The following is a 144179-nucleotide window of genomic DNA, read 5'->3' on the forward strand; positions in this document are numbered from 1 at the left end:
AGCTACCAAGCACCTGATGCTGTTGTAACTGAATATTTTTTTTTTAATGTGAGGTCCCTTCAAGACTGCCTATGCTGATGCTGAGTGACTATCATTTTATGCTGAGTGACAATCCTCTTCCTCCTCAGTTTTCATGCTGATAGCTTGTAAGAACATTTTTGGTTCTGGGCACTGCCACCAGTGGCTAAGGCCCGATTTTTCTGCCCCTGTTTAACAGGGGCGTATAATTACAATTTTTGATGCAATACTTTGCAGCAGGACTCATTCCTGCGCTCCAACTATAGTATCTGTGAGGGGTTGCAGTGTTGTGGCAGCAGTGGCTAAGGCCCAATTTTTCTGCCCATTTTTAACAGGGGTGTGTAATTACAATTGTTGATGCAATACTTTGCAGCAGGGCTCATTTCTGCACTTAAACTAGAGTATCTATGAGGGGTTGCAGTATTGTGGCACCAGCACCAGTGCCCAAGGCCCAATTTTTCAGCCTCTGTTTAACAGGGACGTATACTTACAATTTTAGATGCAATACTTTGCAGCAGGGCTCATTCCTGCTCACCAACTATAGCATCTGTGAGGGGTTGCAGTGTTGTGGCACCAGTGCCTAAGGCCCAATTTTTCTGCCCCTCTTGAACAGGGACATGTAATTACAATTCTTGATCTAATATTTCACAGCAGGGCCCATTCCTGCGCCCACCAAGAGTAACTGTGAGGGCTTACAGTGTTGTGGCAACACCACCACCACAACCAAAGGCCCAATTTTTCTGCCCCTGTTCAACAGGTGCATGTAATTACAATTCTTGATATAATATTTCACAGCAGGGCCCGTTCCAGCGCCCACCAACAGTAACTGTGAGGACTTAGTGTTGTGGCACCAGCACCACCACCAAAGGCCCAATTTTTCTACCACTGTTCAACAATGGCATGTAATTACAAGTCTTGATCTAATATTTCACAGCAGGGCCCATTCCTGCGTCCACCAAGAGTAACTGTGAGGGCTTACAGTGTTGTGGCAACACCAACACCTAAGGCCCCAATTTCTGCAGAGTATATAGGGCACGCCCCTACTTTCAAACATCCAACTTACAAACGACTCCTACTTGGAAATGGAAGGAGACAACAGGAAATGAGATGAAATCTACCCCTAGGAAGGGAAAAAAAAAATATGGGAAAAACGTGTCTCCTCTCCACTGATGCTTTATCACTAATCCTTGTTTCACTAAAAACCCCAAATTTAAAAAAAACGTTTGTCATTGGGACAGAAAGTGAGGTGAAATCTTCTGAAGAGGTGCACAGACAGCAAAACAAATGTTACAGGGGTGATAACCCTTCCCTATGTTTTCCAAAAAGCTTAAAAATAGATTTTTTGGCTGGAGCTACACTTTAAAACTGTACCAGTTTAAAATTACAAACAGATTCTACTTAACAGCAAACCTACAGTCCCTGTCTTGTTTGCACCACCTGTATACTGCTGTTTAGAGTATATAGGGCGTGGGGGCCTTTCCTTTTTTAATTTGGGTGTGGGGTTCCCCTTAATATCAATACAAAGGGCCTGGTAATGGACTGGGGGGGTACCCATGCCATTTGTCTCACTGATTTTTATCCATACTGCCGGGACCCGACATTACATTAAAGCAGCAAGCAGTTTTAAATGACTTTTATTCCTTTACAAATGTCATTTTGTGCAGGGACTCTTCTAAGCACGGGAAACACGCGCCACTTTACAGGCATACTATAGACACCCCCCAGGTACGATATTTAAAGGAATATTTCACTTTTTTTCACTTTAAGCATAATTAAAATCACTACTCCCGAAAAATCGTCCGTTTTTAAAACTTTTTTTGCATTGATACATGTCCCCTGGGGCAGGACCCGGGTCCCCAAACCCTTTTTAGGACAATAACTTGCATATTAGCCTTTAAAATTAGCACTTTTGATTTTGAACGTTGGAGTCTCATAGACTTTAATGGGGTTCTAAAGTTCGCGCAAACTTTAGGTCCGTTCGCAGGTTATGGTGCGAACCAGGGGGTGTTCGGCTCATCCATAGTCAGCGGTAATATGCACCTTACCGCTGACCGCCCTGTCAAACGAGGCCAAGACATTGCCTTTCACATGTCGGTAGAGAGCCAGAATGGCCTTCCGTGAAAAGAAATGGCGTTTAGGAACCTGCCACTGAGGTACCGCACATTCCACAAATTCACAAAAGGGGGCAAAGTCTACAAGCTGAAAAGGCAGCAGTTGGAGTGCTAGCAATTTAGCCAAGCTAGCATTCAGCATGGACTTAACCCCCTGAGCCATCATTGGCCAAAGGAACCCTACCTTTTGCCAATTATGGCTCTCTTTGCTGACGGCGCTGTGATTAGGAAAAGCACGCGGGTCATAGTGCATGCCTGGCCAATCATCATAATGCACTGCGATGTTGCAGTGCATTATGGGCGTGGCGCGTGGCTCGAATTTGGCGCAAATGCCCCATAATGTTCATATTTTGACGAGCGCTCGAACATGAAAATGTTCGAGTCGAACTCATGTTCGACCCAAACATAAAGCTCATCCCTACTCTATAGGGTTATATAACCATGGGATGGGGTTATTATCTCCCATTTCTTGATATTTAGTTATGCCACATGGTTTGATTTATGTGTCACATGATCTGGTTCAGGAGCAAAATGTTCCCATCTCTTCCAGGAGCTGCGAAGCGAGCTGTGGGATCTCCTCCCCTCTTCCTGGGGTGGGTGGAGACCCCTAGCACCATGCGTCGACATCACACCCTTTGTGCCGGATATGCGGCATCACGCAGCGTGTAACCGCCTCGCCAGCACTGTCTGTTCACCTGGCGACTGGTGGGAGGCATGATCTGGCGCGAACGCTGAATGGCTTGTCCGTCCGACTGTTGGCACTTCTCTCCCTTGGTGTATGCCTGCGTGACGTTGGTGGGCTTGTGGCTGCTGTGTCCTTATAGGCTCCATTCATGAGAGGCTGATTCACTCTGGTGGTTTTATCTACTCTCTATGCTTTACTTTTGTATGACTCGACTGGAAGTTTTATGGTTCAGTTTCAGATAATTTATTTTCCTTTACCATCATTCTCATGTGGCACTTTTAGGTATCTGGTCCCTATCTAATTTTTCGCATGATTTTATTCTTTAATTTTCACTATTTATGTAACCTCAGACCTGCTCGGACTTCACTGACACTTCTCATTATAATATTATTTGCCCTGCCCTTTACCAAGTACAGGACACTCTGCACAACATATAAACTACATTATTCTCATAATAGTCTTTGTTTGGTTTCAGCACTCATGGATATCCATGATTATTGTTCACTACTTGTAAATATACCCCCCTGGATGTTGTTCTTGTTGGGCTTCGGCCCGCTCTTCGTCACCTCAGCTCATGGTAGCGATGCCCTTAGGGGATCTCCAATCTGTATTGCCACCCTCTTGCTATAGAGTTACGTCTGTAAATACTTTAGACAGTGGGGACTTTTATGGGTTTAATCTGTATTCATACTTCTTATTATTAACCCTTTTCCTTGGCAGGGTCAGACCATACAGACATCTCTACTATCATATATTACAAAATTCAAGTCACGTGCATGCTCCTGAAGATTGGATCAATCCATGAAATGCGTAGAGCTGTATAATGCTCTACCTAATTTACTTATTATACACAAATTATGTGTTATCAACTGTTTACCTTATTTGATTTTTATTACATGTAAATTTGTATTTGTATGTATATCAGCTGCATTGATTCCATTATGTATCATGATTACCATTATGTACCAGATTATTTATATTATTATTATATTAAATATTATTATCATATTAAATTATTTCTGTATACCTATGTGCTTCTTTTAAAGTTCCAAGGCCCCTTTCCTCATTCTTAATGTTTTAGCATCATTGGGCAAGGCAGTCAGCAGCAAGGTCTACATTACTGCTGACATGTGGTCCAGCAAGCAGGCTCAGGGATGATATTGTTCACAGCACACTGGGTAACTCTGCTTGCAGCTTGGAAGGATGCAGGATACGATTCATTGCTGGAGCTTGTTTTGCCACCACATCTTCATACAGCTGGTGGTGATTATGCAAGATCTGTCAGCTCCACCCCTCCTCCTCCTCCTCAATGCCCTCTTCTGCTGACTTGTCCTGTTGCTTTAGAGTTTGGAAGATTTAGAACACCCGCCAGTGATTTTATTTCCAAGTACCCATCAGGATGATTTCCACATACGTCCTGTCAAAGGGACCCCATATCACACACTGATAGACACGGTGTCACCAAAACAGGAAACGTTGAAAGGCCAGATAGCAATACATACTTAACAGGGTTTTTAACTCCTCTCACTGGTTTATATAGTCTTCAAAAGGGCCCTCATTAAAGAAAAACCTTTCTGGGCTCCCATTCAGGTACTGCTCAAAAACAAACACTTATCATTGTGTATAGATCAGATAATAAAAAAGTAAACATCACCATCACTTTCAGTCCAAAATTAGTCAGTGCTGCCAAGCCAAGAAATGAAAGATTAGCTTGCTTCCAGACACCACTGGAATTAGCACATCATGAAGGGTCTCCTACACAACAGCAGTAAGCACCCCAGCAACATTTCAGCCCTCATATAGTATGGATGTGTCCCTTACATCAACATGGTCTTGGTGTAGCTGCATTGTCTGCACTCTGCATAAATGGTTTGTCAGCTCTTAACTTAACTCACTGTACAAGAGGTTTTTAGTTGCTTTCTCAATCTTGGTTGAGTAGATTTTATCTCACTCTCCATTCCAGTAACAGTGGACCAGAAACAATGGAAATCTCTAAGGCCGCGTACACACAATCGGGATTTCTGTCGGAAAAAGGTGTGATGGCTTTTCCGATGGGATTCCACTGAAGCTTGTCTTGCATAAACACGGTCACACAAAATTCCGCCCATTAAGAACGAGGTGACATACACCACGTACGACAGCACTAGAAAACGGAAGTTCAATAGCCAGTGAGGCACCCTTTGGGCTCCTTCTGCTAATCTCATGTTTATCTTGTCTTAGTAGAAGTTTGGTGAGAGACGATTCATGCTTTTCAGACTCCTGCTTTTCAGATCGTTGCTGCTCTTCAGTTTGTGCTTGTGGGTTCGTATCTGTTCTCCAGTGTGTGTAGTCAGTTCGCATTTGTTTGTCAGTGCGTGCTATTTATAGTACCGTATTTGATTCCCAGTGTGTTCTTTTCCGCTCATTTCTAATTTTCAGCTCGTTCTTTCAGGCCTTGCTGTTTTTCAGTGCTTTCTGTTTAGTTCGTTCTGACCAGCCGACCATTTTGAAGCCATGTTGCGGGTACATCCTCGTTGTCGAGTTTGTGCTGTTCGAGGGATTGGTGTTGGGGTTCTTACTTTGACCCAAGCCCAGTCCATGAACAGAGTGGGGAGGAGTTCATGGACGAAGAATTGGTTGCTCCAGCGTGACCTATTCTCTCATATGCCTTTGTTGTGGGAGATCCAGGAGAATAACCCTGATAATTTCAGGAATTTTCTCCGGATGACGGACCCCGTTTTTCACCATTTGTTGGCTTTGCTGTCCCCTTATATTACCAGGCAGGACACCTGCATGCGGCAGGCCATCACTCCCGAGCAGAGGCTAGTCGCCACGTTGCGGTACTTGGCAACAGGGAGAAGTCTGCAGGACCTCAAGTTCTCAACAGGCATCTCCCCCCAGGCTCTGGGGATCATTATATCAGAGACCTGTTCTGCTATCATTCAGGTCCTGCAGAAGGACTATATTAGGGTACGTTTTCTCCTTTAACATCACATTCTATGTATTTAATGTTTACTAATGTATTGTATTTCTTTCATCATTCCCTAATTAACATGATTGTAATATGCTGTGAATGTCCCCTTTGTCCTCATGCCTGCTGGAGGTTTTTTGAGTTCCTTTTTTGTCCTTCATGCATATTTGCCTTTACTAACCTCCCCAGCATGCTATCCTGGGCCCATATCCACCTAGCCTAGTCACTTAACAATGTATTTTGTCAGCTCTATTGTAGTGCTTTACCCTAAACACCCCCTAAAATGTGTACACATGTTATTTGTGTCCTTAAATTCAGGCAGAGTGCAAGAGGCTTTTTTTTGGGGTCCCAATATAATTTTGAACCCTCCCTTCCCCCTAACCGCTAAATTAACCCATGCCTGAATACTTTCAAATGGTACTGTTTCAATTTTGCTTCTCCTATTATCTTGCTAGTTAATTGAAGAATGTAAAAAAAGTGCTTCAATTTGTACAGTTTGGATTTATATTTTTGTATTATGACACTTCTTATCTGTCCAGTGGGCTGTCAATAGTGTAAGTAAGGAGGGGCTGGCCAAAGAAACACACATTATTTATGAATTCAGCTCTCAATGAAGTGGAGAGGGTTACCTGTCCAAAACACCCCCCCCCTAAAATTTTTACAATGGGCCATCAGAGGGGTGGATGAATCTGATAGAGTGGACCTAATATTTTTGCCTTTAAATACTCCTTCAAAAAAATGTTATACTGATGATGGCCAAGAATGTTTGTGTCTACGCTACTGTGTCTACTTTTTATGTTTTTGTTTGACTCCACAGTTTCCTTCAATGCCACAGGAATGGCAGACTGTGGCATCCCACTTTGCCGACCGTTGGGATTTTCCCAACTGTGGAGGGGCAATTGATGGGAAACACGTCCACATCATCCCACCACCCCATTCAGGGTCGTACTATTATAACTATGAGGCGTTTCATAGTAGCATGTTGATGGCGGTGGTGTTGGCGACATATGAGTTTCTGTATGTGGACGTGGGGAGGAATGGCCGGATGTCGGATGGTGGAGTCTTTGCCCAGACCGAGTTCTATCAACATCTCCAGAGTGGTGGCTTGGGATTGCCACCTGTGGAAGAGAACATTGAGGGACTGCCATTTGTGTTAGTCGCAAATGAGGCATTCATTCTGGGTGATCACGTGATGAGGCCATTCCCCCAGAGGACCCTCACCCCGGAGAAGAGGGTTTTTAATTACCGGCTGGCCAGAGCCAGAAGGGTCACGGAGAATGCCTTTGGGATAATGGCCAGCTGGTTCCACCTATTTTTAACTGCCATAAATATGGCAGAGTACAAACTAAACCACATTGTGTTATCTTGCTGCATACTGCACAACTTTTTAAAATGAAATAATCCAAGTTATGTTTCCTCAGTTGGGCCTGAGGCCGGACTTAATGAAACAATGACGGCCCTGGAAGCGGGCCGTCCTGGCTTGCCCCCCAAAAAAAGGGCCTGTGAAGTGCAGGAAAAATATGTCGAATATTTTACGGGTAGGGGGGCCATTGCTTTGCCAACCAATTTTGAATAAATTTTCTATGTTATCAGATAAAATCTTGATTTTCATTTACTGCTTGTGTTTCTTTTTGGTGTCTCCTAGGTTCTCCTAGTGCACTTGTAGTGCCAAGTGGTTTTTCCATCATTAAATAACACCCATTGTCATTGTAAACACCAACTTAATACAAAAACTGTTATTGAGCATTGCAAGAAGAAGCCACACATTGTAGAGTATAAAACTTTTTACTCCGTGCACATTCACATGTGCGTTGCTAATGTTTTTTTTTTAAAAACCCAAAAATCTGGGTTTCCTAAAGTTTTACCTTGATTTTTTTTTAGGGTACATAAACAGGCATGTTTCAAAACATAACACACACAACTCAGGAGCTTACAAAGTTCAACATTGAAAAACTTAAGGCAATATCAGACATTATAGTGGCCAAAATGTGTTGATATTGCCTTCATCAGATGGGGTAATGTCAACCCTGTAAAAGCCAAATTTTGAATATACACACAAATTAGGAGTCAATCTGGGGATTTTCCTCCTGATCCCATGCCTAATGTCAACATGTGCTATCTCCCATCATGGGGGATCAATGAACGTGTTTTGGGAGTGCAACCCCTTCCTCACACCTACTTGAGTTGCGAGGAAGGGTTTGCAGCCACAAAACGCGTACATCGATATCCCCTGATGGAAGATAGCACATGTTGACACACTGTGTGCATCTTCAAAATTTGGCTTTTAAAATGCATACATTTTTTTTAAATAAAAAAAGAAATGTTGGCATTTTTTGGGTATTTATATTCTTCCTACAACATCAATCATGTTCTTCAGTTTTTGTTCAATCTCATTTGTTTTGGCTTTGTAAAGTCTAAATCCTGACAACAATACATGATGTCCTAGATAAGCCTTTGGGCACTGTCACTGATGAAATGAGGAGCTTGTTTTTCCACAACATGCAAATCACCTAAAAGAAAAAAATATACAACATGTATTATAAATCTGCAGGCATATTACCTGAATCTGTGGTCTCAGACACTCACCTGTTGTGGTGACAATTTCCACCACCTCTCCTTCCTCCACATCCTCACCTTGTGGTGTTCCCTGATCCCCTTCTTCAGGAGGTGGGGGGTTCCTGGTGTGCTCAGTCGTCCCAAGTCTTTTCTCCCCTATGAGAATGAAACAAAAGGTATACTTAGCACACAAATATTTGAGGCCAGAAATAGGAATATGAAACATTGCTTGGAAGTGGGGTACAATTGTCTGTTTGGGCAGAGTTCAAAGCTGAAGACATGATTTATTCCCTTAACAAAGCTGGAATACTTACCTTTTTTGGACAAGTTTCACACATGTAGACACCCCAAGTATCCACTGGAGTACCTGTGTGGGACACCCTAAAAAGTTTGTTCTTGTGTCCCACACTAGTGCTCCTGAGTCCAGATGTGTAAACAGCTGCTGAGTAGGGATGAGCTTCGAGTTTGAGTCGAACTCATGTTCGACTCGAACATTAGCTGTTCGCAAGTTCGCCGAACAGCGAACAATTTGGGGTGTTCGCGGCAAATTCGAATGCCGCAGAACACCCTTTAAAAGTCTATGGGAGAAATCAAAAGTGCTAATTTTAAAGGCTTATATGCAAGTTATTGTCATAAAAAGTGTTTGGGGACCCGGGTCCTGCCCCAGGGGACATGGATCAATGCAAAAAAAAGTTTTAAAAATGGACGTTTTTTCAGGAGCAGTGATTTTAATAATGCTTAAAGTCAAACAATAAAAGTGTAATATCCCTTTAAATTTCGTACCTGGGGGGTGTCTATAGTATGCCTGTAAAGGGGCGCATGTTTCCCGTGTTTAGAACAATCTGACAGCAAAATGACATTTGGAAGGAAAAAACCCATTTAAAACTACCCGCGGCTATTGCATTGCCGATAATACACATAGAAGTTCATTGATAAAAACGGCATGGGAATTCCCCACAGGGAAACCCCGAACCAAAATTAAAAAAAAAAATGACGTGGGAGTCCCCCTAAATTCCATACCAGGCCCTTCAGGTCTGGTATGGATATTAAGGGGAACCCCGGCCAAAATAATAAAAAAAAAATGACGTGGGGTTCCCCCTAAATTCCATACCAGACCCTTCAGGTCTGGTAGGGATTTTAAGGGGAACCCCGTGCCAAAAAAAAACGGCGTGGGGTCCCCCCAAAAATCCATACCAGACCCTTATCCGAGCACGCAACCTGGCAGGCCGCAGGAAAAGAGGGGGGATGAGAGTGTGCCCCCCCTCCTGAACCGTACCAGGCCACATGCCCTCAACATTGGGAGGGTGCTTTGGGGTAGCCCCCCAAAACACCTTGTCCCCATGTTGATGAGGACAAGGGCCTCATCCCCACAACCCTGGCCGGTGGTTGTGGGGGTCTGCGGGCGGGGGGCTTATCAGAATCTGGAAGCCCCCTTTAACAAGGGGACCCCCAGATCTCGGCCCCCCCGTGTGAAATGGTAAGGGGGTACTTACCCCTACCATTTCACTAAAAAACTGTCAACAATGTTAAAAATGACAAGAGACAGTTTTTGACAATTCCTTTATTTAAAAGCTTCTTCTTTCTTCTATCTTCCTTCATCTTCTTCTTCTTCTGGTTCTTCTGGCTCTTTTGGTTCTTCCTCCAGCGTTCTCGTCCAGCCTCTGCTCCGCGGCGTCTTCTATCTTCTTCTCCTCGGGCCGCTCCGCACCCATGGCATGGGGGGAGGCTCCCACTCTTCTCTTCATCTTCTTCTTCATCCTCTTCTCTTCTTCCTTCTTCTCTTCTTCTCTTCTTCATTTTCTTCTCCGGGCCGCTCCGCACCCATGCTGGCATGGAGGGAGGCTCCCGCTGTGTGACGGCGTCTCCTTGTCTGATGGTTCTTAAATAACGGGGGGCGGGGCCACCCGGTGACCCCCTCTGACGCACAGGACATGATGGGACTTCCCTGTGGCATTCCCCATGACGTGGCCCCGCCCCCCCATTATTTAAGAACCGTCAGACAAGGAGACGCCGTCACACAGCGGGAGCCTCCCTCCATGCCAGCATGGGTGCGGAGCGGCCCGGAGAAGAAAATGAAGAAGAGAAGAGGATGAAGAAGAAGATGAAGAGAAGAGCGGGAGCCTTCCCCCGTGCCATGGGTGCGGAGCGGCCCGAGGAGAAGAAGATAGAAGACACCGCGGAGGAGATGCTGGACGAGAACGCCGGAGGAAGAACCAGAAGAGCCAGAAGAACCAGAAGAAGAAGAAGATGAAGGAAGATAGAAGAAAGAAGAAGCATTTAAATAAAGGAATTGTCAAAAACTGTCTCTTGTCATTTTTAACATTTTTGACAGTTTTTTAGTGAAATGGTAGGGGTGAGTACCCCCTTACCATTTCACACAGGGGGGGCCGAGATCTGGGGGTCCCCTTGTTAAAGGGGGCTTCCAGATTCCGATAAGCCCCCCGCCCGCAGACCCCCACAACCACCGGCCAGGGTTGTGGGGATGAGGCCCTTGTCCTCATCAACGTGGGGACAAGGTGTTTTGGGGGCTACCCCAAAGCACCCTCCCAATGTTGAGGGCATGTGGCCTGGTACGGTTCAGGAGGGGGGGCGCACTCTCGTCCCCCCCTCTTTTCCTGCGGCCTGCCAGGTTGCGTGCTTGGATAAGGGTCTGGTATGGATTTTTGGGGGGACCCCACGCCGTTTTTTTTTTTTTTTTTGGCGCGGGGTTCCCCTTAAAATCCATACCAGACCTGAAGGGTCTGGTATGGAATTTAGGGGGAACCCCACATCATTTTTTTTTTTTAATTTTGGCCGGGGTTCCCCTTAATATCCATACAGACCTGAAGGGCCTGGTATGGAATTTAGGGGGACTCCCACGTCATTTTTTTTTTTAAATTTTGGTTCGGGGTTTCCCTGTGGGGAATTCCCATGCCGTTTTTATCAATGAACTTCTATGTGTATTATCGGCAATGCAATAGCCGCGGGTAGTTTTAAATGGGTTTTTTCCTTCCAAATGTCATTTTGCTGTCAGACTGTTCTAAACACGGGAAATCACTGCTCCTGGAAAAACGTCCGTTTTTAAAACTTTTTTTGCATTGATCCATGTCCCCTGGGGCAGGACCCGGGTCCCAAAACACTTTTTATGACAATAACTTGCATATAAGCCTTTAAAATTAGCACTTTTGATTATTCATGTTCGTGTCCCATAGACTTTAACGGTGTTCGCGTGTTCGAGCGAACTTTTTTCCTGTTCGCATGTTCTGGTGCGAACCGAACAGGGGGGTATTCGGCTCATCCCTACTGCTGAGTGTCCTCTCCTTACATTACACTGAATCAAGTTTGCCATTCCTTCTAGTTTCAAACACATCTAGACAACAATGTCCTAAACTTCTTTTAATACAAATTATCATGACCAAATGTAGTTAACCCTGTATCTGGGAAAAATATCATATTTAGTTAGCAAACAAACAATGTTTCCTACGACCGGTTACTGTGCCCATGAACATGAAAGTTGCCATTTTAAACTGTCCAACAGTAAAGAAAAGCACATGGCGCAGCATGCAAGTAATAATAATAATAGGAACACACGACAACTACTTACGTTTTAGAAGCATTCTCTTGATCCTTCTGTACTGATTCTGCTCCCTCAGTTTCAGGTCTGACCAGCGTTTCCTCAATTGCTCCTTGGATCGTCGTACCCCAAAATTCCGGCGCAGACTCTTCACAACTTTAGTCATGATCTTGGCCTTTCTCTCATTTGGCTTCAGGTACGGTCCATACTTCCTATCATAGTGGGCCCTCTTTAATATGTCCACCATCTCCACCATCTCTACAAAAGACATATTTGAGGCCTTAAATCTCCTCCTCCGGGATTGTGACGTTTCTTGCTCCGGGCTTTCCTCCTCGTTACTGCTATTATCACGCACATGCTGTGTACACTCCGCCATGTTGTCTCCCACTGCACACCCAAAGAGAAGGGGCGGGGAATATTCTAGAAAGAACGTCAGGGGCAGGCGACGCGGGCAGAGTTTCATGCATGCGGAGTGTATATAAAGCTAACATGCATGTGTCGTATGTACGTTCTGTGTGCAGAAGGAGAAACGGAAGCAACGAATGTAATAACAAACGTAACATTTTAACTTGGGACATGAGTGGCCTATACTGATTCTAGATTGAGGCCTATTTTGGGATACGATTTGGAGAGTTTAGCCTGATATTGGTGTTTTTGTCTTTTGTTTGGTCTTGCAGCAAAAATGAAACAATTTAAAGACCTTTTCATTGGCCAGTTCATTAATAAATACAGGGATATGCGCAATTTGTGGGAGGTGAAAAACCCCTTAAATAAGAAATAAACCAGCTAGGAAGGCATCGCTGGAGAAACTGCTGGAATTTGTGAAGACGCAGGTCCCCAACGCAGACATCGACTTTGTGGAGAGGAAAATTGGTAGCTTGAGAAGCACGTATAGGAAGGAGCTTAATAAGATCTAGGCTTCCATGAGGTCAGGAGCAGCAGCAGAGTATGTGTATGCACCCAGCCTGAGGTACTACAACAAAATGCATTTTCTGGAAGACCAGATGGAAACCAGGGAATCACTTTCCACACTTCCATCCAGCCTTCCCTCCACCCTTCCCTCAACCCCAGCTGAGGTTTTCGAGGACCAACCTGGGCCTTCCATCCAGGAAGAAATTGAGGAGCCCAGCTGGAGCCAGGTATAGTATTTTTCAACATATTTTTTATGTGAAAATGATTGTTGTTAACTAGATGTTATTATTGCTAACAAATGAATGATTTAACAAAAAGTGTTTTACATATCAATAGACAGTAGGGGCCAAAAATGATTGTGACAAGAATGAAAAATGTTGGGCTCGGAATGATACTCTTTTCTATATATTAACATTCAATTTGAAACAGTCATGAGCTGAAAATTGTGTGTGATTGATGAACCAAAAACTAAAACTATTTCATACACAGGAAGACCTCAGCCAGGAGGAGGCTCTGGAATGTGGCACACAGGAGGAGGCAGGGGGAAGTGTCAGCCAGGAGGTGGCCAGGCCCTGTAGCCTCACCCAATCCCAGGTCCCTCCTCTCCGCCTTCCACCCAAAAGGCCCAGGAAGGGGAGTAACATGGAGGAGGCAGCATTTGTCCTCATTAAGGAGGCTAATGAGGCCCTGAAAGCCCCCCTCAATGCTGGAGAGGCCTATGGCTACTATATAGCCTCAAATTTGCACAAAATGGAGGAGGGCCAACGCCTCAACTGTGAAATTTTTTTTTTGAGGCCATTCACGTGGGGTTGAGGGGGCAAATGACCGATGATGTCCACTTATGTGTGCTTGCCCATCCTCCTCCTCCTCCTGCCACAAGTCCACCTCCAGAGCCACAGCCTCCAAGGAAGGCTGCAGGGAAGGCTGCAGGGGAGCATGGAGGGAAGGCTGCAGGGAAGGCTGCAGGGGAGCATGGAGGGAAGGCTGCAGCGAAGAGAAGAAAGTGATGACCTAGGTTCAGTCTGGTCTGACAGAAGACTCAGGCTGTGGTGGTACCACAGCCTGGGGACATATATGTCATCTGCTGCTGTTTGTAATCTCTGGGAGTCCTGGACCAGATTGTGCTCCCTATTATATGGACTTCTCAAGCTACCAATTTTTTTAGCCACAGAGTTGATGTCTGCCCTGGGGTACAAAGGCTTCGCAAATTCCAGCTGTTTCTCCAACGTTGCCTTCCCTCTTTATTTTGTTATTATGAGCCAGAATAAATGGAGATTTTTTGATAGGAAAATACTTGCCTATGTGTTTTTATTCAAATAGGACAGTTTTTTTGTGAGTAGGCAGGTACATTTCAAAAATACAATGTCAAATTAACAAGAGACACCAAGCAACCTCCTTGAGGTTTCCAAATACAAGATAATAATGGTGTTGTGGAAACGTGACATACAAACAAAAAATATGGAGCTCACTATAAAATAATTTAAAATTAAAAAAAACAACAGGAGATCTTGTTTAAAAAAATAAAATAAAAATGACTATAAAAAAAATCAAAACATTATTATGAAGATCTGGCTTTAAAAACTAAAAATATTATTAATGAGATCATAAGAAATAATAAAGAAATCAGTTTGTGTGAATATGAACAGCAAAACAACTTCATTCTTCTAGCATTATAAAGAAGAAGAGAATGCGCTGCATTAAACTATTTAAAACATTTCAGCGTGACGAATGTGCCATCTCCATTACGACCAGTAGTTTTACCATACTGAACTCGTAATTGACTCTGAGCATGCGTGATTTTTGGCGCGTCGGAATTGCATACTGACGATAGCATTTTCGGCTAGGAACTTTTCCCGACCGAAAATAGGTAATAGGTAAATTTAGTGGGTCATCTGTTCTGTATGTAGCGCTGGTAGATTTTTTTCAATCTACCGCTTATAGGTAAATTTAGTGCGTCATCTGTTCTGTACTTAGTTCAGATTCAATTTAGTGTTAGATTGGCCTCTGTTCCAGCTTGGCTGTGTTGCGTGCAATTCCACATTGTGCCTGTGGATGTCGTTGTTATCATGGGCCAGTGTTGGAAAAGCAGCAGGCTGAAGTGTATGAGTGCTCTTCTGTCCCGGAGACAACTCGGCGGAGGTGGTCCTCCGAGTTGCATTCTGGGAGAGGGTATTTATGGAACAGACGCCATGTTTGGGGGTCTTCTAGCATCGTGGCCCTCCTGGCCTAGAGGTATTTGTCAGTGAGTTCTACCTCGTAGCCCTCCGGCTTGGAGGGTTGCGTTGCGGCAGCCGTGCAGTTGGGCCCAGAAGTCTGTCTGGGGCCTGCTAAAGCTGGGATGGTCCTGTACTGTCTGTCCTGCGAGAAGAACCTGGACAATTGGGAAGATCCAGGGGATGACCCATCTTGGAAGAGACCATGCAAGGCTGGTCTTAAGAAGGGCCTGGTGACTCGGTTGGAGGACATATCCTAAACTACACTACCGCACAAGTACTGCCGGGTCGGCTTAAAGGTTATGGTACTGTGTTTGCTGTTCACCAAAAACTACTACAGCCTGTGGCAGAGGATCGTACAGTTTTGTTTCACTTAAGTCTGTGGCAGAGACTTTTCTTTTTGTTCATGCTGCGTACTGGCTGGTGAGAGAAACCTATTCGGGCGGGCAAAGATTTAATCCTAAGCAGAGGATACATCCACCCTAAAGATTTAAATTCCTTGATGCTACCCCAAGAAAAAGGTATTTGAACTTCCTTGCAACTCTTCTTCTACCTCTTTCCTGCTACTTCTTCCAGTTATCTCCCATTAAAGCATTGGAAAAATATTCAAGTGACTGTTTCCTACATTGCCTGACAGTAAGCTCAACGGGACCCTAGACCCGGTATTGGTGAAATTACAGGGGAAAAAGGTGGCGGTAACAGCCCGTTAAAAATCAGCAGCTCCACCGTGAGTTAGTGCTACATGTGGGGACGTCGTCCGGGATTGTTTGCTGTTACTCTAGCAGCCCTGAAGAGAATTTCACCGGGAGTTTATTTTAACAAGAGGTTTCTGGACTTTGTCACTTTTTCCAGGACAAGAAGGGGTTAAATTGCAGGACTTTATTTCTGACTGCATAGTAAAAGCCCGGGAGCTACGTGATCAGAGGAACAAGTGGGAGGAGCCTAACCTACTTGTTGCCGCGTGGGACGCGGGTTGTGTGTGTTTGGCAGCAAGAGAAAGAGAAGACTCGTGATCGTATTGAGAGGATCAGAGATTGCAGTCATGTCTTCTTTCCCATTGGTACCATCGACTATGGGGTCCAAGATGTTCCCTACGAGTACTGCTGCAGGTGCTATGCTGACTGGAACTCTGCTAACAGATACCGGCATTCGTTTGAGGCAGCAGGGGTGGTTCGTACTATACACAGTTGGAGATATCGAAGGGCTGGGCATGCTTTGCCAAAAGTGTGAAGGACTGTGTTCGTCCTACCCCTCCCCGACGCGTATTCAGCACAGGGATCACGTGCCTTCCTCTGGGGGATCTCAGTTCTATATACTACACTCTGGAAAGGCTGGTGCACTCACGCACCTGTATATTGTAAGTGGTGGGAAGTTTTAATTTACTTTTAATAAAACCTTGGCTATATCACACTATGGAGTTTTTTCTTTCTTTTATGTGAAACCATTGATGTCATCTGAGTGGGTTGGAGTTCACACCAACATACCCTGTATGAGCCCAGGAGTGGCTCCAATGCGTGTTTAGACACCGTTTAATTACCGTGTCACACGCTTAGAGGTGAGCGCAAGCACGAGTGGGGGGTCACAGGAGAGCACTGAAGCATGCTGTATTGTGAACACCATTAAGGAGGAGCATGATGAACACTGTTTTTTATGGACACTATATACCTGCACTTTACGTTTTGTTATCAATGAACTGAATTTTATTTGGAAGAGGACACTTGATTGCTACACAATTAGCACCTGGATTTTATAAATGATTGCTACACAATTAGCACCTGGGCTTTATATATAATCATATGCATATATTGTTTTCCTTTTTTGCATGTTGCACTTTATAATATACTTTCACAAAAGGACCGTATCTATTATATTGGTTTGTGTAATATTGGCACTATTTTATTATATTGAATTTTTGCAGCACAGTTCTATATTATATATATACTTCTTAGTAATTGGGATATATTTGTAGCAAATTTTTTTTTTATTTTATCGCAGACACAATTACTTATATAATTTTTGTATGTGCACGAAATGAAACGTGGTCAGTGTTTGCAGCTTATCTGTAATTGATTTACCTTCCAGAGGCATTAACCCATTTGTGGCTCGCAAGACCTTCACATAATTTGCTTAATTTTGAGCAGACACCCGTAGGATCTATGGTGCGCAAATCACCAAACTCTTGTGTGCCTCCTGGTTTAGGAAAAAATAGAACCTTGCCTAGACTTGCTCGGTTACAGAGAGTGCTCACCAAACGAGTTGCCACAGAATATGGTCCGGAATTTCCCTACGTTACTCAGGAAATTATGTAGGAAATTGAGACCAACCGGGAACAGTGGTACCGTGAAGCAGTTTGGGCTTATTTGTCTGTGCCGAAACCTTTCCGGAGATCTGGTTATTCTGCTGCCATGGATGAACGTTTTAATGGGTGTCTGCTGCACTGGAACTATGGTCGGCACATCTATGCTGACAAAGTGGTCATTTGCAGACCTGGAAAAGATGACATTGTTTATTTTATCACCACCGTGGATAAGCAGGGGAAGAAACTGACATTGCCAGATCCCCGGTTTTATTGGTGATTATCCAAAGGGACTGTTGTCATCTATTTTCTTTAAAAAAAAAAGAAAAGAACTTTGGGGTATATAGTCAGAAAGTGTTTAGAGATCTCCATGGTCAAGAGGTTATATTCATCTTAGCGTTTTCAAACCCAAAGACTTTTTGCTAACTGGATTTCAGTATCGAAAAGATTTACAATTTACCCAGAGATAGGGATGGACTATTCAAGTTATTTTAGTTAATTTCCATTAAAAGGAAAATATGTGGGAAGAGAGTGTCATTCTTTTGTTGGAATGAGGCTTTGCTGCTAAATTGTTTAGTGATGATACTGTACATGTTTGTGTGTGTCTAATTTTGTTTCTTTCAGGAACAATCAGATCTCCTATCAAGCTGTTAGGCTTTTCAGCTAGGTAGATAGTGAGGTTGTGTGACATGTTTGATGTGAATATGTTATTGTATAAATGTTGAAACTGTAATATTTTCTATTCTGCCTTTTTTCTTTCTCATCCAAGTTCTAAGTTCAAATATCCACTCTCAGGCTTGAGAGTTGTATTTTGACAGACGTTGAGGACAACGTCTATTATAGTGGGGGGAGTATGTAGCGCTGGTAAATTTTTTTCAATCTACCGCTTATAGGTAAATTTAGTGGGTCATCTGTTCTGTACATAGTTCAGATTCAATTTAGTGTTAGATTGGCCTCTGTTCCAGCTTGGCTGTGTTGCGTTCAGTTCCATGTCGTGCCTGTGGGTGTCGTTGTTATCATGGGCCAGTGTTGGAAAAGCAGCAGGCTGAAGTGTATGAGTGCTCTTCTGTCCCGGAGATAGGGATGAGCCGAACACCCCCCCCCTCCCCCCCGGTTCGGTTCGCACCAGAACCTGCGAACGGACCGAAAATTCGCACGAACGTTAAAACCCCATTGACGTCTATGGGACTCGAACGTTCAAAATCAAAAGTGCTCATTTTAAAGGCTAATTTGCATGGTATTGTCCTAAAAAGGGCTTGGGGACCTGGGTCCTGCCCCAGGGGACATGTATTGAATATATATAAAAAACCGCTGCGCTTAGGACAAGATATAAGGTATGCAGCCCCCCTAAAGAAGCCTCCCTAAGGAAACTCCACAAAATGTTTAAAATATATACTGGGGTATGGCGCTCCCTTTAGAATAATGGGATAGTTTGGTAGGGGGAAATGGATGTATAGTTCCTAGCACCTAGAACCAGTTTGTAACTCCAATTATACCCCTATTGGTGGTACAGGGTACCATCAACCCTATAAAGTGCAGAAAACCTAATGTGCAGTAGTGCAATCTTCAGTGAGACATTTCATACCTCATACATGTGGTCACATAAAAAATATATAAAGCCAAACTAAACATTCATAAGTCACACATGTGACCACCCTTGGGTAAAAAAGGGGTTAAAGTGCTAAACCCCTAATTATATATTATATATTAGATCTTCACCACCAAGCCAGCGTAAATAGTGGCTTGTTCGCAAAAAACATACATACACCTTAAAGTATGCCAGTGAACATAATCCTAGATGTGCAAATCAATAATTTTCCATATGTCCCATAGACTCAGTCCAGATGTGTGCAAATCAATTAATAATAAGTAATAAATAATTATAGTCCATGTAGTAATCAAAAAATCTTCAACTCCAATGTTCAGGATTTCCAAAAGCTGTGACCCAGAGCTGTGTCCCCTGCCCCAGGGGACATGTATCAATGCAAAAAAAACTTTTAAAAACGGAAATTTTTTCAGGAGCAGTGATTTTAATGATGCTTAAAGTTAAAAAAAAAAAAGTGAAATATTCCTTTAAATATCGTACGTGGGGGGTGTCTATAGTATGCCTGTAAAGTGGCGCGTGTTTCCCATGCTTAGAACAGTCCCTGTACAAAATGTAATTTTTAAAGGAAAAAAGTCATTTAAAACTGCTTGCGGCTTTAATGTAATGTCGGGTCCCGGCAATATGGATGAAAATCAGTGAGACAAACGGCATGCGTATCTCCCAGTTCATTACCAGGCCCTTTGGGTCTTGTATGGATATTAAGGGGAACCCCGCACCCAAATTAAAAAAGGAAACAGCAGTATACAGGCTCTGTACTCTGAACAGCAGTATACAGGCGGTGAAAACAAGACAGGGACTGTAGGTTTGTTGTTAAGTAAAATCTATTTGTAATTTTGAACTGGTACATTTTTAACGTGTTTAGCTCCAGCCAAAAAATCTATTTTAAGCTTTTTGGAAAACATAGATGAAGGGTTATCACCCCTGTAACATTTGTTTTGCTGTCTGTGTTTCTCTTCAGAAGATTTCACCTCACTTTTTGTCCCAATGAAAATTTGGGTTTTTTTGTGAAACAAGGATTGGTGATAAAGCATCAGTGGAAAGGAGAAATGTTTTTCCCATATTAACTCTTACAGGAGATAATTTCCCTTCCTAGGGGTAGATTTCATCTCACTTCCTGTTGTCTCCTTCCTTTGCAAGTAGGAGTCGTTTGTAAGATGGATGTTTGAAAGTAGGGGCCTGCCCTATATACGCAGAAATTTGGGCCTTAGGTGTTGTTGTGGCCACAACACTGTAAGCCCTCACAGGGCCCTGCTGTGAAATATTAGATCAAGAATTGTAATTACATGCCCCTGTTGAACAGGGGCAGAAAAATTGGGCCTTTGGTGGTGGTGGTGGTGCTGGTGCCACAACACTGCAACTCCTCACAGATACTCTAGTTGGAACGCAGGAATGAGCCCTGCTGCAAAGTATTGCATCAAAAATTGTAATTACACGCCCCTGTTAAACAGGGGCTGAAAAATTGGGCCTTAGGCACTGGTGGCGGCGCCCAGAACCAAAAATGTTCTTACAAGCTATCAGCGTGATCATTGAGGAGGAAGAGGATAATTACTCAGGATAGTCACTCAGCATCAGCATAGGCAGTCTTTGAAGGGATCTGAGATTTCAAAAAAAATTATTCGGTTACATCAGCATCAGGTGCTTGGTAGCTGGTGGTGATCCAAGACTGATTCATTTTTATGAAGGTCAGTCGATTGACCGAGTCGGTGGACAGACGCACCCTGTGATCGGTTACAAAGCCTCCAGCAGCACTGAATGTGCGTTCCGAAAGAACGCTGGATGCAGGACAGGCCAGTAGCTCAATTGCATACTGTGCAAGCTCTGGCCATTGATCCATCCTCAAGACCCAGTAACCCAGAGGATTTTCGGTGGGAAAGGTGTCCAAGTCAGATCTTGCCCTTAGGTATTCCTGCCCCATGTAAAACAGACGCTGGCGATGGTTGCTGGAACCTATCAGACCTTGGGGCTGCGGACCAAAAAATTGTCTGAACGCATCGGTCAGACGGCCACCTTCTCCACCGCTCCTTCTTTGACTGACCGAAGCCTCAGCAACACGTTGTCCAGAAACAGGAGTTTGTAACCTCCTAGTTTCTGGGAATGCGTTGCACAGACCTTTCTGCAAGGCCTCCCGAAGATGTTTCATCCTCTGCTCCCTCTGCGACGACAAGATAAGGTCCGCAACCTTACCCTTGTAACGTGGATCAAGGAGGGTTGCCAGCCAGTATTGGTCCTTCTCCTTGATACCACGAATACGAGGATCCTTACACATACTTTGCAGGATCAGGGAGGCCATGCAGCGTCGGTTTGCTGAGGCATTCGATCCGGAGTCCTCTGGGTCACTAAGGACGACATGGTCCGCAGCCACCTCCTCCCAGCCACGTACAAGTCCACGTGTTTCTTGGGACTGATCCCTTAAAGACTGCTGCTGATGCTGAGTGCCAGGCTCCACCTCCATACTGACACAATCCTCCTCCTCTTCCTGTGTGATTGGCGGGCACGCAGGAACACTGTCTGGATAAAGGGGGCCTTGAGAGCTAAGGAAGTCCTCCTCTTCCTGCCTCTGTTCTGCCTCAAGTGCCCTGTACATTATTCCACGCAGCGTGTGCTCCAACAGGTGGACAAGGGGGACAGTGTCACTGATGCATGCACTGTCACTGCTCACCATCCTCGTGGCCTCCTCAAATGGTGACAGGACAGTGCATGCATCCCTGATCATAGCCCACTGGCGTGGGGAAAAAAAACAAGCTCCCCTGACCCTGTCCTGGTGCCATAGTCGCACAGGTACTCATTGATGGCCCTCTGCTGCGTGTGCAGCAGCTGCAGCATGGCCAACGTTGAGTTCCACCTGGTGGGCATGTCACAGATTAGGAGGTTCTTGGGCAGGTTAAACTCCTTTTGGAGGTCTGCCAGCCGAGCACTGGCATTATATGACCGGCGGAAATGTACACAGACTTTTCTGGCCTGCCTCAGGACATCCTGTAAGCCCGGGTACCTGCCCAAGAACTGCTGCACCACCAAGTTAAGGATGTGAGCCAAACAGGGCACATGGGTCATTTGTCCCTGTCGGAGGGCAGAGAGGAGGTTGGTGCCATTGTCGCAAACCACCATTCCTGCCTTGGGGTGGCGTCAACCACCTCTGAACCTGCCCCTGCAGAGCTGACAGAACCTCTGCCCCAGTGTGGCTCCTGTCCCCCAAGCATACCAGCTCAAGCACCGCATGGCATCTTTTGGCCTGCATACTTGCGTAGCCCCTTGAACGGCTACGGAGCACCGCTGGTTCCGAGGACAAAGCACAGGAAGAGGCCATGGAGGAAGAAGAAGAGGAGGGGGTGGAGGAGAGAGATGTGTCACAATCATTAGTAGTGGCATTTTAAAGGCGTGGTGGTGGAACAACCTCCAACACTACTGCATCTTGTCCTGCATCCTTCCCAGCTGCCAGCAGAGTCACCCAATGCGCGGTGAAACTTAGGAACCGTCCCTGCCCATGCCTACTGGACCATGAGTTAGCAGTAATATGCACCTTACCACTGACCGCCCTGTTCAGCGAGGCATGGACATTGTCTTCCACATGCCGGTAGAGAGCCGGAATCGCCTTCTGTGAGAAAAAGTGGTGTTTGGGTACCTGCCACTGAGGAACCGCACATTCCACAAACTCACAGAAGGCGGCAGAGTCTACCAACTGAAAAGGCAGCAGTTAAAGTGCTAGCAATTTTGCCAAGCTAGCATTCAACCGCTGGGCATGTGGATGGCTGGGAGCTAACTTCTTTCGGCTGTGCAGCAGCTGGGGCAGGGAAATTTGCCTGGTACAATCTGACGTTGGTGTACCGAAAGCAGATTGCCCACAAGTACTTGGCTGTGACACACCTAATTCTACACCTTAATTTCTCTCAGTGCAGGTCTCAGAGAGGACTGAAGGTATAGTGGGGTTGGAGATCTCAGCTGATGAGGAGCAAGGAGAGGTCCTCTTTGTTCTTTGGTGTGGGTCTTTTAGATACGCTTGCCAACGAACTGCATGGCAGGTCAACATATGTCTGGTCAAGCATGTGGTGCCCAAGCGGGAGATGTTTTGGCCACGCGAGATACGCTTGAGACATATGTTGCAAACAGCAGCGGTGCGATCTGATGCACTCGTCTCAAAAAGGTGCACACCAAAGAACTTTTGGAATAACGCACAGAGACAGCAGTGCCCTGCACATGCGGAGCTTTGGGGTGTGATGCAGTCAGTGGGCTGCTCTTAGGCTGGCCCCTGGAGGGCATCCTGCCTCGTTGTTGATGTGCCTCCTCCTCCTCCTCCTCTCTCCTACCAGGCACCCACGTTGAGTCAGTGACCTCATCATCCCCTCCCTCCCCATCACTGGAGCAAACCTGGCAGTATGCTGCAGCAGGGGGAGCATGACTGCCAGATTGCTGTCCTTCAGGGGCACCCCCTCTGTCCGTGCTCACGTTACTGCCTTCATCTAGCTCAGTATCATCATCAGAGCCTTCTAAACGCTTGGCATCCTCCTGGAGGATGTACCCAACACTGTGGTCAAACAGTTCGAGGGACTCCTCAGGAGGACATGGTGGGGCTAGGGAAGGAGTCACTGATGCCATTGAGCCGAGGGAAGAGGCCGCGTTGGCAGCTGCTTTGCCAGACAAAGTACCCTGAGCATGGGTGAGAGACGATGAGGAGGATGAGGACGGCTTGGTCATCCACTTGACCAAGTCTTCCGCATGTTGCGGCTCAACACGGCCAGCTGCCAAAAAAAAGGCCAAGCGTGTCCCACGGCCACGTGCTGATGAGGATGCACCGTCTCCACGACCAGCACTGTTGCCTCTAGACACAGAACCTGCTTACCCTCTTTTATTATCTTGTGACTGTCTGCCTCTCCTTGTTGGCCTTCCAGACATACTAATGGCCTGTAGCTGCACCAAGCTGGGATATATATATATATATACATATATATATATTTACTGATACTGCAGCTAGCAAAATCAACTGCCTGTCTGTAGTATGAGAACACTACCAACCTGAACACTGTGCAGAGCTCGCACTACACTAACTTGTAGTTTTAGCTGAACACTGTGAGGTGGATGCACTACACTAACTTGTAGCTTTAGCTGAACACTGTGAGGAGGATGCACTACACTAACTTGTAGTTTTAGCTGAACACTGTGAGGAGGACGCACTACACTAACTTGTAGTTTTAGCTGAACACTGTGAGGAGGACGCACTACACTAACTTGTAGCTTTAGCTGAACACTGTACAGAGGTCGCACTACAATAACTTGTAGTTTTAGCTGAACATTGTTTCATTTGATTTAAGTTAGATAGATTAGGCAGGACAGTCAGTGAGTTAGCTGCACTTACAGTGTATTGTGTATATATATGCATCCCAGGTGTTGTGTATATATATATATATATATATATATATATATATATATATATATATATATATACACAACACCTGGGATGCATATATATATACACAATACACTGTAAGTGCGGCTAACTCACTGACTGTCCTGCCTACTCTATCTAACTTAAATCAAATGACACTGTCTCTCTCTCTATCTCTTTCAACGCCGGAACACACACTACACAGGGCCGCCGTGCAGGCGGCCTTATATAGTGTGGGGCGTGTACTAAATCCCCTGAGCCATAATTGGCCAAAGCCTCCTTGGCTTTGGCCAAATACGGCTCTCTGTTCAGACGGCGCTGTGATTGGCCAAGCACGCGGGTCATAGTTCATGCTTGGTCAATCATCAGCCAGCAATGCACTGCGATGCCGCAGTGAATTATGGGCCGTGATGCGCCACGCTAATTTGGCGGGAATGGCCCATATCGTTCACAGTTCGGCGAACGATCAAACAGGCGATGTTCGAGTCGAACATGGGTTCGACTCGAACATGAAGCCCATCCCTACCCGGAGACAACTCGGCGGAGGTGGTCCTCCGAGTAGCATACTGGAAGAGGGTATTTATGGGACAGACACCATGTTCTGGGGATCTTCTAGCCTCGCGGCCTAGAGTTATGTGTCAGTGAGTTCTACCTCGTAGCCCTCCGGCTTGGAGGGTTGCGTTGCGGCAGCCGTGCAGTTGGGCCCAGAAGTCTGTCTGGGGCCTGCTAAAGCTGGGATGGTCCTGTGCTATCTGTCCTGCGGGAAGAAGCCGGACAATCGGGAAGATCCAGGGGAGGACCCATCTTGGAAGAGACCATGCACAGCTGGTCTTAAGAAGGGCCTGGTGACTCGGTTGGAGGACATATCCTAAACTACACTACCGCACAAATACTGCCGGGCCGGCTTAAAGGTTCTGGTACTGTGTTTGCTGTTCACTAAAAACTACTAAATCCTGTGGCAGAGGATTGTACAGTTTTGTTTCACTTAAGTCTGTGGCAGGGACTTTTCTTTTTGTTGGTGCTGCATACCAGCTGCTAGGTTAGTGAGAGAAACCTATCCGGGTGGGCAAAGATTTAATCCTAAGCAGAGGATACATCCATCCTAAAGATTTAAATTCCTTGATGCTACCCCAAGAAAAAGGTATTTGAACTTCCTTGCAACTCTTCTTCTACCTCTTTCCTGCTACTTCTTCCAGTTATCTCCCATTAAAGCATTGGAAAAAATATTCAAGTGACTGTTTCCTACATTGTCTGACAGTAAGCTCAACGGGACCCTAGACCCGGTACCGGTGAAATTACAGGGGAAAAAGGTGGCGGTAACAGCCCGCTAAAAATCAGCAGCTCCACCGTAAGTTAGTGCTACATATATATATATATATATATATATATATATATATATATATATATATATATATATATATATATATATATACAGTGAGGACGGAAAGTATTCAGACCCCCTTACATTTTTCACTCTTTGTTATATTGCAGCCATTTGCTAAAATCATTCAAGTTCATTTTTTTCCTCATTAATGTATACACAGCACCCCATATTGACAGAAAAACACAGAATTGTTCACATTTTTGCAGATTTATTAAAAAAAAAAAACTGAAATATCACATGGTCCTAAGTATTCAGACACTCATATATTTAACTCAGGTGCTGTCCATTTCTTCTGATCATCCTTGAGATGGTTCTACACCTTCATTTGATTCCAGCTTTGTTTGAATATACTGATTAGACTTGATTAGGAAAGCCACACTTAAGATAAGCTCCAGAGATTCACATATAAAAATGTCAGCAAACAAAAAGAAGGAGACACACCAAGTAATTGTGAAATGAGGAACTCATGAGCTGGCTGATCAGATCTTTATATATATATATATATCTTCTTTGGTCGACCATGGCGAGGCCTGTTCTGAGTGGAAACTGTCCTGTTAAACCGTTGTGTGGTCTTGGCCACCGTTCTGCAGCTCAGTTTCAGGGTCTTGGTAATCTTCTTATAGCCTAGCCCATCTTTATGTAGAGCAACAATTCTTTTTTTTTCAGATCCTCAGAGAGTTCTTTACCATGAGTTGCCATGTTGAACTTCCAGTGACCAGTATGAGAGAGTGAGAACGATAACACCAAATTTAGCACACCTGCTCCCCATTCACACCTGAGACCTTGTAACACTAAAGAGTCACATGACACCAGGGAGGGAAAATGACTAATTGGGCCCAATTTAAACATTTTCACTTAGGGGTGTACTCACTTTTGTTGCCAGCAGTTTAGACATAAATGGCTGTGTGTTAATTTATTTTGACGGAATAGCAAATTTACACTGTTCTACAAGCTGTACACTCACTACTTTACATTGTAGCAAAGTGTCATTTCTTCAGTGTTAAATTAACAGATATTATAAAATATTTACAAAAATGTGAGGGGTGTACTCACTTTTGTGGGATACTGTATGACTGGTCATATTATATACTGTACCTTGTAATGGCATCAAAAAGTAACAAAGACAACCCCCAAACCAGAACCAAAACATGTGTTATAAATGGGATACCTTGATAGAGGTTCTATGCTTTCCCAACTTTTTCAAAATAAAAACAAAATAAAAAGAATGTCTCAAATTGGACTTTAACCACTTGCTTATTGAGCACTTAAACCCCCTCCCTGCCCTGACTAATTTTCAGCTTTCAGCGCTGTCACTCTTTGAATGACAATTGCGCGGTCATACAACACTGTACCCACATTAATTTTTTATCATTTCTTTTCACACAAATAGAGCTTTCTTTATGTGGTATTTAATCACAGCTTTTTTTTTTTTTTGCTAAAACAACGAAAAAAGACCAAAAAAAAAAAACTGTTTCATAAAATTTTGAAAACAGGTAATTTTTCTCCTTCACTGATATGCGCTGATGAGGCTGCACTGATGGGCACTGATGAGTGCCCCTTTCCTCTGCCATTGTTGGTGTAATTGGGCCCCATCATTGGTGTCAGTGGAACCCATTGAGATAAATCATGCCCTATTGTTGGTGTCATTGTGAGGGATTGTGCCCCATTGTTGACATCATTGGCAGGAATCGTGCCCCATCGTTGGTGTCATTGTGAGGGATTGTGCCCCATTGTTGATGTCATTGGCAGGAATCGTGCCCCACCACTGATGTCATTGGGCCAAATTGTTGGTGTCATTGAGAGAAACTGTGCCCCATTGTTGGTGTCATTGTGAGGAACTGTGCCCCATCGTTGGTGTCAGCAGGAGGAATTATGTCCCATTGTTGGTGTCATTGGGAGGAATTGTGCCCCATTGTTGGCGTCATTGAGAGGAATTGTGCCCATCCACTGCTGTCCTTGGGCCCCATTGTTGGTGTCAATAAGAGAAATTGGGCCCCATTGTTGGTGTCAATAAGAGAAACTGTGCCCTATTGTTGGTGTCATTGTGAGGAATTATCCCATATTGTTGGTGTAATTGTAAGGAATTGTCCCCCATCCTTGGTGTCACTGAGAGGAATTGTGCCCATCATTGGTGTCATTGAGAGGAATTGTGCCCGTCATTGGTGTCATTGAGAGGAACTGTGCCCCATCACTGGTGTCATTGGCCTCATTGTTGGTGTCATTGAGAGAAACTGGTGTCCCATTGTTGGTGTAATTGTGAGGAATTGTGCCCCACCGTTGGTATCAGTGGGAGGAATTATGCCCCATTGTTGGTGTCAGTGGATGAAATAGTGTCCCAAGGGCCAGATAAAAGCAAGCAAAGGGCCGCATCAGGAATAGAAAATTAGGACTGGGATGAAAATCAGCTTTTAAGCTGTATCCGCTGTGTAACTTAAAATGCAACATTTCTGTGTTGACTTTGAGATGCCTCACATTTTCCCTATATGTCCTCTTGAAATTAATCCCATAATCTACTTATAAGCTCAAAATACCTCTTTAAATGTGAGTTTTCTCATTTCTCAAGATATATCCATAGGTGGTAGGGCATTGTTTTTGGTAGAGATGTTCCACCAATGTGTTGCTTCCAGGTACCATGGATTTACCTTCTTTATTCATGAAATTCCAAAGATGTAAGGCATAGGAGTAATTAAAAGTTGGCAAATTCTGCCATACTTCAAAGTACCTTCTCCATGATGGATACAAGATGGGGTAGAAACGTTGAGGATGAAAATAACTGATGTTTGTACACATGACATCATCCGTAGAGTTAAATACCGGCATGCCACACAATTTCTTAACAACACGAGTGAAAACCCCCGGCCCTTGGTGTCCCCATATCTCTCCCCTGTAGTTCTCAACAAAGTTCTCCATAAACTGCCATGCCAACTGGTAATGTGGGGAGAGGCCAAAAACACTACTGCTAGTAGTTGTGAAAGTTTCGGCTGCTACAAAATGGTCCTGGGGTATTGGATAAAGTGAGATGACATCAGCATCCATGTAAATTCCACCGTATTTCCACATTAGAGCAAACCTACAGGCATCGGAGCTAACATGGGTCCAGTAGACTTCTCTTTTAGGGTTCACCTGGCAATCCAGAAAAAATGCATTTTTTGAGATTATAGCAAACATATTTCTTCACATATAAAATGCCATGTTGAACTTTTTTTATGGGTAGCTGTAGCATTGCCAAAAACCTATTTTAGGCATTATGTGTAGGCTTGTATACTAGATACTTTCTTGTATAAACAGAGCTATTGACTCCAGAAAAAGGCAGAGGCATAATAATCCTTCCTAGTTCATAGCATAAATAAGACCTTATGTTGAATAAACCATTAGGCATCATTTCACAAAAAAAAGGATTTGTGGAACTGGAAAGAGTGCCAAGAATTGATAAGGGGCATGGAGAATGAAGGGAAAAACAACTAAATTTAATGTATTCTCCCTTGAGAAGATGTTATTAAAGAAGTTGTAAAGGCAGAAGGTTTTTTATCTTAATGCATTCTATGTAATAAGATAAAAAAAACTTCTGTGTGTAGCAGCCCCCCAGCACCCCCAATTACTTACCTGAGCTCCTTCTCTCTCCAGCGATGTCCATGATCCCCTCAGCCAGCCATCCAGTACATGCCTCCTGATTGGCTGAGACAGAGCAGCAGCGCCATTGGCTCCTGCGGCTGTCAATCAAAGTCAGTCAGCCAATCAGGGGAGAGAGGGGACGGATGCCAGGTTGGGCTCCATGTCTGAATAGATACACAGAGCTCTGACTTGGCTTGGGTGTCCCCTGTAGCAAGCTGCTGGCTGAGGGGCACTCAAAGGAGGGAGGTGCTAGGAGCAGGAAAGAGGGACCTGAGAAGAGGAGGATCCGGGCTGCTCTGTGCAAAACCAACTGCACAGAGGAGGTAAGTATAACAAATTTGTTATTAAAAAAAAAAAGAAAAACAAAAAAGAACCTTTACAATCACTTTAAGGGGGATATGATCAGCATGTATGAAAACATAAATGGTCCATATAGTGAACTTTGTTGTTAACTTTAAAGTCATGAGCAATGACAAGGGGCACTCTTTGCACCAGAAAGAAAAGAGGTTTGACTGCCACATACAAAAAGGCTTCTTTACAGTAATTATTGTGAAAATGCATACTAGATTTCCACAGAAACTGTTTAAAGTGCAAAATATATAGTATATATAGTTATTAATATTGATAAGAAATAACATTGTAGATTCTTAAACCAGTGAGCATCTGACTGTCTAAAGCAGGGGTCTCCAAACTTTCTAAACAAAGGGCCACTGGTAGGTGGCACTGGTGGGTACTGATAGGAGGCACTGGGGGGCACAGATGAGGCAGCCGCGGCTCTCTGTGTGAGAGACCGATGTCAGCGTGGGGGGAAAACAGATACCAATTACCGATCGTCTGTTTGCATCACATGATCAGCTGTCATTGGCTAACAGCTGATCAAGTGGTAAGGGGCGGGGATCAGCCCTGGGAGGACGTCTATAGATGCCCTCCTGGCAATTAAGGCCTGCGCAGTAGCCATCTTTCAGCAATACTGCGGGTGGGAAGAAGTTAATCTTAAATTTACACCTTACACCCATGTTCAGTAGTTTTTTCACATGACCTTATGTGAAACCTCATTTTAATGTTACATTCTGAGAGGGAAGTGCTGCAGTGGGCTCAGAGACATTGCAGTCATTGAATGAGAGAATAATTAACTTTTTTTTTTCACAGGGTTTCATAGATTAATGGTCATCTAAAACTGGGGTCTCCAAACTTTCTAAACAAAGGGCCACTGGTGGGCAAAGGTAGGTGGCACTTTGGGCACTGGTAGGTGGCACTGGTGGGTACTGATAGGTGGCACTGGGGGGCACAGATGAGGCAGCCAGTTTACTGTCCTTCAGACTTTATGAGGGCCAGACAGTGGTCAGTGGGAGTCAAAAAGGTCCTGACATCAGAGGGAAAAAACTATGCCCCATTGCTTTTTTCAGTGGGAGTAATTGTGCCCCATTGTTGGTGTATTTGGGCCCCATCATTGGTGTCATTGGGCCCTATTGTTTGTGTCATTGAGCGGAATTGGGCCCCATCGTTGGTGTCCATGGGCCCCATCATTAGTGTCATTAGGACCCATTGTTGGTGTGATGGAGACAAATCATGCCCTATCATTGGTGTCATTGTGAGGAATTGCGCCCCATTGTTGATATCATTGGCAAGAATTGTGCCCCATCACTGATGTCATTGTGCCAAAGGGACCTATTGTTGGTGTGATGGAAACAAATCATGCCCTATCATTGGTGTCATTGTGAGGAATTGCGCCCCATTGTTGATATCATTGGCAAGAATTGTGCCCCATCACTGATGTCATTGGGCCAAATTGTTGGTGTCATTGAGAGAAACTGTGCCCCATTTTTGGTGTCATTGTGAGGAACTGTGCCTCATCGTTGGTGTCAGTGGGAGGAATTATGTCCCATCGTTGGTGTCATTGGGAGGAATTGTGCCCATCCACTTATGTCATTAGGCCCCATTGTTGGTGTCATTAAGAGAAACTGTGCCCCATTGTTGGTGTCAGTTTGAGGAATTATCCCCCATCGTTGGTGTCATTGTGAGGAATTGTCCCCCATCACTGGTGTCATTGAGAGGAATTGTGCCCCATCGTTGGTTTCATTGTGAGGAATTGTCCCCCATTGTTGGTATCTTTGAGAGCTATTGTGCCCCATTGTTGGTGTCATTGAGAGGAATTGTGCCCCATCATTGGTGTTATTGGGAGGAACTGTGCCTCATCACTAGTGTCATTGGCCTCATTGTTGGTGTCATTGAGAGAAACTGGTGTCTCATTGTTGGTGTCATTGTGAGGAATTGTGCCCCACAGTTGGTGTCATTGAGAGGATTTGTGTCCCATCGTTGGTGTCAGTGGGAGGAATTATGTTCCATCTTTGGTGTCAGTGGATGAAATAGTGCCCCAAGGGCCAGATAAAAGCAAGCCAAGGGCTGCATCTGGCCCCCGGGCCTCAGTTTGGAGACCACTGGTCTAAGGGAATCAAGGATTTTTTCCCCCCTGTAGGGATAAACTGGACCATGCATTTTACAGGGTTTTTTACGCCCTCCTCTGGGTCATCTGAGGACGCAGGTTTTTAATTTTTTTATTATGTTTAGATGATAGTAGTACTTGTTTGATCAGTAATTACGACCTGGAATGCCTTATAGAGGAAACATGCTAGTTAGGGCCATCTTAAAGCATGGGCTCCATGCCATCTTAAAGCGGAGTTCCACCCAAATTTTGAACAATATCTGTATGTATTCTCTTCCTTGCCTAGATGCTGACATGCCGTTTAAAAAAATTTAAATCGCCGTAATTACCTTTTATTTTTCTATTCTTCTTTGCACTTCCTGGTTCTCCTCCCATGGGATTAGGCGTGTTTCTAGCCTCTCCCAGACTCCTGGGAGCTAGTCTCAGGCTTCCCAGGATGCCACTGAGCATGTGCAGGAACGAGCGGTGAATGCTGGGAGCACAGCATTCACCACATCCAGGAAATAAATGCTTGTGGGCTTCAAATGCCCACAATGAAGATGGAAACCGCCTGCAGTGAATAATATAAGTTATTCTTTCTGATGAAATCTGACACAGGCGGACATATTACACACAATATGTGAGTATGTAATGCTGAGAAGAAAAGTTTGTGAATGAACTAAAAAAAAAAAAAACGATAGATAGGTGGACCCCCGCTTTAAGGCATTTAGCCCCATGATAATCTTGCATTACATCATACTTGCCAGCTGTCCTGGATTTGCCAGGACAGTCACACTTTTTACTAAGTTGTCCCGAGTTGGCAATGTCCTGGGCAACTTCTGTCAGACTTTACTTACCAGACCGGTGAGTCCGCTTGGGCAGAGGGTGGTCTCCCCTACGTATCCTACTCGCGGCCCCTGGTAGAATGGACAGGAGGCATGGGAGTATGGAATGGAAAGAGAGCCTGGTGAGGTATCCAGGTGCAGGAGGGAAGAAGATCTTCAAGCAGCAGATGGTATACTGGAACACAGGCAAACAGATGCTGAGCAGGAGCAGAGCGGGTTGGTCAAGGCACAGGCAGAGTTCGGCAACAGGCAGGCAACACGGTACAGTAGGAGCAGGAAGCCAAGGTCAGGTACAGGCAGCAATCAGCAGAATATCAGGAGCAACTCGGGTAGTCAGGAGATCTAGGAAACACAGGAACGCAGGAACAGGCAAGGGAACTATGGAACCAGGAGCTGCTGATCAGGCAGCACCGGGCAGAGTGCAGAGCAGACCTAAATAGGCCGGTTGGCCCCAAACGCCGCACACGCATGCACGCTTATGCGCACTGGTGCACGCATGAGCGTGCACACGCCCACACGTGCACCCGCACACCCCCAAATGCCAGTGCGCACGCCAGGGCCCACAGGAGCATGCACACCAGTGCCCACAGGAACATGCACAGCGGCATGCACAGGAACGCGCACCAGAGCGCCCAGCACCAACAAGGTAACCTCTCTGACAGCTTCTCACAATCTGGACTGTGAGGACAGCAGCAAGTCACTGGGCTAAATCTACAATTGGAATAACATCTCCCCCTGCTAGTTTCCTCCCACAGTTTCCGGTACTTTGCAGAGGTTAAGGAAGAACCCCTGAGGTGAGGCATTTTACCACTTCTTCTGCTTGCGTGAGTGGGATGTGAACTGCACCAATCACATGGGATGAAAAGGAGAGGAGGGCCAATGGGAATCGGAACAGAACACATTCCACCCCCACAACCAGCAGCAATAAAATGGTCCCCCTCGGGGGTTCTTCCTTAATCTCTGCAAAGCACTGGAAAATTGGGGGGGATAGAGGGGGGAGAAATTCCATTCTGATTGTAGATCTAGCCCAGTGACAGCCTTCCAGAACTGATAAGATCTGTGACAGCAGCTTTCCTGCACTTCTCTGCTTGAGGGGACCATATCTCTATTATACATTACTGCACCCTATTCTGTGTCCTTCTGCCCCCCTCTGTACTATGCCCCCTGCCCCCTGTACTGTTCCCTCCTGCTCCCCTCTGTACTGTGTCCTCCTTGTTTGCCTTTATGTTTCAAATTAAATGACTTTTTCTCTTTTCCCTTCGGGAAGCCAGGCGCCTTGGCTGCTGCCACCTCCGGATCGGGGGTTTTCCCTCTGGTGTGCCTTCCCGGCAAGGGGGGGGAGGAACTAGTAACCATCCAGCAGCTCCTCCTCTTTTTTCCCCATCAGGCACCCGGGCTGGCACCGGCTGCTGCATTGGGGATCTTTCCTCCTTGCCGGTGTTCTGCCGAGAAAGTTCCGCTCGGCGGATTAGTTCCCCCCTCTACTGCGCATGAGCAGTAGAAGCCGGCGGAAATAGCCGAAGCAGAACAGCTGAAAATCAGCTGTACACGGCGCCTGTAAGAGGGCCCCTCGCGGGCTTGCTTCGCTCGCCACGCTTCGGGCACGGCCTCGCTGCGCTCGGCACTTTTAGATTCCCCTTCTAGGTCCACTTGGATAGTGGGGAAGGAACCTGAACCCAGAGCGCAGGCGCCGTGTACAGCTGATTGAAGCGTTTGAGCTTCGGCTATCTCCGGCGGCCGACAGTAGTACGTACTGCGCAGGCGCTGCGCCTGCGCAGTACAGGGGGAAACCTATCCGCCGAAGGAACTTATTCGGCAAGACACCGGCTGCGTCCTGGAACACTCTCGGACGTTTTCACACACTGCGCATGCGTGGGGCCCAGCGCGTGTGACGTGACGCGAGAACATCATGCAGTTGCGACAAGAGTGACGTCATTTCAGGGCCGTAGGCTCTTCCCGAACACCGGGGAAGCCACACGAGGCTGTCTGAATGGCAGCCATGCCCCCTGCGGTGGTCTGATTGGCCGTTTGGACACACACCTGTGTTGGATTCATGATGGTGAGTACACGCCCTCAGTAAGCAGTACATTTATGGATGGCAATAACTAAGGACCCTCAGCTTTTTCCTCTTCGGTGGTTCAGAAGTACATGCAGCTCCCGCACTATAAGTATACACTTCAGCACTATGATCCTGCACCATTCCTGCCCAATACCTCTATGATCTAAAATCAATTATCTACTTTTTAATTACTTATAGTGATATCTTTCATATGCATTTATTTCAGACTAGTTGACTCTTATTGGGCACTGATCCATTGAGCCAGAGACAGCTTGCAGCCAATCCCGGGTTATGTTACAAGCTACAGTCTGATCATTAGGGCAGCATGGTGTAGTCTCATACGTGCCTTAAACAGCTTTTAAGGTAATTCTTGGGTTCTTTCATGCTTTGAACTTATTCTGGGCACCCCCTTTCACTCTATGGTTCACTTGTGCTAACTTTTCTCACTATGTTGTTATTTACTGCACTCGGCTCACGCACATCGCACTTGCCCTTTTTTAATTCATCGCACCGCGCATGCCCACCCTGGGGAAACCCTTCTCTTTTCTGTACTGTGTCCTCCTGACCCCTGTACTGTGCCCTCCTGCCTACCCCCCCATGCTATGCCCTCCTGCACCCCTGGTACTGTGCCTATCTGCCACCTGTACTGTGCACCTCTACAATGTGCACTCCTAATCCCTCATACTGTGCCCTCCTGTGCCCTCCTGACCTACCCTCATCCTTAAATAGGATTGGTCCCAGGACAGAACCCTAGGGGACCCCACTTTCCACACCGGTCCATTCCAAGTACTCCCCATTTATCACTACAATCTGAACTCTCCCCTGTAGCCAGTTTTCAATCCATGTACTCATCTTTTGGTCCATGCTGACAAACCTTAGTTTGTACAGTAAACGCTTATAGGGAACTGTATCAAATGCCTTTGCAAAATCCAGATACACCACATCTACGGGCCTTCCTTTATCTAGATGGCAACTCACCTCCTCATAGAAGGTTAATAGGTTGGTTTGGCAAGAACGACTCTTCATGAATCCATGCTGATTACTGCTAATGATACTATTTTCATTGCTAAAATCTTGTATATAGTCCCTTATCATCCCCTTCAATAACTTGCAAACTATTGACGTTAGGCTAACTGGTCTGTAATTCCCAGGGTTATACAGTGGATATAAAAAGTCTACACACCCCGGGTAAAATGTCAGGTTTCTGTGATGTAAAAAAATGAGACAAAAATAAATTATTTCAGAACTTTTTCCACCTTTAATGTGACCTATAAACTGTACAACTCAATTGAAAAACAAACTGAAATCTTTTAAGGGGAGGGAAGTAAAAATAAAAAAAATAAAATAATGTGTTTGCATAATTGTGCACACCCTCTCATAAGTGGGGATGTAGCTGTGTTCAGAATTAAGCGATCACATTCAAACTCATGTTAAGTAGGAGTCAGTACACACCTATCATCATTTAAAGTGCCTCTGATTAACCCCAAATAAAGTTCAGATGTTCTAGAAGGTCTTTCCTGACATTTTCTTAGTCGTATACTACAGCAAAAGCCATGGTCCACAGACAGCTTCCAACGCATCAGAGGGATCTCATTGTTAAAAGGTATCAGTCAGGAGAAGGGTACAAAAGAATTTCCAATGCATTAGATATAACATGGAACACAGTGACATTACCAAGAACTGGACATCCAAAATTAATGAAAAGACGAGAAGAAAACTGGTCAGGGAGGCTGCCAAGAGGCCTACAGCAACATTAAAGGAGCTGCAGGAATATCTGGCAAGTACTGGCTGGCTATGGGATAGAGTGGCAAGAAGGAAGCCTTTTCTTACGAAGAAAAACATCCAAACCTGGCAAAATTTTGCAAAAACACATCTGAAGTCTCCTAAAAGCATGTGGGAAAATGTGTTATGGTCTGATGAAACCAAGGTTGAAATTTTTGGCCATAATTACAAAAGATATTTTTGGAGCAAAAACACTGCACATCACCAAAAGAACACCATACCCACCATAAAGCATGGTGGTGGCAGCATCATGCTTTGGGGCTGTTTTTCTTCTGCTAGAACACGGGCCTTAGTCAAGGTAGAGGGAATTATGATCAGTTCCAAATACCAGTCAATATTAGTCCAAAACCTTCATGCTTTTAACATGAAGAGGGACTTCTTTCAGTATTACAATGACCCAAAGCAGAAATGCAAATCAACAAACAAATGAATGGCTTCACCAGAAGAAGATTAAAGTTTTGGAATGGTCCAGACCTGAATCTGATTGAAAATCTGTGGGGTGATCTGAAGAGGGCTGTGCACAGGAGATGCCCTCACAATCTGACAGATTTGGAGTGTTTTTGCAAAGAAGAGTGGGCAAATATTTCCAAGTCAAGATGTGCAATGCTGATAGACTCATGCCCAAAAAGACTGGGTGCTGAAATAAAATCAAAAGGTGCTTCAACAAAGTATTAGTTTAAGAGTGTGCACACTTATGCAACCATATTATTTTAGTTTTTCATTTTTACTTCCCTCCACTTAAAAGATTTCAGTTTGTTGTTCAACTGAGTTGTACAGTTTATAGGTCACATTAAAGGTGGAAAAAGTTCTGAAATGATTTATCTTTGTCTCTTTGTTTTACATCACAGAAACCTGGCTAACAGAGGATAGAATTAGCAATAGACTTGAAAACCTTAACATTAATAAGTCACCGGGACCAGATGACTTGCACCCAAGGGTCCTTAAGGAACTCAGTCAAGTAATTGCCAGACCATTGTTCTTAATTTTTACAGTCTACTGCCTGGTATGGTTCAGGAGGGGGGGGCTCTCTCGCCCCCCTTCTTTTCCTGCGGCCTGCGAGGTTGTGTGCTCGGATAAGGGTCTGTTATGGATTTTTGAGGGGGACCCCCACACCATTTCCCCTTAAAATCCATACCAGATCTGGAGGGTCTGGTATGGCTTTTGAGGGGGACCCCCATGCATTTTTTTTTAAATTCTGGTTCAGGGTTCCCCTGTGGGGAAATTCCAAGCCGTTTTTATCAATGAACTTTTATGTGTATTGCCGGACCGACAATTCATTATAGCCGGCACTAGCACTTTTAAATGACTTTTTTTCCTTTAGAAATGTCATTTCGCTGTCAGACTGTTCTAAACACTGGAAATATGCACCCCTTTACAGTCATACTATAGACACCCCACAGGTACGAAATTTAAAGGAATATTACACTTCTATTGTTTCACTTTTCACTTTCACCGTTTTTGAAACTTTTTTCTGCATCGATACATGTCCCCTGGGGCAGGACCCAGGTCCCCAAACACTTTTTATGACAAGACCATGCATATAAGCCTTTAGAATTTGCACTTTTCGCCTGTTCGCATGTTCTGGATGCAAACCGAATGGGGGGGGGGGGGGGTTTGGCTCATCCCTATCTTCTAGCAAGGAGAGCACTTCACGGAAGTTGGCTCTTTTGAAACTGAGTGTCTTTGTGTTTCCCTTATGTTTCCTATTTGTGAGATTAATACTGAAACTAATTGAACTGTGGTCGTTGTTTCCTAAATTGCCCCGTATTTCTACATCTGTGATCAGATCTTTATTACTAGTAATCAGTAGCTCTAGTAACGCATCATTCCTTGATGGTGCATTTACCATCTGACCCATGAAATTGCCCTGTAAGACATTTAGGAAATGGCGTGCCTTAGCCGAATGCGTGGTTCCTTCCGCCCAGTCTGTCTGGATAACTAAAATCCCCTATTATAATGACTATTCCCATGCTTGCCGCCATTCAAAACTGTGATAGGAGATCCGCCTCCCCCTCCTCCCTCTGGTTAGGGGGCCTATAGCATACTTCCAGTATTACTTTCCCCTTGGTTTCCTCCCTTTGTAGCTCTACCTATAAAGATTCCACCTCCTCCCTTGCTCCATTAGTGATGTCGTCCCTCACATTCACTTGTGCATCATTTCTGATATACAGGCATACCCCTCCCCCTTTTTTTTTACCCTCCCTATCTCTGCGATTTAGGGAATACCCTTGAATGGTTGCCAGCCAATCATGAGAGCTGTTGAACCAGGTCTCTGAAATTCCCACAAAATCTAAATCCTCCTTGTCCTAGAACTATAAAACAATTTAGACAGTTATTATTGACCTCTCTATAAAGGGAACCTGTACTGAGCCAAACAGCTAACTGAACATAGTCAAGTTAGCTAAACCTAACTGAAAATACATTTATTGTATGCTTTGGCTCTTTTTAAAGTCAGATGAAGCCTTAATCCTTTTGATCTATTTACCTTCCTTCAGTTATGATTTGTGACTGATTCTTGCTTGGAAATTGTCTCTGTGAAAATGGGCTTCTTTCTGTCACCCTACAATGGCCTGTGGTGACAGGTGTCGGCTGCTTATCACAGCAGCACACCTAGCCGATGAAGCCAGTCTCCTTCATTCTGACCAGGGCCAGAATGAGGGCCCAGGGTAAGTGGATGGGGGGGGGTTACACTTGCCACTCCCTCCCCCTTCCTCCGATCACCAGTGCGGTGTGCTGAGGGGGCAGAGCTCACTGTAGCTACTACTGGCTGGGATGTCTGCTCACACTACAGGGAGGAGGTAAACTCATTTTTTTACTGAGTAAAGTCTCCTTGGAAGAAAAGCTGCCAAAGTTTCTGTAGGATTTGTCTTGTAGGTATTGTGATCAGTGATAAGAAGACCAGAAGAAGAAGAGAGTGTGACAGATATCTCCCAAACTGGCACACAGACCTATCTATATAACATCCCCCAATCACTCTGTACAGATAAAGTGAAGGTAATTTATGACCATTCATGTAACTCTGTTTATGTGGTGAGTTTACACTTCTGATGGTGCAGACTCAGAGCTTGGATAACACAGGGTTACATGAATTGTCATAAATAAATTTCACATTATCTGGACATACACAGAGAGCTAGGGGTTGGATTATATAGATATTTACATCTTATAACAGGAGGATGTTTTCTTTACATACCAATTTTGTATTATGTATTGTTGTATATATTAGTAGATGAGCACAATATATATATATATATATATATATATATATATATATATATATATATTTTTAATTATAAACATCACTATCTGACTACATCTCAGCCCCCTACTCCCGCCAGCCTGCATCACCCCCAGACCACTTTATATATCCAACTGTCGGACATCACTCGGACCCTTATCTACCCAACATAACTCCCTGGTCACCCCGCAGACTACTATTCATATAAATCCCTCCCCATTCTGCCACTGTCATATCCTCCACACTCCTCTCCTCTACATACTGGAGGACTTACACTGGATCTGGGCTGTAATGATGGCATAGAAGGACTACAGAGGGAGGACACTGCAAGAGAGGACTGACATAGAGGGGAGATGAGACTGGAGAAGGATGACATAGGATGGAGGAAGAGGACCTAGAATGGAGAAGGAGGAGGACATGGGATGGCAAATATGGGACTGCAAAAGGAGGATGATGTGGAATGCAGGAGGACATGGGATGGAGGAGATGGGACTGGAAAGGGAAGAGGACATGGGATGGGGGACAAAGGACTGGAAAAGGAGCACTTGGGATGAAAAGGAGGAGGACATGGGATGGAGGATATGGGAGTGGATGAGGAAGAGGACATGGGACTGGAGAAGGAAGAGGACATGGGGATGGAGGAGATGGGACTGGAGAAGGAAGAGGACATGGGATGGAGGAGAAGGGACTGGAAGAGGAAGAGGAGGACATGGGATGGAGGAGGACATGGGATGGAGGATATTGGAGTGGAGGAGGAAGAGGACATGGGATGGAGGATATATTTGGTTGTAAGTGTATTAAAATAAAAGTGGGTGCACTGAAGGACTTGGTGGGATGGCCAGTGGTTGGATTCAGTGGGATCCAGTGGGCGTGCCTTGAGAAATGTTTGTGGTCACGCCCAGGGGGGACTAGACCTAAAGCTGTGTAAGGGGCCCCAAAATTTCTGATGGCTACCCTGGAAGCTGTATCTGACCAGACCGGTTACTGACTGCTGATTACTGAGTGCATCAGGTCAAACTCTGGGGCCTATTACACTGCACAGTGCAATTTAGACTTCTTATACAACTGCTGTATTAATGTGTACATGACTGCATATTTATATACTGTTTCTGTAGCTTCAGTTGGGATTTAAAGTAACCTGCTTTAAGAAGAACATGGAATTTTTCATTGTTGAGCTCTCCTGCCAGTGGCAGAATTACCGACATAGCGACCCACGCGGGCGCTATGGGCCCGCAGCCTAGTGGGGCCTGGGGAGGATGAGGAATGCATACTTTACTTGCCAACTTTTTTTTTTTGCCACCGCTAGAGGTCCGCGGCACTGGTTATTTCTTTCTCTTTCACCATTTTACAGAAGACCAGTTAAGGAAGAACCAAGAGGCGGAGCCCGGGTGGCAATGAAAGCAGCTGCAATAGAAATGGAGCTCCATTTCTATTGGTCTCTTTCTTGCCACCCAGGCTCCACCTCCAGGTTCTGTAAAAGGCGCGGAGAGGAACACAGTGAGTCCTGAGCGAAGCCAAGGCCCGATGGAGAGTCCTGGGTCCTGGTGTCGCGTTATCCCTGTCTGACTGAGACTCAGCTGTCTCTCTCACTGGCTGCCTCCTATCACATCGTGCTGCGCGGAGAGTCAGTGACAGTCTGAGCAAGTAACTCTCTGGGCGGTGCATGAATGGGGGGGGCGGTACTCCTGGGGGGGTGAATTGTCCTGGGGGGTCTGTACTCCTGGGGGGGTGAATTCTCCTGGGGGGTCTGTACTCCTGGGGGGATGAATTATCCTGGGGGTCTGTACTCTTGGGGGGGTGAATTGTCCTGGGGGTCAATTGTTCCGGGGGTCTGTACTCCTGGGGGGGTCTGTACTCCTGGGGGGTGAATTCTCCTGGTGGGGTCTGTACTCCTGGGGGGGTGAATTGTCCTGGGGGGTCTCTGGGGGGGTCTGTACTCATAGGGGGTGAATTGTCCTGGGGGTCTGTACTCCTGGGGGGTGAATTGTCCTGTGGGTCTGTACTCCTGGGGTGGTGAATTCTCCTGGGGGGTCTGTACTCCTGGGGGGGTGAATTGTTCTGGGGGGGTCTGTACTCCTGGGGGGGTGAATTGTCCTGGGGGGTGAATTCTCCTGGGGGGTCTGTACTCCTGGGGGGGTTTGAGTTGTCCTGGGGGGTCTGTACAGATGGAGCTGGTTTGTCCAGGGGTGTCTGTACTGAGGGAGGACTATGAGGGGAGGGGGGTAATGCCATGTTTTTCCACACCGGGTGACACCAGCCCTAGTGACGCCACTGGTAACTGGGGACAGCTGATGTAAGGAGGGACTCTACTGGGAATGCCTGATATAAGGAGGGACTCTACTGGGGGCACCTGATGTAAGGAGGGACTCTACTGGGAATGCCTGATGTAAGGAAGGACTCTACTGGGGGCACCTGATATAAGGAGGGACTCTACTGGGGGCACCTGATGTAAGGAGGGACTCTACTGGGAATGCCTGACGTAAGGAGGGACTCTGCTGGGAATGCCTGATATAAGGATGGACTCTGCTGGGCACACCTGATGGCATCTGGTGGCAGGCGACGTGGCAAGTGACACACTCAGGGCTCCCACAGATTCTGCATTATGGTGAGTTGAACTATTTCCTTTTATATTACAATGTAATAATAGAAATAATGCGCTTTAATCATCCTGACATCCTAACAACCATGGTGCCGTGATGATTGAAGCGCTAACACCAGGTGTTTGGAGTATCTTTATCTGTTGATTGTTAAACTTTCTGGAATACATATATTGCTATTGTGGTGTAGGATCTGGGCCGGTTGTCCCTCCATCCCTCTCTTTCCTTTTCCTTTCTTTCTTTCTTTCTTTCTTTCTTTCTTTCTTTCTTTCTTTCTTTCTTTCTTTCTTTCTTTCTTTCTTTCTTTCTTTCTTTCTTTCTTTCTTTCCCCCCTTTGAGCCACGCCCTTTACGCCACGCCCACTATTTAATTTGAGACCCGCCTTTTTTTGTGGGAGGCTGTTTGCAGGGGGGGGACCCCGTACAATATTTTGCTATGGGGCCCTGTGATTTCTAGTTAAGCCCCTGTCTCCTGTGGTTGCTTTTCACCTGGAAGTCAGTGATGGTCTTTTGGCTTTGATTTTGGCATTTGAGTGATTTACTTGGGAAAATATATAGATAAGGACTTCTGACTTTTCTTTATTTTACATAAGTATTAATTTGAAAGAGATGTCAGTAGTCACTAGGCATGGGGAACTTTGGCCCCAAAAAATTGCTAATTTACTGCACAAGTAATGATCGACAAAGATTTGTGGAAGTGGAAACTCTCAGTTCCACTCATTGAGCTTTTTAGTCTACAATTTTTTTTGGGGATTTAGAGGCTCTTTTGTGTGTATTTTAGTCTAATTTATTTCAGGTAGTAATCTTTGTGTGTGTGTTTTTTCTACTTCGAAATATACTTGATATTTATTTGTGAATTTTACATTTTTTTTCCTGCTTTTTATCTTTAAAAAATAAAAGACTAATGAGGGATTGTTTCTTTTTCAGCAGGAAAAAAAAAGTACAAGGGTAGTTGAAAGGTGCTTCTGTAGCCCTCAAGAACTAGTTCCTGACTATTGTATCCTTAAAAAGCATCCTAATTTCACCTTCTCAATTGACTCAAATGCATTTTTATCAGAATGATTAAATTTCATGAAAATTTCCAGATATTTGCCAGAGTTTCAGAAATTAAACATTCTCCATTTCTGTCATTTCTTGTAACCACTGTTTTTTTCTCAAGACAAGTTTACTTTAATACATTTAAGAGCTTAGCCTCACAGCAGGTGCCTGCAGAGTGATAGTGACTAGTTTTTTATCTAAAAGCACCCAAACCTGGGCTTTCCCAAAGGTACCCAACTTAGCTTATAATTTACCTTATCAAACCATGGCTTAAGAGGTGTGTTTTTAAATAATTTATCCATTCTAAGAGGGAAGAGGTAAACATTGTTATAAGATGACAGGGTTGGAAATTGTTGTCTTGCTCTCTTCTCATCTTCTTCTGTGGTAATGTCCTCCAGTCCTTTCATGAAGAAGGCCACCGGTCGGTCAGGGTAGACTCGTGCAGCTGATTCAATAGCACACAGTACCAGAGATGGTGGATCCATTCTGTCTGTGGTCTCCATAAATAAGATTCCATTTCCTTCTCTTAAAATTGTGTTTGCACTAAAAGGACTTGACATACCGTTAGCATTGTCCATGGTTACCAATGCTGAGTTGTTAGAAATTAAGAACTCCAAGATATAATAGCCTTTACTTTTGATAGTAGTCCTACTGATATAGCCCAATGCTGTGATCATCAAAATAATTGAAAATATTCTTATTTCTTTCAGCATGGCTGTAGAGTACAATTGCTGGGCTGTAAGAAGAACAGACAAAAGTTCATAAAATATTATGGATACCTTTACTAAAGTCAGTATGTTTAGAGCCACACTTAAAGGTGTATTTAATAAATACCTAGCTCACATTGTTTATGAGGGTACAAATGACAAAAATGTGAACAAAAACACAGTTTGATCAGCTGCTTTACAACGACTTGTAAATAAGAAAACCAAAACAGATGTGACATAATTCCTGTTGCTTCTGGTTTCTGATGTCACAGAGTAGGAGACACAATGGAAGTTCCCCTGACTTTGTCTCTTGCATTGTATGTGTAGTGCACCTCCTTAAGTTACTGCAAGTAACTGGGATCCCCCACCCTGCACAGCCAGGCACACCAAATCTTCACAGTCACTCCAGAGTCAGAGAACAGTCCAGTACTTTGTTTTGTTTTTTGTTTTATTGAGAGATTAGAACTTAGATAGGGATTGGAAAAATTATGGGAAGCCCACTTGACTTCAGAACAACATCAGGGACAACTCTTCCTATATAGTCTATATACACTCCTCTGCTTCCTCCAGCACTCGCTTGCAGAACTCCAACTGGCACACTGTTAAAAGATCTGACAAGGCACTCAGTAAGATTAAAGCAAAAGTCTGTTATAGGCAGGAACCCAAGCCCCCTCAGATGTGTAGCAAAAAGCCACTGTCTATCCCAGCACTACCTCTTCAGGCACTGCCAACCCACCTGTCTGCAGCTGCCCCTTTTACTAGCCCTCCTGGCTAACTTCTCCACAGTCTTCCAGACTGACTCTCTCTTCACAGTCCTACCCAGACTGAACACTCACCAGCCCACCCAGCTTACGCCCCAGGAGATCTCCCAGACGTGCTGACCTGCTCCTGCTGTCCTCTCTACCATGCCTCTAGGAAGGGTTTCCTCCGTGTGTTTTGGGGGATCCTTCCAGCACCCAAGCCCCAGGCCTGAGGTTACCCCCCCTCAGACTAGGGGGCACTCTGCGAGGGCCTCAGACAGCCTCCTTGGCACTCAATCTCCATCTTCCACCCGAATGCCCCTGCTGGCATGACTTATGAGGTGAGCTGCCCCCTTCCAGACCCTTTTTGCTGGGGCTTGGCCAGGGTCCTCATAAATATTCACGACAGCCCCTCCTAGCCTCCACCCACTACATCTAGAACCTTCTCCAAGGTTCCAGAACACAGGAAGAGGCACCAGAAGAGTTGCCAGATGAGTCATCCAGCCTGAGTCACTAAACACTGACCCAGATTCAGTCCAGGCCTGGCTCTCAGCCAAGCCAATTTACCTACACTAACAACTAAACTATGTGCACTAGCAGACTAGCTAGAGGGTGCTACATATGCGAATGGTCACATCGGTGTCAGGTTTCCCGCTAGGATAGTCGAGCCCAGGAAATATAGCCAACAACTATGAGAGGGAGAGACCCCCTTCCACCACCTGAAAAAGTAATTGATTGGAGGTATCACTGATCTGCTCAGATCATTTTTACAAATAAATCACCAGCTGAAAAGATGGTGATCAGGATCATGGTTGTAGCTGTAACCATGATCCTGTTATAACTACCTCAGTATGAGGCTGTATTTATACGTATGCTGTATTGAGCTGGTTAATAATGCCAAAGTGGTTACAGATTAAATTTCCCAGGCCTTCAAAGCCACAAACAGTAAATGTGCTTTTATAAAGGAACCTACAATACTTTGTGATACATTTCTGTTTTCTCACAAGGTACATAATTAAAAGAAGGCCAAACAAAACTGAAATCTCAACATATCCAGTTGGGTTATTGCAGGTGAGTAATTTTCATTATGTGCATGTTCATAATTACAGTATAAATGTTAACAAACGCCTGTGACTAATGCAGTTATTCTACTTGTAAAATGAATGGCTCATGAGAATACTCAAGAAAATACTCATGAGAATGAGCCATCAGAATCACAAAAGAACCATATGTTAATACAAACATAATAGAGGGATGCTTTATGGGAAATTGGATCTTTTATTTATGAATTATCTTGCCTAGAACCATCCATATTATAGCTATAAAAGGTGCACAAGTGTATGCCTGGGGTGAATTTAGGTATTGTTGCATTCCTCAGAACTCATTATGGGCATTCACCAATGATTCATCTAGAAGTGCATGCAACACAAAACTCTAATAAATTCACTTTAATTACCACTGTGGTGTTCATCCATTTTCCAGCAAGATTCACCAGTCAAAAAACAAGATTTGCCAATGTGAAATTTGCATCAAACTAAATTTGCCGACATCAATGGCAAAACTGCTTTACTATACTTGTCAACCTATATCACTCATGGAATGCTGAAATTTCAAACTTATCACCTTGCTTGGATTGGTAATTTTGTGAAAATGTGATTTATGGCTCATGAACTGCTGAATTTTGACATTCTGTAGTCAGGTGACCCTTCTCTACCTTTATATTTCAGCTGTTTGTTACATAGTTAGGCTGAAAAAAGACAAAAGTCCATTTAGTTCAACCAATAGAAAAAAAAAACTAGAAAACCTCCATATACACAATATACCCACGGTTGATCCAAAGGCAGGCAAAAATGGCAATAAAGCATGATCCAGTTTACTCCAGTGGGGAAAAAAATTCATTTCAGATCCCCAAGGAAGCAATGGAATATTCCCCAGATAAACTACCCCTGGTGTTATTACCCATAATTGTTAGTACAGGCAGTCCCCAGGTAACAAACAACATAGGTTCTGTAGGTTTGTTCTTAAGTTGAATTTGTTTATATATTTAAAAAAGTATTCATACCCCTTGAAATTTTCCACTTTATGCCATGTTACAACCAAAAAAGTAAATGTTTTTTTTTGGGGGGGGGGGGGATTTTATGTGAAAGACCAACACAAAGTACCACATAATTATGAAGTGGAAGGAAAATGATAAATATTTTTCCAAATCAAATTTTTTCCAAATAAATATGTGAAAAGTGTGGCGTGCATTTGTATTCAGCCCCCCTGAGTCAATACTTTGAAGAACCAACTTTCACTGCAATTACAGCTGCAAGTTGTTTTGGGGATGTCTCTACGAGCTTTGCACATCTAGAGTGTGATATTTTTGCCCATTCTTCTTTGCAAAATAGCTCAAGCTCTGTTAGATTGGATGGAGAGTGTTTGTGAACAGCAATTTTCAAGTCTTGCCACAGATTCTCAATTGGATTTTGACTGGGTCATTCTAACACACGGATATGCTTTTTTCTAAACCATTCTATTGCAGCTCTGGCTGTATCTTTAGGGTTGTTGTCCTGCTGGAAGGTGAACCTCTACCCCAGTCTCAAGTCTTTTTCAGACTCTAATGTCGCGTACACACGACCGGTTTTGCCGTCGGAATAAACTCTATCGGTTTTTCCGATGGAATTCTGCTCAAGCTGTCTTGCATACACTGACATTTTTGCAGATTTATTAAAAAAGAAAAAACTGAACTATCACATGGTCCTAAGTATTCAGACCCTTTGCTGTGACACTTATATATTTAACTCGGGTGCTGTCCATTTCTTCTGATCATCGTTGAGATGGTTCTACACCTTCATTTGAGTCCAGCTGTGTTTTATTATACTGATTGGACTTGATTAGAAAAGCCACACACCTGTCTATAAAAGACCTTACAGCTCACAGTGCATGTCAGAGCAAATGAGAATCATGAGGTCAAAGGAACTGCCTGAAGAGCACAGAGACATAATTGTGGCAAGGCACAAATCTGACCAAGGTTACAAAAAAATTCTGCTGCACTTTAGGTTCCTAAGAGCACAGTGGCCTCAATAATCCTTAATGGAAGACGTTTTGGACGACCAGAACCCTTCCTAGAGCTGGCCTTCCGGCCAAACTGAGCTGTCGGGGGAGAAGAGCCTTGGTGAGAGAGGTAAAGAAGAACCCAAAGATCGCTGAGCTCCAGAGATGCAGTCGGGAGATGGGAGCAAGTTGTAGAAAGGCAACCATCACTGCAGCCCTCTACCAGTCGGGGCACTATGGCAGAGTGGCCCGACGGAAGCCTCTCCTCAGTGCAAGACACATGAAAGCCCGTATGGAGTCTGCTAAAAAACACCTGAAGGACTCCAAGATGGTGAGAAATAAGATTCTCTGTTCTGATGATTCCAAGATAGAACTTTTTGGCCTTAATTCTAAGCAGTATGTGTGGAGAAAACCAGGCACTGCTCATCACCTGTCCAATACAGTCCCAACAGTGAATCATGGTGGTGGCAGCATCATGCTGTGGGGGTGTTTTTCAGCTGCAGGGACAGGATGACTGGTTGCAATCGAGGGAAAGATAAATGCAGCCAAGTACAGGGATATCCTAGACGTAAACCTTCTCCAGAGTGCTCAGGACCTCAGACTGGCCGAAGGTTTACCTTCCAACAAGACAATGACCCTAAGCACACAGCTAAAATAACAAAGGAGTGGCTTCACAACAAGTCTGTGACTGTTCTTGAATGGCCCAGCCAGAGCCCTGACTTAAACCCAATTGAGCATCTCTGGAGAGACCTAAAAATGGCTGTCCACCAACGTTTACCATCCAACCTGACAGAACTGGAGAGGATCTGCAAGGAGGATTGGCAGGGGATCCCCAAATCCAGGTGTGAAAAACTTGTTACATCTTTCCCAAAAAGACGCATGGCTGTAGTAGGTCAAAAGGGTGCTTCTACTAAATGCTGAGCAAAGGGTCTGAATACTTAGGACCATGCGATATTTCAGTTTTTCTTTTTCAATAAATCTGCAAAAATGTCAACAATTCTGTGTTTTTCTGTCAATATGGGGTGCTGTGTGTACATTAATGAGGAAAAAAATTAACTTAAATGATTTTAGCAAATGGCTGCTATATAACAAAGAGTGAAAAATTTAAGGGGGGTCTGAATACTTTCCGTCCCCACTGTATATGAGATTTTAGTGTCATATACCCTTTAACAGGCTATGCTCAAGTTCTTTGCATTGCAGTGCTGGTATAATTTGTATGTGCTCTCTCTGTATGCACAGATGTGTACACCCAAAACTCCCTTTTATCTATCTGCAACAACCGATTGATAGCCAGCACGTCAATTGTTAACACTAGAGCTACTTTCTTAACCTCTTCCCCCCCATGTAACGCATATGCACGACAGCAAAGTGGGTTGGCTTTTGAGCCCAAACGTGTCAGTTATGAGCTAATGGGCAACAGAGGTTTCTGTGCTGAGATTGAGCTCACTGCATGCTCCCAACACAGCAACCAAGCTGTCCAGGACTGCTTCCACTTTCTATTAATTGTCTGGAGCCAGCTGGACCAGCTCCCCATCATGTGACCACTTTGACAGATGACTAGAGTAGTCACATGATCAGGCAAAAAGTCCCCTCCCCCCAGAGTAATAGCCCAAGAAAAGGGACAGAGGAGCTGGGCTGGTTGAGGTTAATATATTTAATGGTGTATTTTCCCTTTATTTTTTAGATTATACTTTACTCTTGAGGTTTTTAGAGCATATCAGGCAATTATTGCTGAAACTTTGTGAAGAAAGAAGTGATGGGATAATGGCACCAATGTGAATACCAAATGATTCTAATGCTACACCTAAAATTAGTAACAACTAATGACTCATGAAAAATATAAAAATTGGTTAACGTTGTGTATTTATTATTATTTGTCTATTGCGCCCTTTATTTTTATATTTTTCATTGCTGAAACTTTGCCTAGGAGCTCATTTTTTTTGCAATATTTATGAGAAAAAAAAATGTGCAAGAGTAGTGTGTAACTAATCTATTTCACATCACTCACATCTACCACATCTCCTTATCCCCATAGTTAAAAAAAAGTTAGGAATACACCAGTTAGTCCTATTATTCCTTACCGGTTAGGCCTATTATGAAAATTCCTTATGTTTGCCAGTTTTATACTGCTGTATCCTCTGCTGTATTTTCCTTTTTTTTATTTAGAAATCTATCTATTCTAATAGGTTAATGAAAATAGTCAGTTACCCTAGGTTCACATCTCTGCATGTTTGCAGGCTGCATTTGCACGGTCACGACAGCCTATTTTTTTCAATGGACTGCCATGCCTGCGTTTCTACAAAAAAAAGGTGCATGCACCTTTTCAAAAATGTAGCCACAGGAGAAATCACACAGTCTTTTTGACCATTTGATTTACCTGTGGTTTCTGCACACGCACTGAGATTTTACATGCGAGGATTTCAGAATAAAGGCTGCCCCGCGCAATTCCGCAGAGCAGTGCGTTTTCATTACGGTTGGTTGCGGGTATTGCTGCAATTCCTGCACCCGCAGCCACACACAGAAGTGTGAACCTAAGGTAATAAAACCTTAAGTTATTCAGTAGATCACACACACTAAGGCTCCATTCACATCTAGGCATCTTCTTCCCACGATCCCGAATCACGGCAATTTGCGGGATCTCCTTGCGATCCCATCACTTCCAATGGCACCCCAAATGCGACTTTGCCGTCAAAAGTAGACTTCTTTTTGGCGAGAGGCATACCGCGATACTGTTTGCGTGATTTTACAGCAATTCCTCTTTCGACAATCATGGCATCGTGCCGCGATCGGGGTGCCATTGGAAGTGTTGCAAGGGCGGCCTGTGATTTGTCATGATTTGGGAATGCGGGAAGATTCGCGGCAATTACGCCCGCGATCTGGGAAGCCAAGGTGTGAATGGAGCCCTAGGTCTTATACAATGAGCTAAACAGAAAAAAAAATTATTTTCTTTTCCACAGCAAAAGGATGATCTTGCCACAAGTATTGGATTGTTTAAAGTGGTTGTAAAGGCTGAAGGTATTTTACCTTCATGTAATCTATGCAAGAAGGCAAAAAACCCTTCACTGTGCAGCTCTCCACCCAGTCCCCCTAATCCTTACCTGAGCCTGAGCCAATGATGTACATGAGAGCAGCTGCTGTCCCAGCTCACAGCCAGTGAGGAGGAAGCAGGTGTAAGGAATCCTGTGCATCAGGTGCACATTCGAATACAGCAGTTGCTCATTTTTATGTGCATGTGCAGAGTCCTCAGCATAGAATCCCAAGATGAGCAAGGACTAGAATGCACAGTGGCGCATACATGTGGTTCCTGTGTTCCTGATTCTAATCCAGTCTGCTAACCTTGTTCCTGACCCGGCTACATCTGACACCTATCTTGGATCACCCATGTCTGTTTTACCTGCTGCTCGCTTATGTTACTAACCTCGGCTTGGATTTATGACTACGTTTCCATTTCCTGATTTGGTACCCCATCATCAGCACATTACCGACTTCTACCTGTTACCGACCTTGAACCTTATCCTCATTCTGCACCTGTCAGCCTGGCTGCCGCTGAATGTGGCTTGTGACCAGACTCCACACCACCACTGGAAGGACTCCTGTGTCTCCAAGCTACAGTTCACTAATACAGCTTCCAGGCACCTGTGCCCTTTCACTGCCCTAAAATTCCCTGTCTCCGTTACCAGGGAGTGCTCGGATGGGAATTGCGCAAGAGGCCCCCCTCATAATTTCGGCCTCCACAGTCAGGTACGTGACAGCAGGGCTCAGAAGCAAGCATGCATGAGTGCCCCTATAGCAAATGGCTTGCTTTAGGGGAACTTTTCAGGGGGGAGGAGCCAGAAGCACCAGCAGGGGACCCAAGCAGAGGAGGATTGTGCAAAACCATTACACAGGGCAGGTAGGTATGACATGTTTGCTAATGAAAAAAATTGAGCCTTTATTATCACTTTAACCACTTCCTGACTGGGCTATAGCCACAAGATGGATACAGTATAGTCGTCCAGTTCCGGGAGGTTGTCCATGGATGTCCTCCCAAAATCCTGCCCCCTGTGTGCCTCCTGTGGTGTGCATTGGGCGCGATCTATGACCACCGGACACTGCTGACCCCGGTTCAGGGTAAAGAGCCAATCACAGCGGCCTTTTACTATGTGGTCAGCTGTGTTCAATCATAGCTGATCACAATGTAAACAGACTTGCTGGTTATCGGTAGACTGTCAGCACATCCTTTGCACTGATCATCAGTGCCCTGTACATCAGTGCAACCCCATCAGTGCCAATCAGTGCCCATCAGTGGTGCCCATCAGTGCTGCCACATCATCGCACATCAGTGAAAAAGAAAAAAATTCTAAGTTTTATAGCAGAAACTAAGAAAAATGTATAAAATGATTTTGTTTGGGTATAGTGTTGCATGACCGTGCAATTGTCATTCAAAGTGTGACAGCGCTGAAAGATGAAAATTGGCCTGGGCAGGAAGGGGGTGAAAGTGCCCGGTATTGAAGTGATTAAGCAAAACAAGCTGGTACATTCTCATAAAAATCTTCATCTTTTAGCGGGCAAGGGAATGATATCTTCTTTGGAATCATTAAATACTCATGTGGAGCTTTGATTTGCCTGACCTCCATGCAATCGCCACAAGAAAGTAAGCTGGATAGAAGACCTTTTACTTTGACATCCACATCCTCTAGATCAGGAGCTTCATTTGGTTTGAGTTGAATATCTTTGTTATTAATGTAGAGCTATAGGAAGATAATTCCATTGGTACATGTCTGTGCCCGTGGAAAAAAATGCGGCCTTGTCTTTAATTCAGGGGTTATCACCGCTTGTAAATATTTCACTTACAGCTTTGCCATCCCCGCCCTCCTTTTTTGCTTTACCAGGGCAGGGATGGCCTTACTAAGAAAAAATACAGAAATGAAAAAGTTGCAATCTCTACATTGTGTATAAAAATAGGAACATACAGTGCCTTGAAAAAGTATTCATACTCCTTGAAATTTTACACATTTTGTCATTTTACAGCCAAAAACGTAAATGTATTTTACTGGGATTTTGTGTGATAGACCAACACAAAGTGGCATATAATTGTGAAGTGGAAGGAAAATGAAAAATGGTTTTCAATTTTTTTTTACAAATAAATATCTGAAAAATGTGGTGTGCATTTATATTCAGCCCCCTTTCACTCTGATACCTCTAACTAAAATCTAATGGAACCAATTGCCTTCAGAAGTTTCCTAATTGGTAAATAGAGTCCTACCTGTGTGTAATTTAATCTCAGTATAAATACAGCGGTTATGTGAAGCCCTCAGAGGTTTACTAGAGAACCTTAGTGAACAAACAGCATCACAAAGGCCAAGGAACACACCAGAAAGGTCAGGGATAACGTTGTGGAGAAGTTTAAAGCAGGGTTAGGTTATAAAAAAATATCCCAAGCTGTGACGATAGAAAGAGTATGGCACAACTTCAAACCTACCAAGACATGACCGTCCACCTAAACTGACAAGCTGAGCAAGGAGAGCATTAATCAGAGAAGCAGCCAAGAGGCCCATGGTAACTCTGGAGGAGCTGCAGAGATTGTGGGAGAATCTGTCCACAGGACAACTATTAGTCATGCACTGCACAAATGTGGCCTTTATGGAAGAGTGGCAAGAAGAAAGCCATTGTTGAAAGAAAGCCATAAGAAGTCCTGTTTGCAGTTTGCGGGAAGCCATTTGGGGGACACAGCAAACATGTGGAAGAAGGTGCTCTGTCAGATGAGACCAAAATTGAACTTTTTGGCCTAAAAGCAAAACCCTATGTGTGGCAGAAAACTATCAATGCACATTAACCTGAACACACCATCCCCACAGTGAAACATGGTGGTGGCAGCATCATGTTGTGAGGATGCTTTTCTTCAGCAGAGACAGGGAAGCTGGTCAGAGTTGATGGGAAGATTTTAGAAGAAAACCTGTTACAGTCTGTAATAGACTTGAGACTGGGGTTGAGATTCACCTTCCAGCAGGACAACGACCCTAAACATACAGCCAGAGCTACAATGGAATGGTTTAGATCAAAGCATATTCATGTGTTAGAATGGCCCAATCAATGTCCAGAACTGGATCCAATTAAGAATCTGTGGCGAGACTTGAAAATTGCTGTTCACAGACGCTCTCCATCCAATCTGACAGAACTTGAGCTATTTTGCAAAGAAGAATGGGCACAAATGTCATTCTCTAGATGTGCAAAGCTTGTAGAGACATCCCCAAAAAGACTTGCAGCTGTAATTGCAGAGAAAGGTGGTTCTACAAAGTATTGACTCGGGGGGGCGCCATACAAATGCATGCCACACTTTTCATATATTTATTTGTAAAACATTTTGAAAACCATTTATCATTTTCTTCCACTTCATAATTCCACTTCATAATTATATGCCACTTTGTGTTGGCTATTAAGGATGAGCTCCAGGGTGTTCGCACACTCCACGTGCAGAGCCCGCCAGGAAGTCGGCATGGCGCTGCGCTAATCACAGGCAGTGAGACATTTCCTGATCTCTGCAGCCGCACACCGGGAAAATGTCTCACTGCCTGTGATTAGCGCAGCACCGTGCCGACTTCCTGGCGGGCTCTGCACGTGGAGTGTGCGAACACGCCAGAGCTCATCCTTATTGGCTATTACGTAAAATCGCAAAATAAAATACATTTACGCTTTTGGTAGTAACCTGACAAAATGTGAAAAATTTCAAATGGTATGAATACTTTTTCAAGGCACTGTAAAAAATAGTAGAGGAGGATGGGAAAATGGCTAGGTCTGGAACAGTGTTTGGCTCTTAGCACATCAAAGCTCTGGTTTTCATTATTTCTATCATGTTTCAAAGACTGTTGCAGTCTCACTCCTTTTAACAAGACTCTTGACCCCTTTCACATGGGCACCCCCACTAAGAAGAATCAGCTTGCTCAGCGGGGATCTCTCCGCTGATTCCCGCTGAGCAGGCGGATGACAGTTCCACGGACACAGTTCCGCTCTCCTCTATGAGGCAATCGGATTGAAATGAACTGCCTGTCTGTTTCCACCTGATAGAGAGAAATTGGATGTGGGTGCGGCGCTGTTCTGGTGATATGGCAATGTATTGTGACAATGTGATTACTTGCTGTTGTCACCTCTGGTGAAAGAGAAAAAAAACTGAATTCCTAAAAGACTTAATCCCCAAAAAAGGGGTTTTACACCCAAAGTAGTTTTACATAAAAAAATATAAAAATAATATATATTCTTCTAGAAGTGGTTGGCCCCATGCAACTCACATCTACCAAGTGATCCTAGTATACAATCATATCAAAGATGCCCATAAAGTCATATTGTGCATTACTAAAGTGCATAAGAAAAAAAGTGCTGAAGTGAAATATTGGGGGGGGGGGAAGGGACCGGGGGGAGAAAATTCAGTTGATGGTAAAGTGACTTTTGCTCAGAACAACAAGTGTTGGTTAGAGAAACAATATTGTTTTAAATAGTCTTATTAAGTGCACAATGGTGCTGTGCTTGAAAAGGTTGTTCCTCTTGATAAGACAATATTGTTCAAATCAATCTTCTTATTCCAGTGTTCCTTAATAGGGATGAGCTTCGAGTTCGAGTCGAACTCATGTTCTACTCGAACATTGGCTGTTCGCAAGTTCGCCGAACAGCGAACAATTTGGGGTGTTCGCGGCAAATTCGAATGCCGCGGAACACCCTTTAAAAGTCTATGGGAGAAATCAAAAGTGCTAATTTTAAAGGCTTATATGCAAGTTATTGTCATAAAAAGTGTTTGGGGACCCGGGTCCTGCCCCAGGGGACATGGATCAATGCAAAAAAAAGTTTTAAAAACGGACGTTTTTTCAGGAGCAGTGATTTTATTAATGCTTAAAGTCAAACAATAAAAGTGTAATATCCCTTTAAATTTCGTACCTGGGGGGTGTCTATAGTATGCCTGTAAAGGGGCGCATGTTTCCTGTGTTTAGAACAGTCTGACAGCAAAATGACATTTGGAAGGAAAAAACTCATTTAAAACTACCCGCGGCTATTGCATTGCCGACAATACACATAGAAGTTCATTGATAAAAACGGCATGGGAATTCCCCACAGGGCAACCCCGAACCAAAATAAAAAAAAAAAATGATGTGGGGGTCCCCCTAAATTCCATACAAGGCCCTTCGGGTCTGGTATGGATATTAAGGGGAACCCCAGCCAAAATTTAAAAAAAAAATTGACGTGGGGTTCCCCCTAAATTCCATACCAGACCCTTCAGGTCTGGTATGGATTTTAAGGGGAACCCCGCGCCAAAAAAAAAAAAAAAAAACGGCGTGGGGTCCCCCTAAAAATCCATACCAGACCCTTATCCGAGCACGCAACCTGGCAGGCCGCAGGAAAAGAGGGGGGGACGAGAGTGCGGCCCCCCCCCCCCTCCTGAACCGTACCAGGCCACATGCCCTCAACATTGGGAGGGTGCTTTGGGGTAGCCCCCCAAAACACCTTGTCCCCATGTTGATGAAGACAAGGGCCTCATCCCCACAACCGTGGCCGGTGGTTGTGGGGGTCTGCGGGCGGGGGGCTTATCGGAATCTGGAAGCCCCCTTTACCAAGGGGACCCCCAGATCCCGGCCCCCCCCCCTGTGTGAAATGGTAAGGGGTTACTTACCCCTACCATTTCACTAAAAAACTGTCAAAAATGTTAAAAATGACAAGAGACAGTTTTTGACAATTCCTTTATTTAAATGCTTCTTCTTTCTTCCTTCATCTTCTTCTTCTTCTGGTTCTTCTGGCTCTTCTGGTTCTTCCTCCGGCGTTCTCGTCCAGCATCTCCTCCGCGGCGTCTTCTATCTTCTTCTCCTCGGGCCGCTCCGCACCCATGGCATGAGGGGGGAGGCTCCCGCTCTTCTCTTCATCTTCTTCTTCATCTTCATCTTCTTCTTCATCTTCTTCTTCTTCTTCTTCTTCTTCTTCTCTTCTTCATCTCTTCTTCCTTCTTCATTTCTTCTGCGGGCCGCTCCGCATCCATGCATGGAGGGAGGCTCCCGCTGTGTGACGGCGTCTCTTCGTCTGACGGTTCTTAAATAACGGGGGGCGGGGCCATCCGGTGACCCCGCCCCCCTCTGACGCACGGTGAATTGACGGGACTTCCCTGTGACGTCACGGGGAATGCCACAGGGAAGTCCCGTCATGTCCCGTGCGTCAGAGGGGGGCGGGGTCACCGGGTGGCCCCGCCCCCCGTTATTTAAGAACCGTCAGACGAAGAGACGCCGTCACACAGCGGGAGCCTCCCTCCATGCATGGATGCGGAGCGGCCCGCAGAAGAAATGAAGAAGGAAGAAGAGATGAAGAAGAGAAGAAGAAGAAGAAGAAGAAGATGAAGATGAAGATGAAGAAGAAGATGAAGAGAAGAGCGGGAGCCTCCCCCCTCATGCCATGGGTGCGGAGCGGCCCGAGGAGAAGAAGATAGAAGACGCCGCGGAGGAGATGCTGGACGAGAACGCCGGAGGAAGAACCAGAAGAGCCAGAAGAACCAGAAGAAGAAGAAGATGAAGGAAGAAAGAAGAAGCATTTAAATAAAGGAATTGTCAAAAACTGTCTCTTGTCATTTTTAACATTTTTGACAGTTTTTTAGTGAAATGGTAGGGGTAAGTAACCCCTTACCATTTCACACAGGGGGGGGGCCGGGATCTGGGGGTCCCCTTGGTAAAGGGGGCTTCCAGATTCCGATAAGCCCCCCGCCCGCAGACCCCCACAACCACCGGCCACGGTTGTGGGGATGAGGCCCTTGTCTTCATCAACATGGGGACAAGGTGCTTTGGGGGGCTACCCCAAAGCACCCTCCCAATGTTGAGGGCATGTGGCCTGGTACGGTTCAGGAGGGGGGGGGGGGCCGCACTCTCGTCCCCCCCTCTTTTCCTGCGGCCTGCCAGGTTGCGTGCTCGGATAAGGGTCTGGTATGGATTTTTAGGGGGACCCCACGCCGTTTTTTTTTTTTTTTTTTTGGCGCGGGGTTCCCCTTAAAATCCATACCAGACCTGAAGGGTCTGGTATGGAATTTAGGGGGAACCCCACGTCAATTTTTTTTTTAAATTTTGGCTGGGGTTCCCCTTAATATCCATACCAGACCTGAAGGGCCTTGTATGGAATTTAGGGGGACTCCCACATCATTTTTTTTTTTTAATTTTGGTTCGGGGTTGCCCTGTGGGGAATTCCCATACCGTTTTTATCAATGAACTTCTATGTGTATTGTCGGCAATGCAATAGCCGCGGTAGTTTTAAATGAGTTTTTTCCTTCAAAATGTCATTTTGCTGTCAGACTGTTCTAAACACGGGAAACATGCGCCCCTTTACAGGCATACTATAGACACCCCCCAGGTATGAAATTTAAAGGGATATTACACTTTTATTGTTTGACTTTAAGCATTATTAAAATCACTGCTCCTGAAAAAACGGCCGTTTTTAAAACTTTTTTTTGCATTGATCCATGTCCCCTGGGGCAGGACCCAGGTCCCCAAACACTTTTATTGACAATAACTTGCATATTAGCCTTTAAAATTAGCACTTTTGATTATTCATGTTCGTGTCCCATAGACTTTAACGGTGTTCGCGTGTTCGAACGAATTTTTTTCCTGTTTGCATGTTCTGGTGCGAACCGAACAGGGGGGTGTTCGGCTCATCCCTATTCCTTAATGACAGTGCCGTTTATTCGTGCTCCTACTGTGCAAACACTCACCGGATACTATCACCCCTACAGGGGTATTGCGCTGTCACAGTTTTTGCCACTGTGTAGAAGTTCCTGGTAATTTCGGATCATGTTTTTTAATATAGTCAAGATCAAAGATCCTATACTCGTTTGTTTGGAAAAGATGCAAGACGTTGGTCAGGCCACGTCCTACGCATTTTGTCATTGGACGCTCCTGTAGACTTCCAATGACGAAACGCGTAGGGCATGGCCTGACCAACGTCTTGCGTCATCTCCAAACAAACGAGTATAGGATCTTTTGACGGTTCAAACTTAGATCTTTCATGCTTTACTTGAATTTTCACAATGTGAGTACCATTCTGTTTACTTTTGGAATAAAGTTTTTAAATGTTTTTACGCTATGGGCACCCCTTCTTTTTCATGTTGAACGATATTAAAAACACAATCCGGAATTGCCAGGAACTGCTACACAGTGGCAAAACTGTGACAGTGCAATACCCCTGTAGGGGTGATAGTATCCGGTGAGTGTTTGCACAGTAGGAGCACGAATAAACAGCACTGTCAATAAGGAACACTGGAATAAGAAGATTGATTTGAACAATATTGTTTTATCAAGAGGAACAACCTTTTCATGCACAGCACCATTTGTGCACTTAATAAGACTATTTAAAACAATATTGTTTCTCTAACCAACACTTGTTGTTCTGAACACAAGTCACTTTACCATCAACTGAATTTTCTCCCCCCCGGGTCCCTTTCCCTCTCCTCTCCCATTCCCCTTTCCCTCTCCTCTCCCATTCCCCTTTCCCTCCCCCATCCCCCTCACCCCCAATATTTCACTTCAGCACTTTTTTTCTTATGCACTTTAGTAATGCACAATATGACTTTATGGGCATCTTTGATATGATTGTATACTAGGATCACGTGGTAGATGTGAGTTGCATGGGGCCAACCACTTCTAGAAGAATATATATTATTTTTATATTTTTTATGTAAAACTACGTTGGGTGTAAAACCCCTTTTTTTGGGATTAAGTCTTTTAGGAATTCAGTTTTTTTTCACTTTCACCAGAGGTGACAACAGCAAGTAATAACATTGTCACAATACATTGCCATATCACCAGAACAGCGCCGCACCCACATCAAATTTCTCTCTATCTCAGCATTTTCCACTCTGGTGGTGACTGCATCTGTGGAGGCAGCAGTTCTGAACCACATTTGTACCTATCACCATTGCGCGGATTTATTATTTTTCCTGATGCCATCCGATCCGCTGGAAGGAAGGAAATAGGACCACCAGCTGTCTGTTTTTGATGGACAAGATTGGGTCCGATAGCAGCGGGTGCCAGAGGACATGTGTCCGCTGACATCCACCGCTCCATAGAAGACACAGGAGGGTCCGATCAGGTCCATCTAAAAAACTGACTGGCGGATCTGATTGGACAGCCCATGTGAAGCAGGAGATCTTCAGTAAAATACTATAGTTCTGATACTTGTGGTTCTGTTTGCACTTGTGCTCTTGTTTTATGCTACAGCATGCTTTTTTTAAGGACTGGGCCTGGGAGATTGCCAGAAAGCACCTACTTCTTTATATAGCAATTACGAGATAAGCCCCAATCTAGCCTGTTAATCAAGCTCATGTTTTAGACCAACACCTATCGCTTGAGCATTATATCCCTTTCCCATCCCTAGGCCATGTTTTTTCTGATGCTTCTGTGTCTCCATTCACTGACTTCAGTTTATATATCTGACTATGCTTGTTCACCACCCACCTTGACCTTTTTGCTTGTTCCTGATATTGCTTATTGACTGTGTACCATGCTCGGGTTCTCCTTTGTTCAGTTAGCCACCACACCAAATATATAAACTAAAAATATTTATTGCCAGCAAAACTTTATTGTTAGCAAAAACAAAAGAATGGGCTCTCATCAAGTTTTAGTGCAAATACAGGCACGGTTTCTTATTAGCACAATAAACAAAAGCAAAATGTGCTTAAAAGAGAAGTATAGCCAAAGCTTGTTAGGCTGTACTTCCCCTATGGATCACAGAAATGCAGTTCATTCTGCACTCCTGTGACCCATTTTAAGCTAGAGGGCTGATGCCAGTCCAGTCTCTGAAAAGATCCTGACCAATTTTTTTGTCAAGTTTTCCTCTGTTAGTTAAAAAATATATATATCAGGAGACATAAGGCATAATGGTGTCTCTGTTTACCTACACAAAATGTTTTGCTTAATTGGCCACAATATACTGTATTTAGATCACTTTTGAATCATTCATCCAAATGCTGAATATTTAAGGTGCTCAGTGAGGATGGAAGTGGTTGCTTCCAGGTTGCTTGCAGCTGCTGCATCCTTACCAATTACTCATTTAAATGGGTGCAGCAGGGAAAGCCTTACATCATTGCCTAAACATGGACACATGCCATATTTCAGCCATATCATTGGTCAAATATGGCATTTGGGCAATGATGTCACCACTATCCCTGTCCCTTCCTTTATACATCTGATTATGGGGAGCTGTCATTCAGGTAGGATCATTGCCCGAAATCATTTGTGTATGGCTGGTCATCCATTATTTTTTTTTGTCATGACAGTGGGCATTATCATCGATGGACATTTTTTGGACTTTTTTTAAGATAAAGGATTTGTCAAACATTTGTGTCTTTATTTCTAAGCTAAAACTCTTTTTTTGGTGAATGAATAAGGGTACTATGTACCCCATACGCATTCACGTGGGGGGGGCAGTACCTGGGAACTCCCTTATTGTATAAAGGGGGGAGGGTTGCTGATCCTAATAAGCCCCCGAAATACTCCACAACCACCAGTCAGGGTTGTGGGAAAGGGGACCTAGTCCTAATCAACATGGGGACTTCCCCATGTTGAGGGCATGTGGCCAGATATGGTTTGGGGTGGGGAGGGGCAAATGCTCATACCCCTATCTCCCTTCCTCTTGTATAAAGGGTCTGGTATGAGTTTTTAGAGGGGCCGCATTAATTTTTTCTTTTTCTTAGAGCACCCGCCTTTAAAATCTGTACCAGACCTATTTTTTGGTGTGAGGTACCCCTTTAAAGTCCATACCGGACTCAAAGGGTCTAGTGTGCCTTTTGAAGCGGGACACTATGTCATTTTTTTTTATTCTTGCTGTAGCATGTGCGAAATCAAAAAATTAAACCTTTTCAATTGATTGCAAAAGACATTCTTTGCCAGCTTCTTGAAAGAAGAAAAAAAAAAAAAAGCATGCATGATATTTTTTCATCCCTTTGCATGTCAGCCCAGAAAATGGTCACTTTTCATTTGACAGATTTGGTTGCCGTTCATTTCAATGGAGTCAGTGTTTGGCATCCAAACTTCTTTAAAGATCAGAGAACCCCTGCCGAATGGAGGCCAGGGCAATTTAGCTGATCACTAATTAATAATAAATAACATTCATGTGTTTTATCTAAAATGTACAGTGGGGACGGAAAGTATTCAGACCCCCTTAAATTTTTCACTCTGTGTTATATTGCAGCCATTTGCTAAAATCATTTAAGTTCATTTTTTCCCTCATTAATGTACACACAGCACCCAATATTGACAGAAAAACACAGAATTGTTGACATTTTTGCAGATTTATTAAAAAAGAAAAACTGAAATATCACATGGTCCTAAGTATTCAGACCCTTTGCTCAGTATTTAGTAGAAGCACCCTTTTGATCTAATACAGCCATGAGTCTTTTTGGGAAAGATGCAACAAGTTTTTCACACCTGGATTTGGGGATCCTCTGCCATTCCTCCTTGCAGATCCTCTCCAGTTCTGTCAGGTTGGATGGTAAACGTTGGTGGACAGCCATTTTTAGGTCTCTCCAGAGATGCTCAATTGGGTTTAAGTCAGGGCTCTGGCTGGGCCATTCAAGAACAGTCACGGAGTTGTTGTGAAGCCACTCCTTCGTTATTTTAGCTGTGTGCTTAGGGTCATTGTCTTGTTGGAAGGTAAACCTCCGGCCCAGTCTGAGGTCTTGAGCACTCTGGAGAAGGTTTTCGTCCAGGATATCCCTGTACTTGACCGCATTCATCTTTCCCTCGACTGCAACCAGTTGTCCTGTCTCTGCAGCTGAAAAACACCCCCACGGCATGATGCTGCCACCACCATGCTTCACTATTGGGACTGTATTGGACAGGTGATGAGCAGTGCCTGGTTTTCTACGCACATACCGCTTAGAATTAAGGCCAAAAAGTTCTATCTTGGTCTCATCAGACCAGAGAACCTTATTTCTCACCATCTTGGAGTCCTTCAGGTGTTTTTTAGCAAACTCCATGCGGGCTTTCATGTGTCTTGCACTGAGGAGAGGCTTCCGTCGGGCCATAGTGCCCCGACTGGTGGAGGGCTGCAGTGATGGTTGACTTTCTACAACTTTCTCCCATCTCCCGACTGCATCTCTGGAGCTCAGCCACAGTGATCTTTGGGTTCTTCTTTATCTCTCTCACCAAGGCTCTTCTCCCCCCGATAGCTCAGTTTGGCCGGACGGCCAGCTCTAGGAAGGGTTCTGGTCGTCCCAAACGTCTTTCGTTAATGATATATGAGTGCCACAGCAAAGGGTCTGAATACTTATGCCGTGTACACACGGGCGGACTTTTCGACCGGACTGGTCCGACAGATTTTCCAGCGGACTTTCGACGGACTTTTGACAGACTTCTGACGGACTTTTTAACGAAGGACTTGCCTACACACGATCACACCAAAGTCCAACGGATTCGTAGGTGATGACGTACACCGGACTAAAATAAGGAAGTTGATAGCCAGTAGCCAATAGCTGCCCTAGCGTTGTTTTTTGTCCGTCAGACTAGCATACAGACGAGCGGATTTCTGGGTCCGGCGGAGTTACGACGTAAAGATTTGAAGCATGTTCCAAATCTAAGGTCCATCATATTTGTGACTGGAAAAGTCCGCTGAAGGTCCGGTGAAGCCCACACGCAATCGGATTGTCCACCGGATTTGGTCCGTCGGACAACTCCGGTTGAAAAGTCCGACCGTGTGTACGCTGCATTAGGACCATGTGATATTTCAGTTTTTCTTTTTTTAATAAATCTGCAAAAATGTCAACAGTTCTGTGTTTTTCTGTCAATATGGGGTGCTGTGTGTACATTAATGAGGAAAAAAATTAACTTAAATGATTTTAGCAAATGGCTGCAATATAAAGGCTTGTACACACAATCGGACTTTTTGACAACAAACATGCAAATTAGCTGTTTTGGAGCAACATCCCACCGTGTATACGCTCCATCGGACAAACTTTTTCTGTTTTCATCAGACTTTTGTTGGCTGTGCAAAAGGAAAAACTTTCCGGCAACAAATGTCCGATGGAGCAAAGTCCGATTATGTGTACACAAAGCCGTCGGACTTTTGTACAAACTACTGTACCTGCCCGCGAGAATGTTTTCAACGTGATCCGAACGCACTGGTTCTCGGCGACAGGGTACTGTACATCTCGTGCTGGCTGCAATAGGAAAAACACATTTTCCTACTGCGGCGAGCGTGAGAGGGAATTCCCCTCTGGGAGCATACCAGGCACTTAGGTCTGGTATGGATTTTAAGGGGAACCCCCTACGCTGAAAAAACGGCGTGGGGGTCCCCCCAAAATCCATACCAGACCCTTATCCGAGCACGCAGCCCGGCCGGTCAGGAAAGGGGGTGGGGACGAGCGAGCGCCCCCCCCTCCTGAGCTGTACCAGGCCGCATGCCCTCAACGTGGGTGCTTTGGGGGGCGCCCTGCGGCCCCCCCACCCCAAACACCTTGTCCCCATGTTTATGAGGAAAAGGGCCTCTTCCCGACAACCCTGGCCGTTGGTTGTTGGGGTCTGCGGGCGGAGGGCTTATCGGAATCCGGAAGCCCCTTTAAGAAGGGGGCCCCCAGGTCCCGGCCCCCCACCCTATGTGAATGAGTATGGGGTACATCTTACCCCTACCCATTCACCTAGGGAAAAAAGTGTCAATAAAAAAACACACTACACAGGTTTTTAAAGTAATTTATTAGGCGACTCCGGGGGTCTTCTTCCGACTTCGGGGGTCTCTCCGGCATCTTCTCCCGGTGTCCGGTTCTGATTGCTCCGCAATGACTTATATAGGCGGTGACCCCGCCCCCTTATGACGTCACAGTCCCGGGCATGCTGGGACTGTGATGTCATAAGGGGGCATGGTCATCGGATGACATCACCCGGTGAATCCACCCCATGCCTATATAAGTCATTACGAAGCGCTTACGCAACATTACATCGAGAGAGAGCGTTGTGTCAACATCGGAAGAAAAGAAGAGGGAAGAAGATGACGCAGAAGTCCTGGCCACCACTAGCAAAAGAGAGGCAGAAGATAGCGGAGGAGCCCAGCAGAAGAACCGGACATCTGGAGAAGAGGCCAGAGAGAGCGGAGCAGAACCGGACATCGGGAGAAGGCGCCGGAGAGACCCTCGAAGTCGGAAGAAGACCCCCAAAGTCGGAAGAAGACCCCCGGAATCGGAAGAAGACCCCCGGAGCTGCCTAATAAATTACTTCAAAAACCTGTGTAGTGTGTTTTTTTATTGACACTTTTTTCCCTAGGTGAATGTGTAGGGGTTCGATGTACCCCATACTCATTCATATAGGGTGGGGGGCTGGGATCTGGGGGCCTCCTTCTTAAAGGGGGCTCCTGGATTCCGATAAGCCCCCCGCCTGCAGACCCCGGTTGTCAAGAAAAGGCCCTTGTCCTCATCAACATGGGGACAAGGTGCTTTGGGGGGGTCTGCAGGGCTCAAAGAACCCACCCCCCATGTTGAGGGCATGCGGCCTGGTACAGCTCAGGAGGGGGGGCGCTCGCTCATCCCCACCTCATTTCCTGACCAGCCAGGCTGCGTGCTCGGATAAGGGTCTGGTATGGATTTTTTTGGGGGGGACCCCCACGCTGTTTTTTCAGCGTAGGGGTTCCCCTTAAGATCCATACCAGACCTAAGGGCCTGGTATGCCCCTGGAGGGGAACCCATGCTGTTTTTTTATTTCAAATTTGGCGTGGAGCTCCCCCTCAAGATTCATACCAAACACAGTGCCTGTCATTGGCGGGGATCCAAGTCAGATCTCTGCACCAGTGTGAACCCGCCTCGCAGGGTGTCAATCTTGCCGATAAAAGTGGCGAGATTTACACAATATCAGACAACAATACAGAAGTTGACCAAAGGGTGGTGGTAAAGAGCTGAAAAACCACGTCATATGGTAAAAGTTGGCTGGAAAAGTCCTGCCGTCTGTATGCAATAAAACTTATGGCCAACGCCCTTTGTACAAAAATCCACAGGAAAGTTTGTACAAAGTCCTATCGTGTGTATGGGGCTTAACAAAGAGTGAAAAATTTAAGGGGGTCTGAATACTTTCCGTCCCCACTGTATCTCAACACTAGATTCCAAACTTACCATAGACCCTGCACTCACTCATTACACAGGTTTGTTTTAAAGCCTAGAATTTTTAATTTATTTAGAATAACACAACATGTTACAAGGATCATATATATTATAGCAAACGATAACCATACCTTATTGGCAGGATCAATGTTTTTTATCATTGCAGCAGGTACTGGGAAAACATCTGGAGTGATGACCACAAACCTTTATGTAGTTCATAGTTCATAGTAGGTGAGGTTGAAAAAAGACACAATTTCTTTTTCTATTCTATTGCTTCTTTCTTTAATCTTTGCTGTTCCCTCCTGACTCTCGGGTTGGTGATCCTGGCTCTCGGTGAGTACTCTGCTTGTTATGCTATAATATTCGCATTCGTTGTTTTATGGCTCCTATAAATATCTTGTCATTAAATGTACAGGGGTTTAATACTCCACATAAGCGAACCAAGGCTTTACGCTCTTTTGCTATGAAAAAAGCTAATATTATATGTTTGCAGGAAACGCATTTTACTGACAAAGTTTATCCCAAATTTCTTTCATCATCATATCCACAATTCTATACTGCTTCAGCTACGGTTAAACAGTGCGGAACTCTCATTGGTTTTCACCGTTCCACTCCGTTTAACCTTGTATCCAAAATAACAGACCCTGAAGGACGATATGTTCTCCTAACAGGATTTATTTCTGATAATCCTATTACTATTGTGTCTTATTATGCCCCTAACAAACGCCCAACTGCTTTCTTATCCCACCTTTTTCAACTTATAGAAGTACATAAGTTTGGTACTGTTGTTATTTGTGGGGATTCTAATGCTACTATTTTTCCGTTCTTAGATAAATCTCCCCCTGGACCTACCAAAAACTCAATAAACCTAACTTTTCAACATCTACTCACCACTCATAGCCTGGTAGATACTTGGCGAGAGATGAACCCTATTAGTAGGTGCTTCACTCATTATTCTTATCCGCATAACTCTTTTTCACGAATAGATCATATTCTAATCCCGTCAAGTATGCTACCAGAAATCATATCATCCAAAATCATTCCTTTTCCATGGACAGACCACTGCGCAGTATTCATTACCATTGCTTCCACAATTCCTAGATCACACGATACCACTTGGTGTATAAACGATTCAATTCTGACCCACCCTTCTCATCGTGTTGAGATTGAAAAAGCACTTTCTGATTACCTAAAATCCAATGATACAGACGATGCCTCTGCTATTACATTATGGAAGGCGCACAAGGTAGTCATTAGGGGTAGACTGATACAACAAGCAACTAACCTTAAAAGACAACGCAAACTGTTGTTTGCAAAACTTGAATCTACCTTTAATGACTGTCATCAAACTTTTCAAACCTCCCCGAATGCTACCAACAGTACCAAAGTAGAAAAAGCCCGCCTGGATCTAGATCTTTTTCTTACTGATACCGCAGATAAACTTATAAGTAAACGCCAGCATGTTCAATATCGCAGGGCAAATAAACCTGATACACCTATGGCCAGAATTTAAAAAAATTTACAACATATACATACATCAGATTGAAAGTATCCCGGGAATCTTACACTAGTAACCCAGTGAAAATACTTGAAATTTTTCGCTCTAAGTTATCTAAACTATTTTCTTCTGCCTCAAATTTTGATAAAACTAAAGCAGACACACTGTTCTCCAATATCACGCTTCCTAACCTTGATCAACAACAGAAAGATCTTCTTGAATGTCCAATTACAGATACTGAAGTCCTTAACGCAATAAAATCTTTAAAATTACGTAAAAGACCAGGCCCAGATGGATTTTCGGCAACATATTATAGACAATTTGCATCAATCTTAACACCTGTCTTAACTAAAGCCTTCAATTCGATCCTTAAAGGTAACTCATTTAGAACAGAGACTCTCACCTCTATAATAACAATGATCCCCAAACCACATTCTGACTCCACCTCCTGGACTAATTATCGTCCTATATCCCTCCTAAATCTCGATATAAAATTAATTGCTAAAATTTTGGGTACTAGACTGAATAACATTATTGGCCTACTAATCCATAAAGACCAAACAGGCTTGATGCCTAAACGCCAAGCTGAAGATAATATCAGTAGAGCACTCTTACTTATTAATGCGGCTAAAACTAGACGAATCCCAGCTTGCCTTGTATCCTTAGACATAAGGAAAGCATTCGATTCGGTTACGTGGCCTTATATGGAATATGTCCTTGGTAAATGGGGATTTGGAAACAATTTTTTAACCTGGGTCTCATCCTTATACAATAATCCTAGAGCATATATCAAATATGCAGGCTATAAGTCAACAATCATTGATATCAAAAGAGGCACTAGACAAGGATGCCCTCTTTCCCCTCTACTTTTTGCCCTAATAATAGAACCCCTGGCACACCTTATTAGAACCAATCCTGACATTAAAGGTATCGAACTAGGTGGTTATCACCATAAACTATGTCTCTTTGCGGATGACATTCTCATATTTTTGTCTTATCCCCATATATCCACCCCTAATCTACTAAAAACACTAGATAATTTTGCCCAAATATCAGGACTACATGTTAATCCAACAAAATCAAATGCATTAAATATTTCCTTATCTCAATTAGAACTTCAGCAGGCACAAACTTCCTTACCCTTTACTTGGGTTCCAAAGCTGCTTCCATACCTAGGAATAAAACTCACAATCTCTCTTAAAGACCTTTTTGCGGCAAATTACTTACCCCTCCTTAAACAAACTTCCGGCTTCCTGAAACAATGGGCTCTTCTATCATTGTCATGGTTGGGAAGGATTAACCCCCCTGGCGGTATTCCCGAGTCTGGCTCGGGGTGGATTTTACATACCAAAAGCGGTATCCCCGAGCCAGACTCGGGCTTGCATCGCAGGATCCAGGAAGAGTTTACTTACCTTGTCCCCTGGTTCCTGCGATGTCTCCCCGCTGTGATCGGCGAGCCGCTGTGTCTCGCTCGATTCACAGTGCCGAGCTCCGTTCCCTGCGAGCGTTGCGACGCACGGGGACGGAGTTCGGCGGTAAATTCAAAAGTGAAACACACAGTATAGATACAGCATACTGTAATCTTACAGATTACAGTACTGTATCAAATAACTACACATCCCCTTTGTCCCTAGTGGTCTGCCCAGTGTCCTGCATGCAGTTTTATATATATAAAACTGTTCTTTCTGCCTGGAAACTGGAGATTGTCCATAGCAACCAAAACTGTCTCTTTACATCAAAAGTGGTTTTAGACCAGCTAGAAAAAAGCGATAATAAATTATAATCACTTGCAGAATTGAGCGATAGTGATTTGTGGGGAGATCCGTCATCAAACACTAAAAGTAATAAAAGCTAAAATTCTGGAACTGAGCAAATTTCAGTGTTTTTGATTTGATTACATTATTATATAATTTTTATTATTATTATATTATTATGTGTTTTAATTATTTATAGTTATTTATTATATTATAATTTTTTATTTCGTTTTTCAAACTTTATCATACCCGGGATGTCTACTAGACTCTTGTTTGGACAGATTTAAGTGAACTATTCCTAAGAATTACAGGCCTACAATATAAAACGCCAAATTTCTGTGCAAAATAATGGTACCGCTTTCAGCACCTAAAATCTGAAATAATCATACCGCCAGGGAGGTTAATGCAGTAAAGATGTCAATCCTGCTGAAATTCTTATATTTATTTAGGGTACTCCCTATTTCTTTACCATCTTACTTTCTTAGACTTACTCAAGGTAGAGTTATGTCCTTCATTTGGGGTACCACCAAACCTTGTATACCTAAATCTACGCTTTACCTTAATAAATTGAGTGGTGGTTTGGGATTGCCCAACTTTTCCTCCTATTTCTACACTGCACAGCTAGCACTTATACCCAAGTATCATACTTCTGTAGAAGCTCCCCTATGGGTAGCTATTGAATCAGTGGAAAGTGACCCTATCTCAGTGGCAAATATGTTTTGGCTCTGTCCTGCTGATAGAATACATCTTTCTAATCCTATCACGAAACAGACCCTAGCAGTATGGGATAGATGTAAATTTGCACATAATCTTCAATCAACACATAATCCCTTGCTTTCATTTCTTAATAATCCAGCCTTTTATCCTGCCTGGAAATTCCCAAAATCATTCTCTGCATGGACCTCTACGAACCTGACTCGTTTATACAATCTTTCCTCGACTAAAGCTATTTATACATTTCCTGTACTATGTGAAACCTTTGGGTTACCTAAAACTGAAATATTTCGATATTTACAAATTAAAAATTTTTATGAACCACTTCTTAGTACAGGCTCAACTCTTAATCAAATGACTCAATTTGAGCGGATTTGTATAAGTGATCCACACATTAGAGGACTTATCTCAATATTATATTTCCAACTTAATATGATATCTAGTGAGTTTCTACCCTCATACACAACTAAATGGGCACAAGATATGAATCGAGTGTTTAATAAACAAGATTGGTCGAATATATGGTCAGCAACCAAAACTTCCTCTCCAAATTGTTTTGCTGTAGAAACTAATTACAAGGTTCTAGCATGCTGGTACCTTGTACCAGCTAGAATAGCTAAATTTGTCCCCACATATTCACCTAATTGCTTTAGAGGATGTGACACAGCAGGAACACATTTTCACATATGGTGGCAATGCCCCGTAGTTGAAGAATTCTGGAAGAATATATTTCTTATGGCTTCTAAAGCCCTGGAAATCACGATTCCTCCAGATCCTGCAACGGCACTCCTAAACCTTAAACCCACAATACTCACCCATACTCCATTCCAATTGTTTATCCAACTTAGCACTGCAGCTAAACAAACGATTGCCAAGGCGTGGAAGTCCCAAAATCTAATTCTTGCTGAAGCTAAACACAAAATGAACAGAGCACTTTTATACGCCAAGATGACAGCTATTGAAGAAAATAAAATAAATAAATTTCGCAAAATTTGGCAACCATGGGTTAAAAACTACCTCCCTACAGATTTTGACCAATCTCTGTTGTTACCACACTAAGATATATATCATATTATTACTGAAATATATATTATATTTGTATACCTAATGAGAGCTGGATCATCATCCTGGGAAACTCTCTTTTTTTTTTCTCTCTTCTTTCTTTCTTTCCATCTTTATCTCTCCTCCCTCTCCTTTTCTTTTATTATTTCCTAAAATATTCCTATGGATACTTAGTCTAATAACTTGATTTATTTCTCTAATCTTACATCTAGAATCCCAACTAGTGTATAGTAAATATGGTTGTAAGATATCTCTAAAATTACTTTATTTTATTAACTTATTTATTTATCTTTTTTATCATACTGCAAAGATCTTCTGATGATTGATATGTGTCCATGTATTGTATCATTTTATTTCTTCTTCTGTGAAAACTCAATAAATATATTTAACAAGAAAAAAGACACAAGTCCATCAAGTCCAACCTATGTGTGATTATGTGTCAGTATTACATTGTATATCCCTGTATGTTGCAGTCATTCAGGTGCTTATCTAATAGGTTCTTGAAGCTATCGATGCTCCCCGCTGAGACCACCACCTGTGGAAGGGAATTCCACATCCTTGCCGCTCTTACAGTAAAGAACCCTCTACGTAGTTTATGGTTAAACCTCTTTTCTTCTAATTTTAATGAGTGGCCATGAGTCTTGTTAAACTCTCTTCTGCGAAAAAGTTTTATTTCTATTGTGGGGTCACCAGTGCGGTATTTGTTGATATTGATATTGAAATCATATCCCCTCTCAAGCGTCTCTTCTCCAGAGAGAATAAGTTCAGTGCTCGCAACCTTTCCTCATAACTAAGATCCTCCAGACCCTTTATTAGCTTTGTTGCCCTTCTTTGTTTTTGCTCCATTTCCAGTACATCCCTCCTGAGGACTGGTGCCCAGAACTGGACAGCATACTCCAGGTGTGGCCGGACCAGAGTCTTGTAGAGTGGGAGAATTATTGTTTTATCTCTGGAGTTGATCCCCTTTTTAATGCATGCCAATATTCTGTTTGCTTTGTTAGCAGCAGCTTGGCATTGCTGAGCCTATCATCTACTAGGACCCCCAGGTCCTTTTCCATCCTAGATTCCCCCAGAGGTTCTCCCCCCCAGTGTATAGATTGCATTCATATTTTTGCCACCCAAATGCATTATTTTACATTTTTCTACATTGAACCTCATTTGCCATGTAGTTGCCCACCCCATTAATTTGTTCAGATCTTTTTGCAAGTTTTCCACATCCTGCGGAGAAGTTATTGCCCTGCTTAGCTTAGTATCGTCTGCAAATACAGAGATTGAACTGTTTACCCCATCCTCCAGGTCGTTTATGAACAAATTAAATAGGATTGGTCCCAGCACAGACCCCTGGGGAACCCCACTACCCACCCCTGACCATTCTGAGTACTCCCCATTTATCATCACCCTCGGAACTCGCCCTTGTAGCCAGTTTTCAATCCATGTACTCACCCAGTGGCGTCACTAGGGTTTGTGTCACCTGGTGCGGTATAACATGGTGTCACCCCCCCACCGCCCCAGTGTGAAAGGGGCCTAACCGAGGGCTCCAACATGATGAGTGATGTCATCGCAGCTTTGCCCCCACACTTTTCATTATCTGCTGTCACCAGGGACAAATCCGATCCACTGTGTGGTGATCTCTGGTTTGGGTCTGTCCCCGGGGACAGCAGATAATGGCATCATTGGCATTGATGATTTGATTTGCATTTTGGAACTGACCTGCTGACACGGCGTGTTGCTTGCTGGACCGGATCTGATGACCTCAGGGAAGATGCTGTAATCTGCTGACACGGCGTGTTGCTTGCTGGATGGATCTGATGTGGGTGTGGGTCACTGTCTGTCTACACCTGTGCTGTGATCTGTAGACACCCCCCCTTATCAGACCAGCTTAGGGCGGCTCCGCTCAGTACCTGGTGACTGTGGACACAGCACCCCCCCCCCCCATGAGACCAGCTCAGTCAGGGTGGGTGGGTGTGTCACTCAGCTACTGTGCCTATATCTAATATAATATATCTGTGTCCAGCAGCACCCCCCCCCATCATCATCAGACCAGCTCAGGGTGGGGGTGGCCCAGTCAGCTAATATAATATAGTGAGTGTCTGTCTGATAAGGGGGGGGGGGTGCTGCTGGACACAGATATATTATATTAGATATTAATAGGCACAGTAGCTGAGTGAGCTGGTGGGGGGGGGGCGTCTGGACCAGCTATATTACACTATATATATATATTAACTATAGCTGTGTCTAGCAGACCACCTTGCACCCCCCCCCTTCCTTATCATACTTGCACACAGCACAGGTCAGCCAGGGCGCCAGACAGTGAGAGTCCTCCCACACCAGCTCTTTGGTGGCGTGTCGGTACCATGGCAACCACCCTACCCCCCTCGGCGTCGGCCTCACCTCACCCCTTGAGCTCGGGCCAGTGGAGGATACCAGGACACAACAACCCCCTCCACACACCCCCCCCCCTCCTGTTCCGAATCTGGCAGCAGCTGGCTGGGGTCTGGAGAGAAGAGCGGAGGGCAGCGCGCCGCCCGGGTGGAGATAGTGTGTGTGTAAGACAGTCAGTGATGTAATCTCTCACTCTGCAGTGCAGTGTGAGAGATGAGATGTGACAGGCTCAGGCTGGCTCAGTAGGAGGAGGAAGAAGGAGGACACGCAGCACGCTCACACACTGACATACCAAGCGCCGCCACGGCGCTGGAGGTGTGTGTTTCACACAGGCTGCGGAGTGCGGGGTGATGATCGGGTCAGCTGATTTAAAAAAAACAGTGCTTTCCACACCGTCAGGAGGGTGTCACCCCTCTAGCGGGTGTCACCCAGTGCGGGCCGCACCCCCCGCACCCCCCTAGCAACGCCTCTGTACTCACCCTATGGTCCATGCCAACTGACCTTATTTTGTACAGTAAACTTTTATGGGGAACTGTGTCAAATGCTTTTGCGAAATCCAGATACACCATAAAATACATTTTCAAAGTTCAATAGCTTCTAGCACTAGTACCAGTTGCCTATCTATGACCAAAGGCCAAAAAGAACATAATAAAGTTCAGTAAACAAAATAAAATAGTTTTTAAAAAGAAAACACAAGTTCAGGCTCTAAGGAGAAGAGGGATTGCGGACTCACCTAATCCCTAGAGAAAATGGTAAACTATGGCAAGATACAAATCTTTTCTGACTAATGAGTAACCTGTTAATATATAACAAAAGTACCATGAAAACATCTACTGGTAGCCTCGGGGCTACAGACTACTTATTTCTAGGAAACACAAGAATTTTTAAACGTGGGAACATCAAATTAAATATTTGTTTAAAAAAAAAAAAATAACCCTCTTCTCGAAAATGTATATATATATATATATATATATATATATATATATATATATATATATATATATATATATACATACACAGTATACACACACATTATATTACCAAAAGTATTAGGATGCCTGCCTTTGCACGCACATAAACTTTAATGGCATCCCAGTCTTAGTCCGTAGGGTTCAATATTGAGTTGGCCCACCCTTTGCAGCTATAACAGCTTCAACACTTCTGGGAAGGCTGTCCACAAGGTTTAGGAGTGTGTCTATGGTAATGTTTTGTTTGACCATTCTTCCTGAAGCGCATTTTGTGAGGTCAGGCACTGATGTTGGACAAGATGGCCTGGCTCACAGTCTCAGCTCTAATTCATCCCAAAGGTGTTCTATCGGCTTAAGGTCAGGACTTTGTGCAAATCAGTCAAGTTCCTCCACCCCCAACTTGCACATCCATGTCTTTATGGACCTTGCTTTGTGCACTGGTCCAAATCATTTGGTGGAGGAAGGATTATGGTGTGGGGTTGTCTTTCAGGGGTTGGGCTTGGCCCCTTTGTTCCAGTGAAGAGAACTCTTAAGGCGACAGCATACCAAGACATTTTGGACAATTTCATGCTCCCAACTTTGTGGGAACATTTTGGGGATGGTCCCTTCCTGTTCCAACATGACTGTGCACCAGTCCACAAAGCAAGGTCTATAAATGGATGAGCGGAACTTGACTGGTTTGCACAGAGTCCTGACCTCAGCCTGATAGAAGACCTTTGGGATGAATTAGAGCAGAGACTGTGAGCCAGGCCTTCTTGTCCAACATCAGTGCCTGACCTCACAAATGCGCTTCTGGAAGAATGGTCAGCCAGGTATTTTAACTCCACTCACCTCTTGCTCTAGTGCAGACTTTAGCATTATGAAGGAATGGAAAAGAATAATCCTTACATTGGTTAGTCAATGGGAAGAATGATCCTTTGGTGATCAGTGGGAAGAATGTCCCTTATATTGGTGGTCAGTGGGAAGAATGCTCTTTACATTGGTGGCCAGTGGGAAGAATGTCCTTTACGGTGCCTTGAAAAAGTATTCATACACCTTGACATTTTCCACATTTTGTCATGTTACAACCAAAAACGTAAATGTATTTTATGTGATAGACCAACATAAAGTGGCACATAATTGTGAAGAGGAAGGAAAATGATACATGGTTTTAAACATTTTTTACAAATAAATATGTGAAAAGTGTGGCGTGCATTTGTATTCAGTCAATACTTTGTAGAACCACCTTTCACTGCAATTACCGCTGCAAGTCTTTTTGGGGATGTCTGTACCAGCTTTGCACATCTAGAAAGTGACATTTTTGCCCATTCTTCTTTGCAAAATAGCTCAAGCTCTGTCAGATTGGATGGAGAGCATCTGTGAACAGCAATTTTCAAGTCTTGCCACAGATTCTCAATTGGATTTAGGTCTGGACTTTGACTGGGCCATTCTAACACATACAGACATGTTCAAAGCTTGGCATATTTTTCTATAACCTAATCCTGCTTAAAACTTCTCCACAACTTTATCTCTGACCTGTCTGATGTGTTCCTTGGCCTTCATGATGCTGTTTGTTCACTAAGATTCTATAACAAACCTCTGAGGGCTTTACAGAACAGCTGTATTTATACTGAGATTAAATTACTCACCCTATTTACTAATTAGGTGACTTCTGAAGGCAATTGGTTCCACTAGATTTTAGTTAGGGGTATCAGACCAGGGGCTAAATAAAAATGCACGCCACACTTTTCACATGTTTATTTGTAAAAAAAATTGAAAACAATTTATAATTTTCCTGCTACTTCACAATTATGTGCCACTTTGTGTTGGTCTATCACATAAAATCCCAATAAAATACATTTATGTTTTTGGTTGTAACATGACAAAATGTGAAAAAATTCAAGGGTTATGAATACTTTTTCAAGGCACTGTACATTGGTAAACAGTGGGAAGAATGAAGCTTACATTGGTGATCAGTGAGAAGAATGTCCCTTACATTGGTGATCTGTGGGAAGAATGACCCTTACATTGGTGGTCAGTGGGAAAAATGCTCCTACATTGGTGATCCGTGGGAAGAATGTCCCTTATATTGGTGATCAGTGGGAAGAATGCTCCATACTTTGGTGGCCAGTGGGAAGAATGCTCCTTATATCTGTGATCTGTGAGAAGAATACTCCTTACATTGGTGGTCAGTGGGAAGAATGTTCCTTACATTGGTGGTCAGTGGGAAGAATGCCGCTTGCATTGGTATTCAGTGCAAAGAATGTCCTTTACATTTATGGTCAGTGGGTAGAATACTACTTACATTGGTGCTCAGGGGAAGGAATGCTACTTACATTGGTGGTCAGGGGAAAGAATGCTCCTTACATTGGTGGTCAGGGGAAAGAATGCTCCATGCGTTGGTGGGTCAGTGGTAAAAATGCTCCTTACATTAAACAAAAGTCCCACAATGTACAACTACATTAATCAAGATGCCTGATGCCCACTGAAACAAAAAACCCAACAACCCTAACCAGATGATGCCCCTAGCCCAATGACATCTCCCCAAGCTTTCCTCAACACAATAAGGGAAGGGATGGGAATAGTAGTGACATCATTGCTTATCAGAATCTGGAATCCCTCTTTAAAAGAGAAGTATAGTTTTTTTTTTGCCTAATCATACTTACCTAGGTGGATGCAGCATCAGACTGATGCTGCATCTATCCCCCGCTGCCTCTTCACTGAGCCTTGAGCCACCGAACATTGCCGATGGCTTGGTACTCTCACCTCCCCAAGCGGAGAGCTGCTGCCTGTCAGTCAGCATCTCTTCTGCTCTGCTCCTCCCCGCTCACCGAAGCGCTGAGCTGTGGAGTGGTAGGGAGAGGCAATCTTAGCTTTTCAGTGGCTCGCTGAGAGGCTGAGACTGCCATCAGTCCAGGCAGCTGGCGGATCCCGACTTCCTACATTGACTTCCTAAGTCGGGATGACGTGCTGCCTGGACTGATCCTGGTGACATCAGTGGAGAGCGGACTTCAGACCGCTCTCCGCTGAAAATGGGTCACAGGAGTGCAAAACTAATTGCACTCCTGTGACCCCTAGGAGAAGCCCAGCCGAAAAAGCTCAGACTGGACTTCTCCTTTAACAATAGAGGGCACCCAGATACCATCCTGAATCCCATGTGAAGTAATGGGAACATAGTACCCCACCTATTCACACAAAACATTTAAAGAGTAAATAAAAAGAAAGACATAGTCTTTGTCAAGTCATTTACTGATTAAATGTACTAATGAATAAAAGTCCAATGATGTATATCAACTTTCAATCACATCAAACAGATACAGTATGTAGATCCATGTCTGGTAAAAGAGGCTTCCAGATTCCAAAAAGCCTTCCACCTGCAGACCCCTACAACCACAGCTGCTAGGCCAGCGTTGTTGGGAAGAGGCTTCTTTGCCAGGGGGTCCTTTTTGAGGGCATGTGGCACATTATGATTGAGGAGCAATGGGGGGAACACACATGTCCCACCGCTTTCCTGTACAGACAGACTGCATGATCAGATTAGGGTCTGACATGGATTTTTAGGGGGGACCTCACACTTTCTTTTTTTGGGTATTGCCCCTTAAAATCCATAGCAAACCTATAGTGTCTGTCACTGTATATACGAGGGGTCTTCAAAAAGGTTTCCACACTTTTATATACAGTGGGGACGGAAAGTATTCAGACCTCCTTAAAATTTTCCCTCTTTGTTATATTGCAACCATTTGCTAAATTCATTTAAGTTCATTTTTTTTCCCTCATTTATGTACACACAGCACCCCATATTGACAGAAAAACACAGAATTGTTGACATTTTTGCAGATTTATTAAAAAAGAAAAACTGAAATATCACATGGTCCTATGTATTCAGACCCTTTTCTGTGACACTCATATATTTAACTCAGGTGCTGTCCATTTCTTCTGATCATCCTTTAGATGGTTCTACACCTTCATTTGAGTCCAGCTGTGTTTGATTATACTGATTGGACTTGATTAGGAAAGCCACGCACCCGTCTATATAAGACCTTACAGCTCACAGTGCATGTCAGAGCAAATGAGAATCATGAGGTCAAAGGAACTGCCTGAAGAGCCCAGAGACAGAATTGTAGCAAGGCACAGATCTGGCCAAGGTTACAAAAAAAATTCTGCTGCACTTAAGGTTCCTAAGAGCACAGTCGCCTCCATAATCCTTAAATGGAAGATGTTTGGGACTACCAGAACCCTTCCTAGAGCTGGCCGTCTGGCCAAACTGAGCTATAGGGGGAGAAGAGCCTTGGTGAGAGAGGTAAAGAAGAACCCAAAGATCACTGTGGCTGAGCTCCAGAGATGCAGTCGGGAGATGGGAGAAGGTTGTAGAAAGTCAACCATCACTGCAGCCCTCCACCAGTCGGGGCTTTATGGCAGAGTGGCCCAACGGAAGCCTCTCCTCAGTGCAAGACACATGAAAACTTGCATGGAGTTTGCTAAAAAAACACCTGAAGGACACCAAGATGGTGAGAAATAAGATTCTTTGGTCTGATGAGACCAAGATAGAACTTTTTTGGCCTTAATTCTAAGCGGTATGTGTGGAGAAAACCAGGCACTGCTCATCACCTGTCCAACACAGTCCCAACAGTGAAGCATGGTGGAGGCAGCATCATGCTGCGGGGGTGTTTTTCAGCTGCAGGGACAGGACGACTGGTTGCAATCGAGGGAAAGATGAATGCGGCCAAGTACAGGGATATACTGAATGAAAACCTTCTCCAGAGTGCTCAGGACCTCAGACTGGGCCGGAGGTTTACCTTCCAACAAGACAATAACCCTAAGCACACAGCTAAAATAATGAAGGAGTGGCTTCACAACAACTCCGTGACTGTTCTTGAATGGCCCAGCCAGAGCCCTGACTTAAACCCAATTGAGCCAATTGAGCCTCTCTGGAGAGACCTAAAAATGGCTGTTCACCAACGTTTACCATCCAACCTGACAGAACTGGAGAGGATCTGCAAGGAGGAATGGCAGGGGATGCCCAAATCCAGGTGTGAAAAACTTGTTGCATCTTTCCCAAAAAGACTCATGGCTGTATTAGATCAAAAGGGTGCTTCTACTAAATACTGAGCAAAGGGTCTGAATACTTAGGACCATGTGATATTTTAGTTTTTCTTTTTTAATAAATCTGCAAAAATGTCAACAATTCTGTGTTTTTCTGTCAATATGGGGTGCTGTGTGTACATTAATGAGGAAAAAAATGAACTTAAATGAGTGAAAAATTTAAGGGGGTCTGAATACTTTCCGTCCCCACTGTATACACCATAATAGAGTTTAAAAAAGTGCAGAAACTTTTTGAAGAACCCTCATATTTTTGAGGACCTTTGGAGGGGCTGGGTGTCTTTTTTCTTTAAAGAAAGCCAGCAGGGATATGTAAATTGCCAGCACTTTTTTCCTTTGTAAAGGCCAATGCTTAAAAAAAATACTGTTGCCAGCTAAATAGATACATATGTAGTGATATAATATTATGTGAGTAGTATAGTGGTATCGTGGGTATGATAATTAATTAGTAAGTACTCTTCCGCAGCAACCCAATTCTTCCAGAGAGATGCACTTTATTGACTTCCAACACAGAACAAAGTCCAAAGTCCACAGATGACAAAAATATCCAGCAGAGTATATCATTCAGAGTCCCATTTCTTAGGTCTGTGTCTTCAAACACAGACAAGCCTAACTTAAACTATAGACTGAATGCCGTGTTATATTCACTAGACACCGAATGGCTGAGCAATTTGATTGGCCATCTCCATTCAGGTCTTTTATATACTTTAGTCTTTCAGACAGACAACAACTCCCAGCCGTGAACAGCTGCAGTCATAAACCACCCCAATTTGCACTCCCGCATATCAACATCAACAAGTCCCCTTAGATAAGTATAATTAGATTAGATTAACAGATACTACCTGAACACCCTTTGAGATGTTCAAATAGACTTGCATAAGATTAACACATCAAAGGGTCTTCAGCTGTCCCCTTGCTATGTTAAAATTCAGTTGGCTCGGACAAATCAACCATTGTCAACTGAATTCTGGCCTGGTTAATATTGACTGTATGTGTACATACATATAATAATATAATGTCCCACATAAATCGGTGAACATATTACAACAACATAGACACATAGAAAAGTAACAGCACAAAAAAGACCAAGTGGTCCATCAAGTCTGCCTTTTTTCTTTTATACATGTTTTAGATTTTTTGTTTGTTTGTTTTTGTTAAAAAATGGTGAAAAAAATTGACATTGGTACGTGTTCCCTAGGGCAGCAAAAACACAGATGCTACTCAAATAAATGGCAGTAAACAAAACAGTAGAAATAAAGTTCTTGGGGGCGTGGTTTGGCTGGATCCCGGAATGGTTGCTTAAACACAGAGCTCCTGCCAGCCGAGGATTGTAATCTGCCTTTTTACGGGGAACCACCGCTCTTTATCACGATGGGAAAATCAAACAGAAGCGCCTCAGCATCGCTGACACCGAAGGAGACGGGATCGCAACTCAGTCGCAATATCCCGGAGATATTCCGCTCACTCCGGTCCAGGGACCACGAGTCCTCACAGACACCACAGGCCTCAGGGTCCTACTCTCCAAGTCATGGCTCCGATTCCCAGTCAGAGGGGACAGAAGCCCAGGATCATCGCTCCAGCTCAGCGGTGAGTCTGTGGGACCTGAAACATGTGGCCTCCGACATCACTAACAATATTACTGGCACCCTGAAAGCTGCAATTTTAGATCTTAAGACGGACATTCAGGCGGTGGCGGCTCGTCTAACGGAAGTGGAGCAAACCACGCAGCTCCATACAGCTGCTATCAGGCAAGTCCAACACACCTATGATGCCCAACTCTCAAACCTGTACGACCTCCACCATCAGGTCGAAGACCTCGACAATCGAGGTCGAAGGCATAACGTCCGAGTTAGGGGGGTACTTGAAGGGCTAGAGGCCAGTTCCCTGCCTCAAGTTATATGCGCCATTTTTAATGATCTTCTAGACAGGCCAGCAGATTCTCCTATTGAAATGGAGAGACTTCATCGAGCCCTCAGGCCGCCACCCCGAGACAATGAACCCCCGAGGGACGTTATATGTTGTGTAGTGAACTTTCCACTCAAGGAAGAAATCTTAAGAAAAGCCAAAGAAAGGGGCCGCTTACAACACAATGGCGCAGAGTTTAAGCTTTTTCAAGATATTTCCCCAACTACACTGCAGAACAGGCGAGCCCTACGCCCCCTGCTGGATCAACTCAGAACGCGGAACATACAATACCGGTGGAAGTTCCCGTTCTGCCTCTCTGCCACCGCTAGAGGCCACACCGCTCTCCTAAGATCGCCAGAAGACTTGCCAGCCTTCTGTGAACAACTTGATATACCCTTAACAGAACTTCCGGACTGGTGTGGGTTCCACTTCCCATCAGAGCCATGGCGACCAGTATCTCATAACCCTTCACCCAAAGCGCAGAGACACTGCTCCAGATGCCGGAGATCAGGCCCCTCTTCACCCGGAGCCCATACCTCTCGTTGTGATCTAGATCATCATGCTTCGGGTCTGCCTGCAACTCCCCGCAGGTCCCACCAAGAGGCCTGAGACATCTACGGATACCTCGCTCCTACCTACCCATGAGAGTACACACAAAGTTTCTGTTCCTGCTTTCAATCTTATCTATCTATCTTAGTCTAGCTGTTTCTACCTCCGTGACTCACCTTAGTTGATAAGAAGCTCTTAACCATCTTCCCGAAGCAGCCCACCCTGAAGGAATGTCTGATGTCGACGTGAGTAAAGTTTGAACTACTCCTAATACCGAAGCATTTTTTTTACAACATAAAACTTTTTTTTTTTGTTATGCTCTTGGTCATGACCCTCACATTAAGAACGCAGGAACCTGGCCGTCAACTAACACATATGGTGATACTCCCCCATATTATGGGACCCTAAACGCTTTTCAGCCTACCGGAGGATGACATATTCGTGCTACCAATGTAGCTTATATGCATTCCATACACCCACTATCCCCCCCTTCTGCCCTCCCTCCTCTCTCCCCCGTCCCTTCTCTTCTTTTTCCCCTCCTCCCTCCCATCAAATCTATCCCCTCCCTGTTCATACGTGGGATACCAGACAGAATGCCTCGGGGGCTCATAGGTTCCTGTTGTTTTTCACTGCCACCCCACATGGGTGCTCAGTAAATATCAATTAGAGGTTTTTTCTCTGGAACACAACGGTGAAGAGATGGCACATCTGACTGAACCCTATATAAATTCTACATGACTTTGTGTTTCAGTACACTCTCAGAGGAAAGGTTTAGGACTTGTCCTACTTTCGATAAGTATAAACCTTTCCTAGTTAAGACAAGCCCTCCCCTAACAGGACACAGGGCTTAGGGCTCTAGCATTAATGTCATAATGTTTTCGGATTATCATATTACTAGGTCTGGAAGACCTACAAATAAGGCTATAAGTCACGATGAATACGTATGTTAATTTGTTTTTTGTTCTTCGTTTTTCTGCCTCTTACATATATATGACACTAATGGGTGTGTACTCAGGATGCAATATATTAGGTTTGCTGTTATCATAAGTTAACCTTCCCATCTCTGTACTTGCACTAATCCCCATTGAGCTACTGTCCCCCCTCAATCCTCCCTGCGGCAGCAGAGTAGGATCCTAGACATTCTCATCAACCCCCCGCAGCAGTTCTATTACTTAGTCTGCTGACCATCCAGCTTACTTTCTTATAGGTGGACTGGTGTCTCCATTCCCACCTCTGGTACTTTTTCCCCTCTTATACTTGCTCTTATCCACAAACCCCACCCTCTCCTTCTCTTACTTTCTTTCTACGGGTCCCTTCCCTTTTCATTTCTGATACTTCACATGTTTTACCCCACTGACCCCCCCTGCCCCCCTGGCTCAGCACCTCCGCATGGACGTGTACTATCAAGGCGAGATAAATAAAAGAATCTTGATCTTAGCCTCACTCCTAACTCCTCTCATACAAAACCGGAAAAAATGACATCTTATACTCCCCTCTCGCTGAAATGTGTCTCACTTAACGCAAAAGGCCTTAATGTGCCTGAAAAAACGTTTGCAGGTCTTGTCCGCGCTCGCCAAGCAGAAGGCCCAATTTATTTTCCTCCAGGAAACCCACTTTCGCTCAAACTCCATTCCAAAAATTACTAACCATATATACCAGACAGCTATCCACTCCACGAACGCCACAGCGAAGACCAAAGGGGCCTCCATACTCATGTCTAAACACGCCCCCTTCAAACTTTCAGACTCCCTGATTGACCCTGAGGGGAGGTTTGTCTTTATCAAAGGCTCCTATGCTTCCAGGCCAATTACGCTGGCAAATATTTATGCCCCAAACGAACACCAGGTCTCCTTTTTTAGGAAAGTTGGTGATCTTTTATTTTCCTTCAAGGAGGGTGTGGTACTTATGGGAGGAGACTTCAATGTGTCCCTTAACCCAGATATTGATACCTCTTCAGGCACCTCTACGATGCCTTCAGCAAATCAAATTACAGCTACAAGGTCTGGCGTTGCATGATACATGGAGCACATTATTTCCCTCCGTTAAGGATTACACCTTTTATTCCGCTCCCTTCCAAATGTACTCACGATTAGATCATTTTTTCCTCTCTCAGCCTGACCTGACCTACCTTACACACTCTACAATCCACCCCATGTACCTTTCTGACCATCACCCCATTTCGGTCTCTCTGACTTTTCCGGACTCGACTCCAAAAACAAAACTCTGGCGACTCAGTTCTGCTCTGTTAAAAGATGATGAGTTCACCTCACGCCTAGAATCACGCATCAAAACATACTTCAAGGAGAACACCACCCCGGACATATCTCCCACTATTTTATGGGAAGCACATAAGTGTGTTATCCGAGGGGAACTGATGGCCCAGGCGACAAAAGTAAAACGGAACCATCAGTTCACTACTGAAAACCTAATAGCCAGTATCAAACGTTTGGAGGCCTCACACAAACAATCCCGTTCACAGCAGACACTTCAGGAGTTATTACATCACCGTTCAATGCTACTAGAAGAACTAGGAAAACGCACGAGGCGTCGCTATGTCCTACATCAGAGAGTTTTTTTATGATCAGGGTAATAAATGCGGAAAGCTCCTTGCCCGGGCAGTACGTGCCTCCAGACCCTTTAACGCAATACATCACATTCAGACTCAACAGGGCACATTACTCTCTAGAAACAAAGATATTGCACAATCTTTTGAACACTACTATAAAAATTTATATAATTTAAAATCTACCACCCAGAACCCAGACCAGGCAGGACTGAGGTCAGAAGCCATCAAGAGTTTTTTGACTCAATATAGCCCTAAACCACTCTCACAGGTACAAGCTGAGGAATTAGAACAACCCTTTTCAGTAGAGGAATTGCAAGTTGCCCTGCAGCAGATGAAAACAGGGAAGATCCCGGGCCCAGACGGGTTCACACTACAATATTATAAATGTTTTTCTCAGACTCTGGCCCCAAAGATGTTAGCCACTTTCAATTCTTTAGCCAATCCCACAATGTCAGTCGGCCATATGTTAGAGGCCCACGTCACAGTCATACCTAAAGAGGGCAAAGATACCACACAGGTGCAGAATTACAGACCTATTTCTCTCTTTAACGTGGACATCAAGCTCTATGCAAAAATTTTAGCCAATAGGTTGTCCACGCTTCTACCGAGTCTTATCTCTTTGGATCAGGTTGGTTTTGTCCCTGGACGGGAGGCCAGGGACAACACCATCAGGGCACTAAATCTCCATCATTGGCTCACCACCACGAAAACATAGGGCTTTTTGTTATCTCTAGATGCTGAGAAGGCGTTCGATAGGGTGGCCTGGGACTACATGCATGTGGTACTCAAGATGACTGGTCTTCATCTGCGCATGGCCCATATCTCGGCGTTGTACTCCTCTCCGAGTGCAGCTGTAAGAGTCAACGGTCACCTGTCGAACGCCTTCCCTATAAGCAATGGTACTCGCCAGGGCTGCCCCCTATCACCTCTGATATTTGTTCTTACATCAGAACCTCGCCTTAACAGATTAAGAGATAATTCTGACATTAAAGGCCTTACAGTACAAGGAAGGGAGTATAAAGTCATTGCTTTTGCAGACGATATTTTGCTCTCCCTGACCTCCCCAATCACTTCTATACCCAATTTACTAAAAGACATAGAACACTTTGGGATGCTGTCACACCTAAAGATCAACTACGCGAAATCCCAAGCCTTAAACATTACCCTTACAACACAGGAGGTGGAGCAATGCCAGACCTCTTTCCCTTTCCAGTGGAACCAACAAGCAATAACTTACCTAGGCATCCAAATTACAACTAAATTAGCTGACCTGTATAGCGCAAACTTCTGTACTGTCCTAAAAAAAGCCCAACACGACTTAAAAGAATGCGGAAACCTCAATGTTTCATGGTTTGGCCGTTCTGCTCTCCTAAAAATGACAACTTTACCACGATTTCTATATATTATTCAATGTCTCCCAATTAGCCTACCAACATTTTTTTTTGCTGCATACAGAAAGGCATGCACGCTGTTTCTATGGAAGGGCTCCCCTCCCCGTATTAAGTTCACTCGTCTTACACGTCCAAAACTTGGAGGAGGTATCGGGCTACCGGACCTTCATAAATATTTTCTGGCAAGTCACCTTTCACGGCTCGTGGACTGGAATATCCATGAGTCCGGAAAGGTTTGGGTGACCTTAGAGAAATAATTTTCTGATCTTCCTCTTGAGTCCCTTCCTTGGTTGCCTCCTGGACACTGGCCACTGAAGACAATAGTACATCCTCTTATCTCTACATTGCTAGGAGCTTTTAGAGGAGCAATTAAAACTTCATCAGTCTCTTTCGTCCCGGGCCCATTAACTCCACTGAGAGGGAATCCTGGCTTTACACCAGGACTCTCATCAACTTTTCTTAACTGAACATGGCCACATGACAAAGTACTAGCATTCCAGTTCTTTACCGAAGAACCCCTCGGTCATACGAGAACTTGGTAGACTCGTCCCCTCTTAACTCCTTTCCTTTTTGGACATACCGACAGATTCAACACTTTCTCTCTACTCAGGCAACGACAACGACCTGGATGAGACAATTAACACCTTTTGAAGAACTATGCAGCTCCCCCGCAGAGATATCTAATCTCCTATATGTACAATGCACTTATAGATGACACTCCCTGCACCTCAGACCCAGCACGTACAGCATAGGAATCTTATTTACAGATGTCTCTTGCAGAGGAGGATTGGACTCACATCAACGAATACGTACACAAGGGTTCCCTTAATGTTGCCATCCAGGAAAACGGCTATAAAATTCAAACACGCTGGTACAGGACCCCATCACGTTTACATAAATTCTCCCCAGCCATCCCAGATACATGCTGGCGATGTGGGAAAGCGAAGGGTACCATGCTCCACATTTGGTGGGATTGTGACCTCATACAACCATTCTGGAAAGAGGTACATGAACTTATTACATATATCACAACATACTCTTTAGATTACTCTCTTGCTCAGTATCTCTTACACCATACCCATCTAACCAAAAATGAATACTATAGATCTCTGGCCATGCACTTGGTGAACGCACAGTGGTGTAGTGGTTAGCACTCTTGCCTCGCAGCAATAGGGTCGCTGGTTCGAATCCCAACCATGACACTACCTGCCTGGAGTTTGCATGTTCTCCCTGTGCCTGCGTGGGTTTCCTCCGGGTACTCTGGTTTCTTCCCACACTCCAAAGACATGCTGGTAGGTTTATTGGCTTCTTTTCTGTCCAAAAAAAATTGGCCCTGGTGTATGGGTGTGAGTTGGGGACCTTGGATTGCAGACCCCTTGGGGGTGGTTGTGTGTGGAGCGCTGCGTAGATTGATGGTGCTACATGGGTACCTTAAATATATATATATATATATATATATATATATATATGTATAAAAAAAATAATAATATAGTGGATGGGCATCTTGATGGGACACAATGTGCAGGGATGGGGACAATTGTGGGTGCTCACTCAGGTTGAACTGGATGGACTGGTGTCTTTATTCCACCTTACTAACTATGTAACTCGGCTAGATTATGCATCCCGACACACTGGCGATCCACAAGCGCTCCTACGATTGGAAAGTGGTTTCGGAGGGTCTCTAAAATAGAGGAGATGGAAGAGCTGGTTCATATCTCACAAGAACGAATCCAAAAATTCACAACTACTTGGGCCTGTTGGTAGCACTTTAAATTTTCTCAACGCTATAGTACATATAGCTCCTAAACCATATGGCAGGAGACAGAGAGAGCCACGCCGGGGTGGTGGCGCCGTGTGGGGGCGGTCGTGTGGACTTCACCCCTCCATCCTATTTCTCCTCCCCACTCTAAACCCCCCGCCTCCTTTCCAACCCCCTATCCCCTTTTCCTCTCTATTTCTTCCCACCATTCTAAACGGTCATGCTCTTTATATTCTTACCTTCCTTTTCCCCTTTTTCTCCCTCTCTCCCTGACTCCTCTTTTCCCTCCTGGTTCTTTTCCCCCCGTTTTTTTTTTTCTCTCTTTCTTTTCTTTTCTCTTTCCCTTCATTTGTTTCCTTCTCTAAATATCACCCCTACTCCTTTAATGGAACAAATTTATTCCCTTCGTATTCTTTTAGAAGGTCTACTTGAAACATTGTGCTAACTTGAAGATATGGAAACAAATCTCAATTTGCTGTAATGACAATTCCATACCTACGGCGTGTACCTGTAACCTGGAACTTTGTTACAAAAATACTATGTGATAACCCTTCTATTATATGTGTTTTTCTATGCATTTGTTAATAAAAATTATTATGGAAAAAAAAAAAAGAAATAATGTCCTTTACTAATAAAAATGTTCCATGACATAAATCCAGTGCTTTAAAAAAAATCATGGCTGCCAGCCAAATGCTATAAAAAATAATTAGCATTGGTACATGCTCCCTAAGGCAGGGCCATGCTATTTTTATTTATTTTTTTAGAACCCTGTTTGAACCGAAAACGAGGCAAATCAGCTCACCCATAGTAGGGAGCAAAAGATTCCTAGTCCCACCATCTACATAGGCAATTGAATATATGAAAATAATATAGAAAAATATGTAGAAAAAAAAAAACCCACACATGTACCCACAGATGCTACTCAAATAAACTGTAACAAACACCCAAAACAGCGTAAATAAAAAGATGCAGTTTTTACAAGTCCTTTACTAATAAACAAAAAGTTCCATGATGTACAGTATCTCACAAAAGTGAGTACACACCTCACATTTTTGTAAATATTTTATTATATCTTTTCAGGTGACTCACTTTTGTTGCCAGCGGTTTAGACATTAATGGCTGTGTGTTGAGTTATTTTGAGGGGACAGCAAATTTACACTGTTATACAAGCTGTACACTCACTACTTTACATTGTAGCAAAGTGTAATTTCTTCAGTGTTGTCACATGAAAAGATATAATAAAATATTTACAATAATGTGAGGGATGTACTCACTTTTGTGAGATACTGTAAATCCAGTGTTTTTTTAAAAAAAACATTGATGCCAGCCATCAAAAAAAAAAACAAAACATACATGGTAAATGTTTCTTAGGGTAGTACCTTGCTAATCTTTTTTTTTCTTTGCCTATAGTCTAAAAAATAGGCATTTTTTATTGGAAAAATTATTTCCCATTGATTTCAGTAGGGTTTGGTTTCAGAATCTGAATCTCATTTGAACTGATCTGAACCCTATTTGAACCAAAGTTGGGGCAATTCAACTCATTCCTTTTCTGGAGTAAAAGACTTCTAGTCCCCCCGTCTATAGAGTCAATAGAATATATGAATAGAATATATGAAAAATATATAAAACTAGACCTAAAAAAAAAGTAATAACAAAAAAAAAAAATGTACCCAAACAAATGCCAAATGGGATTAAAAACTACTATATTGACATTGGTAAATGTTCCATAGGGCAACGCCATGCTTTTTTTTTTTTAACAACCCTTTGCCTATAGTCCAGAAAATGGGCATTTTTGATTTGATAAATTAATGTCCTATTGATTTCAATAGGGTTTGGGTTCAGAATCGGAACCTCATTTGAATTGAGCTGAACTCTAGTCGAACCAAAGTCAGGGCAATCCAACTCATCCCTTTCCGGGAAGATTTCTTGTCCCACCATCTACAATAGAATATGTGAAAAAAAAAATATAAAAAAAAATAAATAAAAAAAATGACCCACACAAATGCCAAATGGGATTAAAAAGTATTTACATTAGTAAAATGTTTCCTAGTGCAATGCTAATATATATATATATATATATATATATATATATATATATATATATATATTTGTTTTGTTTTTTTTTTACAGCCCTTTACCTATAGTCCAGTAAATGGGCATTTTTGATTTGAAAAAAATAATCTCTCATTGATTTCAATAGGGTTTGGGTTCAGAATCTGAACCTCATTTTAATTGAACTGAACTCTATTCGAATCAAGATCGGGACAATTCAACTCATCCCTTGCCAGGAGAAAAAGATTTTTTGTCCCATCATATAAATAGCTAATAGAATATATGAAGTAAATATATATAATAAAACAATAAGCACATGTACCAACAAATGCTACTCAAATATAGTAAACTGCAACAAACACCTAAAACAGTGGCAAAGCAAAAACAATCAAGCGTAACCTGTGTAAAATCAAATACAAATACGGGAATGAATAAAAGTCTATGCTTTGTTTCACAAATGGATATAATTATATACAATGTTTCAAGACTCAACAACAAATATTGCAACAAGTAACAAATAAAAAGTGAGTGAAACCAAACAAGTCTCTTTCAATGCGTTAAAAATTTTAGACATTTTTTTTCTTCTTCAACACACCGTAACATGAAGATCACTCCAAGAATGAATTTGCAGTGTCCTCATGGGTGACTCACCAGAAGTAAATGACGTTTGTGTTAAGGTCTTTTTTTCGTAGTCCTTCTCCAATCCACTTCTTCTCCTCCAAAAAGTCTAATTTGTTATGCAGTAGAAAAAAAAATCTATAGGTATAAAAGCTTCACTCAACACATTTCGTCTTAAATATTTGTCAAGGAATGAGTCGGTACATGCAAAAAGAAACTGATAAATAATCTGCTGCATTTTCTGATCCTCCCCTGTTAAAGGATAACTTCACTTTTAAAAGGGAACAAATAAAAAAGCAAATAAAAATATATGATTGTATATGCTACCACGTGACCACTGCAACATTTTAACCCCTTCATGGGCAGACCATTTTGTGCTACTTATTTGCATGGTCCTGAAACACTGTACGCAAATTAAATTTATGTCCTTTTTTCACACAAATAGAGCTTGTTTTTGGTGGTATTTGAACACTGCTATTTTTTTTTTTTATTTTAATTATATATATATATATATATATATATATATATATATATATATATAAAAAGGAAAAATTAAAATGTTGAAAAAAAAAATTACTACTACACTAATACAGTGATCAGTGATAATACTGTACACTGACACTGTATGAATGACACTGGCTAGGAAGGTGTTAACTACAAGGGGCAATCAAGGGGTTAATTGTGTGCCTAACAATATGTAATGTGTGCTGCTTTTATGTACTGATCTGGCTGTTTTTTCTCTCTGCTTTTAAGGGAGAAGAAACAGTCACAGGGCCGATCCTAGGGTCACCGGCGCCTGGGTGCAGAAATATTTCTGGCGCCCCCACATGGGCGTGGTCATCTTACCAACTCCTCCCCTTTACAAATGTTTCTATGGCAATGACTCAAACACAGAGATGCTCTCCTAAGAACTCTTTGTTACCCTAGGATCCTCCCATGATCTTTTAACAATAAAAAAAAAATACAGGAAGAGCGTACACTAATGAGACCTGGAGGGGAGTCTCTCTGATGCACACAAAGAGGGCTTCTGTTAGAGAGTCTGTTAGAAAGAACCCCCAGACATAGTACAGGAGATGATCAGAGACTGCAGACATAGATCAGGAGATGATCAGAGACTGCAGACATAGTACAAGAGATGGTCAGAGACTGCAGACATAGTACAGGAGATGGTCAGAGACTGCAGACATGGTACAGGAGATGGTCAGAGACTGCAGACATAGTACACGAGATGGTCAGAGACTGCAGACATAGTACAGGAGATGGTCAGAGACTGCAGACATAGTACAGGAGATGGTCAGAGACTGCAGACATAGTACAGGAGATGGTCAGAGACTGCAGACATAGTACAGGAGATGATCAGAGATTGCAGACATAATACAGGAGATGGTCAGAGACTGCAGACATAGTACAGGAGATGGTCAGAGACTGCAGACATAGTACAGGAGATGGTCAGAGACTGCAGACATAGTACAGGAGATGATCAGAGACTGCAGTTATTGTACAGGAGATGATCAGAGACTGCAGATATTGTACAGGAGATGATCAGAGACTGCAGACATAGTACAGGAGATGATCAGAGATTGCAGACATAGTACAGGAGATGGTCAGAGACTGCAGACATAGTACAGGAGATGATCAGAGACTGCAGTTATTGTACAGGAGATGATCAGAGACTGCAGATATTGTACAGGAGATGATCAGAGACTGCAGACATAGTACAGGAGATGGTCAGAGATTGCAGACATAATACAGGAGATGGTCAGAGACTGCAGACATGATACAGGAGATGGTCAGAGACTGCAGACATGATACAGGAGATGATCAGAGACTGCAGACATGATACAAGAGATGGTCAGAGACTGCAGACATGATACAGGAGATGATCAGAGACTGCAGACATGATACAAGAGATGGTCAGAGACTGCAGACATGATACAGGAGATGATCAGAGACTGCAGACATAGTACAGGAGATGGTCAGAGACTGCAGACATGATACAGGAGATGGTCAGAGACTGCAGACATGATACAAGAGATGGTCAGAGACTGCAGACATGATACAGGAGATGATCAGAGACTGCAGACATAGTACAGGAGATGGTCAGTGACTGCAGACATGATACAGGAGATGATCAGAGACTGCAGACATGATACAGGAGATGATCAGAGACTGCAGACATGATACAAGAGATGGTCAGAGACTGCAGACATGATACAGGAGATGATCAGAGACTGCAGACATGATTCAAGAGATGGTCAGAGACTGCAGACATGATACAGGAGATGATCAGAGACTGCAGACATAGTACAGGAGAAGATCAGAGACTGCAGACATGATACAAGAGATGGTCAGAGACTGCAGACATGATACAAGAGATGGTCAGAGACTGCAGACATGATACAGGAGATGATCAGAGACTGCAGACATGATACAAGAGATGGTCAGAGACTGCAGACATAGTACAGGAGATGGTCAGAGACTGCAGACATGATACAGGAGATGGTCAAAGACTGCAGACATGATACAGGAGATGATCAGAGACTGCAGATATTGTACAGGAGATGATCAGAGACTGCAGACATAGTACATGAGATGATCAGAGATTGCAGACATAATACAGGAGATGATCAGAGACTGCAGACATAGTACAGGAGATGATCAGAGACTGCAGACATAGTACAGGAGATGATCAGAGATTGCAGACATAATACAGGAGATGATCAGAGACTGCAGACATAGTACAGGAGATGATCAGAGATTGCAGACATAGTACAGGAGATGGTCAGAGACTGCAGACGTGATACAGGAGATGATCAGAGCCTGCAGACATGATACAGGAGATGATCAGAGACTGCAGACATAGTACAGGAGATGGTCAGAGACTGCAGACATGATACAGGAGATGATCAGAGACTGCAGACATGATACAAGAGATGGTCAGAGACTGCAGACATGATACAGGAGATGATCAGAGACTGCAGACATAGTACAGGAGATGGTCAGTGACTGCAGACATGATACAGGAGATGATCAGAGACTGCAGACATGATACAGGAGATGATCAGAGACTGCAGACATGATACAAGAGATGGTCAGAGACTGCAGACATGATACAGGAGATGATCAGAGACTGCAGAAATGATACAAGAGATAGTCAGAGACTCCAGACATGATACAGGAGATGATCAGAGACTGCAGACATGATACAGGAGATGATCAGAGACTGCAGACATGATACAGGAGATGATCAGAGACTGCAGAAATGATACAAGAGATAGTCAGAGACTCCAGACATGATACAGGAGATGATCAGAGACTGCAGACATAGTACAGGAGATGGTCAGAGACTGCAGACATGATACAGGAGATGGTCAGAGACTGCAGACATGATACAGGAGATGGTCAGAGACTGCATACATGATACAGGAGATGATCAGAGACTGCAGATATTGTACAAGAGATGATCAGAGATTGCAGACATAATACAGGAGATGATCAGAGACTGCAGACATAGTACAGGAGATGATCAGAGACTGCAGACATAGTACAGGAGATGATCAGAGACTGCAGACATAGTACAGGAGATGATCAGAGACTGCAGACATAGTACAGGAGATGATCAGAGATTGCAGACATAATACAGGAGATGGTCAGAGACTGCAGACATGATACAGGAGATGATCAGAGACTGCAGACATGATACAGGAGATGATCAGAGACTGCAGACATGATACAAGAGATGGTCAGAGACTGCAGACATGATACAAGAGATGATCAGAGACTGCAGACATAGTACAGGAGATGATCAGAGACTGCAGATATTGTACAGGAGATGATCAGAGATTGCAGACATAATACAGGAGATGATCAGAGACTGCAGACATAGTACAGGAGATGATCAGAGACTGCAGACATAATACAGGAGATGGTCAGAGACTGCAGACATAATACAGGAGATGGTCAGAGACTGCAGACATAATACAGGAGATGATCAGAGACTGCAGACATACTACAGGAGATGGTCAGAGACTGCAGACATAGTACATATTGGCCGATCGGCCCTCTCACCTGACCCAGCGATACAGCAACGGTTCCTCTGATCAGGAGTCAGCTCACTCTGAATTGCCCATGGTGACTCCGCTGTATTCCTGCAATGACTCCATTCCTTTCAATGCCAGCGATGGCGCTAGGCTGTGTGGCTTTCCCTCTGGCGGCGCAGGGCAGCGGGGTTCTCTCTCTGATGGTGTTCTCTCAGCACTGTCCTCTCCCTCTGGAGTCCTGGGTGTACTTCCCTGAAAACTTTCCCAGGCTCCTGTCTCTCTCTCTCTCTTTCCCATTCAGCTGAGCATGTTGTGTGGGCTGCAGTTTCCATGTTACAGTGGGGCTGCCAGTTCTCGGGACTATATGTCCCACAATCCTCTTCTCTGCTCCTTTTTTCTTTTCCATTAGTACAGACCCCCCACAACAGACCCCCCTCCATTAGTACAGAACCCCCTCCATTAGTACAGACCCCCATATTAGTACAGACCCCACCATTAGTACAGATCCCCCCTCCATTAGTACAGACCCCATTAGTACAGACCCCCCCTCCATTAGTACAGACCCCACCTCCATTAGTACAGACCCCCTCATTAGTACAGACCCCCCCATTAGTACAGACCCCCCCATTAGTACAGACCCCCCTCCATTAGTAGAGACCCCCATATTAGTAAAGACTCCCCCCCTCCATTAGTACAGACCCCATTAGTACAGACCTCCCCTCCATTAGTACAGACCCCATTAGTACAGACCCCCCCTCCATTAGTACAGACCCCCCCTCCATTAGTACAGACCCCATTAGTACAGACCCCCTCTCCATTAGTACAGACCCCCCAGGACAGACCCCCTCTCTATTAGTACAGACCCCCTCTCCATTAGTACAGACCCCCTCTCCATTAGTACAGACCCCCCAGGACAGACCCCCTCCATTAGTACAGACCCCCCAGGACAGACCCCCTCTCCATTAGTACAGACCCCCCAGGACAGACCCCCCTCCATTAGTAGAGACCCCCATATTAGTACAGACCCCACCATTTGTACAGACCCCCCTCCATTAGTACAGACCCCCTCTCCATTAGTACAGACCCCACCATTAGTACAGACCCCCTCTCCATTAGTACAGACCCCATCTCCATTAGTACAGCCCCCCTCCATTAGTACAGCCCCCCCTCCATTATTACAGCCCCCCCTCCATTATTACAGCCCCCCCTGCACTAGTACAGCCCCCCCTGCACTAGTACAGCCCCCCCTCCATTAGTACAGCCCCCCCTTCATTAGTACAGCCCCTCCATTAGTACAGCCCCCCCCCCTCCATTAGTACAGCATCCCCTCCATTAGTAGAGCCCCCCCCCTCCATTAGGGTACATATATACACCTGGGCGGCAGCTGAAGAGGAGAGAACAGTGTGCAGCCAGCCGCGCCGCCCGGGTGAAGAGCAGAGGAGTTTAAAATAGGCAGGAGTGGGAGACACAGAGCAGAATCACTGTGCGGCTGGTCTCTCTCCACGCAGAGACCAGCCGCTCAGAAGGGAGGGGCTTGAGCAGCACACACAGCGGCGGCGGCGGCGCTTTTCTTCTTTTAACACCGGCGGAGAGCGCCGCCGCCGGACGCAATCAAGAGGAGGAGGAGGAGGGAAGGGAGCACTCCGGCGCTTCAGTGCCCCCACCTCTCTGGCGCCTGGGTGCACTGCACCCCGTGCACCCCGTCTAGGACCGGCCCTGAACAGTCAGACTGTTGTTCTCTGTACACTGAGTTAGGTGTGTTTGTAAACAAAGAATGGGGTGTGAAATTGGACACCAGTCAGCAGTTTTCAGATGAAATCATTGGCTGAAATCTGCTGCTGAACTTGTGCTTTGTCCAATAACAGCACGGGTAAACAGGGGATGCGGATGTAGACCACCAAACTAAGAAGTACAGGAAGTACGTTGCAATGCCGGACTGTGCCACCCACTCACAGTACATCTACTGTCAGCGGGTCATCAAGAGTTTAAAAATGGCCATTCCTTTTCAATCTGCAACACTGCAGTCCTCTGTAAAATGCAATATGGCAGCCTGGAGACTTTCTGTACACAGATGGTATATAGAACACCCCCCAGATACAGTATGTAATTTCCTGCTTCTATGACTGGCTCACTGATTTTCTCAGAACTACACTAAAATACATGTCAGATTATGGGTATAACCTGAACAAAAATGTCATTTTTGCTGAGATACTACCAAGTAAGGGAAATCAGGACTAAAGGGATGCAGACCCTGCCATGTTCCTCATCAAAGCCCTGCAAGTGCAGCAGGTGATCGATAATTATACATTTTGGCATGGGGTTCCCCGTAAATTCCATACCAGACCCGAAGTGCCCGGTATGGATTGGGGGGGAGGGACACCCACGCTGTTTTCTTTTCAACTTTTTATTGCTGTCCATGCATTTTATTGCATTCCGCTCCTCACACTGACAGCACATGAGGAGAGGAGAGCTGATAGGTGGCTTTCCTCACAGTGGGGATCTTCCCCATCGGTAATGCCTGTGAGTGCCCACCAGTGAGGCCCATCAGTGCCCACCAGTAATGTCAATCAGTGCCCATCAGTGATGCCTTTTAATGCCCATCAGTGATGTCTGTCAGTGCCCACCAATGTCTCCTCATCAGTGCCACCTATCAGTGCCGTCTATCAGTGGCCATCAGTTATGCTTATCAGTGCCCATCAGTTATGCTTATCAGTGCCCATGAGTGATGCCTATCAGTGCCGCCCATCAGTTTCCATCAATGCCGCCTATCAGTGCCCATCAGTGCTGCCTATCAGTGCCATCAGTGCAGCCTCATCAGCGCACATCAGTGAAGGAGAAAAATTACTTATTTACAAAATTTTATAACAGCATAACTTTGTTTTCAACATTTTCGTTTTTTTTAGTTTGTTTAGCAAAAAATGAAAAAAAAGAAAAAACCCACTGGTGATTAAATATCACCAAAAGAAATATCTATCTGTTGGGGGGTTTCCATCTGGAAATAGGGCTGGTGCTGAACTGATGGCGTTCGCCATAGAGGTGAGTGTTGGGGATGTGGAAAACAATATTATGGTGCATATACCTGTTTATTATGATGTCTTGGTTTATTATTATATGTTCTAATAAATATATGTTTTTATTTAAATAGGTTTGCTAAAGCTCCTGAAGAAGCGATTACTATGCCGTGAAACACGTAGAGTGAAACATTTGAGGTCTAGTGGTAACCCAATATTTCGAGGATTGGTATATATTGATGATTGGTATACATTGATGATTTAAAAAGGTTTACTAAATCTCCTGAAGAAGCGACTACCATGTCACGAAACATGTAGAGCGAAATATTTGAACACTAGCGGTACCCCAATATTTCGAGGATTGGTATACATTGATGATTGGTATACATTGATGATTTAAATAGGTTTGCTTAAGCTCCTGAAGAAGCAACTACCATGTCATGAAACATGTAGAGCGAAATATTTGAGGACTAGTGGTACCCCAATATTTTGAGGATTGGTATACATTGATGATCAGTATACATTGATGATTTAAATAGGTTTGCTAAAGATCCTGAAGAAGTGACTACTATGTCGCGAAACATGTAGAGTGAAATAATTGAGGACTAGTGGTACCCCAATATTTCGAGGATTGGTATACGTTGATGTACTATATGTTTGCAGCATGCACTCTATATGATACTTTATCCTGTAGGGGATCCACATTGTGTCCAAAAATATTTTTAGAATCTTTCTTTTTTCTCTGTCATTGAATCATAAATCATATACAAACAAATTTTAATATAGATCAATAAATTGAGTACAGTGTTGCATGACTGTGCAATTGTTGTTCAAAATGTGACAGCACAGAAGGCTGAAAATTGGCCTGGGCAGGAAGGGGGTGAAAGTGGCCGGTATTGAAGTGGTTAAATCTGCTAGTACATTTAACACTCTCCTTCACCCCAGGCTGACAGTGCTGCTGCCCAAAGGTGCCCCCTGTGCTTCTTCATCCAGGGTGGAGGCACTCTAATACAGATGATGTGTTATAGGGCATACACACGGTCGGACTTTGTTCGGACATTCCAACAACAAAATCCTAGGATTTTTTCTGACGGATGTTGGCTCAAACTTGTTTTCCTGTCGCATCATGGCAGCATACACCTATGGGTTGTGGCTCCGCCCCCGCAACCTGATAGGACCGCGTAGCTATTAAAGTCTGAGAGAGCCCCTGCCCCAGCATTCTCTTTTTTTTCCTCACCTGTCAAGGACCGAGAACATGCATCCCTTACCTAAAACATTCGCCCCAGCCAGGTTCTAGCCTCTCCTGGGTGGAAGTCCTATCCTGTACAGCCTCTAAATGAGCTCAATGGAAGGAACCCCACTCTGATGGTCTCAGGGGTATGTTACAATACATTACAAACCTTAAACAGGTTTATGGATCGCAGCGGTCTCCAGCTCCTTTCTGTGCACCTGTGGGTAACTTCCCCTCCTGTCTGTCTCCATAGCTCCAGCTTGTCAGGACATCCCACTTTCCAGCTTCCAAAATGGCGTCGGAGGCCTCAGAGCGCATCTGAGCATGCTCGAGCGTGACATCATCACCCCGGGACGGCGGCAAGTTTAAAAATGCTGTAATGTCAGCATTTTCTTGTCTCTTCTCTCCTGAGCCTGTAAGGGGGAATTTTGACCGGATTTCTTTTGCTAATCTACCCTTTCTCTCTCTTGCTATCTCCACGCCCAGGTAAGATCTATGATGGCTTTTTTCTTTGCTTGTTTACTATCTGCTATCCCATGCATGCTAAGCCACCTATATAATTATAGGTTGATTCATCACCTTTCATGGAGACCGTTGCCCAGGTAGACCATCGCCAGCCTACTAGGTAAGAGGGGATGATGGGTAAGTATGAAGAGAAGGAAAAAGAGAGCCCTCACTAATGCTGTTTAAATTGAACAGCCCCACCAGGTCTTCCAGATCGTCACATTCAAGACGAGGGGAGCCTTCAAGAAGGAGCCGCTCAAGCCACAGGCAGAGTCGCTCAGAGCGCGGCAGAAGTCGCTCAAATTGCAGAAGCCGCTCAAGTCGCAGGAGGAGCAGATCAAGTCGCAGGAGAAGCCGATCAAGATCAAGGCATAGTCGCTCCCACCACAAAAAATCCCCTGCGCGCAGGAAATCTCCTGTCACCCAGCCTTCCCGTCCACCCGGGAACTCCTGCTGGATTTGCGGTGCTACAGCACTTCCAGACAAACTGGCCTGTCGCACATGCTTCATTGAGGCAACTAAAGACAGAGAAACAGAGGCAAGAGAACCAATTGATCCATCACCACAGGTCGCAGAGCCAGAAGCCAGCAGACCTATACAAAGTACCTCATCCACTGCCCCATCATCATCAAAGACGTCAGACCCTCTCTCTGACACTGATGATCTAGAGGCATCCACCGGCTTCGACTTCTCATTGATCGACCCATTCGTGAAGTCAGTAAAAGAGGCGATCGACTGGGTGGAAGGAAAAGAAACTCCTCAAAAAGTGAGGAAATACTTTCCAAATCTTAAAAAAAGACCCAGAGAACTTCCCGTTCATTGAGGAACTTGAGGATCTAATTAAGGATGAGTGGCAAAAGCCAGAGAAAAAAACTGGCCTCAGCAACAGATTATCAAAACTCTATCCACTTAAAGAGCCTAACGTCAACCCACTAATATCTCCTCCAGTGGTCGACTCCTCCCTAATGCGCCTCGCCAGGCACGTAACACTTCCAATAGAGGATGCAGTCACATTCAAAGACGTCCTGGATAGAAAGATCGATCTGGATCTTAAGAGAACCTACCTCTCGGCAGGTGGCGCTTGCAGGCCAGCAATAGCATTGGCTGCCGTCGGTAAGGCTATCTCAAGCTGGTCCACGATGGCCGAGAAGCTGGTATCGGAAGGAATAGAGCAGGAGAAAGTTATCTCAGCACTCCAAGAACTTAGTCTTGCAGGCGACTTTGTCGCAGAAGCCTCTGTGGATATAATTAAAACCACTTCAAGAGCAATGTTAAGCTCAGTAATGGCCAGAAGGGCGCTCTGGTTAAAACCCTGGTCGACAGATCCCTCCTCAAAATCCAATTGGTGCAAAATACCCTTTGATGGCGTAAACCTTTTTGGAGAAAAACTGGACGTGGCTATTTCTAAAGTCACGGGGGGAAAATCGGGACTCATCCCTTCAGATAGGAGGCCCAGGCAGCAGAGACCACCGGTTTCTAGAAGAAATCTGCCAGATAAATACAGAGAGGCAAGATCCTACAGGCCCGGAAAAGAGTATAGGAGGAACTGGAAGAATCCCCAGTCATCATTCCTCAAGCTCCAAAAGTCTAAGACCCCTGCGTCAGGGGAACAAAAGTCTTTTTGAAGGTGTGTCCCCCCAACCAGCTTTAGTGGGGGCCAGACTCATGAGTTTCAAGCAGGTCTGGGCGGATACAATAAAGGACCCATGGACGATAGACACTGTCCAGTTCGGCCACAAATGGAAATTCAAGACACGGGCTCCAAGAGACCAATTCTCTGTAACCAGATTTCCTGCATCTCGGGAAAAAAGGATGCTACTGACAAAGTACGTCCAAGACCTGTTACAAAAGGAAGCCATAGTGGAAGTTCCAATATCCCAAAGGTCAACGGGATTCTACTCCCCGTTGTTTCTGGTGAAGAAGAAATCGGGGGATCTACGCCCTGTCTTAGATCTAAAGAATCTCAATCGCTCAATCTTAGTCGAGACATTCAAAATGGAGAGCCTCCAGTCAATTCTTCGGGCCATGAATATCGGGGATTGGATGCTTTCCGTCGATTTACAAGACGCCTATCTGCACGTCCCCATTCACATCTCATTCCAAAAATTTCTCCGCTTTGCGGTAGGTCTACATCATTTTCAATTCCGGAGCCTCCCGTTCGGGATCTCCACCGCTCCAAGGACATTCACAAAAATCTTACTGCCAGTAATAGCCTTACTAAGAGAACAAGGATTGAGGGTCCATCATTACCTGGACGACATCCTTTTGCTAGCAGACAATCAGGATTCCCTTCTACTGCATTGATCCATTCTGATTACCACCCTACAAAACTTCGGCTGGATCATAAACTGGGAGAAAAGCAATCTGCAGCCCACTCAGAGAATGATATTCCTGGGGGCGGAACTAGACACCCGTCTCAATACGGTGGAACTTCCGCAGGAAAAAATTCCCAGCCTCATTCAGAAGGCAAGAAAGTTATTAGCCTCTACCACACTACCAGCCCGGGAGTACCTCAGCATACTGGGGTCATTCTCAGCAACCATCCCAATGGTACAATGGGCCCAATGGAACACCAGACCTCTGCAAGCATCATTGTTAAAACAATGGAACGGGGTATCATTGTCTCAGCCGATCGTAGTCCAGAAAGAAATAAAACAATCACTCTGGTGGTGGACCAGATTGAACAATCTGAAGAGATGCAGGCATATAGTCCCTCTTCCTCAGGAAATAATCACTTCAGACGCCAGCCTGAAGGGCTGGGGGGCACACTACCGCCATCACGCAGTCCAGGGCCTTTGGACATTCAGAACACAGAATGTGGTTTCAAATATATTGGAGATGAAAGCAGCTTTCCAAGCTCTGTTAGCCTTCAGCCCCCTCCTCAGGGGGAAAGAGGTCCTGCTAAAATTGGACAACAGAGTGGCAGTTGCCTATATCAACAGGCAGGGGGGCACCAGGAGTCGCTCCATGATGCGGGAAGTCCGTCCAGTCTTCGAGTGGGCACAGCTGAACCTGTCGGGATTAACGGCAGCGTATGTCCCAGGAGTCCAAAATCAACTAGCCGACTCCCTAAGTCGGACCTTTGTATCAAACAACGAGTGGGCCTTAAGTCACCAAGCCTTTACCCTCATAACCCAGACCTGGGGGATACCGGATATAGACCTGGCGGCAACACCGGTCAACACGAAATGCCAGAGATATCTAGCCAGAATTCCTTTCCCATCGGCAGAAGGCACGGATTGCCTACAACACGACTGGAACTTCCGTTTGGGGTACATATTTCCGCCAACACCACTCATTCCGAGATTCTTACTCAGACTCAAGAGGTCGAAAGCCACAGTGCTAGCAGTCCTCCCATTTTTGCCGAGACGACCATGGTTTACGACGCTCCTCCAATTGAGCACAGCAGAACCACTGACACTCCCAATGACAGCGGATATACTGTCGCAGGGGCAACTCCTTCACCCATTTCCGGAGAGGCTGCATCTAACAGCATGGAGATTGAAAGGACTAGGTTCTTAGTCCAAGGTTGCTCCCAGAAAGTGATAGACACTCTCCTCCAGGCCAGAAAATCCACGACCAATAAAACCTATAAAAGGGTCTGGGAGAGTTTTCTCTTAGTCGCACAACAGCAATCCTGGAACCCGGCATCTCCATCAGTTCCTCAGATCCTCGAGTTTCTTCAGTTAGGTCTAGATAAAGGTCTTAGGTCTAGTACCCTGAAGGTACATGTATCAGCCCTATCCGCTATGACAGGAGTGAAACGGGCTCAAGAACCTCTCATCATCCAATTTCAGAAGGCTTGCCTAAAGCTGAGACCACCTAGGAAACCTTCCTTCCCGACATGGGATCTTTCAGTAGTGTTGGAAGCCTTATCCCATGAGCCATTTTTTCCGTTAGAGAATGTTTCCCTGTGGGACCTAACTCTCAAAGTCACTTTCCTAATAGCAATTACATCAGCTAAAAGGGTATCGGAAATTCAGGCCTTACAGGCTAAGGAACCATACTTGATGTTCTATCCAGACAAAGTAGTCTTAAAACCATCGGATCGCTTCATCCCGAAAGTGTCATCATCTTTCCACTTTAACCAAGAACTATGTCTCCCCACCCTATCCACAGAACAGGGTGATCCACATCCGCTTGACATAAAGTCGAATATCCAGGCCTACCTCCTGGCAACCAGCAATTTAAGGAAGACAGAGGACCTACTGGTCATTCCTCATGGGTTTAGAAGAGGACAAGCAGCAACCTCTCGCACCATCGCAGCATGGTTGGTGAAGATCATTAAGAGAGCTTACGCATCTAACAATGCACGAGTACCTGAGGGCTTAAGGGCACACTCCACAAGGGCAATGGCGACCTCCTGGGCGGCCTACTGCAGGGTATCAGCCGAAACCATCTGCAAAGCAGCCACTTGGTCTTCGAAAACCACTTTTATCTCTCATTATAAAGGGGACTCCGCTAGATTGTCCACGGTAGAATTTGGGAGAGCAATTATTCAGGCTAACTCCTCAATACCTTCTAAATAAAAAAACTTATCTTTTGCTCATACCCACCCAGTTTGCGAGTTATTCCCCATAGGTGTATGCTGCCATGATGCGACAGGAAAACGGAAAATTGTATACTCACCTTTCCGTAATTTTCCTTTCCTGTCGCATCTCATGGCAGCATACAAATGCCCACCCATCTGAGGTGAGGTATATATACACGGAGAATGCTGGGGCAGGGGCTCTCTCAGACTTTAATAGCTACGCGGTCCTATCAGGTTGCGGGGGCGGAGCCACAACCCATAGGTGTATGCTGCCATGAGATGCGACAGGAAAGGAAAATTACGGAAAGGTGAGTATACAATTTTCCGTTTTGTCTACACACGCACAAAGTTGTCGGAAAATCTGATCGTTCTAAACGCAGTGACGTAAAACACGTACGTCGGGACTATAAACGGGGCAGTGGCCAATAGCTTTCATCTCTTTATTTATTCTGAGCATGCGTGGCACTTTGTCCATCGGATTTGTGTACACACGATCGGAATTTCCGACAACGGATTTTGTTGTCGGAAAATTTTATCTCCTGTTCTCCAACTTTGTGTGTCGGAAAATCCGATGGAAAATGTCCGATGGAGCCCACACACGGTCGGAATTTCCGACAACATGCTCCGATCGGACATTTTCCATCGGAAAATCCGACCGTGTGTACGGGGCATTACTGGCCAGATCACTGGGTGAAAACAGAGGGGAAGAAGCCCCCAAAAAAGACTAATGCAGCCACCACATCTGGTAAGCTGCAATATATCACAATTTTGCTCTTGTGTTTTAATACCGCTTTACAATATTAATGAGGGTGAAATTGTGCAGGTGCGTTTTTAGCTCCATTGTGTTGCAATAAGTGCCCTTTTCACACCAGTGCACTCTTCCTGGGCTAAAACACACCTTTCCAGTGCAGCAAAAGCACACAAAAATGATTCCACTTTAAATTCTATGTAACTGTTCACATCGCTGTTCTGCGTTTGCTCTGCATTTTGAAAAGTCCCATATGCTGCATCCTTGGTGCACTTATCAAAAGCGCAACAAAAAAGCTCCTCCCCATTGATTTCTATAGGAAATGCACAAAACACGCATTAAAAACACATTGCGGTGCATTTTTGGTGCTTTTTTTGAATCTCAAGTCCAGGGCTGGATCTAGGGCGGTGCTGGGCCAGATTTTAGTTGTGCCCCCCAGGTCGCTGAGCGTGCATCCACCGATCCATGTGCCAGTCTGATGCACACAGTTGATGTAAAGAAGCACTCAGAGGACAATCCATGTTAAGGGGTCACTCTGATAGGGATGCCTGATGTAAGGGGGCAATCCGATGGGGACACCTGATGTAAAGGGGCACTCTAATGGAAACACCTGATGTAGGGGGGCACTCTGATGGGGACATCTGACATAAGGGGACACTCTGATTGGGACACCTGATGTAAGGGGGCCTCTCCCATGGGGTCACCTGATGTAAGGGGGCACGCTTCATGGGAACACCTGATGCATAGGGGCACGCTTCATGGGGACACCTGATGTAAGGGGGCACTCACATTGGGCCACCTGATGTAAGGGGCCACTCTGATGGGGACATCTGATGTAAGGGGCCACTCTGATGGGGACACCTGATGTACAGGGGACTCTGATGGGGACACCTAATGTATAGGGGCACTCTTCATGGGGACACCTGATGTAAGGGGCCACTCTGATGGGGACACCTGATGTAAGGGGACACTCTGATGGGGACACCTGATGTAAGGGGGGACTCTGATGGGGACACCTGATGTAAAGGGAACTCTGGTGGGGACACCTGATGTAAGGGGGCTACTCCCATGGGAACACCTGATGTAAGGGGGCACGCTTCATGGGGACACCTGATGTATAGGGGCACGCTTCATGGGAACACCTGATGTATAGGGGCACGCTTCATGGGGACACCTGATGTAAGGGGCCACTCTGATGGGGACACCTGATGTATAGGGGAACTCTTCATGGGGACACCTGATGTAAGGGGCCACTCTGATGGGGACACCTGATTTAAGGGGGGACTCTGAAGGGGAAACCTGATGTAAGGGGACACTCTGATGGGGACACCTGATGTAAGGGGGCACTCTTAATGGGGACACATGATGTAAGGGGGGACTCTGATGGGGACACCTGATGTAAAGGAGGACTCTGATGGGGGCACATGATGTAAGGGGCCACTTTGATGGGAATACCTGATGTAAGGGGGCACTCTGATGGGGACACCTGATGTAAGGGGCCACTCTGATGGGGACACCTGATATAAGGGGGCACTCTTAAAGGGGGCACCTGATGTATAGGGGCATTCTGATGCGGACACCTAATGTCGTGGGGCACTCTTCATGAGTAGTCATGATGTAAAGGGGGACTCTGATAGGGACATCTGGTATATGGGGGCACAGGTTCTGTTTAATAGTGTTTCCCATGTCTTGACATTAAAATATCAGTGACTCACACACAGTGTTGACATTATGCCCACTGACTGTTTTACTGCACCTCCAGATCAGATCCAGCCCTGCTCAAATCCAAATTTCCCAGGTGCATGCTGGGAGACACAAGTCCAGAAAAACACGTTAAAAACGTGATATGTGTTTTTGCAGAATGCATACCACGCTTTTATGCACACCAGTGTGAAAAGGCCTTGATGTGTGGAACAGCAAAGGTCTTTATGGAGCTTAAGACCCCCATTCACACCTGTGAACTGCCACATCACATTTTTTGCACTTTTTTTCTGAATTTTTTTGGAGCGGCACTATTTTAAGTAGGCCTTCTTTTGCTCCAAAAATGCGCCAAAGAAGCTCACTTACCAAATTTTGCCACTGACCACACGCGTTTGGCGTCACTCGTTTTGCTACGATTTACATGCTTTTTCTTGCGTGACAATCGTGACAAAATCACAAAACATTTGGGGGTGCCAATAAGAAATAATGACAATGCACGTGTGTTGCGCGTTTTGCCACAATTCTGGAATTGTGGACAGAGTCACTCAATTCTGTCCACGACTCCAATGTGCTTGAAAGTTAATGGGACCTAAAGCTGGCCTCCAGCCTTCCCTTCAGTCATGCGTTGTTGTACAGGCTCCTCTCCTGTACTGAAATCGCTTACTCTGATTTCACTGCACACTGTGAGCAAGTCAGATAGAGCCCGCCTCATTTCCTGTCTGGAGGACATCCAGCATTGTCCAGCTCTTTCCTCCTCAACCTGACTGTCCCTGTCCCAACCCACCTTTCATCCATTGGATTACAGTTCTTTCAACCATGGAGGCTCAGCATCACATGTGGGTGTTTCTATGCAAATACAGCCTAACTAGGAACACTCACTCCTTTGGACTGATATCCACCCATCAAGGCTTTTAATATTTGCATATCCCCTCCCAAGAGGCAACCCACTGAGGACTGAGGGCTTGTGAGAAGAGTACTGAGGCAGGGCTTTGTAATGTTTTCAGGAAGCAATGTACAGCACCCTGCCAGTCCTTACCACCAGCCTACATTGTGTAAGGAAGTGTTCTTTGTACACTGTCTGTGAGGTTGTTTACATTCATGTCTGGTACCTATCATAGGTCAGGAAACCCCTCAAGACTATATACAGTGCCTTGAAAAAGTATTCATACACCTTGAAAATGTTCCACATTTTGTCATGTTACAACCAAAAAACCAACCAAACAACATAAATGTATTTTATTCAGATTTTATGTGATAGACCAACACAAAGTGCCACATAATTGTGAAGTGGAAGGAAAATGATTAATGGTTTTCGAAATTTTTTCCAAATAAATATGCCAAAAGTGTGGCGTGCATTTGTATTCAGCCCCCTATTACTCTGATACCCCTAGCTAAAATCTAGTGGAACCAATTACCTTCAGAAGTCACCTAATTAGTAAACAGAGTCCACCTGTGTGTAATTTAATCTCAGTATAAATACAGATGTTCTGAGAAGCCCTCAGAGGGTTGTTAGAGAACCTTAGGGAACAAACAGCATCATAAAGGCCAAGGAACACACCAGACTAGTCAGGTATAAAGTTGTGGAGAAGTTTAAAGCAGGACTAGGTTAAAAAAAAATCCCAAGCTTTGAACATCTCACGGAGCACTGTTCAATCCAACATCCGAAAATATAAAGAGTATGACACAACTGCAAACCTACCAAGACATGACCGTTCACCTAAACTGACAGGCGGGGCAAGGAGAGCATTCATCAGAGAAGCAGCCAAGAAGCCCATGGTAACTCTGAAGGAACTGCGGAGATCCACAGCTCAGGTGGGAGAATCTGTCCACAGGACAACTACTAGTCGTGCACGCTACGAATCTGGCCTTTACCGAAGAGTGGCAAGAAGAAAGCCATTGTTGAAAGAAAGCCATAAGAAGTCCTGTTTGCAGTTTGCGAGAAGCCATGTGGGGTACACAGCAAACATGTGGAAGAAGGTGCTCTGGTCAGATGAGACCAAAATTGAACTTTTTGGCCTAAAAGCAAAACGCTATGCGTGGTGGAAAACACTGCATAGCAACCTGAACAAACCATTCCCACTGTGAAAAATGGTGGTGGCAGCATCATGTTGTGGGGATGCTTTTTTTCAGCAGGGACAGGGAAGCTGGTCAGAGTTGATGGGAAGATGGATGGAGCCAAATACAGGACAATCTTAGAAGAAAACCTGTTATAGTCTGCAAAAGACTTGAGACTGCGGCGGAGGTTCACCTTCCAGCAGGGCAACGACCCTAAACATACAGCCAAAGCTACAATGGAATGGTTTAGATCAAAGCATATTTGTATGTTAGAATAGTCCAGCCCTAAATCCAATTGAGAATCTGTGGCAAGATTTGAAAATTGCTGTTCACAGATGCTCTCCATCCAATCTGACAGAGCTTGAGCTATTTTGCAATGAAGAATGGGCAAAAAAGTCGCTCTCTAGATATGCAAAGCTGGTAGAGACATCCCCAAAAAGACTTGCAGCTGTAATTGCAGTGAAAGGTGGTCCTACAAAGTATTGACTCAGGGGGCTGAATACAAAGGTGCGCCACACTTTTCACATATTTGTAAAAAATTTTGAAAAATTATATATATATATATATATATCTATCTATATATATATATATATAAATTGAATTTTCCTTCCACTTCACAATTATGTGCCACTTTGTGTTGGTCTATCACATAAAATCGCAATAAAAAACATTTACGTTTCTTGGTTGTAACTAGGAATGAGCCAAACCCCGCCGCCCCCCCCCCCCCCCCCCCCGTGCGGTTTGCAGCAGAACAGGCAAAAAATTTGTGTGAACACCGTTAAAGTCTATGGGACGCAAACATGAAAAATGAAAAGTGCTAATTTTAAAGGCTTATATGCAAGTTATTGCCATAAAAAGTGTTTGGGGACCAGGGTCCTGCCCCAGGGGACATGGATCAATGCAAAAAAAAAAGTTTTTAAAAAGGCAGTTTTTTCAGGAGAAGTGATTTTAATAATGCTTAAAGTGAAACAATAAAAATTCAATATTCCTTTAAATATCGTGCCTGGGGGTTACCTTAGCCTGTAAAGTAGCACATTTTTCCCATGTTCATAACAGTAGACAGTTTTGGACAATTCCTTTAGTAAAAAAAAAAAAAAAAGAAGTGTCCCACGATGTCCATCCATCTTCAAGCACAGCGCTGATGGTCCCGAGAATAAAAAAAGATAAAAGGAAAATCTCCACCTCCATGAGAGGCGTCCCCACTGACTGCAGCCTTTTTGTGATGACAGCTGTTATATAGCTGAGAGCGAGGCCACTCGGTGACGTAAACGGTGACCCCGCCCCTTTGACCGCACGTGACGTCACATGGCATCAGAAGGGGGCGTGGCCATCTGGTTACATAACCAGGTGCCCCCCCCTTAGCTATATAACAGCTGTCATCGCGAAAAGGCTGCAGTCGGTGGGACGCCATCCATCAAGGTTGAGTTTTTCCAGTGTTTTCTTTTTTTTAACCACTTCAGCCCCGGAAGGATTTACCCCCTTCCTGACCAGAGCACTTTTTACAATTTGGCACTGTGTCGCTTTAACTGCTAATTGCGCGGTCATGCAATGCTGTACCCAAACGAAATTTGTGTCCTTTTCTTCCCACAAATAGAGCTTTCTTTTGATGGTATTTGATCACCTCTGCCGTTTTTATTTTTTGCGCTATACACGGAAAAAGACCGAAAATTGTGAAAAAAATTGATATTTTCTACTTTTTGTTCTAAAAAAAATCCAATAAACTCAATTTTAGTCATACATTTAGGCCAAAATGTATTCGGCCACATGTCTTTGGTAAAAAAAATGTCAATAAGTGTATATTTATTGGTTTGCGCAAAAGTCATAGCGCCTACAAACTAGGGTACATTTTCTGGAATTTACACAGCCTTTAATTTATGACTGCCTATGTCGTTTCTTGAGGTGCTAAAATGGCAGGGCAGTACAAAACCCCCACAAATGACCCCATTTTGGAAAGTAGACACCCCAAGGAAATTGCTGAGAGGCATGTTGAACCCATTGAATATTTATTTTTTTTGTCCCAAGTGATTGAATAATGACAAAAAAAAAAAAAAATTACAAAAAGTTGTCACTAAATGATATATTGCTCACACAGGCCATGGGCATATGTGGAATTGCACCCCAAAATACATTTAGCTGCTTCTCCTGAGTATGGGGATACCACATGTGTGGGACTTTTTGGGAGCCTAGCCGCGTACGGGGCCCCGAAAACCAATCACTGCCTTCAGGATTTCTAAGGGCGTACATTTTTGATTTTACTCCTCACTACCTATCACAGTTTTGAATGCCATAAAATGCCCAGATGGCATAAACCCCCCCCCCCCAAATGACCCCATTTTGGAAAGTAGACACCCCAAAGCTATTTGCTTTGAGGCATGTTGAGTCCATGGAATGTTTTATATTTTGACACAAGTTGCGGGAAAGTGACACATTTTTTTTTTTTTTTTTGCACAAAGTTGTCACTTAATGATATATTGCTCACACAGGCCATGGGCATATGTGGAATTGCACCCCAAAATACATTTAGCTGCTTCTCCTGAGTATGGGGATACCACATGTGTGGGACTTTTTAGGAGCCTAGCCGCGTACGGGGCCCCTGAAAACCAATCACCGCCTTCAGGATTTCTAAGGGCGTGAATTTTTGATTTTACTCCTCACTGCCTATCACAGTTTCGGAGGCCATGGAATGCCCAGGTGGCACAAACCCCCCCCCCCAAATGACCCCATTTTGGAAAGTAGACACCCCAAGCTATTTGCTGAGAGGCATGGTGAGTATTTTGCAGCTCTCATTTGTTTTTGAAAATAAAGAAAGACCAGAAAAACATTTTTTTTTTTTCTTTTTTCAATTTTCAAAACTTTGTGACAAAAAGTGAGGTCTGCAAAATACTCACTATACCTCTCAGCAAATAGCTTGGGGTGTCTACTTTCCAAAATGGGGTCATTTGGGGTTTTTTTTTTGCCACCTGGGCCTCCGAAACTGTGATAGGCAGTGAAGAGTGAAATCAAAAATTTACGCCCTTAGAAAGCCTGAAGGCGGTGCTTGGTTTTCGGGGTCCCGTGCGCGGCTAGGCTCCCAAAAAGTCCCACACATGTGGTATCCCCGTACTCAGAAGAAGCAACAGAATGTATTTTGGGGTGTAATTTTACATATTCCCATGGCATGTTTGAGCAATATATCATTTAGTGACAACTTTGTGCAAAAAAAAAAAAAAAAATTGTCTCTTTCCCGCAACTTGTGTCACAATATAAAATATTCCATGTACTCAACATGCCTCTCAGCAAACAGCTTGGGGTGTCTACTTTCCAAAATGGGGTCATTTGGGGGGGTTTTGAACTGTCCTGGCTTTTTATGCACAACATTTAGAAGCTTATGTCACACATAACCCACTCTTCTATCCACTTGAATACAAAGCCCTTTCTGACACTTTTTGATTACATGAAAAAATTATTTTTTTTTGCAAGAAAATTACTTTGAACCCCCACACATTATATATTTTTTTAAAGCAAATGCCCTACAGATTAAAATGGTGGGTGTTTCATTTTTTTTTTTCACACAGTATTTGCGCAGCGATTTTTCAAACGCATTTTTTGGGGAAAAAACACACTTTTTTAAATTTTAATGCACTAAAACACACTATATTGCCCAAATGTTTGATGAAATAAAAAAGATGATCTTAGGCCGAGTACATGGATACCAAACATGACATGCTTTAAAATTGCGCACAAACGTGCAGTGGCGACAAACTAAATACATTTTTAAAAGCCTTTAAAAGCCTTTACAGGTTACCACTTTAGATTTACAGAGGAGGTCTACTGCTAAAATTACTGCCCTCGATCTGACCTTCGCGGTGATACCTCACATGCATGGTGCAATTGCTGTTTACATTTGACGCCAGACCAACGCTTGCGTTCGCCTTAGCGCGAGAGCAGGGGGGACAGGGGTGCTTTTTTTTTTTTTTTTTTTTTCTTTATTATTTTTTTGCTTTTTTATCTTATTTTTAAACTGTTTCTTTCATATATTTTTTTTTTAAATCATTTTTATTGTTATCTCAGGGAATGTAAATATCCCCTATCATAGCAATAGGTGGTGACAGGTACTCTTTTTTGAAAAAATTGGGGTCTATTAGACCCTAGATTTCTCCTCTGCCCTCAAATCATCTGACCACACCAAGATCGGTGTGATAAAATGCTTTCCCAATTTCCCAATGGCGCTGTTTACATCCGGCAAAATCGAAGTCATAAAATGCTCGTAGCTTCCGGTTTCTTAGGCCATAGAGATGTTTGGAGCCACTCTGGTCTCTGATCAGCTCTATGGTCAGCTGGCTGAATCACCGGCTGCATTCTCAGGTTCCCTATTGAGACAGGAGAGCCAGAGAAAAACACGGAAGACGGTGGGGGGGGGCATTCCCTCCCACTGCTTGTAAAAGCAGTCTAGAGGCTAATTAGCTGCTAGGATTGCTTTTACATGAAAGCCGACCGCTGGCTGAAAAGAATGATACCAAGATGATACCTAAACCTGCAGGCATCATTCTGGTATAACCACTCAAAGTCGTGAATGGCATACCTGAAGACAAAAAATGGTTAACAATAAAGCACAGTAAACGGTAAAGTATAAAAAATTGCAGACCTGAAAAACAAACATGATAAAACATAATAACAATAAAACATTGCAGAATAGAATACAGTAAAAAAGAGCAGAACAATAGAGAGAGAATAGAGAGAGAGAGAACAATAAAACGACAACTATTTTTTTTTATTTTATATTTTTGTATGTGTTTTTTTTTTTTTTGTTTTTTGTTTTTTTACACTTTTTTTTGTAACTGTAACTTTTATAACTGTAACCGGTTCCAGGTTCGAGTCTCTCAAAATGTGATGGCATCTTGGGAGACGCTGTGAAAGTGTGTCTAGTCTGTGCAGTGCTGTACCCTACGCTAATACTCAACTAGTGAATGGTAGCATTCAAAACATTCACCAATGCAAAGACCAGGATTGTCAGGACAGGAGGGACAATAATAGTGGGTGTCACGCCTATATCCGCGCTTGCTGCAGACACAACATCTTTTTTGTGGGGGTTCGTTGGGTAGGGGTACTCGGGAGGACATAAAGAAAATGCCTCTCATGCAGCCGACTGCATTTGGTTGGGGATGTGAATGGGGGAAGTACGGGCGCTGCAGAAGTGGTGGGTTCCCAATTAGGATTGGCGAATGCAGCAGGAAGGGCATTATGGGCACGACGGGCCTGTGTTTGTCTTTTTGGTGGCAGCAGGACACTACTTGTGCTTGCCACCTCACCAGCTTGAACTGCATTTATGGGACTCGCCACGTCACCAAGTGTTACTGCAGTGCTGGTTTGACTATGACCGGGGTCTACTAGGCCGCTGGTGCTTGCCAGTTCACCAAAACGCTACCAAAAAAACTGTTAGCGATCGCAGGGATCAGGCCTGACTCTGCGAACGCTGCAGTTATGCGTTTAGTGTTTTGTAAGTGACAGTGATCGATCGATACTGCACTTGGGTGGGCTGGGCCGGGCTGGGCGGAGGGGTAAAACGCAGGTCCTAGCAGGTATCTGGGCTGATCCCACTAACACTGCGTTTTTGGGAACCCTAAACTGCTGGGGACGCTAGTATAGATCTGATCGGATCAGATGTTGATCCGTTCAGATACTATACCACTAAGGGAGGTGTACGGTGCATGCGTGGGTGTTAGCGCGACTGGCGATAACCTGACGCTGCCTGGGGCTGGTGCTTGCCAGTTCACCAAAACGCTACCAAAAAAACTGTTAGCGATCGCAGGGATCAGGCCTGACTCTGCGAACGCTGCAGTTATGCGTTTAGTGTTTTGTAAGTGACAGTGATCGATCGATACTGCACTTGGGTGGGCTGGGCTGGGCTGGGCGGATGGGCAAAACGCAGGTGCTAGCGGGTATCTGGGCTGATCCCGCTAACACTGCATTTTTGGGAACCCTAAACTGCTGGGGACGCTAGTATAGATCTGATCGGATCAGATATTGATCCGTTCAGATACTATACCACTAAGGGAGGCGTATGCTGCGTGCGTGGGTGTTAGCGGTACTGGCGCTAATCTAACGCTGCCTGGGGCGACGCATATCACCGCCGAGCGATCAGGGGGCTAAACCTTTATTCGGTAATAAACGGCGGGTGCCCTGACACTATGAAAAATAAACCAACTAACCAGCGTCACCCGTAACACTTATACGGTGATCAGTGGTGAAAGGGTTAACTAGGGGGCAATCAAGGGGTTAAAACATTTATTAGATAGTATATGGGGGTCCCTGTCGCTATAAAATGCTGACGGCGAACCTAAATATTTACGTTCCTAACTAGCGTCACCAGCGACACTAATACAGCGATCAGAAAAATGATCGCTTAGTGACACTGGTGACAGGGGGTGATCAAGGGGTTAAAACTTTATTAGGGGGGGTTAGGGGGGTACCCTAGACCTAAAGGGGGGTAACACTCACTGTCCTACCACAGTAACTGTCACTAACTGACACCCTGCAGTAATCAGAAAAAAAAATAAAAATACTGCTTGGTGTCAGTGTTACAGGGAGGGGGGAGGGGTGATTGGGGGGGGGGGATCGGGGGGCGATCGGGGGTGTTTTGTGTGCCTGGCATGTTCTACTGTGTGTGTGTGTGTGTGTGTGTGTGTGTTGGTGCACTTACATGTCTTCTCTCCTCGGCGCTAGAACGGAAACTGCCGAGCCGAGGAGAAATGACATCATATCCTCTGCCTGTGTGTACTATACACAGGCAGGGGATGTTCCTCATTGGCTGGGAGCGATCGCGAGGGGGGGGCCACGATCGGATGGTCTCCACCTCGTCTCTCATCGCTCCTAGCCAAATGCCGACCGCCGCTGGCACCGGGGGGGGTCCAATCGGACCCCCCGCCCGCGGGAAGGCAATCACGTATGGGTACGTGATTTTGCCTGCCTGTGCCATTCTGCTCACGTATATATGTGTGAGGCGGTCGGCAAGTGGTTAATAAAGGAATTGTCAAAAACTGCCTCCTGTCATTTTTACTTTTTTGACACTTTTTTTGGTGAATGAGTAGGGGTACAATGTACCCGATACCCATTCACAGGGGGGGGGGCGGGATCTGTGGGCCCCCTTGTTAAAGAGGGTTTCCAAATTTCGATAAGCCCGCAGACCCCCACAACCCTTGCCTCTCCTGAGTACGGGGATACCACATGTGTGGAATGCCACCTGGGCATTCCATGGCCTCCGAAACTGTGATAGGCAGTGAAGAGTGAAATAAAAAATGTATGCCCTTAGAAAGCCTGAAGGCGGTGCTTGGTTTTCGGGGTCCCGTACGCGGATAGGTTCCCAAAAAGTCTCACACATGTGGTATCCCTGTACTCAGGAGAAGCAACAGAATGTATTTTGGGGTGTAATTTCACATATTCCCATGGCACGTTTGAGCAATATATCATTTAGTGACAACTTTGTGCAAAAAAAAAAATAAAAAATTTGTCTTTTTCCCGCAACTTGTGTCACAATATAAAATATTCCATGGACTCGACATGCCTCTCAGCAAATAGCTTGGGGTGTCTACTTTCCAAAATGGGGTCATTTGGGGGGGGTTGAACTGTTCTGGCATATTATGCACAACATTTAGAAGCTTATGTCACACATCACCCACTCTTCTAACCACTTGAAGACAAAGCCCTTTCTGATACTTTTTGTTTACATGAAAAAATATTTTTTTTTTGCAAGAAAATTACTTTGAACCCCCAAACATTATATATTTTTTTAAAGAAAAGTCCCTACAGATTAAAATGGTGGGTGTTTCATTTTTTTTTTTTCACACAGTATTTCCGCAGCGATTTTTCAAATGCATTTTTTTGGGAAAAACACACTTTTTTAAATTTGAATGCACAAAAACACACTATATTGCCCAAATGTTTGATGAAATAAAAAAGATGATCTTAGGCTGAGTACATGGATACCAAACACAACATGCTTTAAAATTGCGCACAAACGTGCAGTGGCGACAAACTACATACATTTTTAAAAGCCTTCAAAAGCCTTTACAGGTTACCACTTTAGATTTACAGAGGAGGTCTACTGCTAAAATTACTTCCCTCGATCTGACCTTCGCGGTGATACCTCACATGCATGGTGCAATGGCTGTTTACATTGGACGCCAGACAGACGCTTCGCCTTTGCGCGAGAGCAGGGGGGAACAGGGGTGCTTTTTTATTTATTTATTTATTTATTTATTTTTTTTGCTTTTTTATCTTATTTTTAAACTGTTCTTTTCATTTTTTTTAATCATTGTTATTGTTATCTTTATCTCAGGGAATGTAAATATCTCCTATGATAGCAATAGGTAGTGACAGGTACTCTTTTTTTGAAAAAATTGGGGTCTATTAGACCCTAGATCTCTCCTCTGCCCTCAAAGCATCTAACCACACCAAGATCAGTGTGATAAAATGCTTTCCCAATTTCCCTAAGGCGCTGTTTACATCCGGCGAAATCTAAGTCATGAAATGCTCGTAGCTTCCAGTTTCTTAGGCCATATAGATGATTGGAGCCATTCTGGTCTCTGATCAGCTCTATGGTCAGCTGGCCGAATCACCGGCTGCATTCCCTGTTGGGACAGGAGAGCCAGAGAAAACCATGGAAGATGGTGGGAGGGGGGGACATTCCCTCCCACTGCTTGTAAAAGCAGTCTAGAGGCTAATTAGCCACTAGGATTGCTTTTACATGAAAGCCGGCTGCTGGCTGAAAAGAATGATACCAAGATGATACCTAAACCTGCAGGCATCATTCTGGTATACCCACTCAAAGTTCAGCAACATACCAGTACGTTGCTGGTCCTTTTTGGGCATATATTGTAATCTTTTTTATCATGCAGCCTGTGGGCTAAACAAAAAAAAGAGATTGATCGGTGGGTATGCCCACCATTAGAATACCTCCCTTCATCCACCCACTTCTAATGATGGGCATATATGCACCTTTTATATATGCCAAAGTATGGGGGCATCCGCCCCAAAAGTTAGGAGCTAATCACTCCTCCGCCCCTGCTGCCCCCATGCTTCGGCATATATGCTCTTTTTTTTAACTGTGGTGGTGAAATCACCTCCTACAGCGCTGGAGTCACGGCTTTATGTATCGTGGGAGCAAACGCTGTTGCTGTCAAGATAAATAAATCTACGCTGCAACTGAATGGCGTACCTGCTAAGCAAATGATGGTTAACAATAAAACAAAATAACATTACAGTATAACAGTAAGACTTACCATACCTGCAAAGCAAATACAAAAAACATAGTAAAAAATAAAACATTTTTTAACACAACCTGTGCCTAAAATATATATATGCCGAAGCATGGGGGCATCCTCCCGCAAAAGGTAGGAGCAAATCGCTCCTCCGCCCCTGCTGCCCCCATGCTTCGGCATATATGCTGAAGTATCTAACTGTGGTGGTGAAATCACCTCCGACAGAGCTGGAGTCATGGCTTTATGTATCATGGGAGCAAATGTTGTTGCTATCAAGATAAATAAATCCGCGCTGCAACTGAATGGCGTATCTGCTAAGCAAATGATGGTTAACAATAAAACAAAATAACATTACAGTATAACAGTAAGACTTACCATACCTGCAAAGCAAATACAAAAAAACATAGTAAAAATAAACATTTTTTTAACGCAACTTGTGCCTAAAATATATATATGCCAAAGCAAACATGATAAAACATAATAACAATAAAACATTGCAGAATAGAATATAGTAAAAAAGAGCAGAACAATAGAGAGAGAATAGAGAGAGAGAACAATAAAACGACAACTATTTTTTTTTTTTTTATATATTTTTTTTTTTACTTTTTTTTTTTTTTTTTTTTTGTAACTGGTACCAGGTTCAGGTCTCTCAAAATGTGATGGCATCTTGGGAGACCCTGTGAAATTGTGTCCTAGTCTGTGAACTAGTGTATGGTAGCGTTCAAAACATTCACCAATGCAAAGACCAGGATTGTCAGGACAGGAGGGACAATAATAACGGATGTCACGCCTATATCCGCACTTTCTGCAGACACAACATTTTCTTTGGGGGGCTCGTTGGGTAGGGGTATGCGGGAGGACATAAGGAAAATGCCTCTCATGCAGCCGGCTTACTGCATTTGGATTAGGAAGGTGAGGTGGAGTACCGTCTGGAAACAGAAGGGCTCTGACAATCTCTTCCTGAGCGTTCAGCAAAGCCAATTGAAATAAGTATACAGACAATTTTTATACCAACATCTGGCCTTACGGGCAACTAGGTACGGCGCAAACAACTGGTCGTTGAGGTCCACCCCTCCCATGTTGAGGTTATATTCGTGGACACAGAGGGTTTTCTCCACAACACTAGTCGCTGTAGTAATTTGGACTGTCCTGTCTGCATGAAGGGGGGTAAGAACGAAAACATTCTTATTATCCCTCCACTTCATAGCGAGCAAATTATTACACTGCAAGCAGGCTCTCTCCCCCAGCCTAAGACGGGAATCTACAAGCTGCTGATGAAAGCCCGGTGCCACATGCTCCAATCTGATGATCAAAAAGGTGACTAAAAAGTGGCACGCTCGTGTAATAATTGTCCACATAGAAATGGTACCCCTTTCCGAATAAGGGTGACACCAAGTGCCACACAATCTTGCCAGCGCTTCCTATGTAGTCAGTTTGTCGGCGCTACATGACTATCTTTTCCCTCGTAAACCATAAAACTACATATATAGCCTGTGGCCCTGTCACAGAGCTTATACATCTTGACCCCGTATCTGGCACGCTTGCTGGGAAGGTACTGTTTGGATGACAAGCGGCCATAAAACTTAATCAGGGACTCATCAACGCAGACAACTTGATGGGAAGTAAACAAGTCTGCAAAACGTTGGTTGAAGTGGTTTACGAGGGGCCGAATTTTGTAGAGCCGATCGTATCCAGGGTCTCAACGAGGACAACAGAGTTCATTGTTGTTGAAGTGCATGAACCGCAAAATCTGCTCGTATTGTGCCCTGGTCATGGAAGCAGAGAAGACGGGCATATGGTGAATTGGGTCAGCGGACCAATATGGGGAAAGGCCCAGAAAGATCTTAAATTCGGAGACCGTAATTGGTCTCCAATCTCTGGCAAGGGAGGACTGGCGAATAGTGGCGATGTGTTGACCAGCGTACAAATTGCTTTGGTCCACAATAGATTTATAGAGATCTTCGGTGAAAAACAGCAAATAAAAATCAAGTGGCGTAAAATCAACTGTTTCCACATGAATGCCGGGTTGGCCAGTGAATGGGGGCAGAACAGGTGCTGCAGAAGTGGTGGGTTCCCAATTCAGATTGGCGAATGCAGCAGGAAGGGCACTATGGGCACGACGGGCCTGTGTTCGTCTTCTTGGTGGCAGCGGGACACTACTTGTGCTTGCCACCTCACCAGCTTGAACTGCACTTATGGAACTCGCCACGTCACCAAGTGTTACTGCAGTGCTGGATGTACGACCTGGGTGTACTAGGCCGCTGGTGCTTGCCAGTTCACCAGAAGGAATAGCGGCACTGGTACTTCTCTGCTCCATACGAGGGACCTGCAGTTCCTGCACCTCAACAGCAGAAGAAGAAGAAGCTTGGGGTCTGGTACGCCTGACCTTGGCATGGACCACAACTCCGTCGTCAGAGCTATCTGTCATGGAGCCGCTGCTGTCTACAGGTTCGTATTCTGAGCCTGAATCTGACAGATGAGTGACTTCCTCTTCACTATCTGTCTGCTCAGAAACGTGTAGGCCTCTTCACTAGTATACCTTCGATTTGCCATTCTGGGCTCTAAATTTAGTACACTAGTGAGACTCACAGGTAAAAAGCTCCTGACTGTTAGTGACTGTATCAAAATGCTACCAAAAAACTGTTAGCGTTTGCAGGGATCAGGCCTAACTCTGCGAACGCTGCAGTTATGCGTTTAGTGTTTTGTAAGTGACAGTGGTCGATCGATACTGCACTTGGGTGGGCTGGGCAGGGCTGGGCCGAGGGGCAAAACACAGGTGCTAGCAGGTATCTGGGCTGATCCCGCTAACACTGTGTTTTTGGGGACCCTAAACTGCTAGTATGTAAACAGTAAAAAAGGGAGGACAGACCATATTGGCCCCATAAAGAATGAGGAAGGACATCTGGTTACAAAGGATGGGGAGATGGCAAAGGTATTGAATTTATTCTTCTCCTCAGTCTTCACGAGTGAATCGGGGGGCTTCAGTAACCAAAACTGCAGTGTTTATCCTCATGACACAACACAGGAAGCACTTATATGGTTAACAGGGGACGGAATTAAAATTAGACTTGAGAAACTTAACATTAATAAATCACCGGGACCAGATGGCTTGCATCTGAGGGTACTTAGGGAACTCAGTCAGGTGATTGCCAGACCGTTGTTCCTAATTTTTACAGACAGTCTATTGACTGGAATGGTACCAGCTGATTGGAGAAAAGCCAATGTAGCACCAATATTTAAAAAGGGCCCAAAAAACATCCCTGGGAATTACAGACCAGTTAGCCTAACATCAATAGTATGTAAACTCTTGGAGGGGATGATAAGGGACTATATACAAGATTTTAGTAATAAGAATGATATCATTAGCAGTAATCAGCATGGATTCATGAAGAATCGTTCTTGCCAAACCAATCTATTAACCTTCTATGAGGAGGTGAGTTGCCATCTAGATAAAGGAAGGCCCGTAGACGTGGTGTATCTGGATTTTGCAAAAGCATTTGACACAGTTCCCCATAAACGTTTACTGTACAAAATAAGGTGCGTTGGCATGGACCATAGGGTGAGTACATGGATTGAAAACTGGCTACAAGGGCGTGTTCAGAGGGTGGTGATAAATGGGGAGTACTCAGAATGGTCAGGGGTGGGTAGTGGGGTTCCCCAGGGTTCTGTGCTGGGACCAATCCTATTTAATTTGTTCATAAACGACCTGGAGGATGGGATAAACAGTTCAATCTCTGTATTTGCAGACGATACTAAGCTAAGCAGGGCAATAACTTCTCCGCAGGATGTGGAAATCTTGCAAAAAGACCTGAACAAATTAATGGGGTGGGCGACTACATGGCAAATGAGGTTCAATGTAGAAAAATGTAAAATAATGCATTTGGGTGGCAAAAATATGAATGCAATCTATACACTGGGGGGAGAACCTCTGGGGGAATCTAGGATGGAAAAGGACCTGGGGGTCCTAGTGGATGATAGGCTCAGCTGCTGCTAATAAAGCAAACAGAATATTGGCATGCATTAAAAGGGGGATCAACTGCAGAGATAAAACGATAATTCTCCCGCTCTACAAGACTCTGGTCCGCCCGCACCTGGAGTATGCTGTCCAGTTCTGGGCACCAGTCCTCAGGAGGGACGTACTGGAAATGGAGCGAGTACAAAGAAGGGCAACAAAGCTAATAAAGGGTCTGGAGGATCTTAGTTATGAGGAAAGGTTGCGAGCACTGAACTTACTCTCTCTGGAGAAGAGACGCTTGAGAGGGGATATGATTTCAATTTACAAATACTGTACTGGTGACCCCACAATAGGGATAAAACTTTTTCGCAGAAGAGAGTTTAATAAGACTCATGGCCACTCATTACAATTAGAAGAAAAGAGGTTTAACCTTAAACTACGTAGAGGGTTCTTTACTGTAAGAGCGGCAAGGATGTGGAATTCCCTTCCACAGGCGGTGGTCTCAGCGGGGAGCATTGATAGCTTCAAGAAACTATTAGATAATCACCTGAATGACCGCAATATACAGGGATATGTAATGTAATACTGACACATAATCACACACATAGGTTGGACTTGATGGACTTGTGTCTTTTTTCAACCTCACCTACTATGTAACTATATGTATGCTGGGGACGCTAGTATAGATCTGATCGGATCAGATATTGATCCGTTCAGATACTATACCACTAAGGGAGGTGTATGCTGCGCGCATGGGTGTTAGCGGTACTGGCACTAACCTGACTCTGCCTGGGGTGATGCAGACCCTATCGGACCCTAAAACTTAACTTATATCACCACCGGGCGATTAGGGGGTTAAACCTTTATTCGGTAATAAACGGCGGGTGCCCTGAAACTATAATAAACAAACTAACTAACCAGCGTCACCCGTAACACTTATACGTGATCACTGGTGAAAGGGTTAACTAGGGGGAAATCAGGGAGTTAAAACTTTTATTAGGTAGTATATAGGGGTCCCTGACACTATAAAACGCTGACGGCGAACCTATATACTTACCTCCCTAACTAGCATCACCTGTGACACTAATACAGCAACCGGAAAAACGATCGCTTAGTGACACTGGCGAGGGGGGGTGATCACGGGTTTAAAACTTTATTAGGGGGGTTAGGGGGGTACCCTAGACCTAAAGGGGCCTAACACTAACTGCCACAAACTGACACCCATGCAATAATCAGAAAAAAAGAAAAAACTGCTATTGGTGTCACTGTGACAGGGGGTACAGGGGGGTAATTGGGGGGTGATGGGGGGTGAAAAGTGTGCCTGCGTGTTCTACTGGAAGTGTAGTGTTGGTGCAACTCACATTGATGTCTTCTCTCCTTGGCGCCGGAATGAAAAGACTGGCTCGAGGAGAGATGACATCACTTCCTCCACTTTTGTTTACATTACAGAAGCCGAGGAAGCATTTCGGCTTCTGGCCTCCCCCTCACCTCTGATCGCCCCTGACGAGAATCCGACTGCCGCAGGCACCAGGGGGGTCTCATCGGACCCCCCCGCCCGCGGGCAGGCAGGGACGTACAGGTAAGCCCTTATGCCTGCCCGTGCCATTGTGCCGACGTACATCAGCGTGCGGCGGTCGGCAACTAGTTAAGTTGCCATCAGATATGATCAAATTTTGTGGTGACTTCAGGTCATTACAGGTTCATTGTCATTACTTGTGAGAGGTCTGTAGATTAATTTTGGATTTATACCTTGCCAATGTTGCAAAGATGGCCATTTCCACTAGAGGTCGTACACACCTCTGGTATAAGAGATCCCCTTTCTGGCCTTTTTTTTACATACCTTGTCTTTGGAGTCACTGGCTAGTACAATCGCTTAGAATTTGGAGAATGCAATTTTAATTTAAAATGTAAAATATGGGATGGCCTTTAATGAATTATTATTGACCATGCCAATTCGGTTAATTCATTATGACCCACTTAGAATGTAATCATTACGGTAATAAGGGGCTATTTGTATCTTTGACATGGTGCAATAGTTTTATGGGGAGTACATTAGCCCCTTGGTTCCTTAATTTGGCCATAGGCATTTTGGACCTTATGTGGAAGTGCAGTCACCTAATCTCTCAGATATAGATTTTGGTGGGAATTTCTGTTATCGTAGGTCTATCATCACATTTTGTGATGAGGGATATATGGATTTATGTTAGACCATCTAAATGTTGTAATGACGTCCTTTTCCACTAGAGGTCGTTTGGACCTTAGCTCAGAGTGTCCCCACTCTGCTAATTATATTTTCCCTTTTTAAATTTAACTAAAAGAATAAGTACCGTATATACTCGAGTATAAGCTGACCCGAATATAAGCCAAGGCACCTAATTTTACCACAAAAAACTGGGAAAACTTATTGACTCGAGTATAAGCCTAGGGTGAGAAATGCACAGCTACTATGGAAAAGAGGGTCAACAATGCCCATTTGCAGCCTCACTGTGCCCATTTACATGTCCCACTGTGCCCATTTGCAGCCATAGGTCCCCTAAACTTCAAACTCGGTAGTTAAGGGTTCCTGGATGCCACCTAGCTGCAGCCAAAATTTCACGTCTCTGGACCCAAAGGGTCCCGAAATGACATTGCTGCAGATGGACACAGTTGACCAAATATGGGGCCTCGTATCTCGGGGCCACTTGGTGCTAGGAACCCCAAATTTGGTGTGCAAACCCAGTGGAACTAGCACTACAACATATCCAAAGCTGTGGTTCTTAGCACCAAGTGACCCAAGATACGGGGCCCCAAATTTGGTTCGGAAAATATCAAGCACTTTTCTGCAGCAGAGAATGACATTTTCAGAACTGACTTTGGGGCCCCGTTCTAGGAACCCCATCTTTGGATATATTGTAGTGCTAGTCCAACTGGGTTTGCACATCAAATTTGGGGTTCCTATCACCAAGTGGCCCCGAGATACGGGGCCCCAAAATCGGTTCGGAAAAAGTCATTCTCTGCTGCAGAAAAGTGCTTGACTCGAGTATAAGCCGAGGGGAGCATTTTCAGCACAAAAAAATGTGCTGAAAAACTCGGCTTATACTCAAGTATATATGTTACCCCTAAACAGACTTTTAAGGCATTAATATCTATACAAAAAAGGATTAGAGAGTATTTGCAGTATTACAAAATATTTATATCCAATCAATATATATATATCCGATCAGCCCCTAACCTGTCCACCTTTAGGAGATCCCTGAAAACTCACTTATTTAGGGAAGCCTATCCCACACCCACCTAACAACCCCATCAAATCATTCCCCGCATCTATTACCTTTTGTACCATCACCCCCTCCCTTTAGAATGTAAGCTCTACGAGCAGGGCCCTCCTGTCCCTTCTGTATTGAACTGTTCTGTAATTGTTTTGTCCCCCCTCTACATTGTAAAGCACTGTGTAAACTGTAAATAAATTGTGAATTATAATAATAATTTGACAAAACATTTTAAAAAAAGTCACTTAAGACAGAAAATGGTTGGAATGTATACAAATCTGTGTATAAGAACATCAATATGGCAGCACACGGTCAAATGTGATCCTTCACCCGACGCGTTTCAATTAAATTCTTTCCTCAGGGATGTAATCCAGGAAACACACATGTGCATCTACAACATTATTAAAGATATGCAATATCAATAAACATTATTCTATAAAGTACATATATATCCATAGAAAGTATTGTTTTTGTATATTAGATGCACCTACATGTGCTGAGATGGTGTCACAGATGAAACATTTCATAATATAAAAAACAGAGAGCGATTGTGCCACATAAAACAAAATTTGATCACCCCACAGAGGTGGATGCCTCTAAGTTGGACAAACATCGGGAAGCCAGGGATGATGGGTCTCCCCTCCCCCAAACAGAAATCTCCCAGGACAAGGCAGACAGGAGCACTGAGGACAACAAATGGAAGGACAGCTTAAGTGCAAATGATAAGTGTAATGAATATATATATATATATATATATATATATAAATAAATAAGTATATTAGGTCTAAAGAATAAATAATGCCATGGAAATTGGTACCTGAATAGTGCATTAATCCAAAAATGGGGACGCCAGTGGATCTTATGGATTACCAATATCTATGTAATAAGCATAAATTGACTAGAGTAAATATATACACCGATATATCAATCAGTCAAAGTATGCTTTGAATATAGTAAATAAATAAACTACACATGGCGGATAGGACATCGAATTTAAAGTTTAAAGTAAATCATTACCTTCAGAGAGATTGGAAAGCACATCCAGCTACTGTGGCGCAGATGCCATGACTGGACCGCCATGCTCTTATAACTACTTCCTAATTGCATAATTGACACAGCTGACTGGTGTTAGCTGTGTCACAACACAAGTCTGCCTCCCTAAAGGCCTCCTGAGCTGCGCGCACCTCTCCGTCTCAACCGCGCTTGCATGCAGTCAGCACGGCGGAATGGCGAGATGCGCCGACACACAAAGATTCACCGCAGTAGCAAGATGGAGGGCAGCCAACCGGAAGGTCCCCGCACTCCAGATGCCCGCCGTGGGTTGAAAAAGAACTGTCATTGCGCTGAAGCGTCATAAGGCGGGTGCCTCCCATGGAGGCAGATCTTCCAGATTCCGATAAGCCCCCCGCCCACAGACCCCCACAACCACCGGGCAAGGGTTGTGTGGATGATGTCCTTGTCCCCATCAACATGGGGACAAGGTGCTTTGGGGGCTACCCCAAAGCATTCTCCCCATGTTGAGGGCATGTGGCCTGGTACGGTTCAGGAGGGGGAGCGCTCTCTCATCCCTCGCTCTTTTCCTGCTGCCTGCCAGGTTGCGTGCTCGGATAAGGGTCTGGTATGTATTTTTGGGGGGACCCCCACACCATTTTTTTTTTACATTTTGGCGCGGCGTTCCCCTTAAAATCCATACCAGACCTGATTTTGAGGGTGACCCCTATGCCATTAAAAAAAAATTGGCACAGGGTTCCCCTTAATATCCATTTTAGACCTGAAGGGCCTGGTATGGAATTTGAGGGGACCCCCACGCAATTTTTTAAAAATTTTGACTCAGGGTTCCCCTTAATATTCATACCAGATATGGATTTTTGGGGGGACCCCCATGCCATTTCTTTCAATGACTTTTATCTGTATTGCTGAGACAACTCATTATAGCCGCAAGTAGTTTTAAATTACTTTTTTTCCTTTAGAAATGTGATTTTGTGCAGGGACTGTTCTAAACATGGGAAAAATGCCCCACTTTACAGGCATACTATAGACATCCCCAGGTACGTCATTTAAAGGAATATTTCACTTTTATTGTTTCACTTTAAGCATTATTAAAATCACTGCTCCCGAAAAAATGGCCATTTTTAAAACTTTTTTTTGCATTGATACATGTCCCTTGGGGCAGGACCCGGGTCCTCAAACACTTTTTATGAAAATAACTTGCATATTAACCCTTAAAATTAGCACTTTTGATTTTTCATGTTCGTGTCCCATAGACTTTAACGGTGTTCGAACAAATTTTTTGCCTGTTCGTATGTTCTGCTGCGAACCGAACCGGGGTGTTCGGCTCATCCCTATTCTGTATACCTCCAGATGAAAAGCCCTCTAAAAAGGGTTTGAAGCATGTTGCTTCGTTGAGGCCTGGTGAACATGTAGCTTTTAAGTTATGGATCCACCGTAGTTCCATTTGGAGGAGGACTTTGTTCCATTCCCCCCCCCCCCTTTTGGACTAGGGTGGATGCGATCCAGATTCAGAAATTTTATTTTTGGAAATTTTCCTCCATGTATTAGTTTTGTGTGGTGACCAAGTGGTAGGTCAGGGTTAGAAATCTGCATGCTCCTGGTGTGTCTGTATGCATGCCTCCAAAATTGTAGCTTAGTTTTGCCGAAAAACAGCCACGCTCACAATACAATACTTAGATCACCCCCATAGGTGTGCACAGCCTATTGCATTAGGGTGTGCACCTCAAAGCTCAAACACATATGTGTGTGTGCATGTGTATATACAGTATATACTGGTGGTGTCAGTAGAGCAGTGGATGGTGTCAATAGGGCAGAGATTGATGTCAGTATGGCAGTGGATGGTGTCAGTAGATTTTATTTGTATTATTTTATTTATTTATTTTTTGAATAATTTTAATTTTTTGTACAATTTTTTTAGGAGCTCCATTAGGGGGCTTTGGTGGAATATCAGGGGGGTTTAAACAAGGGGAATCTGTGCACACAGGATGAATACACCCTGTGCGCACGCCTATGATCACCTCAAACGTCTTACAGTTGGCAAAGTGTTTGGGTCAAAAAATTCTCCTGTTTGGGAGAATGGGGTCCTCCTGAGTGAGCATATACTTGCAATAATTACAAGCCCCACAGATAAAATCACCCTTAACCACTTACCGACCGACTCTTGTACATATACGTCGGCACTTTGAAGATGGATATCTCGGTAACGGCAGAAGCTGCTGCCACAACCGAGGTATCCATCTTTACAGGAGCCAATTCTGTGTACGATAATGATGGTCTCTGTGGCAGGTTCGCCACGAGATCATCGTTATTGGCGGCGGGAGAGGTGCCACCCCCCCTCCCGCCGCTCTCCCGCGCCCTCCGCCGCTTACCGGAGCCGTCGGTAGCGGCGGAGGAGATCGGGACCTCTCACTGCTGAGGTATGGAGATGAGTGAGGCTAAGATGACCCCCACCCGTCTCCATACCATAGGAGGGCGGAAGCGACGTCATGACGTCAGCTCCGCCCATATGTCTTAAAGGCATATTTTTTTTTTGTCATTTTTTTTTTTTTTGCATTTTAGTCAAAATATGAGATCTGAGGACTTTTTGACCCCAGATCTCATATTTAAGAGGACCTGTCATGCTTTTTTCTACATTCCTTGTAATAGGAATAAAAGTGATCCAAATTTAAAAAAAAAAAAAAAACAGTGCAAAATAAATATAATAAAGTAAAATGAATAAGAAAATTAAAAAAAAAAAATTTTTAAAGCGCCCTGTCCCAACGAGCTCGCGCGCAGAAGTGAACGCATACGTGAGTAGCGCTCGCATATGAAAACGGTGGTCAAACCACACATGTGAGGTATTGCCATGACCGGTAGAGAGAGAGAAATAATTCTAGCCCTAGACCTCCTCTGTAGCACAAAACATGCAACCTGTAGAATTTTTTAAACGTCGCCTATGGAGATTTTTAAGGGTAAAAGTTTGACGCCATTCCACGAGCGGGCGCAATTTTGAAGCGTGACATATTGGGTATGAATTTACTTGGTGTAACATTATATTTCACAATATAAAAGAAATTGGGCTAACTTTACTGTTGTCTTATTTTTTTTATTCAAAAAAGTGAATTTTTCCAAAAAAAGTGCGCTTATAAGACCGCTGCACAAATACGGTGCAAAAGAAAGTATTTCAATGACCGCCATTTTATTCTCTAGGGTGTTAGAAAAAAAACAATATATAATGTTTGGAGGTTCTAAGTAATTTTCCAGCAAAAAAACCTGTTTTAAACGTGTAAACACCTAAAATCCAAAACGAGGCTAGTCTTTAAGTGATTACATTTACTGGGATCATCGCAAAATTCTCCCTTAAATTCATTGCAAACAAGTTGATCCTTAATGGACTGTGCTCTCTTAAATGTGAATAATAGATATTCAGGGACAAATTGTCCAAGTAACGGATCCATAGTTAGCATATGCCAATATCTGGTCACAATAGATTTAATTTTTTCATGTTAGTGTATTTTGTAATCATTCTTATGGAGCTAGTATTCTTGTTAGTTTTCTGTGAATAAAGTACTTGCCATCTGGTTTTGGACGTTGCCATTTTATAAGCTCTTATAAGGGATAGGGGTACTTATTTTTTTATTTTATAATTTCTGGATGTGGCATTATATCTATGTGAACACAGTTGCCGACCTTCCCACTTTTTTTTTAAATTTAACTGATTATTTTTTGTTCATTTAGCCTATTTAGGCTAGTAGATTTATTATTTACTATGGTTTCAATAAACAATTGTGGAATTGACTCTGTTAAATCTCTGTCAATTCCTTGGTTTTTAAAAAGAGTTTGATACAGGACTGCAGGGATAATGACAACGAAGGGCTGTGTGTTGATTTTTAGTATGATGCAATAGATATCACCTTTTATAAATTATTTTTATAAGACAACGTCATTTTGTGACAAAACGCATAGGGAGGAGTGACGTGCTGACGTCACTGTGTCTCCGCAGGTCCTGGAAGGACGGGCTGCCACTTTTGAGCCAGCCGGCTTATTCATACACGTTTAACCTTTGTGTGTAAGTTCTACTATTTTAAAATAAACCGTATGTTGGATATTTTACACTATGGAAGTCTTATCTCTTTCTTGGGAATATCATCTGATGGAGTCCTTCCACCAGTTGGGGGGCGATCAACAACTTGATCTTACATAGTTACATAGTTACATAGTAGGTGAGGTTGAAAAAAGACACAAGTCCATCAAGTCCAACCTATGTGTGTGATTATGTGTCAGTATTACATTACATATCCCTGTATATTGCGGTCATTCAGGTGATTATCTAATAGTTTCTTGAAGCTATCAATGCTCCCCGCTGAGACCACCGCCTGTGGAAGGGAATTCCACATCCTTGCCGCTCTTACAGTAAAGAACCCTCTACGTGGTTTAAGGTTAAACCTCTTTTCTTCTAATTGTAATGAGTGGCCACGAGTCTTATTGGAGGATTAAAGCCCTTGGCTGGGTAAAATAGCCACATGCTTAATAGACCTTCTGTAATAGGAGGTCTAAGGAGCTGGTAAGTGCCAAATTTACTAGGTGGAGGTTTTCACTTTGGAAATCACACTTCACTGTGGACATTAGCAGTGCACTATGGTATTATATTTTACATCACTGTATGGACTTTCTGTTTGCATTATCGCTGTTTCATTTATCTGTCACAATCTTTAGTGCAACTATATTTTTTGATTATCTATTTTTTGCTGTGTGTGCCTCGAAGAGTTAGTTGCTGCTGCAAACCTATTTGCATATTGTAAATTTTTTGGATAGTGCCAGGACCGTTTTTAAGGGAGAGCAAAAGGGGCAGCTGCCCTGGGCCTCATCATTGTAAAGGGGCCCAAAGCAGCTGCCTCATACTTACCAACTATCCCAGTTTAAATTCCCTTATCCCTTAAAGTTTTAGTCCCGTGCTGTGTCCCGATATCTCAGTGTAAATTTCTGCTGCTGCTGCCCAGCTCTGTCCTATTGCCATGTACAGGTGACTCACCTGCAGACCCTGGGTTTACATGTAAATAACCTGCATTGATATGTAAATAGTGGCTTCATTAATATGTAAATAGTCGTGGACCGCGGCATTGATATTTAAATAGAGGCGGCATTCATATGTATATCATGCCCCCCTGAGGTCACATCCACCATCACTTCTGCTGAATGCTGCCCACTGGGGAGGTAAAGGAGCATTCTTGAAAATACTGCCTACAATTGTGGTCATTAAGCCTAACATCATGTTCTGCAAAAGTAAGCAAATTGGAGGTGGAACCCTTCTTCAAAATAACATGGTGCCACAGCACCCTGAATTTTGGTGCATGTGAATACGCAGGCAGGCAGTGAGGAGATGATGTGCTGTAACCTTTAGCAACCAATCAATGAGCAGTATTGCTGTGCACTAACCTCTTGCAACCAATCAGTGAGCAGTAATAATGTGCAGTAACCTCTAACAACCAATTAGTGAGTGGTATAGATGTTCAGTAACCTCTAGCATTCAATCAGTGTTGAGTCTACTCCCATCTAAAACACTTCTTTGATTCCCTCCCTCAACCAGTGAGGTCAGCAGACAATTTTCTGCCGATGGAGATATTATGTATGGAGGGTGCAAAAAGAGGGGGGATATCGGTAATATATAAAATCTTGATCGAAGGGAATGGGATAGGGAAGCCGCCATACATTAGCAAATTGGAAGAGGAATTGGGGACACAAGTAAATGAGAGGGAGATGAGGAAAATTATAAGTTTGGTTTTTGTAACATCACAGGATAGTAATATGATAGAAAGTAGTTTTAAAAGTTTAGCACGGTTGTACATAACTCCAGACAAGGCCCAAAAGTATCAAACGGAGACTTCACAGTGCTGCTGGAGGGGGTGTGGAGATTGGGGAACCATGTCACATATCTGGTGGACGTGTCCCAAAATTAAACAATTTTGGAGAGAAATAATAAAGAAAATAAAAGAGATAACAAAAAATGAAGTCCAAGAAGACCCGTGGAAGTATTTATTCCATCAGACGAAAATACCAGTTAAACAATATATGAAAACCCTGGTCCCCTCACTCCTGAATGCAGCCAAAAGTCTAATCCCTAAATACTGGCAAGACCCAGAGAGCCCCATTATGTGGAGTTGGAGTAACAAAGTAGATGCAATATGTGTGGTGTAGTGGGTAGCACTCTCGCCTAGCAGTAAGAAGGGTCGCTGGTTCGAATCCCAACCATGACACTACCTGCCTGGAGTTTGCATGTTCTCCCTGTGTCTGCGTGGGTTTCCTCCGGGTACTCCGGTTTCCTCCCACACTCCAAAGACATGCCGGTAGGTTAATTGGATCCTGTCTAAATTGGCCCTAGTATGTATGAATGTGAGTTAGGGACCTTAGATTGTAAGCTCCTTGAGGGTGTAGGGACTGATGTGAATGTATAATGTATATGTAAAGCGCTGCGTAAATTTACGGCGCTATATAAGTACCTGAAATAAATAAATAAATATAATATGGAGTATCTGAGATATGGTGGGGAGGAGGGATGGGCGAGGTTTGAGGTAAAATGGAAGGATTGGCATAAATTTAAGCATACAATGATGTTTGCAGAAATGCTTGGAACTTGACTAGACCAAGAGCAGGTATATCGAAAGTTGTAAGAGATAAAAAACCCAGATTCAGAGCAGGGAAAGGGGGGGGGGGGTTAGTGGTCTAGAGGGGAATTGCTTTGCCTTTTTGGTATAGTTAAGCAGGATGGTATGAAATGGAAAAGATGTTATTGAATTTTATTGAACCCTGCATATGATGTAAAGATTAATCACAATAAAAGATATTGAAAAAAAATAGATAACCATAGACATATGCAGTAACTCTAAGTGACCGAGACGTTAACCAATATCTTCATTCAATACTAGTGGTAATAACATGTAAACAATTAATTCAACATCATCGTAGTCTATCTATTACGAAACGCGTAAGCAGGGACCTTGATGCATGACACAAGCACGCTGGATGCCGCGGCCATCTTGGAATTTTGTTCTTTAACTCTTGAATTGATTGTTTACATGTTATTACCACTAGTATCGGATGAAGATATTGGTTAACGTGCCGGTCACTTGGAGTTGCTGCAGAAGTCTTTGGTTACCTATTAAGAGCACCGCTTTATTGTGGATTCAGAGTCATCCAGTTGATTTTGGGGGCAGTTCTTTGGACCGAGGTCTGTCATTTAACAACAAAAAAGTGCTATTAACAACTTTATTACTGGGGGGTCCACAACCTCTGGTGAGTAGAGTTGGCTCACCAGAGTGGTGTTGTGTGTATCCATCTTTCACATTGAAGTTGGTGTGGGGATTTCCATCTTCTGACATCCTTTTTTAATGAACTTCTTGTCAGGGCTGGGCTCTCAGCCCTTCCTTTTCTGTGCCCAGGTTGTTCAGCTGTCGGTTAGTTTTCAGTACTCATCGTTCCACAATGGCTCACCTGTTGATAACCTCCTGCTCGTCAGTCAAGTCCACAGCCAGCCCCTTCTGGCTATGTAAACTGCCTGGTTCATTTCTTCAATGCCTTCACCAAGATCAACATATCTAGAGAATCTCTGCTGTGTTCCTGTTGAAGACTTGCCTGGCTGATGTTCCTTCTGGTTCCTGATCCTGTCTACTGCCTCTGACTACACTAATCTCTGGCTTGTTCTGACTACACGATTTGGCTACCGAACCCTGGCTATGTTTTGACTACGTTTACCAGTTGTACCATTTTTACATTTTTATTAAAAGGTGTTGTTTTTTATGCATTTTCTGTCTCAGTCTATTTCATGGTTCCTGACAATTTTGCATGAACTTATAATTACATTATTAAGCGATACATGTCATTTTTATTTATGTTTTATTTTGCAATCAACAAATTTGTGCTGCCTGCTGATTTATCATTACATTCACTATATTACCAAAAGTATTTGGACGCCTGCCTTTACACGCACATTAACTTTAATGGCATAAGGTTTAATAATGAGTTGGCCTACCCTTTGTAGCTATAACAGCTTCAACTCTTCTTGGAAGGCTGTCCACAAGGCTTAGGAGTGTGTCTATGGGAATGTTTGACCATTTTCCAGAAGCACATTTGTGAGGTCAGGCACTGATGTGGATGAGAAGGCCTGGCTCACAGTCTCCACTCTAATTAATCCTAAAAATCGAACTGAGGTCAGGACTCTGTGCAGGCCAGTCAAGTTCCTCCACCCCAAACTCGTTCATCCATGTCTTTATGGACCTTGCTTTGTGCACTGGTCCAAATCATTTGGTGGAGGGGGGATTATGATGTGGGGTTATTTTTCAGGGGTTGGGCTTGGCCAGTGAAGGGAACTCTTAAGGCGCCAGCACACCAAGACATTTTGGACAATTTTGTGCTCCCAACTTTGTGGGAACAGTTTGGGGATGGCCCCTTCCTGTTCCAACATGACTGTGCACCAGTGCACAAAGCAAGGTCTATAAAGACATGGGTGAGTGAGTTTGGGGTGGAGGAACTTGACTGGCCTGCACAGAGTCCTGACCTCAACCCAATGATTAGGACCAGTGCACAAAGCAAGGTCCATAAAGACACAGATGAACATGTTTGGGATGGAGGAACTTAACTGGCTTGCACAGAGTCCTGACATCAACACTTTTGGGATGAATTAGAGCGGAGACTGCGAGCCAGGCCTTCTCGTCCACATCGGTGCCTGACCTCACAAATTCACTTCTAGATGAATTGTCAAACATTCCCATAGACACTCCTATACCTTATGGAAAGCCTTCCCAGAAGATTTGAAGCTGTTATAGCAGTAAAGGATGGGCCAACTTAATATTGAACCCTACGGACTAAGACTGTAGACCCAATACTTTTGGTAATATAGTGCACATAGTCTGAGCAGTGATGTTTTGCTTTATATTTAATAAAACCTGGAAGCTGATTGGTTTCTATGCAGTAAATCAATCCTACAAATCCTTGTTGCTAGCTATAAGATCTGTCCCTTGCTATGGCATATAGGATAGCTTCAACACACTGACACCAAACTGTATGCAATCAGATTGGTCATCCCATTTTCTGACAGCCAATTGCTGAAATTGAAGCCACACAATGCAATCTCACACAGATGATCAGCAAATTTGCAACCGAGTTTACAGGTAATACATAACTAGACACTAGATGGCACAATAGTTCCTCTTGGAGTTGTAAGTTCTTTGCTTAGTACACAGAAGGCCAACAATATTTTTTTTTATATTTAATATTTAGAAAACATAGAGCAGTGCATGGAAATATGTACAGAAATAATAATGTAAAAAAAAGAAAGTGACATAGAGAGATGCTGAATATTTCATAAAAAATAAAAATGGGGAAAAAACAGAAGTAAACTTTACTGCTTGAGCATTATCATTTAAACCTGTTGGTGCAAACCGAGGGCAAGCCGGTAATTACTTTGTTCAGAATAAGCCCTGGTCAAATTATATTGTGCAGCAATTCATTTTTAAGGGGAAAGATGTGGGACAGTCTCTTACTCCTCTGGCCAATCACCTTTGGGGGTGGTACACTGCCCGGAGTAAGGACAGTTCTTGCCTCTGAAGTGGCCATAGGTTATATGGATCAGCTGATTCTGGTAAGTAGGTCTGTGATAGGATTTCTGACACCAGTGTGTCATCCCAATCACAGCAAGTCCAAATATAAGATGACTGCCAGTAGCAGGGTCCATGCAACTGTTTAGTCAGCCTCTAGCTGGTTTTACTCCAGAACATGCCATTTTGTATCTGCATTCAGTATTCAGCTCATAGTTCAGTTCCATGCTACTTCATTTTTAAGGGGATGGATGTGGGACAGAGTCTTCACCTATGGCCATTTACCTTTGGCGGGTAGTATTCTGCCCGGTGTAAAGAAAGTTCTTACCTCTGAAGTGGAACAACCAGGTCTGATGGATAGGTCAGTGTTAGGATTTCTGACACCAGTGTGTCATCCCGATCACAGCAAGTCTAAATACTGTATAACATGACTACTGTTAGCAGGGTCCATGCAGCTGTTTAGTCAGTCCCTTGGTCACTCACCTTTGGGGGTGGTATACTGCCTTGTGTAAAGAAAGTTCTTGCCTCTGAAGTGACCATTGGTTTCATGGACCAGCTGGTTTTAATGGTTAAGTTATCAATAAGATTTATGACATCATTGTATTATCCCGATCATAGTCCAAGGATAATATGACTGCCACTAGCAGGGTCTATGTAACTTTTTAGTCACCCCTAACTATTTTTTTTAATTCCAGAACATGTCATTTTGTATTTGCATGCAGTTCATAGTTCAATTCCATGCTACTTAATTTTTAAGGGGGTGGATGTGGGACGGACCCTTTCCCCTTGACAACGTACTTTTGGAGGTGCTACAATGCCTTGTGTAAAGAAAGTACTTGCCTCTGAAGTGGCCATTGGTTACATGGACTAGCTGGTTTTGATGGCTATGTTGGAGATAGGATTCTGACATCATTGTATCATCCTGATCATAGTCCAATGGTAACATGATTGCTGATGGCAAGGTCCAACTAACTGTTTAGTCGCCCCTAGATGGTTTTATAATTCCAGAAAATGCCCTTTTGCATCTGTATTCAGCTCATAGTTCAGTCTTATGTTACTTTTTTAAGGGGATGAATGTGAGATAGACTCTTTCCCCTTGGCCGTCCACCTTTAGAGGTTTTATGCTGCCCAGTATAAGGAAAGTTCTTGCCTCTGAAGTTGCCATAGGTTATATGGTTCAGCCAGTTCTGATGGGTAGGTCAGTGTTAAGATTTCTAACACCACTGTATCATCCCGATCACAGCAAGTCCAAATTTAACATGGCTGCCGCTAGCATGGTCCATGCAATAGTTTAGTCAGTCCTTAGCTGGTTTTAGGGTAGTACACTACCTGAAGTAAGGGAAGTTCTTGCCTCTAAAGTGTCCATCGTTTACACTGACCAGCTGATTTTGATGGCCATGTTGGAGATAGGATTTTTGACACTACTGCATCATCCCAATCACAGCAAGTCCAAGCATAACATAACTGCTACTGTTAGGGCAGGGTCCGTGTAACAGTTTAGTCAATTCTCTAGGTGGTTTTATAAGGCCAGAACATGCCATTTTATATCTTCATGCAGCTCATAGTTCATACTATGAGAAGGAAAACTATATCTAAAATATATTTCTTCTAAGCCTTGGTAAACTGGTAATGTTCCCAGACAGTCTGAGAGCATTCTGTTGATGGCATGCCCTCAGTAAGTTGATAATTGGTTACTTTTATTTATAGCCACAAGCCCACTGGATCCTTTCAGAGACTCATTAGCACCTCTTATATTGGCAGGTCTATAAGTCTAAGATGCCAATTCAGATTCTGTAACTCTCATGCAAATCTAGAAAAAAACAAACATGGATGCATCTTATGCCGTGTATACATGACCGGTTTGGATGTCGGAATAAACTCCGAAGGTTTCTCCGACTGAATTCCGATGGAATTCCATTCAAGCAGTCTTGCCTACACACGGTCAACCCAAAGTTCAACCAAAGTCTGATCGTCCAGAACGCGGTGATGTACAGCACTTACAACGGGACTAGAAAAAGGAAGTTCAATAGCCAGTAGCCAATAGCTTCCGTCTCGTACTTGCTTCACAGCATGCGCCGTTTTTGGTCCATCGGAACAGCATACAAACGATCATTTTTCTCTAAAGGAATTGGTTCCATCGGAAATATTTAGAACATGTTCCATTTCTAGGTCCGTCAGAACTTTCGAAAAAAGAAGTCTGATGAGGCCTACACACGATCGGAATAGATGATGAAAAGCTTACGTCGGACTTTTTCTGTCGGACATTACGCTCGTGTGTACAGGGCATAAGAGTATCAGCAGATGAATAGATAAATTGAAAGCCTTGTATGCAGTTCACCTTGGTGCATGGCCAAGAAAACACTAATTTGTTTCCCAGCTTATATAGCAGGAATCCAAAATAAATTTCCAAAGAGATCTTCAAAAACACTTCCCATAATTGGATGTACTACACTAAACACCAAAGCTGCTGGGTATTGGGATTCCACAAAGTGCAGAGTAAGGAGGGAAATCACAATAATAGATAAAGAAAAGTCCCATATTTTGGTTATAACTGACTGGATTAGACTTTATCTCATGCAAATCTGACACCACATTTGTCCATAACACCAAACACCTTGAATAGATTATGAACATCATTCTACTTTTATATCATGATTTTATTGTTTCCGCCAGAGTTGTGTGCTGCTCATCTCTCCTGTTGAGTAAATTAAAGAATGCCCAACTAGAAATTTGGAAATAGTACTTCAATTTGTTTAAGGTACAGATCAGGTAGATGGAGTGTAGAGTTGAAAAAATGTTCAGAATAGTAAAAGCTGATGTAAAGCCCAAATAAATGATAACATACCGGTGAAAAAGGGTGATGTTATTATGAACAATGCAACCAACTAAGGAGAAGACTGTGTATTTCAAAGCCCGATAGTGGGCAACCAGACAGTTAGCAACATCCTTTATTTTCTTCACATGAAGACACAGTGAGGTAACTAGCACAAAATTCCATGATAATATGAGACAAACATGGGTAATCTTTAACTGTTTTAGGTTTCTTTCTTCTGGCTTAAAGTGTTCGTACTGTATAGTTGCATTTTCAGGCATTTTAATGCAGCAAATCCAGAAATCAATGGAGGTGTAACCAAGAGATATGAGTGCAGAAACAAAAATCACATGAATGTACCTCCGAGATATAACCATCTTCAGATGCAGAAAACAGTTACATTGGAAGCTGGAGATCTTCAAGCAGAAGACAACAGCCAGAAATGTTGATAACCAGATATTGGCGGAGCTTAAATGCATATGAAGGAACCTAAAAATATTGTGTGGTATGGGCTCCGTTCTGAACATATTTTTCCAAACTATAATGGAGAAACAAAGCACCAGATACACAGTCCTTAAATCTCCAAGGCAGGTGATGATTAGGAATAGGTGAACGGTTCGACCCAAGCATAAGTTCGGGCTGAACTTTGAACTGGTTGTTCAGACGTTCGGCGAACAACGAACGTTATGCGGTGTTCGCGGCAAATTCGAAAGCCGCGGAACCCCGTTAAAGTCTGTGGGATACTAGCATGAAAAACCAAAAGTGCTCATTTTAAAGGCTTATATGCAAGTTATTGTCATAAAAAGTGTTTGTGAACCCGGGTCTTGCCCCAGGGGACATGTATCAATGCAAAAAAAAGTTTTAAAAATGTCAGTTTTTTTCGGGAGCAGTGATTTTAATAATGCTTAAAGTAAAACAATAAAAATGAAATATTCCTTTAAATATCGTGCCTGGGGTTGTCTATAGTATGCCTGTAAAGTGGCGCATTTTTCTCGTGTTTAGAACAGTACCACAGCAAAATGACATTTCTAAAGGAAAAATTGTCATTTAAAACTGATCGCGGCTGTAATGAATTGTCGGGTCTCGGCAATATAGATAAAACTCATTGAAAAAAAGAGCATGAGTTCCCCCCTCCAGTCCATTACCAGCCCTTTGGGTCTGGTAACTTGGTAAGAATATTAACCACTTCCCAACCAGGCCAATTCTGACATTTCTCTCCTACATGTAAAATTCATCATTTTTTTCCTAGAAAATTACATAGAACCCCCAAAAATATATATATATGCTTTTTTAGCAAAGACCCTAGAGAATACAATGGCTGTCGTTGCAACTTTTTATCTCGCAGCAATTTTTCAAACACTTTTTTTTGGAAAAAAACAGTTTCATGCTTTGAAAAAAAACCAAATGCATAATGTGAAAGATGAAGTTATGCCGAGTAAATAGATACCTAACATGTCACCCTTCAAAATTGCACACGCTCATGGAATGGCACCAAACCTCGGTACTTAAAAATCCCCATAGGTGAAGATTTAAAACTTTTTACTGGTTACATGTTTTGAGTTACAGAGGAGGTCTAGGGCTAGAATTATTGCTCTCGCTCTAACGTTCGCAGCGATACCTCACATGTGTGGTTTGAACACCGTTTTCATATGTGGGTGGGACTTACGTATGCGTTCGCTTCTGTGTGCGAGCACACGGGGACAGGGACGCTTTCATTTTTGTTTTTTTTTTTTTTTTTTTAATTTTAATTTAAATTTTTTAGTTTGACACTTTAAAAAAAAAAATTGATCACTTTTATTCCTATTACAAGGAATGTAAACATCTCTTGTAATAGGAATATGGCATGATCGGTCCTCTTTACAGTTTGATCACTTTTATTCCTATTACAAGGAATGTAAACATCTCTTGTAATAGGAATATGGCATGATTGGTCCTCTTTACAGTGAGATATGGGGTCAATAAGACCCCACATCTCACCTCTAGGCTGGGAAGCTGGAAATAAAAAAATAACATAAAACGATCTAGGCTTCCCAGCCGAGGTGGCGCCATTCGTTTGAATGCAAAGGCCGGACGTGACGTCATAACATCGCGCCCGGCCTCTGAACGATCATAGAGACTACGGCGAACATCTGGTCCACCGGAAATCTCTATGATCACCATCTGGGGCCAGCGGATCTTGTCTCTGACTTACCGATGGAATCGGTGAGTTGGTAGAAGCACCGGAGGGCGGCAGGGAGGAGAAAGATCAAGCGGCAGAACATCCGCTATGATCATTCTTATGGTGTAGGGCAGGGGTCCTCAAACTACGGCCCGCGGGCCGAATCCGGCCCTCCAGCATTTTTTTATCCGGCCCGCGGACTGCCCTTTTAACATCGCAGCACTCCCCCTGCCCTCTGCTACTTTGATATGGGGGATCTGTGATATGGGGGGATCTGTGATATGGGGGGATCTGCGATGGGGGAGTCTGATATGGGGGGGATCTGTGATATGGGGGGCTCTGTTATGGGGGATCTGTGATGGGGGGATCTGTGATGGGTGAGTCTGATATGGGGGGATCTGTGATATGGGGGGATCTGTGATATGGGGGGATCTGATATGGGGGGATCTGTGATATGGGGGTATCCGTGATATGGGGGGATCTTTGATGGGGGGCTCTGTTATGGGGGATCTGTGATGTGGGGATCTGTGATATGGGGGGATCTGTAATGGGGATGCGGGAGTCGGATATGGGGGGATCTGTGATTGGGGAGTCTGATATGGGGGGGATCTGTGATGGGGGAGTCTGACATGGGGGGGATCTGTGATATGGGGGGCTCTGTTATGGGGGATCTGTGATGGGGGGATCTGTGATGGGGATCTGTGATGGGGGAGTCTGATATGGGAGGATCTGTGATATGGGGGATCTGTGATATGGGGGATCTTTGATGGGGGGCTCTGTTATGGGGGATCTGTAATGGGGATCTGTGATGGGGGAGTCTGATATGGGGGGATCTGTGATATGGGGGATCTGTGATGGGGGATCTGTGATATGGGGGGATCTGTGATATGGTGGGATCTTTGATGGGGGGCTCTGTTATATGGGAGGATCTGTGATATGGGGGAGTCTGTGATATGGGGGGAGTCTGTGATGGGGGATCTGTGATATGGGGGAGTCTGTGATATGGGGGGAGTCTGTGATGGGGGATCTGTGATATGGGGGGATCTGTGATGGGGGATCTGTGATATGGGGGGATCTGTGATGGCGGAGTCTGTTATGGGGAAAGTCTGTGATGGGGCGTCTGTTATGGGGGTATCTGTGATGGGGGAAGTATGTGATATGGGGGAGTCTGTTATGGGGGGAATCTGTTATGTGGGGCTTTGTGATGGAGAGGAGTTTGTGTTGGGGGGCTTTGTGATGGGGGATCTGTCATGGGGGGGCTTTGTTATGGGGTGAGTCTGTGATGGGGATGGGGGGTCTGTGATTGGGAGTGGTTCTGTAATGAGGGGAGTCTGTGAAATACTGATAAGTTCATATTGATTACAATTGTTCTTTATTTTAAATATTGTATTGTTTTTTCCTTTTTTTTTTTTGCACTACAAATAAGATGTGTGCATAGGAATTAGTTTATATTTTTTTTAAACTATAGTCTGAGGGACCGTGAACTGGCCCCCTGTCTAAAAAGTTTGAGGACCCCTGCTGTAGGGAATCGCCGGCTGAAAAAGCCGATATCTGAATGATGCCTGTAGGTGCAGGCATCATTCAAATATACCCCCACAAATTCAAAGACGTCATATGATGTACCTTGGGCGGAAATTAGTGAAGAGGAACCCGAACCAAAAATAAAGAATAAAATTGCGTGGGGGTCCCCCCCAAGATCCATACCAGGCCCTATAGGTCTGGTATGGATTTTAAGGGGAGCCCTGCACCAACATTTTTTAAAATATGGCGTAGGGGTCCCCCCAAAATCCATACCAGACCCTTATCCAAGCACGCAACCTGGCAGGCCACAGGAAAAGAGGGGGGGATGAGAGAGCACCCCCCGAACTGTACCAGGCCACATGCCCTCAACATGGGGAGGGCCTTTTGGAGAAGCCCCCCAAAGCACCTTGTCCCCATGTTGATGGGGACAAGGGCCTTATCCCCACAACCCTTGCCTGGTGGTTGTAAGGGTCTGCAGGTGGGGGGGCTTATCGAAATCTAGAAGCCCCCTTTAACAAGGGGACCACCAGATCCTGGCCTCCCCCCTTATGTGAATTGGTAACGGGTACATTGTACCCCTACCATTTCACAAAAAAAGTGTCAAAAATAGTCAAAAAGACAGGAGACACTTTGGGACAAGTCCTTTATTAAAGTATAAAAAAATTAAAATGTCCCAGAATGTAAATCCATCTCACATCGCCCGACAAGCCGAAAAAAGAAAAAAAAGAAAGCCACAATAGCTCCGCCTACATGGGAGGCTCCCGCTGAGTGACGCTTCTTCTTGGTGACAGCTGTTATATAGCTGAGGGCGGGGCCACTCGGTGATGTAAACGGATAACTCCGCCTTCCTCTGATGTCACGTGGTGTCAGGTTCCACAAACTGTGTTGACATTCCAGCAACACCAAGGAACTTTGAATTTGTGATAGGAATATTGGTGGCAGAGGATTGTCATGGCTCAGATTGCCATGACGCCAGGTCATCAGGGCAATTCTATCACTACTGACTTTGGGAGATTTACAAAAACAGGAAGGTGCAAAATCTGGTGCAGCTTTGGATGGAAACCAATCAGCTTCCAAGTTTTATTATCAAAGCTTAATTGAACCAGCTGAAGTTAGAAGCTGATTGGCTACCATGCACAGCTACTATAGATTCTGAATACTCCAGTTTTAGTAAATCTCCCCTTTGATGTTGGATTTATTCAAAGCTATGTAAGAAAAAGGGCATCCATACAATAAATGATATAAGAACGTAACACTGGAGGGCATCATCCCAATCCAATTATGCACAAAAAAGCTCTATAGGGAACTTTAAATATGCTCCTGCAGTGTTATAATCATACGGCCATGAGAAACTTATAAGACAAAAAAGTTATGATATAAGAAAGCAAGATCCATAAAGACATACAGTAGATGAGAGAGTTTGGGATGGAAGAACTTGACTGACCTGCACAGAGTCCTGACCTTAACCCAATAGAACACCTTTTGGGTGAATTAGAGCGGAGACTTCGAGCCAGGCCTTCTCATCCAACATTAGTGCCTGACCTCACAAATGCACTCCTGGAAAAATGGTCAAGCATTCCCATAGACACACTCCTAAATCTTGTGGACAGCCTTCACAGAAGAGTTGAAGCTGTTATAGCTGCAAAGGGTGGGCCAGCTCAATGTAGAACCCTACAGACTAATGCCCCGTACAGACGGTTGGACATTGATTGGACATTCGGACAACAAAATCCATGGATTTTTTCCGACGGATGTTGGCTCAAACTTGTTTTGCATACACACGGTCGCACAAAGTTGTCGGAATTTCCGATCGCCAATGACGCGGTGACGTACACCACGTACGACGAGACTAGAAAAGGCCAGTTCAGAACCAAGCGCGGCACCCTTTGGGCTCCTTTTGCTAATCTCGTGTTAGTAAAAGTTTGGTGAGAGACGACTTGCGCTTTTTCAGGCTCGTGGTTTTCAGATCGTTTTCTGCTGTTCAGTTTGTGCTTGTGGGTTTGTATCTGGTCTTCAGTGCGTGCAGCGAGTTACGCGTGACTCTTGTCATTGTGTTCTTGTTCGTTCGTTACTGTTTTTCAGGTCACTCTTCACAGGCCTTGCTGTTCTTCAGTGCGTTTTGTTACTTCGTTTTGAGCAGCCGACCGTTTTCTAGCCATGTTGCGCATACGTACTCCTCGTAGAGTTCGTGCTGTGCAGGGGCTTGGTGTTGGGGTCCTGACCTTGACACAAGTCCAGTCCATGAACAGGGTGGGGAGGAGTTCATGGACCAAGAATTGGTTGCTTCAGCGTGACCAGTTCTGTCATATTCCTTTGCTCCGTGAGATCCGTGAGAATAAGCCTGATGATTTCAGGAACTTTCTCCGGATGACGGACCCCGTATTTCACCGTTTGTTGGCTTTGCTGACCCCTTATATTAGCAGGCAGGATACCTGCATGAGGCAAGCCATCACTCCGGAGCAGAGGCTCTTCACCACCCTGCGGTACTTGGCGACGGGGAGAAGCCTGCAGGACTTGAAGTTCTCGACAGGCATCTCCCCCCAGGCTCTGGGGATCATTATCCCAGAGACCTGTTCTGCTATTATTCAGGTCCTGCAGAAGGATTATATTAAGGTAAGATTTGTATCCTTTAATATCACATTTTATTGTATTTAATGTTTGATAATATATTGTATTTCTTTCCTTATTCCCTAATTACCATGATTGTAATATGCTGTGAATGTCCCTTTTGTTCTCATGCATGCTGGA

General features: G+C 44.1%; 1 protein-coding gene across 4 annotated transcripts; it reads right to left on the minus strand.

Moving 5' to 3' along the window:
- Positions 1-7951: 7951 nt before the first annotated feature.
- LOC141139089 (alpha-1,4-N-acetylglucosaminyltransferase-like) lies at positions 7952-90368 on the minus strand. Of its 4 annotated transcripts, XM_073624899.1 has the most exons (4): positions 90134-90368; positions 43508-43989; positions 8351-8476; positions 7952-8274 (listed from the first exon to the last, which is right to left on the minus strand). In XM_073624899.1, the coding sequence occupies exons 2-4, from the start codon at positions 43964-43966 to the stop codon at positions 8179-8181; spliced, it is 681 nt and encodes a 226-aa protein (XP_073481000.1). In that variant the 5' UTR covers positions 43967-43989; positions 90134-90368; the 3' UTR covers positions 7952-8178. The 4 variants fall into 4 exon arrangements, with proteins under 4 accessions (XP_073481000.1, XP_073480999.1, XP_073480997.1 ...); XM_073624898.1 differs by lacking the exons at positions 7952-8274; positions 8351-8476 and adding an exon at positions 25850-28784 and having other exon boundaries at positions 90078-90361; XM_073624896.1 differs by lacking the exons at positions 7952-8274; positions 8351-8476 and adding an exon at positions 25850-28784 and having other exon boundaries at positions 90134-90360.
- Between the last annotated feature and the right edge of the window lie 53811 nt (positions 90369-144179).

This window comes from Aquarana catesbeiana, linkage group LG04 (genome assembly GCF_042186555.1).
Source record: "Aquarana catesbeiana isolate 2022-GZ linkage group LG04, ASM4218655v1, whole genome shotgun sequence".
Taxonomy (NCBI): domain Eukaryota; kingdom Metazoa; phylum Chordata; class Amphibia; order Anura; family Ranidae; genus Aquarana; species Aquarana catesbeiana.

What these genes read in the sequence shown, in the direction of transcription:
- LOC141139089 (XM_073624898.1), bottom strand. Translation starts at nt 43,966, where the DNA reads ATGCTGAAAGAAATAAGAATATTTTCAATTATTTTGATGATCACAGCA. An exon ending in TTAAGCCATGGTTTGATAAG is followed by an intron (nt 28,785 to 43,507) that starts GTAAATTATAAG and finishes CTGGATTGCCAG; the next exon opens with GTGAACCCTAAAAGAGAAGT.